This window comes from Lacerta agilis, chromosome 14 (genome assembly GCF_009819535.1).
Source record: "Lacerta agilis isolate rLacAgi1 chromosome 14, rLacAgi1.pri, whole genome shotgun sequence".
NCBI classification, from domain to species: Eukaryota; Metazoa; Chordata; class Lepidosauria; order Squamata; family Lacertidae; genus Lacerta; species Lacerta agilis.
This window is the reverse complement of record NC_046325.1, coordinates 33,861,563-34,005,015: the sequence shown is the minus strand read 5'-3', so window position 1 is coordinate 34,005,015 and position 143,453 is coordinate 33,861,563. Positions and strand designations below refer to the sequence as shown.

At 45.7% G+C, this 143,453-nt stretch overlaps 4 protein-coding genes across 5 annotated transcripts; 3 read left to right on the top strand and 1 right to left on the bottom strand.

Moving 5' to 3' along the window:
• The first annotated feature begins 18,893 nt into the window (after positions 1-18,893).
• Positions 18,894-25,898, top strand: LOC117058508 (goannatyrotoxin-Vere1-like). The gene is made up of 4 exons (XM_033169698.1): positions 18,894-18,921; positions 19,509-19,696; positions 22,913-23,014; positions 25,795-25,898. Exons 2-4 carry the CDS (start codon positions 19,509-19,511, stop codon positions 25,817-25,819), a joined length of 315 nt encoding a protein of 104 aa, XP_033025589.1. The 5' UTR covers positions 18,894-18,921; the 3' UTR covers positions 25,820-25,898.
• A 7,218-nt stretch (positions 25,899-33,116) lies between these two features.
• LOC117057949 (goannatyrotoxin-Vere1-like) lies at positions 33,117-38,663 on the top strand. The gene is made up of 4 exons (XM_033168790.1): positions 33,117-33,144; positions 35,125-35,312; positions 36,741-36,836; positions 38,639-38,663. Exons 2-4 carry the CDS (start codon positions 35,125-35,127, stop codon positions 38,661-38,663), a joined length of 309 nt encoding a protein of 102 aa, XP_033024681.1. The 5' UTR covers positions 33,117-33,144.
• Positions 38,664-74,112: 35,449 nt separating this feature from the next.
• MPP2 (membrane palmitoylated protein 2) lies at positions 74,113-139,008 on the top strand. Of its 2 annotated transcripts, XM_033170549.1 has the most exons (13): positions 74,113-74,173; positions 89,470-89,578; positions 103,307-103,407; positions 111,920-112,072; positions 116,566-116,715; positions 119,562-119,789; positions 133,129-133,260; positions 133,690-133,795; positions 134,880-134,948; positions 135,045-135,206; positions 136,000-136,202; positions 137,024-137,152; positions 138,830-139,008. In XM_033170549.1, the coding sequence occupies exons 2-13, from the start codon at positions 89,548-89,550 to the stop codon at positions 139,004-139,006; spliced, it is 1,641 nt and encodes a 546-aa protein (XP_033026440.1). In that variant the 5' UTR covers positions 74,113-74,173; positions 89,470-89,547; the 3' UTR covers positions 139,007-139,008. The 2 variants fall into 2 exon arrangements, with proteins under 2 accessions (XP_033026440.1, XP_033026439.1); XM_033170548.1 differs by lacking the exons at positions 74,113-74,173; positions 89,470-89,578 and having other exon boundaries at positions 103,307-103,425.
• On the bottom strand, positions 122,133-122,669 carry LOC117059061 (putative peptidyl-tRNA hydrolase PTRHD1). The gene is given in 2 exon segments (XM_033170546.1): positions 122,133-122,519; positions 122,522-122,669. Coding segments are annotated over 2 exon segments (345 nt in total). The 3' UTR covers positions 122,133-122,322.
• Positions 139,009-143,453: the final 4,445 nt, after the last annotated feature.

Below are 143,453 nucleotides of genomic sequence, written 5' to 3'. Positions count from 1 at the left end.
CCCCCCCGAGACCTGCGGGTATAAGGCGGTGTACAAATTTAATAAATGATCATCATCATAATTGTAAAAAAAAATAAATCTGTGAAATCGCTTTGGGACACTTTATGGGAAGCAATTCATAAATGGAATCAAATAAACAGATGAACAGATGAGCAAACAAACTGCTCCTCGGGGTTCAGTCAGAAGTGGGTGAGTAGGCCCTATGTTCTGCAAACATTTCTGCACCCCCGCTGCACATTTTTGGGTCAAGAGGATCAATCTGATAAACACCTGGGAGCAAACCCTATTGAATTTAATGGGGATTACTTCTGAATAGATATAGAAACACAGAGCAGGGACTTCTCCGCTGTGGCACCCTGCATGTGGTACTTCCTCCCCGTGGAGTTACGGTTGCCTCTGACACTAGTTGTGTTTAGGTTTCAGATCAAGACACATTTGTTTGTTCAGGTCTGTTGAACTGGCTGGTGTATGACCTAAGTTGTAGCTGGATTTCCCTTTGCTTTTGTTGTTAATAATATTATTATTGATCTTTGCTTTATTTATATTGTTGGTTTTATGATCATTATGATGTCCTGAAGTGTGTCTTTGTTGTGTACTGCCCTCTGTACCTTTGGGGTTAAGGTTTAGATATAAGATAAACCAACAAATAATAGAATCACAGAGTTGGAAGTTGCCCGAAAGGTTGTCTAGTCTACTCCAACCCCCTGCTGGTGATATAGGAGATCCAGTAACTTTAGCATCCCTGGTAGGCATCCGATCTGTCATGGATGCTTTAGCTGAGGTTCCTGCATTGCAGAGGGTTGGACTAGATGACCCTTGGTGTCCCTTCCAACTGTACGATTCTTTTTTTTAAGATAATTTTTTAAATTCAGTTTTACATTTGAAACATCCAAATAACATATCAAATAACACAAAAAACGAAAAAACACCATTCCCGAATTCCCCCTCGCTCCCGTAACTTCCTCTTCTGGATTTTTTTTTAACATATTAACTTCTCCTGCCTACTTTAATATATCTTTAATATATCTATAATAATCTTTAACATTAATTATTATTGTACTCTTCTCATATCACATCATCCTTATGATTCCTGTATTTATTTTGTTGGTTGTAAGTGTTTAGTCAAAACCTGCTGGTGAGTCCGCAATTTTGCATTGTTTCTGTAGATATAACATAAATGGTTCCCAATCTTTCTTAAAATCTCTATTGTCCTTATCTCAATGTCTTTCAGTTAACTTTGCCATTTCAGCATATTCCATCAGTTTTTCTGGCCATTCTTCTTTGATTGGTATATCATCACTTTTCCATCTTTGGACTAGTAATATCCTAGCTGTCGCTGTAGCATAGATAAAGAGGTTTTTTTTTCCTTTTCTTTTGGCAAATCTTGACCTGAAATGCATAATAAAAATGCTTCTGGTCTTTTCACAAAAGTTATCTTCCAACTCTATGATTCTAAATGACTATCAAGTTTTAAAACCTCTACTGAAAGCGAGTGTTTAGGATCCCACAATAGTTTTTAAAGTGAAGCATTTATGTGGCACGGGAGAAAGGTTGTGCCACGAAACATGCTCAAATGTACATTAGCAGGCTTGTCATCTCACAGCAACAAGTTTAGGAGCAGGGGAAAGAGTACAATGTCCTTTTGAGCATAAAAAAAACATCCACCAGGCTGAGGCAGCAGCAGGTTGAGGAAATGGTGGCTACTAAAAGGTGTAAAGGGACGCGGGTGGCGCTGTGGTCTAAACCACAGAGCCTAGGGCTTGCCGGTCAGAAGGTCGGCGGTTCGAATCCCCGCAATGGGGTGAGCTCCCGTTGCTCGGTCCCAGCTCCTGCCAACCTAGCAGTTCGAAAGCATGTCAAAGTGCAAGTAGATAAATAGGTACTGCTCCAGCGGGAAGGTAAACAGCGTTTCCGTGCGCTGCTCTGGTTCACCAGAAGCGGCTTAGTCATGCTGGCCACATGACCCGGAAGCTGTACGCCGGCTCCCTCGGCCAGTAAAGCGAGATGAGTGCCGCAACCCCAGAGTCGTCCGCAACTGGACCTAATGGTCAGGGGTCCCTTTACCTTTACCTTTAAAAGGTGTAAAACAAATTGTGGAACGGTGGAAGGAAGGTTGTTTTTGGTTGTGTACACACTGCTGTTTACTCTGCATTCAGTGCGCTCCCACTGCTGGTTTGGAAAGTAGTGTACATGCAACATAACCCACAATCCATAACTATCCTATTTCTTTTTCTTTTTCTAAATTTTATTTATACTTTTCAGATATATACATTTCACCGATTTTACAGTCATTTCTACATTTTAAAGTACTTGACTTCCTTCTCCCTCTTTCTGCGGTTCCTTAAATTTATTTTTAATACCTTCTGCATATCCAAATGAACTTAACCTGCTCATTTATTTATCTTCTTTAAATATATACTCTTATGTAGCTGCAGGTTGTTACAATAATCCTGCCAGTGTTTTTATCTGTTTACAATTTGTGTGTAAATTTTCAACAAACCACTTCCATTCTTTTATAAAAAGTTTGTCATCTTGATTTCTTATTCTTCTGGTAAGTTTCGCCATTTCTGCAAATTTCATAAGTTTTTGGATCCATTCTTCATTTGCTGGGACTTCTTATTCTTTCCATTTTGGGGCAAGTAACAGTCTTGTCACTGTATGAATAAATTTCTAAACAATTTTGGTAGTTCTATCCCTATAATTCCAAAAAGAAAGGCTTAAGGTTTTTTTTTTGTTTTTTTTTTAAAAACAAACGTTATTTTAAACATCCTTTTCATTTCATTGTATATCATTTTCCAGTAAGCCTTAACCTCCCTACAAGACCATCATAGCTATCCTGTTTCTATCCTGCTCCCCCGCCAATGTACATATTTACACCCCCACCACATGTGAACATGATTCCCTGTTTCCTGGCACCCCCTCCAACATAACACCAAATATTCCTTGTTTATTTGATTTCATCCGACTGATGTTAAATACCACCTCCAAATTAATTTATAATAATTTTCTTTTATTCTTATAGACAACATTTTCTACATACACTGAACATGCTTCTGAACACAAATTGCTGGAAACCACAGATCCTGCTTTGCAGGAATCGTGGAAACCTAGCCAGATGAGCGGGGTATAAATATTATTATTATTATTATTATTAGCCACTGTGAGAACAAGATGCTGGACTAGATGGGCCATTGGCCTGATCCAGCAACGTTCTTCTTATGTTTTTAATATCCTCACATTTTTTTCCTTCTTCAATGATTTTTATTGATTTTCAAATATCTTAAACACAATACAGCTTAACAATATTATTCTCCTTAAAATCTATATCTTATCCAAATTAACTTCCCTCCACCCCTCTTCTGGCTTCTCTATATTGCTCTTACTGAAGCATGTTTACTATATATACATTCTATAAATGTCTATAATTCTTTAATAAGTTTTTGTTTTATACTTTAAACGTACAATCCTTATTATATTACCGCACGCATTGCATCTTATGGTCTAACCAAATGTTTACAATAAACGCAATGAGTTTTATTTCAGTCCTGTGAGTGTCTTTATTTATGTACAGTTTTCTCTAAGTATACCATAAATTTGGACCATTCTTTCTCATCGCCCTGCTGTCGGATTCTTCCAGTTAGCCTTGCTATTTCCGCATACTCCAATACTTTCTGTTGCCATTCTTCAGTTGTCGGAATATCCTTACGTTGTTAGCTGTGTTTCACGCTGGCATTGTGTGCACAGCCTTGGTTTTTGGCAGACCTCTTTGCACCCTCTGAAACGGCAGCTTCCCTATTAAGACGGAACGTCACCAAAACGCTGCTCATAGGAGAGCTCTGTTCTTCCAAGAGAACCAGCCAGTTGGCTGGAGAGAAACTGGGGTCAAATTCCACTGAGAGCAAAACATCTCCCAGTGGCAGTAAGGTGATTGTAGACTCTGGACATAATGGCCTTATGCCACCCACTTCCAAATACACTTTAGCAGGTACTGTGTACAGTACTTGAAGATATGGTAAACAAGCCCTGATGGGAGGGGCACCCTCATGCTGCTGAATGGGGGCCCTGGGCTTCTGCCCCACTCCCAAGTCCTGCCCTGATGATGCCACTACTGTACTCAGTAGATGTTGCAAGCTTTCTGCAAGCTTTTATATTTGAAGGCAAGAGGGCCTTCTCGGCAGTGACGCCTTCCCTGCGGAACGCCCTCCCACCTGATGTCAAGGAGATAAAAAACTACACAACTTTTAGAAGACATCTGAAGGCAGCCCTGTATTGGGAAGTTTTTAATGTTCGGCTTTTTTATGCTTTCATATGTGCTGGAAGCTGCCTAGAGTGGCTGGGGTATAAATAATAAAATTATTCCTCCACCTGGGACGCGGGTGGCGCTGTGGTCTAAACCACTGAGCCTCTTGGGCTTGTCGATTGGAAGGTCGGCGGTTCAAATCCTCGCGATGGGGTGAGCTCCCGTTGCTCTGTCCCAGCTCCTGCCAACCTAGCACTTTGAAAGCACACCAGCGCAAGTAAATAAATAGGTACCACTGTGGCGGGAAGATAAACGGTGTTCCATTGCTCCAGAAGCGTTTTTGTGCGCTCTGGTTTCCATCACAGTGTTCCATTGCACCAGAAGCGGTTTAGTCATGCTGACCAAATGACCTGGAAGGCAGTCTGTGGACAAATGCCTGCTCCCTCGGCCTGAAAGCGAGATGAGTGCCACACCCCATAACTACCTTTGACTGGACTTAACCGTCCAGGGGTCCTTTCACCTATAACTCATTTATGCCTCAGAACACGGTAAAGGTGCCCATTGTTCACTCGCTAGCCTAGCTGAGGGTGACCAAATTCCCAGAATTAGGGGGGCAACTTGAATAAAATATTGGGGGGCCCAGGTATACCCCGCCCCACATAATCAATGACATGGTGCACACACACCATTTGAATGACAATGCCCATCAACTTTTTTTTTCCTCGGGGGGGGGGGAGCTGAACGCCTTAAATATTTTATTAGGGGATCCTATGCCCAGAATATGGGACCCAGGTGGCGCTGTGGGTTAAACCACAGAGTCTAGGGCTTGCTGATCAGAAGGTTGGCGGTTCGAATCCCTGCCACGGGGTGAGCTCCCGTTGCTTGGTCCCAGCTCCTGCCCACCTAGCAGTTCGAAAGCACGTCAAAGTGCAAGTAGATAAATAGGGACCGCTCCAGCGGGAAGGTAAACCGCGTTTCCGTGCGCTGCTCTGGTTCGCCAGAAGCGGCTTTGTCATGCTGGCCACATGACCCGGAAGCTGTCTGCGGACAAACGCCGGCTCCCTAGGCCTATAGAGCGAGATGAGCGCCGCAACCCCAGAGTCGGACACGACTGGACCTGATGGTCAGGGGTCCCTTTACCTTTATGCCCAGAATGGTTGCAAACAGGATAGATGGTGTTGTGTGCCTTTAATAATTAGGCAGAAAGGAGAATTCAACAGCAGACAATCTGCATTCCTGCCACTTTACCCTCCTCCTCCTCCACAGCCATTAGAGGCACGAGCCCCCAGCCATTCCCATAACACAATCCTGAGCATCTGGTCACCCTAACCTTCCTGGAATGAACTAAATCCCAACCGTTTGTTGTTGCTCTGTTCCTCTTGGCTGTTCCCCCTGCCACCCGCCGACTGCTTTTGCAAATGTGTTTGGGAAGAAATGCAATACTAGGAAAAACGAGAGCCCCAGCGGGAGCGATGGGGGGAGGTTAGATTGAGAGCCAAGCCATGCTCTAATTGCCTACCTTTATTCCTCAGTACCTGGCCTGCACTCCTGCCATGCCTTGGAGAATAAGCCTGATTGTGTTAGTGGCTTCCATTTAGCCAACTGCCTGCTACCACTGACACACCTGAGCGACTAAATGGGCTCCCTGCTTTCTGTACTTATTACTCAGAATGTTTTGCAACTGAGCCGCCACGCTCGGCTTCGAGAGAGAGAGCTCCAGAGGTGGATGTACCTTGCACACGGATGAACAGACACTGGTCTTGTTTACGCAGCCTGTTCTCCTGGGTACAATACGGGGGTGGCGGAAGGACACAGCAGGAAGTGCAGAGTTCTTGGCTCAGGGCTTATGCGCAGGCCAAGGCGAGTGGGTTAGACTGCACCCATCCTTTGTTATCTTCCTTCCTGGCCTTGGGTTGCAGGCAGCCAGAAAAGAGAAGAGAAGCCTCTCAATTTAAACCTCAGCTGCTGTTCCCTAAGCCACGCCTCTTTCCTCTCTGGGCCTAGCTTCTCTGCGCACCTGCCCTTAGATCACAGAGTCGGAAGAGACCCTAAGAATCATCTAGTCCCTGCAATGCAGGAATCTCAGGTAATGTCTGAGCATCTCACCAGACACAATAGAGCAATTAAAGCAGAGGTCAGCAACCTGTGGCCCATGGGGGGTTGTTTAAATGGCCCACGAGCCGCCCCCGAACCGAGCCGCCCGCTCGGCGAGTCCCTATGCGCTGCGCTAAACCGGTGCAGCGCAGAGCGTGGACTTGCTTCCGCGGCACCAAAAACCACGTCTGCGCATGCACAGATGCCAAAAATCACATCTGTGCAGACGCAGACACCAGAAATCACATCTGCGTAGACGCGATCTGGCCCACAGAGCGATCTCTGTGGGAGTGAACCGTCCCAGGTGAGGTAAACCTTGCTGACCCCTGAATTAAAAACACGAGTAGAGACACCTTCACAGGAAATGCGAACCTCTTTCTTTAACCATGTCAATGACCAGAATCAAGACCTCTTTATACCAACCGCTCAATATTCTCAGTGGAGGGGTTATATTAAGTAATATGTTTGGATGTTGAATGTGTAAGTCTATGTCGAGAGACAACGGATAAAACAAACACCATTCACTATATTGCTGGATAAGTGTTTAATGGTTATTGTATTTGCATTTGTTTAAAAACCAATAACAGATTTGGTGTTTTTTTTTTTTTTTAAAGGAACATGCAGCTGTCCCATGCAGGGATCAATCCTGCAACCTTGATGTTATCAGCACCATGTTCTAACCTGTTTCACTGCAGCCAGGCCATGTGGGGGGGGGAGATCTTCCACCCCCAACAGCTGGCTGAATTTACTCTTCATGCATTGGGGAAAGGGTGATGTCATATACTGGTTGAATGCAGAGGAATAGAAGGAATAACCAGCTGGGGAACCCCCAAGAGAAGAAACCTCAGAGCCCGGGGATTGGTTTTGGGATAATGATGGGTGGACATAGGGAGAAGAGGTAGAAGACTGGGAAGAGGAGTTGTTGGAAGCAGATAGGGTAACAGGGCTTAGTGAGTGGGGGGAGCCTATGGCAGATAGAAGCCCAGAATCAGATGCTGAAGCTGAAACAAGTGAGTGGGATGGGGGAGGAGGCCAAGAGCCAGAGATTTGTCAGGCTGGTGAAGAGTCATGGGTGTCTCTCCCTCCTGCCGTGACAATCCCTCCTCCCCACTGGTCTCCCAGAACCAGAAGAGGCATAAAAAGGGTGGAGGAGAGTTTGACTTCATGCAGGATCACACTTCAGAATGACCTTAACAGATTAGAGAACTGGGCCAAAGCAAACAAGATGAATTTTAACAGGGAGAAATGTAAAGTACTACACTTGGGCAAAAAAAATGAAAGGCACAAATACAGGATGGGTGACACCTAGCTTGAGAGCAGTACATGTGAAAAGGATCTAGGAGTCTTGGTAGACCATAAACTTGACATGAGTCAACAGTGTGATGCAGCAGCTAAAAAAGCCAATGCAATTCTGGGCTGCATCAATAGGAGTATAGCATCTAGATCAAGGGAAGTAATAGTACCACTGTATTCCGCTCTGGTCAGACCTCACCTGGAATACTGTGTCCAGTTGTGGGCACCACAGTTCAAGAAGGATACTGACAAGCTGGAACGTGTCCAGAGGAGGGCAACCAAAATGGTCAAAGGCCTGGAAACGATGCCTTATGAGGAACGGTTTGGGAGCTGGGTATGTTTAGCCTGGAGAAGAGAAGGTTAAGGGTGGATATGATAGTCATGTTCAAATATATCAAAGGATGTCATATAGAGGAGGGAGAAAGGTTGTTTTCTGCTGCTCCAGAGAAGCGGACACAGAGCAATGGATTCAAACTACAAGAAAGAAGATTCCACCTAAACATTAGGAAGAACTTCCTGACAGTGAGAGCTGTTCGGCAGTGGAATTTGCTACCAAGGAGTGTGGTGGAGTCTCCTTCTTTGGAGGTCTTTAAGCAAAGGCTTGACAGCCATCTGTCAGGAATGCTTTGATGGTGTTTCCTGCTTGGCAGGGGGTTGGACAGGATGGCCCTTGTGGTCTCTTCCAACTCTATGATTCTATGATTCTAGGTGCAGTCTCAGATTGCTCAGGGAAAACTCTGAAGAGAATAAGGATTTAGGCAGCTGTGGGGAGGCTGGGACCTTCAGTCTCAGTAAACTGCTGAATTGGGGCAAGACCTGCCAGAGATGCATTGCTGGGCTTATTTGGCCTGACTGCCCTGTGCAGATTGTGTTTCTGTTAATAAAGAGTTCACTCCAGTTTGCACGGTGCAATTTACTGCTAGCTCGCTCCTGGCAGGTGCCTTCCTTGCACACAGAGAGAAAACGAAGGTGTCCTGGGGAGCCAAGAAAGGGGACTATGCGCCCTCATGTGCATATGTGTATCTGTGTGAATGGTAATCTTTGTGTGAGAGAGTGTGGTGTACATTGTGTGGGGTGTGTGTGTGTGTGTGTTTTCGCCCCAATCTTTGTGGGCATCTGGGCCCTGACCGCTTGCTCCAAGGCGATGTGTTTTACTGGAGGGCTGTGCAACGCCTGGTCTTTCAAACGTTCAAAGTTTCAAACTCCACTTTCGATCACGCCCTGTTGGCAGGGCCAATGATCAGAGATGATGGGAGATGCAATGTGACAGCATCTAGAGAGCCACATTTTCCCTAGCTGTGGTAGGGAGAACATAACAACAACAACAACAACAACAACAACAACAACAACAACAGCAACAACATTCTTCCAGTAGCACCTTAGAGACCAACTAAGTTTGTTCTTGGTATGAGTTTTCGTGTGCATGCACACTTCTTCAGATACTCCAGATTCTTCAGGTATCTGAAGAAGTGTGCATGCACACAAAAGCTCATACCAAGAACAAACTTAGCTGGCCTCTAAAGTGCTACTGGAAGGATTTTTTTTAAATTTTATTTTGTTTTGACTATGACAGACCAACACGGCTACCTACCTGTAACTGTGGTAGGGAGAGGTTTTTTTTTGGGGGGGGGAGGGGAAATTTCTGTCTCAGGTGCCAAAATAACTTGACTGGCTTTGGGTATGATGCACTATGACATGGTGTTGGTGGGTGACTCTGTTTACTGCTCTGTTGCACACAACGAAGTGGCTTGGAGTGGCCTTGTGACTGCACCGCACTGATTCTTTGTAGCTGAATGGGAAAATGTTTTCCCCTCCCACTGTTTTAGAGTAAGCCTACCTCTTGCTTTTGCAACTGGGATGTCCCTCCCTGCCACAGCCTTTTAAAAAAATCCTGTACTGCAAAGAAGGACTCCATCATTATCTAGGGAAGTTGGAGGGGGGGCGTGTGGGGCAGGCTGTTGAGGATACTCACAATGTCACACATTGCCTGTAGGGATGGGTGGATATATCAGGTTCAGCTTCTCTCACTGCCTCATTGCCCCCGTTTTAAGTTCAGTTCTCCACATTTCTGCATCCGTTTGTGAATATTTTCATGAACATTCACCAGCCTTTTTGCATGAATTTCTCCTCCAACCAACATTTTTACATGCCCCCGTATACATTTGCAATAATAGAATGCAGTATTACATGTCATTCTCCCTCCCCCACAAAAAATACATGCATTTATAGGCACGCATGACCTTATAACATGCATTTTTATACAAATTTTGTGGCCGGAGATCTGAATTGCAAAATTCAGAGAAGTGTGAACTTTTAAAATGATAAATTAGATTTGTAAGTTGGAAAAGTATTTAGTAAAAGATATAAGGAAAATGTAAGAAGGAGAAAAAGTAACATGGGGATTAATTGGCAATAACTGTGAATCAGGGTTAATTTGGGAATCAATGGGGGAGGGGAATCGGGGAAGTCCGCGAAAGTAAAAATGATCTGTGTAATGTAAGTGGTTAAATTGGGAAAGAATTATTGATTACCCCAGTGAGAGGGGGGTTTGTTTAGTATGCTCCTCTTAGTGAGAGAAAGGGGAGTTAGAAAAATTTAATCATGTATTGTAATTTGGATTTAATTGGAAAACCTTTAATAAATATTATATATTTTTTTAAAAGAACTTTGAAGGATGGAAATTGCAAATTTGGCTGACGTCAAACTGAACTGTTCTTCCATCCCTGCTTCCTCTCACACACCACACGCGAACACTACAGTGAGAAACGATTGTGTGAAAGATATGTGGATGTGTTACAGGGAACCAGGCGGTTACAGGGAACTACAAGTTACAGGAAACCAGGCAGAGGGCCTTCTCGGTAGTGGCACCCGCCCTGTGGAACACCCTCCCATCAGATGTCAAGGAAATAAACAACTACCAGACTTTTAGAAGACATCTGAAAGCAGCGCTGTTTAGGGAAGCTTTTAATGTTTAATAGATTATTGTATTTTAACATTCTGTTGGAAGCCGCCCAGAGTGGCTAGGGAAACCCAGCCAGATGGGTGGGGTATAAATAATAAATTATTATTATTATTATTATTATTATTATTATTATTATGGATTGAACTAGGGAAATACTCGCCTAGGGAGAAATGGCACATTTCGTGCACATGCGAAGGGCTTCTGCTGCTGGGCCGCTTCTAAAGAGCTGCCGAGAATATGTGGTCAGTTACCTACACTGGTGAGAAGGCTAAGACCGTATCAATGCCTGCAATGAAGGGATGTGGAATGACTATACAGTGGTACCTCTAGTTACGAACTTAATTCATTCCGGAGGTCCGTTCTTAACCTGAAACTGTTCTTAACTAGAGGCGCGCTTTCGCTAATGGGGTCGGCACACGATTTCTGTTCTCATCCTGGGGGCAAAGTTCTCAACTCGAGGTAACTCTTCCGGGTTAGCGGAGTTTGTAACCTGAAGCGTTTGTAACCTGAGGTGTTTGTAACTTGAGGTACCACTGTATCTATGTACGACAGGGTGTCATGGAAAGAAGGGCAATATTTCTGGGGAGCATGGTTGTTATCAGCTGGTGTATGCGCATGTGAGCAGGCAGCTGAGTTTGCTTTGCAGCCAGTTCTGTGGTTCCCAATGACCTTGAAGCTCATCCACTGCACACCTCCATTGCCTGGGGATACACTCTCCCCGCTGCGCACATGAGTTTTCTCTCGGGTGAGAGGAGGGTCACTTGGCAATGGTGTGGGTGGCATTGGAGGAAGATGTCTGTAAACTGGGTATTCTTCTGAGGCAAGGAAGGGGCATGGCTGAAGAAGCTTTCGGTATTAGGAGCTTACAGACCTTGCTGTGCCACCAGTATATCTGAAGGAGCATCTCCAACCCCACCATTCAGCCGGGACACTGAGGTCCAGCTCCGAGGGCCTTCTGGCGGTTCCCTCCCTGCGAGAAGCAAGGTCACAGGGAACCAGGCAGAGGGCCTTCTCGGTAGTGGCACCCGCCTGTGGAACGCCCTCCCATCAGATGTCAAGGAAATAAACAACTATCTGACTTTTAGAAGACATCTGAAGGCAGCCCTGCTTAGGGAAGTTTTTAATGTTTGATGTTTTATTGTGTTTTTAACATTCTGTTGGGAGCTGCCCAGAGTGGCTGGGGAAACCCAGCCAGATGGGTGGGGTATAAATAAATAAGTTGTTGTTGTTGTTGTTGTTGTTGTTGTTGTTACCATAATTCCCCCCCCCCAAACAGGCAACTTGGAGCTGCGATCTAAGTCCCCATGAAGTCCTCAGCCCCAGTTCAGCCAAAGATACAAAGGCATTATTTGCTCAGCCCAGCTCAGATGGGGTTCAGTCTGCACAGCCAAAGTTTGCTGACCTGAGGCCTCAGATGCAGTGGGGGGACCCTGTCCCATCACCAGGGTTATCCCGCTTCCAAGCACCATTCAGCTTCTGTGTGTGGAATGGGAAGAAAGCGCCATCTTGTCCTCCCACAAGTTTCCTCCATCCTGATTCACTTGTAGACCCACCTTGTCCAATCCGTCACTTCAGCTTTTGAGGGACTGTTGACGTCTGAGATTAGAGCAGCATCCAATTTTCCTTCTTCAGCTGGAGCCATCAGGCCACACGCTGGCGAGTTCCGCGGTGGTTTATATGACTACGACTAAGCGAGCCTTTTATTTATTTTGGCGCAGGCTTCAGAGAACGGATTTGTCAGGGCTGTTCTGAGCAGTAAGTGATATCCGTGATAGGATTTGTCAGACGGGCCTCGCCATCTCTCCGAACGGCGTGTCTCACCCGCAAGGCTGGGTTTCCATCCATCATGGAGGCTTGGGCTATCTGTGCCTTCTGAAAAGACCCCTGGGGACTTTGTAAGGAGGAGATCAATATTGCATGATGTCCACTTAACAATGACAGCAGGGGAAATGAAAGGAGGACAGGTTGCGCACGATAGATAACCTTCCAGCCGATCATTCCCTCGAGGGAACATTGCGCACATGCGCTACTTTGAATCCTGGTCCAGGAGTAAACTACAAAAGTGAAACCAGGCCTGCTCTTACAAAAAAAAAATAAAAAAATTACCGGTAGGACAGGCTGAAGGAACTGAACAGATGTTGCCTGCAGAAAACAAAACTTTGCACGTGTGTGTCTTAGAAGCATGTGGAGAGGTGTGCCCTATAAGATTTCCAAAGATGTAAGGAAGGAAGTCAAGTTTTGAAATGTTAAAATGACTGTAAAACTATTGAAATGTATATAACTGAAAATCTAATAATAATAATAATAATAATAATAATAATAATAATACCTGGTTTATCCAGGCTCAGACCATGTGCATGGCTTACAAGCCACTTTGCGGTTCTAGACCAATAATCTAGGAACATTTTATCAATTTTGTAACCTACGTTTTTCTGCCTATGTTTTCTTGCTGCTGTGTGGGAAAGCACATGAACCTGACCTTTGAAGAGTTTGTAAGTAACCATTTTTAACTTACCGAACATGTGGTCTCTTTCAGTGCTAAGGGACGAAAGGGAAACTTTGGAAAGAAACTTAAATGGGGTTATTTTAAAGGTCTAACAGCCTATAATTCCACGCTTTACTTTGCTGCATGTTTTGTGATTTTAAATCTCTGCTGGGGGTGCTCTCACCAAGGAGTACTTGCCCCAAACCTGGATCTAGACACCCAATGAATTCTCCTTTTATTCTTTTAAAGTAAAAATACCAAGCAGGCAATAAGTTATTGACTTCTTAGCACTACATCTCTATTCGGGTAAAAATCGCACAGAGCTCCACCATATCGCATAATCCAGGGTGACATGATAATGGCGCTTGGCCCCATGGCCTGCAAGACTGATGCCCTGAAATATTAACCATTAAAGCTGCAATGTTAATGAAACGAAACCACAAAAGGGTAACTAATCAGTCCATAAAGCGAGGATTTGGATGACTATTGATTAGGTGGGGAGAAATTTCTCTGATGCAATCAGAGCTTTAATGGGACATTGGACAGCAAAGCAATGATTAATGAACAAATCATCCGTCCTTCTAATTAAGAGGAATGGGAGGGGGCCAGTTGGCTGCCTGGTGACGTACGGAGTTGTGTGCCTCACCGTGAGAAGGTGCACAAGGGCAAAGTTGTGTATATGTGAAGCTTTTTAGGGATGTCTGAAAACCTGGGGGCCGCAAGCACGTTTATTAATTTTTTTACCAACACATTTTAAATATGCATTTTAATGCAAATTGTTGTGCAACTTGAGGGTGGGGGAAGATTCTTAGATTAGTTTGGAAATGGGCACAGTGGATTTATGTGTGAAAGTAAAAAGAACTGGAAGTCAAAAATGTCCCTGGCAGTAGAAAAACTTGAAACTGCTACTGCGCGCTATATTAATGAATGAAATTTAACTTTCCTTTCGACAACTGTGATGGAGAAAAGCAGATGACATGCTTTTTGGCGCCAGGTTAAACCTCCAAGAAATGAAAGCAGGCCTATGCCCAAAATGTCTGTTCTCAACTGAATCTTTCCAGCCACCCTCCCAATGACAGTTCTAAAACCTCTTCTCTGCTTGCTGTCCCCTGTGTACATTCATTCAGCCATAGCCGGCCCTATCGTTTGATGCAGGCAACTGGTTCATACGTTGACCAAAGCAGCCGCCCTTTCCCTCAGCTTAAAGATGTTCAGCTGAACGAGAGGTGGTCTTGATTCTCTCGTGAACCAAAATCTGCAAGGGAGGCCATCTCTGATTTCATACATGCTTTCCACTTAGATCAGGCTTCCTCAACCTCGGCCCTCTAGATGTATTGAGACTACAATTCCCATCATCCCTGACCACTGGTCCTGCTAACTAGGGATCATGGGAGTTGTAGGCCAGAAACATCTGGAGGGCGAGGTTGAAGAAGCCTGACCTAGAAAGATCAGTCTACTGGTTGACCAGTCAACCAGTCTATCCAACTATTCATTTATCTATCTGTCTATCTGTCTGTCTATCTATCTATCTATCTATCTATCTATCTATCTATCTATCTATCTATCTATCTATCTATCTATCTATCCATCCATCCATCCATCCATCCTCTTTCTAGTTTTCTAGTTTGTGTGTCTATATCTACCATATTTTTCTGTGTATAAAACTAGGTTTTCCCACCTAAAAAATAATGTCAAAAATTAGGGGGGCATCTTATACATGGATATTTCTTCCCCCATATTTTTAAATCTGAGTCTTATAGATGGAAAAATTAGGGGGTGTCTTATAGATGTCTGTCATCTCTTATCTATCTATTGTCTACCTATGTGTATGTATCTATCTTGTCATAGGTGTGTGTGATGCTTATGGAATATAAGGTCTCCGCCCTGGGAATCTTACCATCTAAAAGTCAACACAGGAGTAACAACAGAGGGAGGCGGGGAAGTGGTGGCAGACGTAAACAGGGAAGCTATATGCCATTGTTTCAGTTGCATCTATTGTACGTAGGCTTAGTTACATGCTGAGCTGCAGCAGCGTAAGGTTGCCAGATCCCAAGGGGAACAGGGTGCTCCTGCACCTTTCAGAGTTGCACAGGGAATTTCCGCTTGTTTGGCAATGACGTCTCTTGCCTGGCTAATTCATGAATGGGATCCTCCATTAGATTTTGACCCTTGCTAGATCCAGCAATTGGAAGGGACTCAGGCATCATGCACTGTAACTCCCCCTTGCCCCCCCCCCAAGACTCACAACAATGTTTTGGAAATATGGGGAAGAGATGGATTCTTGACCATCCAGCGGAACTCAAGACAGCGAATGATAGTTCATGAGGTTTAGCTGGGATAGAGAGGACGTGATTGCGGGACTTTTCAGAAGTACAGTGGTACCTTGGTTTTAGAACAGCTTAGTGTATGAAGAGCATGGAAATAGAACGCTGCAAACTGGGAAGTACGTAGGTGTTCCGGTTTGTGATCTTTGCCTTGGAAGCTGAACAATGTTCTGCTTCCCGTCGAGTGTCTTCCATTTGTAAATTGAGTTTTCCGCTGCTAATCAGTGGCTTCCTGTTGAGTCTGTCGGCTGTTGAGTCCTGAGCACCCACGCAACACAGAGGTGATATTTGGAGCTTTAGTTTTTGCTATTTTTTTGCGTTTTTGTTTGTGTGACTTTTTTGTTTTTGTGACTGTGACTTGTGACTTCATTTTTGTGACTGTGTGGAACCCAGTTCAGCTACTGATTGATTGATCGATTGATTGATTGTGTGACTGCAGAAATGGATAACAGTCCCCCATCCAAACAATGACTATCATCAGTGCACATAAGATTTTTTTTTAATCATCTACAATACTGTCTTATTTATTTTATAGTACAGTACGTTGATTACAGTACGAAGAGAAGACTCCCTAGAAAAGACCCTGATGTTGGGAAAGATGGAGGGCACAAGGAGAAGGGGACGACAGAGGATGAGATGGTTGGACAGTGTTCTCGAAGCTACTAACATGAGTTTGGCCAAACTGCGAGAGGCAGTGAAGGATAGGCGTGCCTGGCGTGCTCTGGTCCATGGGGTCACGAAGAGTCAGACACGACTGAACGACTGAACAACAACAACGTTGATTATTGCTTTCATTTTATGGGTCAATGGTCTCGTTATATAGTATAATTCATGTTAAATTGCTGTTTTGGGGTTGTTTTGAAAAGTCTGGAACGGGTTAATCCACTTTGCATCACTTTCTATGGGAAAGCACGGCTTGGTTTTGGAACGCTTTGGTTTTGGAACGGATTAAGTTTGGGAACCAAGGTACCACTGTATTGGAGATTGCATTATTCCTAGGGAATAGGGGTGGAAGGATTTCTCAAATTTGATTCTCTCCATTTCTCATTTTTCCAATGTTAAATTCAGTTGTCCACATTTCTGCAGCAATTTGTGCTCCCACCACCGCTCCCTGGGCTCTGAGCCTTTTCCCTTGGTAGTTCCCCAGCTGGTTCCTTTTGTTTGCATTCCTGTGGTTTTTTACAATTTGTTCCTGCAATTGTCAGAGGCTCTCTGTTGCAAATGATCACAGTCTATTGATACTCAATGAGATCCAGCAGTTACTTGTATTTCCCATTTTTCTCCATGGTACAGATAGGTTGGTCTGACACTAGGTTGTGAAGATTATTTGCAAACGCAGAAATAAGTTTAAAGTGTTACAACTGCAGGCAATACATATAGTGTCCCTAGAAAACCACCACCATAAAACTGCTTATGAGATGTTGTGAAAGATCCTTTGTCAGATAAGCTTTCTGCTAATTAGAAAATGCAAAGGGCGCCGGCCTTTGAAAGCTTTGGTCATGCTTGTTAACCTATAAAGTGCCACAATACACTTTTCTTTTTGCTGCAATGGACTAACACACTGAAACCCCACCTGGGCAATCTTCTAAATGACAAATGCATAGCTGTCAAGTTTAGGATTTGAAAATAAGGGATCAACACCCTCACCTGTCCCGGGGACAGTCTACGGTTCTCAGGGACACCCCACGCCGTGGTAATCACCCCAGGCTACAAATTAATTTACACCAGGCTACACACCATCATGGTGGACAGTGTTCTCGAAGCTACTAACATGAGTTTGGCCAAACTGCGAGAGGCAGTGAAGGATAGGCGTGCCTGGCGTGCTCTGGTCCATGGGGTCACGAAGAGTCGGACACGACTGAACGACTGAACAACAACAACAACAACAACAACACACCATCATCTTTCCCCACATTCATATGTGTGATTTGACTGGAGTAACACATGACTGGAAAGGTTTGCAGTTCCACAAACATAGGTGTGCACTGCCTCGAAATAAAAAGAAGTGAACAAAAGAAGGCTCACTGGGGGGGGGGGCATTGCTAAAAAAATGTCCACTTTGTAACCAGAGGTTCAACTGAATAGAATCTGAATCACATGCACCACAAGGCCTATGCAGCCTCAACTTAAGGTGGCTTTTTACAGGCCTCAGCTGACTGCACAACCTGGCCTTTGGAAAGGCCATATAGACAGATACCTTTAGCTTCTGCACCCCAGGTGGCTTCACGGTCCAGGCGGCTTCACGGGCAACCCACGGAGCCCACCTCTCGGTGTTTTTCTCCTGCGCTGCACGATAGCTCGCTTTCAGATCCAGAACTTTTAAGAGGGCCTTCTCAGTGGTGGCGCCTGCCCTGTGGAACGCCCTCCCATCAGATGTCAAGGAAATAAACAACTGTCTGACATTTAGAAGGCACCTCAAGGCAGCCCTGTTTAGGGAAGTTTTAAATGTTTGATGTTTTATTGTGCTTTTAATATTCTGTTGGGAGCCGCCCAGAGTGACTGGGGAAACCCAGCCAGATGGGTGAGCTACAAACAAACAAACAAATTTGTTGTTGTTGTTGTTTTAAAGAATCAAAAAGTAAACTTGGCAGAATTTCTTAGTCTGAAGTGAGATTTTTCTTGGACACCCGAACATTGAGTGCATATAGAACCTCAGGACATTCACATAGTATCCTACTGAAATTTTTCACCATATTTTGACATGGCCACCCTAGCCAGATAGAAATGTGGCAAGTCTGTGGCTGATGGATTTCAGCACCCTCTCTTCTCCCGGTAGACAGCTAGACACCACGGTGAAGTTTACGAGCGGGGCAACGTCCCTCTCCTCTCATCAGACAGATCACCGGAAGAATCTCGGTCCTGGAAGCTAAACTTTTAAATCTGTTTATCAAGGCAACAGAATACTTGATCCGAACCGATCCTTGCCTCTAAGCAATTTCATATGCTTGTGCGTGTCACAATATTCACCGGCACTGAGACCGACAGGCTGCTTCTTTCACCGTGTGAGTGAAGCTTGTCTCTCTTCTAAAACTTTGCATCTTACCAGTTTCGGGGGATGAGCACAAACCTGAAGAATATATATGACTTCCTCTTTCAGTGTGAGATCTTACGACTGTGTGAACGTCCATTATCATCCTAGTCCCCTCATTAGGAGCTCCAGTTATTTAATTGTATAAAGAGCTTGGCTCAGGTCCACAGTCACTGCCTCTCTAAATTCTGCCCCCCCCGTCAAGGTTCACCCTGTTCCCCATTCAGCTTCCCCCTCCCTTAGCTGTTCGCTCAGCAATCAAGGTGGCTGATTCAGAATCGCATCGATCAACACATGATGGGTGAGTGAGTGAATGACTGAATGAGGAGGGAGGGGAGGAGCCTCCCCCTCCTTAATTTACCCACCTACCAAGGATATAAACCCTTGGCTGAGAGAGAGCCGCTAACAGAGGCATCAGCAAGAAGCAACTTGAAACTTGCAGAAGGGCTGGCTGAGTCCTCCTTGCTTTGCACCTGTTCCTACCTCCTTTTGACAGTGAGTACCTGGGGCAGGCAATTGTTGGTTTGGATGGGGTGGGGAGTCCCTTCGATCTGCTGCTGTACTTCTTTTCAGGGATGGAAATAAAGTTGTGGGAACTAAGGAATATAGTCAGATCGTGACTTATTTTCTAAAACCCGAGGGCTGCTTGGGGCTCCCGAACGCAACAGGGTGGCAGATGTTTTTTGGGGGCACACGCTCCTCTTCTGCTTGCTGTTTCCTGACATTTTAGTAGCAGGTGCTTCGGGAGACCGAGCTGCTATGCTGAGCCTCGGGGTCAGGGGTCAAAAGGGAAAGAGGCTGTTTCAGGGAACCGGACATTCTGCCGGTTGAACATTTGACAGCAGCATGTTTGTACGCGGTTATGTCCACACTGAGCATCTGCCGGTGTTCTGTTTCCCGGGCAGTTTAGGAAAGGCTGATGGCCATGCCGGATCTCAACAAGGTGGCAATGCATTAATGTAAACCTGGGATTTACACAAGGGACTAGAAGCATGGGGTGCTTTTGCAGGGCTCACCAGGTGACAGTAGGTTAGTTCAGGCTGCTTATCGGGCTTTGTGCATTCTTGTCTGCTTCCTTCCAGATGGTGGCCTCTCTGAAGCCATGGCCTCTTGTGATCGCCGTGACCCTGTGCGTCTTGTTCTGCTTGGGGACCTTAGTAGATGCCTACCCTCCCAAGCCAGAGAGCCCCGGAGAAGATGCTTCCCCAGAAGAGATGGCTAAATACTTCTCAGCTCTCCGGCATTACATCAACTTGGTGACACGGCAGAGGTGAGGAGGACCGTGTGGGTTTGGGTTTGGGTGTGCAGTAGTGGCTACTTATGTACCATGGAAATGAACACACATAGTCACACACACACACACACACACACACACCTGCTTGCTGCCTGAATGTTGGTGGGGAATGGGCATTGGGTGTAGAGATCCAAAGGAATGGAGGAAAGGCTGTAGGGGGGGCTAGAGAACACATTCTTAACATTCCCCAGGTGAAGGCAGCAGAGGGAGGGAGTCAGGGCAAGGCTGCTGTCTGAGACTGTATTCAGCTCACTAGCATCCTTGTCTGTCATCAGTTGTGAAGCTGCTAGGAAGCCACGGTCAACCCTTTCAAAAGATCTAGTTACAGGTTAGCTATGTTGCTCTGCCATAGTCGAAACAAAACAAAAAAATCCTTCCAGTAGCACCTTGTTGTTGTTGTTCAGTCGTGTCCGACTCTTTGTGACCCCATGGACCAGAGCACAGCAGGCACTCCTGTCTTCCACTGCCTCCCACAGTTTGGTCAGACTCATGTTGGTAGCCTCAAGAACACCGTCCAACCATCTCGTCTTGTGTCATCCCCTTCTCCTTGTGCCCTCCATCTTTCCCAGCATCAGGGTCTTTTCCAGGGAGTCTTCTCTTCTCATGAGGTGGCCAAAGTACTGGAGCCTCAGCTTCAGGATCTGTCCTTCCAGTGAGCACTCAGGGCTGATTTCCTAGAGAATGGAGAGGTTTGATCTTCTTGCAGTCCATGGGACTCTCAAGAGTCTCCTCCAGCACCATAATTCAAAAGCATCAATTCTTCGGTGATGAGCCTTCTTTATGGTCCAGCTCTCACTTCCATACATCACTACTGGGAAAACCATAGCTTTAACTGGAAGGAATTTTTAAAATTTCCCTTCAAAAGATGACACCTCTCTTCAACCTTAGACCGTTTCTGTGCCAGGTTTCATTTTCTCTCAGTTGTGAAAGCACGCTAACAGCATACCTGCCAACATTCCTCCGATGAAAATAGGCACGTCCTATTTAACAACAACAGCAGCAACAACAACAATAATAATACTCCACCCATCCAACTGGGTTTGCCCCAGTCACTCTGGGTGGTTTCCAGCACATAAAGGTAAAGGTAAAGGTACCCCTGACCATTAGGTCCAGTCGCAGACGACTCTGGGTTTGCAGTGCTCATCTCGTTTTACTGGCCGAGGGAGCTGGCATACAGCTTCCGGGTCATGTGGCCAGCATGACTAAGCCGCTTCTGGCGAACCAGAGAAGCACACGGAAATGTTGTTTACCTTCCCACCGGAGCGGTACCTATTTATCTACTTGCACTTTGACGTGCTTTCTAACTGCTAGGTTGGCAGGAGCTGGGACTGAGCAACGGGAGCTCACCCCATCGCGGGGATTCAAACCTCTGACCTTCCGATCGGCAAGCCCTAGGCTAAGTCGTTTAGACCACAGCGCCACCCGCGTCCCATGCTCCAACACTTATAAAAACATAATAGAACATTAAACATTTTTTTTAAAAAAACCTCCCTGTTCAGGGCTGACTTCAGGTGTCATCTGAAGGTTGTATAGTTAGTTATGTTTCTCCTTGGCTCGAGGGGGTCGCATAACTCCATAGCCTCCAACATTTCTCTGATGAAAATAGGGACATCCTAGGGAAAAGCAGGACATTCTGGGATCAGATCAGAAATCGGGAAGGCTTCTGTAAATCTGGAAAACAGGGACACTTGGAGGGTCTGTAAACAGTTTTTATCTTCTACTGAGTGAGTGTGTAAATTAAGAAGGCCCATGAAGCATGTTCTTAATCCTTATTTGCCTATGGAAATTATCACTACTTCGTCGAGTACGTTAACTATGGTCTGTGCGTCCACAGAGTGTAGCTTTTCATTTGCAGAGATTGCTGAGCCCTGCAGCTTTTAAAGGCAGCCAATCAGCAGCTCAGCTGCTTAAAAAAATAAAAATAAAGCCCATTTCGACACCTCCACCATTAGCACCAACTGCCTGGTACAGCCCATTAACTGTCATCTCCTAGTAACTTAATTGGAAATCCGACCCAGGAGGCGATTAGCAAGCCCTCACCCCTCTGGGTTGATTCACTTTGTCTCCATGTCCTTCTTGAACTCTTGACCCAGTTCTGAACCCAGGGGAGCTGTGGACCTGACTTCTGCAAACCACGGATCGGCAGTGCATATATTCCTGCGAGGGGAAAAGCACGTGCCTTTTGGAATCCACTGATAAATGCCCACCTTTGCAAGGAGAGTCACACCCTAAGGGTCAGCTCATGTAACCAATCTTCTCTGTTGCTCTTCTCTGACCAGCCTTCTTTCTTGGATGTTCAAACACAGGCAAGATTTGCAATGCAGGTTTTGCGTTTGAATTGCATGCCCTAACCATTGCATTGGGAAGTTTTTAATGTATGATGTTTTGCGATGTCTTTATATGTGCTGGAAGCTGCCAAGAGTGGCTGGGGAAACCCAGCCAGATGGGTGGGGTATATTATTATTATTATTATTATTATTATTATTATTATTATTATTAATATTAATATTATTATTATTATTAGTTTAGGGCTACCTGAATTTTCTACCCCCTGCCCTGAAATTCCTTGCAAACAAACAAACAAACAAATATAATAAAAATAAATAATTTCTTATTGCTACCCTGCCCATCTGGCTGGGTTTCCTCAGCCACTCTGGGCGGCTTCCAATAGATTAAAAACAGAATAAAACTTCAAACATTAAAAACTTCCCTAAACAGGGCTGCCTTCAGATGTCTTCTAAAAGTCAGATAGTTGTTTATTTCCTTGACATCTGATGGGAGGGCATTCCACAGGGCGGGCGCCACCACCGAGAAGGCCCTCTGCCTGGTTCCCTGTAACTTGGCTTCTCGCAGGGAGGGAACCACCAGAAGGCCCTCGGAGCTGGACCTCAGTGTCCGGGCTGAACGATGGGGGTGGAGAAACTTCTTCAGGTATACTGGGCCCAAAGTTGTAGACGTGGGTGGTGATGCCCCAGTAGCTCATTCTATACATGCTTAGAGGCGCTCCTTTCTTATCCTTGCTCCACCTGTTGCAGGGCTAAGCCCAAAGGCAAGTTCAGTGTGGGGCTCCTGCCTTGTAGCTGCTGAAATTAGGTGGCGGGGAGGAAGAGTAAAAATCTGGACACCTCTCCAAGGGAACTTCTAAGACAGCACTAACTCAGTTCTTCCTCTCCATCCCTCTCTCTACACAAGGTATGGCAAGAGATCCAGTCCAGAGAGCTTGATGTCTGAACTCATTTTTGGAGATAGCAGCAGCAGCAGCAGCAGCAACAGTGACCACAACATGAGATCACGGTGAGTCCTCCTAGCATTGCAGGGCACAGCCGTTTTTAGAGTACTGGAAGCCACTTGTTCCTGACCTGGATCCTATTCTTTCTAGAGGAGCGGGTGGCGCTGTGGTCTAAACCACTGAGCCTCTGGGGCTTGCCGATCGGAAGGTCGGCGGTTCGAATCCCCGCAACGGGGTGAGCTCCCGTTGCTCTGCCCCAGCTCCTGCCAACCTAGCAGTTCGAAAGCACACCAGTGCAAGTAGATAGGCAGGTACTGCTGCAGCGGGGAGGTAAATGGCATTTCTGTGCGCTCTGGTTTCTGTCACAGTGTACCGTTGTGCCAGAAGCGATTTAGTCCTGCTGGCCGCATGACCCGGAAAGCTGTCTGTGAACAAACACCGGCTCCCTCGGGCTGAAAGTGAGATGAGCGCTGCAACCCCATAGTTGCCTTTGACTGGACTTAACCATCCAGGGGTCCTTTCCCTTTACTTTTTACCTATTCTTTCTAACCACAACAGCCTTTAAGGATTGCTGGATAGGAAGGAAAGAACTTGCTCTAAATGCTCAGATAGTTTTCTGTGTCATTACTGTGATGGGGAAGAACATCTCTAGTATCTAATTGGTAGAAACAAAGGTGATTTTAAGACTCAGACCTGCTTGGAAGTCACTCCATCTTGACCCAGTGCAGTGTTTCCCCCTGCCCTCCTCCTCAACCCCCCCTGCAGGATTACTCATTACTAGGAAAGCAGCATTCTGCACTTATCCAAAGGAACCTCCCTGATACCCCATGCTAAACTATAATTATTTATTATGTTCATATGCCACCTTTTCCTCAAAGCTGGTGTATGTGGTTCAATTTTATCCTCACAACAAACCTGTGAGGTAGGTTAGGTTGAGAGGCAGTGACTGGCCCAAGGTCACCCCAGCGAGCTTTGTGGCTGAGTGGGGATTCGAACCCAGCTCCAGCATTCTGACTGTTACACCATGCTGCCTCTGAAGACAAATGCGGAATAACCCCAAGAATCGTGCGCTGCGGATTCAGAGCTGTGCGTGATCCAGTGCAATTATTCCGTCCTTTTTATCTTTTATGGCCCTTATTCAGATCTAGCACATCCAAGGGCGACACTGAAAGCAGGTTTATATGGAGCATATATTTAACAATGCAATACCATTTAAGCAGGGCTTTCCCAAACTTAGGTCTCCAGCTGTTTGGGGACTGCAGTTCCCATCATCCCTGACTAGCTAGGCATGATGGGAGTTGTAGTTCAGAAACAGCTGGCAACCCAAGTGTTGGGCGGCAGAGGAACCAACCCCCACGGCAGGTTGCCAAGAACGGATAAGACAAGGAACAGACCTTCCCATCTGCTTTTCATTCAATATTCACAGAGAGAGGCTCTTGGAATAATGGCGTTGCCCCGAATAAATCTCCACCTCCCTTATCTTCCACTTCCTCATTCGTCAACAGCACCCCCCCCCCTATGGTTGCTGCTAAGTGCCCTGTGTCTCCAAGCCCTTTGCTCTCCTACTTTTAAGCCTGCTAGGTTCTAGGAGGTGGTGGAGCTGGAATGCTTTTTAGTGATAACCCCACACTTGCCAATTCAGAATCAGAAGTAAGTCATAGTTTAGTGGAGCTTACTCCCTGGAAAAGGGGTATTGTCAGGCAACAGAGGAACCAACCCCTTCGGCAGGTTGCCAGGAACTGAGAAGGCAAGGAAAAGTTCTTAAGGAAAAGTTCTTACCATTTGCTTTTATTCAATAGTCACAGAGAGAGGCTTGGGAATGTGGCCTCTCAGAATCATGGTGTTGCTCCGAGTCAAACCCCGCTCCCTCCGTCCCTCCCACTTCTCATGAGTCATCACTACGCGTGCTGAAAAGTGCCTTTTGTATTTGAGATCTTTGCTCTCCTACTTTCAAGGCCCACCGTGTTCTGGGAGAGGGGTGTGTGTCTTTCTAAAGACACTGTGTCCATCAGCTGTCCCCCCCTTGCTGGTGTTTCCCCCCCTCCTTCTTCTCCTCCTCCTCGTCTCCCATTATTTCCCAGCTTTCCCCCTCACCTTCCTCTGAGCTGTGATCTCCCTCAAACCCCTGTTGCAATTCTGAACTGTCTTCTTCTTCTCTGGAAGGGTCAGGCTGGGGAGGCGGTCTCCACCATTCTTCCTCTGCCCAGTCCCTAACACCAAGTTTGGGAAACCCTGGTTTAAACCACCCACCCTGTGGCGTGCCATTGCTTTGGACGGAGTTGGGAGAGTGGGTAGCCTCGTTTTGGGGACAGGGGCAGAGAACCTAGCTCCTTCCCCCAGGGGCGAATGAAGGCGTTGTGACACCCAGGGTGGCAAACCGCTATGTACACTGCACATGCGCCGTACATAGTGGTTTGCTGGCACCACCACTCCAGCACTGTATGGACGATGCCGGGATCGTCCACTTGCAGCTGCAGCAGCGAATGCAGGGATCCCACCGCCGTCCGTACGGCGCTCGAGTGGCGCCGGCAGCAAACTGCTATGTACAGCGCACGTGCGTCGTCGTTACATACAGCGCATGCGTGCATCGCCACACATGCGCTGTACATAGTGGTTTGCCGCTGGTGCCGGTATCCTCTGCTCGCAGCTGCAGCCGCGAACGGAGGATCCTCCACATGCGGCGCCGGCGCCGCGCTTGTGGCTTGCACTGCCGCAAGCCCCTGCGGGGTGCCTTCTTGTCACCCCTCCAGACATTGCACCCAGGGCGAACTGCCCGCCCCTGCCCCCCATTGCAATGCCACTGCCTTCCCCTGCAATTGTGTGATTCTGTCTTTGCTTTCTGCAGATTTGATGATTCCTACGGGTGGTGACGACCTTCACGCACCTCGGCCGATGGTCCATTGGCTGCCACTTTTTAGACGTTCCAATTCTGTGGTGTCGTTTTGCTGGTTTTATTTTTATTTTTTTGCCTTTTTTTTTTTTTAAAGAAAAACTACCAACCTGTGACGAGAGCTGAAACTTTTCTTTGAAGACACCCTGTCCTCTCTCCCCCCCCCTTGATTTTCTCCATCTCCTACTGGTGAGGCTTGGGGAATGATTTCCCCTCCCCAGACAACAGCACAACGAAGCCATGCCTCCGTCTTTCCATAAGCCAGCAGGGGGCGACACAAGAGATCTTTGTGTTTGGGGACAAGGTGGGGGTTGGGGTTGGTATGTCTTTGGTGGTGACCTAGGTTGTATTCGTAGTGACGTCTGTGTTCACTCACCAGTGCAAGAGCCTACTATGTCTACTCTGGGTTGATCTTTATTTTATACATCGTGTGTGTGTGTGTGTGTGTGTGTGTGTGTGTGTGTGTGTGTGTGTGGTTATGGGTGAATGTATGTAAATGTATGAATTTTCAATGAATTTTCCCTGCATCCACAATAAAAAGCAAGTTTAATGGAGAAGCCTCCTGGAATGTTTCCTTATTTATTCTCTCTCTCTCTCTCTCTCTCTCTCTCTCTCTCTCTCTCTCTCTCCTAAAAATATATTATTTTAATTAAATTTCCCGAATTAACTTCAAATCAATTAATTGCCTAACATCTTTGTTTCACGGATGGGCTTCCACTCACACCTCCACAGTGTTTTTATTCAAACCCTTTTCTTTCTTTCTTTTTTGAAATCTTTTTTATTTGATTTCCCCCCCAATACAGAGTCATTATAAGAATCCAAATATATATCCATATACAGAGATTTCTCTGAATCTCAGGACTCCCCACCCCACCCCCTCCCTGGAGCCCCATTTTAAACATTTAAAACCGTATCTTTTCCCAAACTCCAAGTTTTGTATCAATCCATATTGTCCATGGTAATTGTTACACTACAAGTGAAATCAAAGTCCTGCCAAGGTTTCCATCTGCTTACAGTGGCCTCTTAAATAACTTATAATTTCCCCCCATTATTCTGTAAAAATGTTGTCCTCTTGCTTCCTCAGTTTTCCAGTCAGTTTTGCCATCTCGGCATCAGCTTGGTTTGCCATTTCTCTCTGATAGGGACCTTGTCTTCTTTCCATCTCTGGGCTAGAAACATCCGGGCGGCTGTTGTCCCATACATAAAAAGTCTTTTTCTGATCCTTTGGGATGTCGGTACCTATAATTGCGTGGCCAGGCGGAGTCCCCGAAACCCCGGGCAGCCCCTGAGGGGACCTTGTCTTCTTTCCATCTCTTGCTTCTCCACAGCCACTGAACATGGGTTTAGATTCCATCATGCATACTGCATGTCAATTATGCATGGGCTGTTTTGCATTATGTGAAGTCGCCCATCAAACTGGACAAGGAAAATGACGCTGTCAGAAGGGGTACGCTCTCTGAGACATCCTGCAGGCTGGTGTTGTTGTCCATTTGCCAGGAGATAAATAAAACTTCCCACAATTTCCGGAGTGGACTTGGGCAAATATTGGACTCCTTGTAGAAACTTAAATGTGGACTTACAATACAAGTCTCTAATGAATCTAATGCACTTAGGAACAGGGGGCACTAGGAGCAAATATAATTTGATGGTGAGTGGTGAGAAATAATAATAATAATAATAATAATAATAATAATAATAATAATAATTTATACCCCGCCCATCTGGCTGGGTTTCCCCAGCCACTCTGAGCGGCTCCCAGCAGAAGATTAACAACACAATAAAACATCAAACATTAAGAACTTCCCGAAACAGGACTGTCTTTGGATGTCCTCCAAAAGTCAGATAGTTGTTTATTTCCTTGACATCTGATGGGAGGGTGTTCCACAGGGCGGGCGACACTACTGAAAAGGCCCTCTGCCTGGTTCCCTGTAACCTCACTTCTCACTGGGAGGGAACCACCAAAAGGCCCTCGGCGCTGGACCTCAGTGTCCGGGCTGAACGATGGGGGTGGAGATGCTCCTTCAGGTATACTGGGCAGAGGCTGTTTAGGCAGGGGCATATGAAGTGGGGGGCAGAGGGGTCAGTTCGCCCCGGGTGCCACTCTGGCTGTGTGTGTGACCCTGCCTCCCCCCAGCTGTAAAGAGGCCGAGGGTGCATGCCATCCATCCGAGCATCCATAAGGTCTGCCTCTTGCCCAGTGATTGTATGGGCTGCCGTGCGTGCACACTCCATATGGGATGCCACATATGCGCAGTCTGTATGGGATGCCACACATGCTCTGTACAGGCTGCCCTGCCCCGGGTGCCAGAGAGGGTTCCTCCGCCACTGCGTTTAGGGCTTTAAATGTCAGCACCAACACTTTGAATGTGCTCTGAAATGTACTGGGAGCCAATGTAGGTCTTTCAGGACCAGTGTTATATGGTCTCGGTGGCCACTCCCAGTCACCAGTCTAGCTGCCACATTCTGGATTAATTGTATGTGATCAATTATCTATAGCAGGAATATTGAATGCACCGTGACAAGAATAAGATGTCAAGGGTGCATGTTTATGTATCCTCGCATTTGACCCCCCCTATGAAGCAAATGGCTTTCCCCAAAGAATCCCGAGAATTGCACCATAATCCTCAGGGAGCTACACTTCAGAGCATCCTTAACAAACCACAGTCCCTGGGATTCTCTGGGAAGCTGCAGGTAGACTCAGGGACTGGCTGATGGTTGCTATTTTATCCATGAGCATACTCTAGGGGCCGAGGGATCTTTACCCACCCACCATAAAATATTTGAGGGGGCTGCTCCCCAAAGTTGATGTGCGTTGCCATTCAAATTGTGTGTGTAAAACCACACCATGCACCCAGTTATGCAGGGCAGAGCTGACCTGGGCCCCCCAATATTTTGTTCAAGTTGGCACTCCTGTCCATGAGAAGAAGAAGAAGGAGAAGGAGAAGAGTTTGGATTTGATATTCCGCTTTATCACTACCCGAAGGAGTCTCAAAGCAGCTAACATTCTCCTTTCCCTTCCTCCCCCATGACAAACACTCCGTGAGGCGAGTGAGGCTGAGAGACTTCAGAGAAGTGTGACTAGCTCAAGGTCACCCAGCAGCTGAATGTGGAGGAGGGGAGACACGAACCTGGTTCCCCAGATTACGATTCTACCACTCCTAACCACTACACCACACTGGCTCTCATGAGGGAGAGACAGAGATATGGGGAGGTTTTAATAGGATGCTTCCAGATGAGTGTTTTAATGTGCGGTCAATACTCCTCATGCAGCCTCCCCCTGCTATAAGTAGATTTTATTTTATTTCTTTCAGACACTTATACTCCACTCAAACCCATTCATGACGATAGTTACTAAATAAACACACTGTGTATTTCTATAATGCCCAAAGAACAAGTGTTTACGAGTCGAAACACGCCAGGCATGTTTTCTGAAACAAATCTTTAGCGAACAGCCTTCGTTCTCAGGATAGCAAGGTTTGGGGCAACCATGTATTTGAATTTCATCGCTGTGGTTCAGCCAGCGTTTGAAAGACATATATCCAGTTAGCGCAGCAAGATATTTTGGAATACAGCGATGTCGTATTGTACACATTGTCTGCATTTCAGCGCCGCGAAGACGCACGCGGTGGTTTGTTTATTAACTGTACAGCCTATTGGCCATAGGCCAGGGATCTAATCTTTGTGAGATTTTTACATCGTTTCATATCTATGTTGTAGACATACATGATGTTTATTTAGTACCTTGACTTTATTTGCTCTTTTGCATCTATTGATCGGTCCGGGAAGGTGTGCCTTACAATGACAGAGCACAATGCAACAAGCAAGAATCAAATACACCCAAAAAGTCATAAAACACCATTTGGTGACATAAGAGTACCAGCTGCCGGTAAGGGAAAATGTCATCAGCTGTGACATTTCCCATCACAATCCTGTGATACAGAGTTAAGTCACCTTGGGTAAAATTCACCCTTAAGGCTACAGGATCCTTTTAGGGTACGAACCCAGGCTAACCTATCCACTTTTGGTTCCCTGGCTGACCTCATTATTAAGAAGAATATTTATTAAATTTAGGGGTGCTGGAGAATTCTGGAAGGTTAGCAGGCTATGAAGGACTTGCTCACCAATTTATTGGCAGCTGCGTGAATTACGATAGCTAGAAAGTGGAACGGGGCAAGCAGAATATAAAATGGAAGGGTGGGATAAAGAGGTGTGGGATGCAGCTATTCATGATCAATTAACATGTGCCAGATGGGAAATACGCAGGAGAAATGATTTTGAGTAGATAATGGAGGGTGTCTGGAGAATTTGTACCGTTAGAACTGAAATGGGTCAAACCATCACAAGAGGTGTTGAAATTTTGGGAGGTTGGATAGTTACAATGGAATGGTCTCGGTGGTGGGGTGCACCTTTTTGTTCTTATTTATGTATGCTTATTACCTTGCCGACAAAGATCCATATAGTTAAAGCTATGGTTTTCCCAGTAGTAATGTATGGAAGTGAGAGCTGGACCATAAAGAAGACTGATCGCCGAAGAATTGATGCTTTTGAATTATGGTGCTGGAGGAGACTCTTGAGAGTCCCATGGACTGCAAAAAGATCAAACTTATCCATCCTTAAAGAAATCAGCCCTGAGTGCTCACTGGAAGGGCAGATCCTGAAGTTGAGGCTCCAATACTTTGGCCACCTCATGAGAAGAGAAGACTTCCTAGAAAAGACCCTGATGTTGGGAAAGATGGAGGGCACAAGGAGAAGGGGATGACAGAGGATGAGATGGTTGGACAGTGTTCTTGAAGTGACTGGCATGAGTTTGGCTAAACTGCGGGAGGCAGTGGAGGATAGGGGTGCCTGGCGTGCTCTAGTCCATGGAGTAACGAAGAGTCGGACACGACTGAACGGCTGAACAACAACAACAAATTACCTTGTCAAAATAAAAGAAGAAGAATAATTCAAAAGACAACAGAAACAGGGGCAGGAATGGCTGATGCTTGCTTACTCAACCCTTGTCCAGAATCGAATCCCGCAAACCCAATCGGTATTTGCTGCTGCTGCTGCTGATTTCATCTCACAAATTATTCACGATTGATTATGCCTTCCCCACATTTGGATCATGTTTCCTTGGCATTGAGATGAGCAGGGGAGGAGCAACATAATGATGAAATAATTTACATAATGAAGCTGAGGGGGTTTATAGCAAGACCTGCATTCATGGCCGCATGGAACTGGAAGAAGGTTTGAAGGCTTTGTTTAGAGGTTATGGTATTTCCTCACATAGAAGATGTGGACAGAAGGAGGACAGAAGAAACTATTTTTTAACCGCCGTACCCAGATCATAGGATGATTGATAGGGAACAGACATAGGAGTTATCAGAGACTGAGATGTTCCCTTCAGGCCAAAGTATATTCTAGTGCATGAAGAAGAATTCAAAGACTGATGCTGCAGCAACCAAATACCTTGAAACTTTATTCAGATAGTAGATTGGGAAAGGTTACAGAACCACCATGCAATGTTTTTTCATATGTGGTGGAACTGTAAAATAATCAAGAAGTTTTGGGAAATGATTTATAATGAAATGAAGAAAATGTTTGAAACAACTTTTGTCAAAAACCAGAAGCTTTTCTTTTAGACATTACAGGACAAGAATTACCGAAAGAAATGAAGAACATTTTAATGTACGCCACAACAGCAGCCAGGATTCTATGGGCACAACTTTGGAAAGATGACAAGACACCAACGAAAGAAGACTGGCAAGCCAAAATGATGGACTACGCAGATATGGCAAAATTTACAGGAAGATTAAGAGAAAAAGATAATAGAGAATTTAGAAAAGACTGGGATCCATTTATACAGTACTTGCAGAAACATTGTAAAGGAATAGACTAACTGGCAGGGTTTGAATAAACACTTACAATTAAGGAAAAGTTAACAAAAAGATATTGAAATAAATTAGAAAGATGATTAGAAGAATACCTACCAAAGAGATTACAAAGTTGGGTAGAACAACAATAGCAGAAGGAATAAATGCATCAAAAAAACCAGAAGGGGAAGTCAGGGGAAGTCCCTGGGGTAGTGGGGAGGAGGGATAGGGGGGATGATTTGGGTTTTTTGTGGGTTTTTTCCATTTTGTGATGTCATTATGTTGACTGAATATAAAATTGTAAAATCTCATATATATATATATATATATATATATATATATATATATATATATATAATTTTCAAAAAGGAAAGGTTATGGAAAACATGTTGTATGCTGAAATAAAATGAAATAAAATGATATACTGGTGGTATTTGACTCCTAGTAAGTTAGCAAAAATGTATAGAACAAGTACAAATACCTGCTGGAAATGTAAAGAAAAAGAAGGTACCTTTTATCACATGTGGTGGTCATGTAAGGCAATAAAAGCTTTCTGAGAAATGATATATAATGAACTGAAAAGAATGTTTAAAAGAACTTTAAACTCGGTTTTTATGCATTTACACAGCAATCTGCCAAGAATTTTTTTTTTTAAAAAAAACAACCTTCATGAAAATTCGTCAGCATTTTAGGGCAAATTCCTCCCAATATACACATTTTCCTGTATGTAGCTGTGAATAATATACGCATTTCAGAAGTTATCTTCACGAATATACGCATTTTTGTACATGTTGGAGAGCAGCGTCACAAAATTCGAAGAAGTGCAAATTTCAGTGGATAGTTGTGTTCCAGCTTCAAAAACTAGGTAGTGTCACCGAGCCCCTCACAATGTGCCTGTCACAACAATTGTCAGCTAACAGGTTATTTCTGCCGTAATGTAAGCAAAGCTCCCCCTCTCTTTTAACATTGCAGCTGATCAGCTTATATTTGATGCTTCTCTTAAATTTCGAGAGTATACCCACTAACTCTATAACCAGAATGTCTGTATGAATGTATTCAGCTCTATCATCCTAGCCCCATCAGTGTTCCACAAAAGTTCCAGTTATTCAATCCTACAAAGAGCTTGGCTCAGGAACACAGTCACTGTGTCTATAAATCCCCTCACCCTGCCCGGGTTCAACCGGTTCTCCTTCCTGCTCCCCCCACCTTTACCGGGTGCAGCTTCCTCGCAGAGTAATCAAGGTGCCTGATACAGAATTGCATCGATCAACAAAAGATGGGCGAGGAGGGAGGGGAGGGAGGGAGGAGCCTCCCCCGCCTTAGTTTACCTACCTACCAAGGATATAAACCCTTGGCCGAGAGAGAGAGCTGCTAGCAGAGGCGAGAAGTGACTTGAACTCTGCACCCCTCGGCATTCAGCTTTTGCACCTGTTTCTACCTCCTTTTGACAGTGAGTATCTGGGACAGAGAGGCAGGAAAGCAGTTGTGCTTCAATCTGTTGCACTTCTTTTCAGGAGGAAAAGAAAGTTGTGGGGAGTAGGGAATAAGAGGCCGGCTGAAACACGACTTCATTTCTAAAATCTGGGGGTTGTTTGCGGTTGCCAAACATAGGATACTCTGTGTGTTTTGGGGCAGCTGGTTCCACATTTAGTTGTGAATGGGAGGAGATCTGATTTTAAAAGCAGCTGAGGAGTGTAGACCCTCTCCTCGTCCTTCTTCTCCTTAACTCCCTGAAGCCCCTCTTTCCAGCCATTTTCAACCAGTGGAGAGCCAGTGTGGTGTAGTGGTTAAGAGCGGTAGACTCGTAATCTGGGGAACCGGGTTCGTGTCTCCACTCCTCCACATGCAGCTGCTGGGTGACCTTGGGCTAGTCACACTTCTTTGAAGTCTCTCAGCCCCACTCACCTCACAGAGTGTTTATTGTGGGGGAGGAAGGGAAAGGAGAATGTGAGCCGCTTTGAGACTCCTTCGGGTAGTGAAAAGTGGGATATCAAATCCAAACTCTTCTTCTTCTTGGATATTGGAACTGATCCTGGCTTAGGGGAGAGGGTCTTGGGGAGTGAAACTGCAAGGGGGAGGAGGCCAAAAGAGGGAGGAGGAATATAATTGGAGTACCATTACCATCAGCCTCAACCAGCACGGCTTATTGTCAGGGGTGGTGGGAGATGCAGTCCATCAATATCAGGAGGGTCACAGGTTCCTCATCCTTGTTTTAAGGTTGCTTAAAAGTCCAGTGTGGAGAGGGTTTGCAGTGGGGAAGTATACTTGTCTCCACTACATTGAAGAAGGAGCTATTGCCTGGATAGGTAAATCTCCAATAAGCTTATGGCCATGTGTGATTTGAACTCTCTCCCATGCAGGACGGGGGAGAAGGTCAATTAAGTTTGTACGTCAAGCCGAATTGATCAAATCCACACTTTCCGAAACAATGTGAGACTCAAAACACAGCCACCCTTCCAAATCCACGCTCTTCTGAATTTTGCGATGCAGTTCCAGAACCAAAGAGTGTTTGCAAAAATGGATGCATTAGGTAAAAATGTGCAGGAAAATGAACATATTTGCAGAAATAAAATATGTAAATGCATTACATTAAGAGAAATTACTTGCAAATGTGTACATTTATCAAAACTGCTTACCCAAATATGTTTTTAAGGCGTCATTTGCACTAAAATCTGAAGAATTTTTATGAAGGTTTTTTTTTTTAAAAAAATGCTGCAGAAACATGGGGAACTGTATTTAAGATTAAGATAAACTGAGAAATGAGAAACTCAGGAGAACTGAAATCGACAGACCTTTCATTCGTACTCCCATATTGACCCAACACTTTCTCTTCATTATCCAACTACAGGTAGGTAGCCGTGTTGGTCTGCCATAGTCAAAATAAAAAAAATAATAAAAAAAATCCATTCCAGTAGCACCTTAGAGACCAACTAAGTTTGTTCTTGGTGTGAGCTTTCGTGTGCATGCACACTTCTTCAGATACTTCTTCATTACCCAAGTGAATCCTTCAGATTCTACCGTTCATATCCTCCTGTTCCGCTTGCTTTCTATCTGCTTCCTGAGAATTAGTAGCAGATGCTTCAAGAAACAGAAACCCTAATTGCTATCTATGTTGAGCCTCAGGATTGGGCAAAAGTGTTCTGAATGGAGAGAGAGGGCATATCTGTAAACATGATGTTCTGGGGCATGCCTCTGCAACATGAGGTGCTTATGACCACACAGAACAGCTGCTTTCCAGGCAGTTTAGGTAAGCCTGATGCTTAGTACGCCAGATCTTGACAAGTTGAAGACGTGTAAGACAGCTAATGTAAAACAGGCTCTTCCACGAGGGACTGGAAGCGCCAGGTGCTTTTGTGGTGCAAACCTGGCAACACTCGGTTAGCTTAGGCTGATTTTTGGACTCTGTGCATTCTTGTCTCTTTTCTGCTAGATGGTGGCCTCCCTGAAGTCCTGGCCTCTCACGATCGCTGTGACTCTGTGCATCTTGTTCTGCCTGGGAACCTTGGTAGAGGCCTACCCTCAACAGCCAGAGCACCCTGGAGAAGATGCCTCCGCTGAAGAAATGGCCAGATACTTGTCAGCTCTCCGACACTACCTTAACCTGGTGACAAGGCCAAGGTGTGTGTTGCTTTGAAAGTGGGGCGGTGATGGCCTCTGGAGTGGTGTCTGTGAGCCCTGTCTACACAAAGGCACACTCCTGCCTGCTGAATGTTGGTGGGGAATGAGTGTTATGCGCAGGGCTCCAAAGGAAGGGAGAGAAAGACGCAGCCTTCTTCCAGCCTGAGCACATTTATTTAACACCCCCCAGGCAAAGGCAGCAGTGGAAGCGACTCCCTATGTGGGTGAGTGCCTGAGTCAGAGCAAGGTTAGTGGCCGAGGCAGTACAGGTGTTTAAGGGACATGGTTGGCGCTGTGATCTAAACCACTGAGCCTCTTGGGCTTGCTGATCGGAAGGTCGGCGGTTCGAATCCCCGCGATGGGGTGAGCTCCCGTTGCTCTGTCCCAGCTCATGCCAACCTAGCAGTTTGAAATCACACAAGTAGATAAATAGGCACCGCTGTGGCGGGAAGGTAAGTGGTGTTTCTGTGCATTCTGGTTTCCGTCAAGGCATTCAGTTGTGCCAGAAGCGGTTTAGTCATGCTGGCTGCATGACCCGGAAAGCGGTCTGTTGACAAATGCTGGCTCCCTTGCGAGGCCTGAAGCAAGATGAGCACCACAACCCCAGGGGTCCTTTACCTTTTTTTTTTTTTTTTTACCCTACAGGCGTCCCTTCACTTATGCAGGGGTTATGTTCTGGGCATCAGTGAAATTGCATAAAGTGGGGGACATTCTCTAAACACCTTTTAAACGTTCTCTCGGCCGTTCTCCCTCAAATTGATTCAATAGTTTTTTTTATTGTTTATTGCCAATGGCCACCACAATACAATATAAGAACAAATCACACAACCACAGAATGAAAGACCTTACGTGCACCAGACCAACACAAACCTAAAATGTCCCGATTAAATGCAGACCAAAAAAATACTGCATTCAAAAACATCCACAGCTAGAACCGAAGCTCTGGGGTTGGCAGGAGGCTGGAAGACACAAGGGAAAGCTGTTGTTGCTGCTGCTGCTGCTGCGATACCCCGCACATCAGCTATGGGGCGACGAGGCTGGGCAGCCTAAAAAAAGCCCCACTGGTCTCTTCTCTACCCTCACTGATGTCCTCTTCAGGCTCTGGGGAAAGACTCCTCACCTGCCACAAGGACTCCCCAGCTCTCTCCCACAATTTCTGGGTTTGAACTGAATTTTTAAATTATTTTCCAGCGGCCGTGCGTGAATAAAATGTGCATCAGTGTGTGTGTGTGTGTGTGTGTGTGTGTGCTAGTGTTAAATTCCTTGTCATGCATGTCAGCTGTCATTAAATAACAAGAAGGGGGGGGGGCTGCCTTATGGCTGTGGAAGTCAGAGGTAGGGTGGGGAGGAGAGGAGTAAAAATCCCCCTTTCTGTCTCCAAGGGAACAAATAGGATGGCATTAACTGTTATTCCTCTCCCAACTGAAGGTTTGGCAAGAGGTCCAGCCCAGAGACATTGATGTCAGAGCTTATTTTTGGAGACAGCAGCAGCAACAGTGGAGCTAGCCATGATGACCGGTCAAGGTAAGTCCTAACAGTGCAGGGTGCAATCATTTTTGCAGCAAACCTACCCAGAATCTGCCTGTTTCTGACCTGGAGCCAATTCTTTCTAACCCCCACAACCTTGCTAAAGGGAAGGGCAAGCTCTAGGCTTGGAGACACATTGTGTTTTCTGTGTCGTCTACTGGGATGGGGAAGAGCATCCCAAGCAGGGGTGTAGCAAGGTAAATTGGTACACGGGGGCAAACATTTTTTGTCACCCCCCTGGCATGTGAAGTTCAGGTGGTACACGGTGCGGAAAATTTCTTGTCAACCCCCCATTGATCCCCCACTGCAAAAATGGTTTTACGTTATTTCATATTTTCTTACGAAGGAATAATAACAAGTAATAATAATAATAATAATAAACTTTTATTTATATCCCACCCTCCCCAGCCAAAGTCAGGCTCAGGGTGGCTAACATCAGATACATAACATTGGTATAAAATCAAACAATAATTAAATTACCTCCTAAAAACATCTCAAAATCAAATTAAAGTCTAATTAGATGGCTTTCTACAGGGTTAGGGTTGGGAACAGTAAGTGTTCTCTGAACTGAAATTTCAGCCTTCATGACATAGGAAAACAGCCAAGTGAACAGCTATTTTGGTGGAGGAGGGTCAAGATATTAACCAATATGCATGAAATTTCAAATATAGCTATATAATCCCTAGTATAGTAAGACAAGACCTTTGGAGCAGGCATTAAATTTTTTTTTTTTTAAAAAAATGTTCCTTGATAATTTCTCACCCCTCCATTATGGAACCTGGGGCGGACTGCCCCCCCGCCCCCTTGCTACGCCCCTGATCCCAAGTGCCTCATATATAGAAAGAAAAGTGATTCTCAAGAGATTGGAAACCACCTTGTCTGCTCCAGGAGCAATGCATTCTAGACCTAGAACTCCAAGATTACCCAGCAATGGGGAAGCAGCTTTCTGCACGTATCTAACCCTTTTCCAAGCTAAACGGCAAACACATAGAAGAATCCCAGGAATCATGTAATAAAGATCCAGGGCCTTTCATGATTCACTCTAAGCATGGCATCATGGTATCTAGCATGGCATCATCCCTATTTTATGACATTTGTTGAGATCTAGAGCTTATCCTAGCTTATCCTAGCCCATATGCTCAAGCAAATAATGGAAGCATAGAGTTGGAAGGAACCCTCAGGGTCATCTAGTCCAACCTCCTGCAATGCAGGGATATGCAGATGTACCTTACAGGGATCGAACCTACAACCTTGGCGTTATCAGTACCACACTCTATCCAACAGAGCTATCCAGCTGATAATGCAATGCAATGCAATGCAATGCAATGCAATGCAATGCAATGCAATGCAATAAAATAAAATAAAATAAAATAAAATAAAATAAAAGGTATATGTAAAATATATACATTCTAATAAACCATTTTTTAAAAAAAGTTTGTGCATGCTTGGTACACCAATGCTCTGGGTTCTGCAGGTAGATGGTATTGGCCTTTGGGACAGGGAGCTGCAGCGAATTGTACTTGAGCTTCTTCCTCCAATTCCCTGCATTCACAACCATTTCTTCCTTTAAAAAAAATAAATCATATTTATTGATTTTCCAATACAAATCTCCAATTACCAATCAAATTACAATCCAAATTAATTATACAATTCCCAATTAAAACAATTCCAATTATGCCAAATTTTTACAATTTTTTTGGACTCCCCATGTCTCGGACTCTGGAGCGATCTTCACCTCTCTTTCAGTTGCATTCATAGTCCTAATACTTTCACAGCCACCATTTCTTCCTTTTTTGCAGGTTCGAGGACTCCAACATTTGGTAACGATTTCGATGGCTCCTCGGCCGGCGTTCCATCTGCTGCTTCTTTTTAAACAGGCAAATCGTTGTGTTCATTTTGCATTTCTAAAAACCAATTAAACTGTGATGATTTAAAGAGAGCCCGTCCATTCCCCCACCTCAACTTTCTCCATCCAATACTGAAGAGGCTTGGGAAAGAAACTCTCACTGCACCCCCCCCTCCGCAAGACAACAACATTGCAATGAGCCAGGCCTCTTTCTTCCTACAAGCCAACAGGGGTTGCCAGAAGAATGCTTTGTTGCTGGGGGCACAAAGGTTGCAAGACCCACCCCCCCATTGCAAGCCCTCATTATGTCTACTCTGGGTTGTCCTGTACATCATGTGTGCGGGTGTGAATAGGAGTATGTGTGAGTAAATGTATGAATTTTTAAATTATTTCTGTTTGTCTCAAGAATAAAACGCAAGTTTGATGGAGAAGCTTATTGCATTCCTCCCTTTGTTCCCAACCAACTGAAGCGGGACAGTTTTTTGGGTGCTGGGGTACAGAAACTGCTACAGCAATACTCCAAATGTTCTAGGTTATTCCAACTGGGAAACAGAAACCTGGGAGAGCACCCAATACTGCCCACAGTTCTTGGAGCTGAAAGCCTGGAGTAATCCATGTCAGTGTTGCTCCAAACTTCACTTGGAAACGTAAGTGTAAGGCAAGGCCAACGCTCAACAAATGCAGGAAGTTGAAGTGGTAGAATTTTGAGGTAGAAGTGTGGACCGTACCACCTCCAACTGAAGATGTGGGATACTATTTTTCAAGTCCTTGTCATGCCAAAATGTCCTCCAAGGAGAACCCTTTCTCTGCTGCAGAGAAAGGCTCCGGTTCTACCCTTTGCTTTCTGTGCCCGTTTTCTATGTCCAGAGAAACTTCCGATGGAGGAGAGCATTAAAAAACACCATTCCCCTGCTTACCGTCTGAAGTAGAACGAACCATCTATTCTGACATCTCATTCTGGTGACTGGGTAGGCCGGGTTCTGTCCTTCATGTATGGCCTGAGCAATGGTCCCCTCTATACTTCCCCACACCCCTTTAAATATTAAAATCTGTCACCTTTCCCAGTGGCATAGCGTGGTTTGCCAGCACCCGCAGCTACACGGAGGGGGTGGGTTGGAGGGAAATGGTCCTGATTGGTGTTTGTTCCACTTCAGCACTAAATATCAAGTTTCCTCAGGGGGAAGCAGCCGGGGAAATGGATGTATGCAGAAGCCCTAAGTCAAGATTGGCTCCCAAGGTGGCCTACACAGCTCTACCACAAAAAACAAAAAGAAAACCGCAATCCAATTTATGTCAAATGGTTATAACCAAACCTTTGCCAAAAGGTGGCTTAGAGTATCATGTAAGATATAAAAACACATGCACCAACCAGCAAATCATGGAAAACAGCGACATCATCAAAATCAGGGGTCACCAAGGTTTTTGTGGCTTGGGTCGGTTCATGGTCCCGCAGACGCTGCGGTGGGCCGGAGTGTGCACATGCACATGCATGTGCAAACATTATTTCCGGCGCTCCTTCTGGCACGGAGGAGGCATGCACAGCTTCCCATTGGCTGCAGGAGCTTCTTGCAGCCAATGGGAAGCCGGCTAGTGTCGTGGAAGGCAGTCCCTGTTCTGCTCCGAGCCGGTTTATCGCGGCGCACAGGAGTCGACTGAGTGGGCGGGGGAGGGTCTCTGAACTGGCGGCAGGTGTCCATGGGCCGGGTAAATGACCCCCATGGGTCGCTTGTGGCCCATGGGCCTTATGTTGCCGACCCCTGATCAAAATATAAGAAACTCAGTTAAATATATAGAGTTAGCACTTTATAAAATAGTGATTAAAAGGGAGCACCATTAATGTAATACACAAAAAGGAGAAAATGATATGCTTGAAAAATATGATGGTTTCTCCCCCTCCCCTGAACTCCCCTTATTGAGAGTCGCTGTACCTTTATGGATTTATTAACTTGATTTATCTTTTAAAAGGGCCCGCTGCTATATATTTTTTTAAAAGTTCAAGACGGTTTACAGCAATGAAACAACATACAGTACACAAAACATGTCGATAAGCTCAAAGGCACCATTCTGTGACAGTAGAACATTAGTTCCCAATGAGGAAATATTTCAGCAGCTATGGTGTTTCCTATCAACATGTGATGAGGAGAAAAGCAACACTGGGCAGAATTTCCCTCTCTACTCATCTCTTAGTGATACAGGAACCTTCCAGGGTGCGACCCTGGCTAATGTAGCTCCTCTCAGTTTTTATAAAAAGCACACACACACATCCATATTTGTTAGGGGCAGTAGGTCTCAACCTCCCAGGCGAGCTTCCTTTCTTAAAAGAAAATAAAACCACAAAAAACCATTGTACAATTGCTTGTGTCCTGGAAGCAGAGAAGCAACTGGGAGGCTGCAGAGTGCCCCCAAGGTTTAAATTAAAGTGGAGAAGAACAAGGAAAACCAAAGCCTTGCAGTTTGGTTTTCTGCAGCCTCTCTCTTATAGAAGGAAATGTACAGCTATTTGTAGTACAGTAGATGTTTCAGGACAGATCCTGAAGTTGAGGCTCCAGTACTTTGGCCACCTCATGAGAAGAGAAGACTCCCTAGAAAAGACCCTGATGTTGGGAAAGATGGAGGGCACAAGGAGAAGGGGACGACAGAGGACGAGATGGTTGGACAGTGTTCTCGAAGCTACTAACATGAGTTTGGCCAAACTGCGGGAGGCAGTGGAGGATAGGCGTGCCTGGCATGCTCTGGTCCATGGGGTCACGAAGAGTCGGACACGACTGAACGACTGAACAAACAAAAAACCAGATGTTTATCCTTTGAGGTAATGCAAAGGTTGCCATACGACTGCGATTACCTGTGTTGCAACTCGAACGAGAATAAAAAAAACAGAGCAACACGAGACCCTTGGCATGCTTTCTATGCCACAAAATGGGGTATGTTTTCCTAATTTTCCATTATTTCATTATTTCTAGTTGTATTTGTATTTCTTTATATTCATTGTGTTATTTAGTCCTTTGTTGGCATATATATTGTACTGTTGCGTTTATTGTTTTACAGTCTTAAATTTATCATACATCTGCTGAAGAAGCAACATCGAAACAGCGAACTTTATCCGGAAACGCTGTCCGTTGGAATATCACATTCACTAGTTTCTTCACCACTTCGGCTTTGTTGAAATACTACATTTATCGTGCCATATATAAAGACTATTTACACGCACTATAGTTTGTCATATTATCAGGATGTAATTCCCTTTGAATGCTTGTATTGATCATTGACATTACTAAAGCTCTTTAGAGTTCATATTACATTGTTTGGTCTCGTGTTGCTCTGTTTTTTGATTCTGATACGACTGGGATTAGACTGCCGAAAATAGTGTCTGGGATTTTTTTGAGGCTGATTGCCTAAAAATAGCTCAAGAGTTTCCTAAAAAAGAAATGCTCAACAACTTTTGTGTCCTGGATTTTACTTCTAGAAACATGCTCTGCTCCACCTCACTCTCAGCTTCCATTCTGGAGGATACCATTACTGAACCTGCATTCGTGTGCTAGGCCTCGGGTTTGTTCCTCCTCCACCCATCAATTTTGTATGCCCTATTGCCTCTTGTGACTTTGGCTCACCTGTTTGATTTGGTTCTACAAAGGTGGTCATCCCCCAGTCATCAGATTCTCAGCCACCTTTCCTTTTCTGTTGGGTTGAAGGAGGTGGAAACCTCCTCTTTCCACCCCTATTTCAGCTGCTTTCGAAGAGGGAGCAGGGGTTCCAGGTTTCTCCTCCCCCCCAAACCTTCCTGCAAAGCAGAGATTCGGGAGGAGGCCGTGAGCCTGAACAGGAGGCTGTTGTCTTGTTGCTAGTTCCAGGTGCTGCCTTCAGAGATGGGAGCAGGCCCACCTCCCGCAGTGGATCAGGCACTTGCCATTTTGATATTCCCACAAGGCCAGAGAGACTTGTGAGTGAGTGTGCCACACCTCTTCTTTCAAAGCTTGGCAGGAGGAGTGGAGCAACTTGTTGGGACATCTTCGTTGCTTCTGAACTTCTTGCCCTGCTTCTGAACTGTGGCTCCTGAACTCTCTGCCTGCTGCTGAACCTGACGCATTACTTGCCTTCCCCGAATAAGCATCTATTTCTTACTTCCAAGTAACAGCCCTTCTCTGTGAGTGTTGGGCAAAAATCAGGACACACATAAATGCCTAATTTCCTGCTTCATTCTAGTCCCCTCTGCTGGCTGTTTTTCCAGAAATCTACTCTATTGTCTTAGAAGGAATATGTCATTTCCATGAAGGATTCTCCCACCCACCTTCATTTCTTCCACTGAAATAGATATACTGGCATTTTAGGCAACTTTGCCACTGTTCTGTAAGGCTCCACCATTTCTAAGCATTTGGAAATCCACAGAATGGAGACTAGAGGGAATTTCAGCAGGTGTAGCTTGTATACAAGGACAGGGCTATTGCATCTTGAATAGGCACCTATTATCATATGTGGTGGAAGTGTAAGGTAGTAAAATAATTTTGGGAAATGATATATAATGAATTTATGTATGCGACCACGGCTATGTGGATGTTACTGACCCAGAGATGGAAAGAAGATAAAGTGCCGACCAGAGAAGAATAGCAGATTAAGTTGATGGATTATGCTGAAATGGCTAAAATGACTGGAAGAATCGGAAATCAGGAATAATAATAATAATAATAATAATAATAATAATAATAATAATATATTATTATTATTATTATTATTATTATTATTATTATTATTATTATTAGTACCCCACCCATCTAAATGGGTCTCCCCAGCCACTCTGGGTGGCTTCCACCAAACATTAAAATACATTTAAAATATCACAGTTTAAAAACTTCCCTAAACAGGGCTGCCTTCAGGTATTTTCTGAATGTCAGGTAGTTGTTTATTCCCTTGACTTCTGATGGTAGGGCGTTCCACAGGGCGGGCGCCACTACCGAGACCAAAAGACCAAAATTTTAATAAGGAATGGGGAAAATTTATAATTTGTCTTAAAAACCATTGTAAACAGTTAAAAATTGTTAGCAGGATTGGAATATCACTTGTAGTTTAATGGTGAATTTTGGATATAACGGAGATGCAAAAGATTTGGATTACTAGAAAAGATGCAGGAGAAAATGATTAACAATAGGACTCACAAAGGGAAGGAGGGAAGTCCAGGAGATTCTTTGGAGTATTGTTTTTATGCTGTATGTTGGATACGTGATTGTAAAATTGTAATCTGAAAAACCAGATAGATATGATAGATAGATAGATATAGATAACAAACAGCAAAATTCACAACTATTAATGAAAGGTGCAGGAGCTCTTTTGCATCTGTCCACCCCAGAGGTTTGAAAAGAGATGTCCTTCCCAAGGGTGGAGGGCCAAAAATTCTGAACACTTGACACTTACACTTTTGTAATTTTGGAGTCTAAATTCATACTTGCTAGACAGTTGAAGCAAGGGGAGAAGAAAGAACCAGACAGTTGACACCTGCTGGAAATGGGACAGCTACTGCAAGGACAAAAATAATAAAATCAAATGCCCTTATATTCTGGATGCACTGGTGGGATTCTTTGACTTCATGAATACTGGGGTGCCACCTGCTGGATGCAGGCAGCAGCAAGGAAGTCCAATTCAGCTGCGGCGTAACATCTTATTCTTAGAAGAAACAACTCCGAAAGTCACCAAGAGGGCCAGGTTGCAGCAAACGGAAGCAGATGTTTCTTGGCATGATGTAAGCCCAAATCTGTGGCCTGTTGCAGTCTCAGACTGGAATTAAGGAGGTGCGATGAAGGCATGATTAGTTTTAGATGATGCTCAGATTGCACCCAAAGTCTACTGGGGCAAAGTGGCAGCGGCTGCTCTCCTTCTGAAAACATAGCAGCCAGCCAGCAGTTTTTTAAATCTGCCTCTGGCATTAATCAGCTTTCAGGTCATAGATAGCGACATCTGTTTCTCTCCTTTTCTTTCGTTGAAACCAAAGAAGTTTACCCGCTTGGACCGCTTGGTTGGTCCTGTTAAAGAGCTGTTTTGAAAATGCCTTTCCGAAGACGGAAGGGAAACTTAGATGAAAATTGGGTCAGAGGTCTTTCTCTAAAGAATAAAGGGGTGGAGGGACCGCAAACAGCCGCACCCCCAAGTCCACCTGTTGCTTTTTCTTGGAATCTGCTGCACATGTTGCCAAATTCAACATTGCTTTCTCCAATTTTCACCCAAATGTGTTTGTCTTCAAGGCATTTAATAGACAGACACTTAGCACACCATGACCAGTGAAACTATTGCATGCGTGGAAAGAGGTTTCCATGCAGGGATCCTCTGCGCTTGGTGTGGGAATGGGAGAACTGGTCAGTTTTGGTCTCTCTGTTTCCCATTTTAACAATCTTAAGTTCAGTTCTGTCCATTTCCACATCTGTTAACTTTTTAAAAAAGTTCCTCATGAAAATTCACCTGGATGTTAGTGCTAATTTCTCCTAACGCGGACTGTTTTTTTTTTTTTTTTTTGCAAAGCAGCACCACCTACATCCCACCTGTATTTGCTTATCAGGGGGTAAATCTCACTGGACTCAATGGGAAGAGGTTTTAGATGCCATCCTTGCCATCAGTGTGACCTATGAAGCAGATTTCTTTGGTTTTATTTAATTATTTGCCTTTCGTTAGCTACACCCTTTGTGTGTGGGCAGTTTGGCACTGAGACTATTATCAGTCCTTTTTTTTTTTGGTAATAGATCTAACAGGACCATGAAGACATGGTATGATGAAAGCTTACCTTTCCCTCTTTCAGTCTAAACAGAACGGGATGAAAGTCCAAACCAGAAATTTCCAGGCCCTGCTGTGAAACCAGCTTTTGAGGAATGAAGTTGAGGGAAACCGTAGGCAAGTAGTGGGAACTGAGCATTTCACTTTGCACCAAGAAAGAGAGGTTTGTTGAGGGTGAAGGATCAGGCCCCTGAGACTTAAAAACAGTGGCACTCTCTGAATGATTACCACTCGGCGGATTGCTGCAGGCAACATATATCTCCTACTTGGGGTTGGGGAGGAAATCCAATTCCATTCGCATCCCATCTATCAAATTTGCCATTTCCAAAAATTAATGAGAACTGAAACACAGCCGACGCAAAAATTTGCACTCATCTGAATTTTGCGATGCAGCTCTCCAACCCAACAGCGTTTGCGAAAATGCAAATATCAGGAAGGTGTAAATAAAAATCGGCATATTATTGAAAATAACACACACACCATGAGCTTTAACACTCAGTGCTTTATGCTTCTGGATTTTGTTTGTTGGTTTCTTTTTGTTTCCTTTTAATGGCGATTCTTTCCATTTTATCTTCAGGCGGACCGAAAACAAATAAGTAATTAATCACTCGCATTTAGAGGGGGGGGGAACCCCCCACAATCTAGTTCTTGCCAGCAAAATTTTTTCAGAACTGTCAGGGGAGGGACGGAACCCACTGGTTGCAAAGTGCTATTAAGAGTGTCCCCTTTATGCTGTGTGGAGGTGTGAGGGGGAGGGGGAGGGGGAAAAAGGTATAAAAATCCCCCAGGAGCTGCCACAGATTGAGACCAAGAGGAAATACAGAAGAACCCACCCAGGCCAGCACATTCCTGTTTCCAGCTTCCAAAAGGCTCAGGGTAAAAACTTGGTGTGGTTGTGGTGAAGCGCCTGGGACCAATTTCTCTAGTCAGTTGTCTTGCTTGGAGGAAATTTCCTTTCAAGGCTTTTGAAAGGCATAATAATTTCCTTTCAAGGCATTCTGATACTTTCCTGGCTTGTAGGATGGGAGGGAATGACTATAGGGTTTTCTCTCTCTTTTCTTTGCTAGCTTCTGCTGGGGAAATGGGTCCAAGTAGAAGTGGAGTGTTTGCCACTAGTGCATAGCTGTCAACTTTCCCCCTTTCTTACGAGGAATCCTATTCGGAATGAGGGAATTTCCCTTAAAAAAGGGGAAAAGTTGACAGCTATGCACTAGTGATGTAAAGGTCGTGGGAGGTGATTAAAGTATTTCCTTTTTCCTTTCTGATAATAATTATTTTTTATTACTTTTCAATTACAACAATCCAATAACAGCCTCATTATAATAATGCCAAATTATAACACAGTTAATAGTACCAATCACTGAGATGCCAAATTATACAATTTAGGTGCCCCCACCCCCATGCTAAAAATAATGGTTTGATGTTTTTCTTTGTTTCTGCATTCCAAAATCTTATAAATTTCAATTATGCTCCAGTCCAAATACCAATCCCTTATATCGCAATTGCAGTTTTCACGACCTCCATTCGTATTGACACGTTGAATGATTTCTACACCTACAGATGAAACATTCAAACTCTCTCCTTCCTGTGTGTGTCAATTATTCTGTCCTTGTAATACGGTATATTGTGGCTATCTTTTGCCAGCCGTTGTTGCTCTCCGTCATGCCTTGGGCAGCGTTGTTTCATAAGATCTCCTTTGCTCTGTCCCTGCTTCATTGCTTGCAGTTACAAAAGTCACACTGTCCCAGTAAATTTTCTGTTTCCGCTACCTTTATCTCAGATAAAAGTGTCTTGCTTGGAGGAAATCTCCTTTCTGTCACCTGCTGTGCATTCTGATACTTTCCTGGCTTGTGGGGCAGGAGGGAATGACTATAGGGTTTTCTCTCTCCTTTCTTCGCTAGCTTCTGCTGGGGAAGCAGGGAGGGTTTGGAACTAGCAATGGAAAGGTCTTGGTTGGAGGTGATAAAAGTATTTTCGACCATTGTGAACTATCAAGTGAAGCCTGCTGAGGGTGGAGGAAAGGCTTCACAGAAAAGTGTGTGTGCTTCCATTAAACCTCTGGCTGGCCAGAGACGTGAACAGAAGGATGGGCTTTGATCTGGTCCAAGATGGCTCAGAGCTTATCCTTTTGCGCTGTGCTTTGAGAGCACAGATCCACACTTTAAAGCTCCGTGTCCAGGCGGTTTTACCTCTGGATCCGAGCAAACGCCATTCTGTGGAAAAATCAGTTGCCATTTGCTCTAATCAAACGTGTGTTTTTCTGGAGAGAGAGAGAGAGAGAGAGAGAGAGAGAGAGAGAGAGAGAGAAAGTGTTCAGACACAGAGCTTTAAAGCTTGCATCTGTGCCTAGAAACACAGCACAAAAGTCAGAGTGAGCCCTGGGGTTCACTCTATCAGATGCAAAAGGATACGGTTGCCATAATGTTTCTAAGAACAGGCACCAAGGAGGAGGATCAATGCTGCAGAACATGTCCAGCATTGGGGTCAGCACTCATGTGCATTTGCCTACCTTGCTTCACACAGTTTCCAGACCCTTCAAGTGTCCCTATTTCCCAGGGACAGTCCTGGATATACAGAAGCTGTCCCAGTTTCTGATTTGATCCCGGAATGTCCCGTTTTTCCTTAGGACGTCCCTAAGACTACCTTTAGAAGACTTCTGAAGGCAAATCTGAAGGATTTTTTTAAAAAAAGTTTCATGTTTTATTATGTTTTCATATATGTTGGAAGCTACCCAGAGCGGCTGTGGCATCCCAGTTAGATGGGGAGGGTATTATTATTATTATTATTATTATTATTATTATTATTATTATTATTTAGGATGTTCCTACTTTCATCGGAGAAATGTTGGAGGGTATGAGTTCCCCATGCATATTGAACTTATGCGATTCCATGGACAGAGCAATGTGTGGTTAATAAAACAATCTATGGCCTTTTAAACTGTTTTTGTGGGTGTACTGTTTTTGTTAGTTACTATTTATGTATTTTGTGTTTTTATAATGTAAACTGCCCTGTAATCCTCGGATGAAGAGTGTATATTATTATTATTATTATTATTATTATTATTATTATTATTATTTGTTATGAATAGTAGCACACTAGCTCGTTAGCTACATATACATATACCATAATAAGGCTTAGTGATGCTGACATCCATTGCCTCCCAAGACGCTTTGGTATCATATGGACTTTCCCTTCCCTTTCCCAATGCAGATGATCGCTTCACGGAGATTCCTTCTCTCTTTCTTCACCTTCGCTTGCTGTCTGGCTGTGTTTCTCAGCCACGTGGGGGACACGGCACGCATTGCTCCCGAATTCCCCGGTGAAGATGCTCCACTCGACCAACTGGTTCAATATTACAATGAGTACCAGCAATACCACAACTCAATCAACCGTCCCAGGTTAAGTGAAATGCATTTAATTCTTCATGTAGACCCCCTTTTTACCTTGTAGAGCATTTTGAGAAACCAGGGCCGTCGTAAGGTTATGCAGTGCTGGGGTGGAAAGATGTGCCCAACACACACACACACACACACACACACACCCCTCTGGTTGCCCAGAGTTGTTGACCTTTTTTTTTAGGGAGCTGACACCACACTTATCTCTGCTCTTGAAAAGAAAACAGGAAACATAAGGAGCCCAGCGCAACCAGCCCGAGGCGTCGGAGACTGAGTGAAGCTGAGGGCCTCGTGGTGTAAGCAGCATGTGCTGGGCAGGCCTCTCCATGGCCCTATGCCAATCCCAGGCACGCAGGAGAGTGGAGCCGGCTGGCTGCCTCAGCGCCTCACTAGCTCGCTCATCCCCAAACTCACGGCACAGAAGAGCCCACCGCGGCGCTCCGACTGACAGGCAGGCTCTTCCCTGTACCCCAATTCTCGGGCCCTGGACTCTTGGCCTGGCGCCCCTGATAGCCCAGTGCCCAAGTGCTCCGCACCCCTAGCGCCTATGGTTAAGACGGCCCTGTGAGAAATGCTCCACAGGACTTTCTAGTTCTCATTAAAAGCCAGAATGCAGAGTGTGTGTGTGTGTTTGTGATACTGCATAGGAATGAATTGTTGTTGATGATGGTAAAGACAGTTTGACAAACCAGCTTTTCATCTTTGCCCAGATATGGTAAGCGATCCAGCAGTCAGGCACTCTGTGGAGATCCAAGCACCAGATTGGACTGTTCATACTGACAAGTAAGTTTTATTTTTGTAACCGGTGCGGATTTCTCAGACGCATTTCCCAACGCACTTTCTATCCACACGCACATTTCTGCAAGCAGTTTCCCCCGAATATAATGCATTTTTCTGGGGTATTTTTGCTAACATGTCTGCACATGTGTTGCTAATGCACACATTTTTGCACTCATTGTTTTGGTTGGAGAACTGCATTGCAAAATAAAAAATGAAATGAAATGAAATGAAATAAAATAAAATAAAAACAACCTCCCCAGAGATGTGTGAATGCCAAAGGATAGTTGTGTTTCAGCCTACTTATTGGTATGAGAACTGCGAATTAGGTGGTTTCTCATTAGAATGCAAACAAAGTTGAATTTATGTGAAGGAATATGGCACGCTGGAAGATAGAGTCCTTGGTTTTTGCATTCAGTGTGTTTGCGGATATCCTTTTGCTGGAGTACTTTTGTCCCCAGTGTAGGGTTGCCACATTTCAAGAGGTAAGAATCCAGACAGAAAAAGTTGTTGAGCCATCAGCCGCTGCCCACGCTGGAGCCAGAGCCCTGGCCAATTGCGCCAGAGCCCAAGCCTGAACCCGAACCGCAGGTGCACAAAATAATATTAAACAAAAAACAAACAAACCCCAAATCCAGACAATAGCTATAAATTGTAAACCCCCCCCCAAGATGGACATGTATCCCCCCCTCAAGGGGATAAGTCCGGGATTTCCTGAATGTATGACAGCCCTACCCAAATGTCTGTCAGCACTAGGCCCTGACTGTTGGGACAAGCATTGTGGTTTGCAACACAGGGGGTTGAGCAGGTTTATATTATGGTTTGCATCGAGTTGACTGGGCCTGTGACAGATGAAGGCCCAGATGACCTTTCTGGGTGGGCAGGGGCTATAACACGATAGGATTCACAGGTGTAGCCTTAAGGTGCCAGGATGCTGTTGGCTGCTCTTGTCTGGTTGCCCAGGAAAGTATAAAGACAAGGAAAAGTTTCTTGCTGTCCTTTTTTTATTTCAAACTTTACAGAGAGAGGCTATAGAACCCAGCCTCTTGGATAACGGCGTGGTCCCGAGTGAATTCTCCACACCCGGTCTCTCCTACTTCCTCATTCATCATTTTCATCATCTCCTCTACTGTCAGGGACCATGCTAAGGAGGGCTGCACTGAGGATGAATGGTGGGAGCTTCCCCCTCCCCCTGCTCCTGCTCCAGATCCTGAAACTTCCCAGGAGCGGGAGGGCAGTATAGATTTGGAATGGTGGTTTGCAGAGGGGCATAGTTCAGAAGGCAGAAGCTGGGAAATATTGAATGGGGAACAGCTAGGAGAAGAAACATTGGAAAGAGAGAGTTAACAGATTCACACTCTCTAGACAACATTCCTCTGCTCAGCCCAAGGTCAAGAAGAGCTCAGAAAGTGTCAGAACAGAAAGCACAGAGGGTACAAGTTCAGATTATAAAACGTGGGAGTGATGTAGATTAATAGGGACGGAGGGGGTGTAAGCCTTAATTGGGAGCCTTGCAATTCTGGGTAGAGGCATGCTTTTGCCCTGTGCTGTGTTTATTAAAGAAACTAACTGGTAAGAATTCCCTTACATTTGATTTGCTCATTTATGGCAATGGGGAAGGAAGCTGATTTCCTGAAGCCTGACATCTATGGGTGCTGAAATGTGCCCTCTGCCTTTGAGCTCTTTGCTCTCCTACTTTCAAGGTTCGCCGGGTTCTGGGAGATGTAGGGTCTGGGATGCTTTCTAAGGACAATGTGTAAGCTGGGTGTTGTTGTGGCTCTCCCATGATTTCCCAGCTTTTCCCCTCATCTGCCTCTGAGCTGCAACCTCCCTCAAACCCCTGTTGTAAATCTACACTGTCTTCCTCTTCCACCTCCCTGGAAGGGGTGCGATCTCCACCATTTCTTCTCCTCTCCCCAGTCCCAGAGATAAGGAGAGATGAGGAATCTCCCACTCACAGCTTCTATTGGATTCTTCCATTGCATCTTTCAGGGACATGTCCACAAGGAGGTCGTCTGCAAGCCTTCCAGACTGAACCCTGATTGCTCCATGATCCTCTTCACCTGACTTTTTCTTCATATGATGGCTGCCTGTTTCCAAGCACGACATTCCCTACTGGGCATTCTCCTTCCTCTCCTCTTCAACTAACTGTTGAATTTAATCATTATAATAAAGCAAGATTCTTGTTGCAATCTGGTAGCCTTTCAATGTAAAACAACTGAAATCAAGTGCGGACACATCTCACAGTATCTGCTGTTGAATTGCTTTGGTGGTATTTTAAACCCTGCTTTGCAGGGGGTATCAATGGTCACGGGACCAATTCACATCCATGCCATACATTTACAGCACAATGAATGCACATTCAGTGGCTGGTGGTGGTTGGAGGATGGATGGCGGCTAACAGATTGAGGCTGAATCCAGACAAGACAGAAGTACTGTTTTAGAGAGACGGGAGGGGGTAGGCATGGAGGACTCCCTGGTCCTGAATGGGGTAACTGTGCCCCTGAAAGACCAGGTGCGCAGCCTGGGAGTCATTTTGTACTCACAGCTGTCCATGGAGATGCAGGTCAATTCTGTGTCCATGGCAGCTGTGTACCAGCTCCATCTGGGACGCAGGCTGAGAACCTACCTGCCCGCAGACTGTCTTGCCAGAGTGGTACATGCTCTGGTTATCTCCCGCTTGGACTACTGCAATGCGCTCTACGTGGGGCTGCCTTTGAAGGTGACATGGAAACTACAACTAATCCACAACGCAGCAGCTGGACTGGTGAGTGGGGGTGGCCAGCGAGACAATATAACATCGCTCCTGAAAGACCTACATTGGGTCCCAGTACATTTCAGAGCACAATTCAAAGTGTTGGTGCTGACCTTTAAAGCCCTAAACGGCCTCGGCCCGGTATACCTGAAGGAGTGTCTCCACCCCCATCGTTCAGCCTGGACACTGAGGTCCAGCTCTGAGGGCCTTCTGACGGTTCCCTCACTATGAGAAGCCAAGTTACAGGGAACCAGGCAGAGGGCCTTCTTGGTAGTGTCGCCTTCCCTGTGGAATGCCCTCCTATCAGATGTCAAGGAAATAAACAACTATCTGACTTTTAGAAGACATCTGAAGGCAGACCTGTTTAGGGAAGTTTTTTATGTTTGATGTTTTATCATGTTTTTAATATTCTGTTTGGAGCCGCCCAGAGTGGCTGGGGAAACGCAGGCAGATGGGTGGGGTGTAAACAAATCATCATCATCGTCGTCGTCATCAATGAATCATGGGAACTGAAACATATCCATCACAGATCCACAATTCACAGCACCAATTTAAATTTTTTTAGTCCCCCCCCCATTAGATTCACAAAATATTTAGTGGTATGCGTACCCCTGCATCCCCCAGAGAAAAAAGCACTGACCTTAACAAACTACAGTCCACACACTTTGAACCATTCCTGGAGCTTCCTTGAGATCCACCAAATCTCACCCACACCAGTATGAACAGGTAGAGTGTTCACGAGAGCCAGTGTGGTGCAGTGGTGAAGAGCGGTAGACTTGTAATCTGGTGAACCGGGTTCGTGTCCCCGCTCCTCCACATGCAGCTGCTGGGTGACCTTGGGCTAGTCACACTTCTCTGAAGTCTCTCAGCCCCACTCACCTCACAGAGTGTTTGTTGTGGGGGAGGAAGGGAAAGGAGATGGTTAGCTGCTTTGAGACTCCTTCGGGTAGTGATAAAGCGAGATATCAAATCCAAACTCTCCTCTTCTTCTTCTTTGTGTTCAATCTGCAGTCCTTTTCTCCTGAATAACATAGAGGTTCTACTAGCCCGACCAGTACATTCAGAGGACATGCCCCAATAAGAGGTACACATTATGTACCAGTCCCCTCAGCCACAGTCTTCTTGATGGGTGCTGATTGGTTTTTTTTAAAGGCACTTCTCAAAACTTGCATTGGGTTCCCCCTCATAACCACCAATTGCAGCTCTTGTACAATAAAATAAAATAAAATCCAAACAGAGTCCACACTTCCTCTAGGTATATTATATAGCAAACACATTCCATAAAGAATACAGACGACGAGAGTCTGACAAAGTGGCCTCTAGGGTCACTTTGTGGTACAGCAATTAACAAAATCACTATGGGAAGGCAATAATGATCGCTCCCCACATCAAATGGGGGGCGAGGTTTGCGTGGTCGCGCGCAGCCCCTTGAGCTCCTAGGCGACACCTGGTAGTTTGGACTGGCTGCGCCTTCCTCCAGGAGGGATACCTGGGGTCTCCGCCTACCCCAGCTAAGCACCCAATCCCGCTGGGGGGAGGCATTGCCAGGGGATTGGCCAGGTAAGGGGAGGGGCCACCCAGCCCACACAATATAAGGTGTAGCTTACCAGGAAGCAGCAGTCATTCTCCAGAGCTTCTCCCACCCTCCACTCCCTCAATTAACTCTTAATTTTGCAGGTTAACCTCTTCTCCACAGGTACGCAGGCGCTGCTATGTCAAGGCCGCTGTTGAAGGGCCGGAAAGGAATTTCCCTGCATTGGCAGGTTTTGCCTTTCCCGTAGCAATTCGTCACAACTTTGGCGGTTTCAGGCCTTGGGCGGAATCCTTTGGTCATCTTCCTAAATGGGCGTGGGGCATGGGGCAATGACTCCATGCCCTCAGTGCGGCGGAGATACCAGGGTTCCCTGTTAAAGGGGTCTCAGGGGGAGGCATTGACCATACGCTGAGAGGTTGTCATTGCTCTCCCCCACCAGTGGCAGCAAATGGGGGGCAGGCTCTCTGCTTGAACATATGTTCTCCAGAGCTAGCCCAATCCCCGCACATTCTGGATAACCCTGAAGTTTCCCAGATCCCCAGCTGGGGGCTGGGAAGGATAAACGCCCAATGCCTGAGCCAAAGTCTCCCTACATCTGAATCTTAATAAAGTTGTGGCCAATTTTAATCCTATAGCACGTTGTCTGGTGTCATTATTCCACTCGGGGGTCGCCTGGGGGTTGGGGGACTCCGCCTGTCCACACAATGGGGAAATCACTGGGAAAGGAGTCTTCGATTTTCTGCTTGCTTGTTCCTGTAGTTGAATTCATCATCTCTGGTCCTGTCTGTTGATCGCATGGCCTGGACAATTGAGAAAGCGGTTATTGATAGGCCAGGCTGCCCATGAGGTGGGCTGAAGCAGATGCCTCAGGTGGCAGAATCCTGCGGGCCAGTGACCCTGTGCGCGCCCCTGCTACTGCTGGGATTGCATGGCAGCAGCTTCTGGTGAGATCTCATGAGATCTCGCAGAACTCTCATGAGATCTTGCCAGAAGCCAATCCCGCATGACTTGGGTGGACTTGCTACCCAAGATCTGTTGGGTGAATTAGATTGGAAAGATCACTTAAAACATCAGGTTGTGTTGTCGCATCAAAGTAGACTGCGTTGAAGAGAGCAACTCTGCCCTGCATTAGAATTCTGTAGCCTTTGCAGGTTTTGCTGCAACCCGTCAACGAGCATGCCACAAATCTTTCTTTATTTTGAATTCCCACAGCTAAAAAAACCTGCTCCTTCCATTTGGGGATTGCTGTGTTTGCATATATTCCAGCCATTAGAATCATAGAATCGTGGAGTTGGAACCCCCAAAGGTTCTCTATTTTAACCACCTGCAATGCAGGAATCTCAGCTGAAGTATCCATGGCAAAGATGTTCTCTATTTCTCTGCAAGCTGCCGGTCTATGCAATACAAACTGTCTCCTTCTGCTTTTGCAGAGTCCTTGCTTTGTTCTATGTACCTGTCAGGGACCGTGCTGAGGAGGGCTGCACTGAGGAAGAATGGTGGGAGCCTCCCCCTGCTCCTGATCTGGATCCTGAATCTTCCCAGGAGGACAGAATAGATTTGGAACAGTGGTTTGCAGAGGGGTGTAGTTCAGAAGGTGGAAGTTAGGAAATACTGGATGGGGAACAGCTAGGAGAAGAAACACTGGGAGAGAGAGGGTTAACAGATTCACCTCCTCTGGACAGCATTCAGCCCCCTTCTCCAAAGTCACAAAGAGCTCAGAAAGTGGCAGAACAGAAAGCACAGAGGGTACAAGCTCAGATTACAAGAGGTAGGAGTGAGGTAGATTAATAGTGATGGAAGCGGGTGTGATCCTCAATTGGGAGCACTGCCATTTCTAGGAGATGTGTTCTTTGTTCTCTCGCTGTGATTATTAAAGTTTCTAATTGGTAAGATGTGCCTTTCTTTGATCTTTTTATCTACTGCCACGGGGGGAGGAAGCTGATTCCCCGAAGTCTGACAGTACCTTAAGTCAGTGTTCCCCAACCTTGGGCCTCCAGGTCATTTGGCCTTGCTAGCTAGGGATGATGGGAGCTGTAGTCCAAAAACAGCTGGAGGCCCAAGGTTGGGGAACACTGCCTTAAGTGATTACTTCAATCTAATTCACCCAAGCTGCAAGGTCAGCTAAAACATATTTGTGGAGATGGCAGGAACTGAGCCTGGAACTTTTGACTTGTGAAAAGCACATGCTCTTCCAAAGAGCTATACACAGCCAACGTGCTTCCTTGTAATCTTGCCCCTGAGCCAACCCCACTCCCAGCACACTAACACAGAAATTAAGCAAGGGGCATGTAGTGTAAGACCAAAAATCCTTGGTTCTGGAGCAGGGTTTTTTGGGAAAAAATAGAATCATGGGTGTTGTGCAGGCTATGGGAAGTTGACCGATGGATGCCCTAGCTTAGGAATGTAGGGGGTTATCTGTAAGTTTTTACGACTGGCAGATCCGCTGGGGGTGTTAGGATTCACAACTGCAGGGAGTTACTCTGATGTCCGATAAGACCTGAGGAAGCCAGCTGGCAATTGTCAAGCTGGTGAGAAAACTAGGGAGGATCACATCAAAAAGGTTGCAGCTGCCTCTCATCCTTGGCAGGTGAGAGTGATGACCACGGGGCGCTGATTGGCTAATGAGATTAAGAACTTGATTCCCATTTGTGGGCCATCGGAACTCCACGTGGGGGTGAGCCCTTTATCTGCCCAGCCTTTTGTAATGGAGGGAGCTCATTCACACCTGACTTAGACTGCTGTGGCGTCTGGGAACATCCAGAGAGATGGGGACCTAAGAGGAACTTAGGATGGCGGCCTTTTGTCAGCTGGTCGCCTGAAGAATTGCCAGTCTTTCTTATGCAGACGCAGCTAAGTATTAGTCCTTGCCGGTTAATGGAGAGGGAATTAGAGAAAGTCTTTTAGGCTAGCCTAGTAAGAATGTTTTTGTTTTTCTTGTATGTATCTTGTGTTGGGAATTATACTTTATGTACTTTTAGTAACTTTTGAATAAAATGTTTAAAGGAACTTTTGTTCTGGTTTTCTGTTCATTCCTACGTTTGCTTGGCTAAATCCAGGTCTGCTGCTTGTCGCGTTACTTTAAAGGGTTAATCATTTGTGGCTCTGTTTGAGCTTGGGAAGGCTGTGAGCCAGTGCACAGGTGGAACGGCCCTCGCGTTCTACTCTGTGGCTACAGCTGGGTTTCCAAACTTCCAGAGGGTGGTGGCAGCAGAAAAGATCTGTCTTGACTCAGCTGGAGAGCTGGGCCAAGACAAAAGAGAGTAATTCGGGCGCCTGGGTCGCCGGCAGCAGGAAACGCTGAGAGCAAAGGGGTGCTCGAACTCTACAGGGCACAACTTCCCCCAATGTCACATCCCAAACCTGTTCCCCAGGATCGAACTTACGTGGCTAGTTGCGGATCACCTTGTTAAGTTTCTTAATACTCTTTTCAATTCTGGATGGAGATAAAAGGAGAAGGAGAACCAGGTTGCTTGCCATATCGAGGTGCAACCATCGCCATACGATGCCAGAACGGTCATTTGTACCTTTTTATTTGCCTCCTGCCTCTCCCCACGCCCGCCAATTCACCAATTATAAACTGCTGGTTGGGTTACAAGACAAAATGATACCAGAGAAGAATGCCAGGTGAAGTTGATGGACTATGCTGAAATGGCTGAAATGACCGGAAGAGTCGGAAATCAGGAAGACCAAAATCTCAACAAGGAATGGGGGAAACTTATAACTTACCTTAAAGACCAGTGTAAATAGTTAAAATCGTTAGCAGGATTGGAATATCGCTTGCAGTTTAAGGTTGAATTCTGGACTTAATGTGAAGAACTAAAGGGTTTGGATTATCATAAAAGATGCAGGAGGAAAGGATTAGGACACGCAAAAGGGAGGATGGAAGTCCAGGTGATTCCTTGGAATCTTGTTTTTACGATTTATGTTTGACATATCTCTCAAATTTTAATTTGAAAAACCAAATTTTGTGTGTGTGTGTGTGTGTGTGTGTGAGAGAGAGAGAGAGAGAGAGAGAATTCTGGGCACTGTAGTTTACCACCCACAGAATTACGATTCCCAGAAACTCTAACTAACTACGGCGTGCAGAATTCTTTGAGGGAAAGAGGGTGCTTTGAAGGTGCTTTAAAATCAGAGTGTGTAGTGAGAGAGAGAGAGACTTATTTGCTGACAATTTTTTTTCTCTCTCTCTAGGCCACCATAAAATAAAGACTAATGATGCAATGCAAAAAAGAAAAGAAAAACAAAATGACCCCGGCATTGATGTTCCACAATGTGTAGAAAAAGATGGATTGTATAATTAATTTCTGCTGCATTTTGAGGTTTTCTCCTTTGTCAAATGACGTAAACTTTCAAATGAAACGAGCTCACCTGTATTTCCTGCTCTGCAGTGACAACCGTAGTGAATTAATGCCACGATCCTTTGTGGGCTTACATCAGAGTAAGCCCCATTGAGCACAGATAATATGTGGAGAGCGGCTGGGCCAATGCATGCCATTCCCAATCCTACAAACTCCACCCAACAGTGGGAAGGATTCTATAGGTCAGATCCACAGCATACATTGGGTGGCATTCACAATCCAAGAAGCATTTAACATTTCAGTGTAGCGTAGCAAAGTATAGCATACAGTAGTACAGTCATACCTTGGAAGTCAAACAGAATCCATTCCGGAAGTCCATTCGACTTCCAAAATGTTCGAAAACCAAATCGCAGCTTCTGATTGGCTGCAGGAAGTTCATGCAGCCAACCAGAAGCCGCGGAAGCCCCGTCAGACGGTCAGTTCCAAAAGAATGTTCGCAAACAGGAACAATCACTTCCGGATTTGCTAAGTTTGAGAGCCAAAATGTCCGAGTTCCAGGGTGTTTGGGATCCAAGGAACGACTGTATAATATCAAAATACAGTGCTACCTTGGTTTTTGAATGCCTCTGTAGTCAAACATTTTAGAACTCAAACAATGAAAACCTGGAAGTAAATGCCTCAGTTTTCCAACGCGCCTCGGAAATTGAACAGTAAATGCAGCTTTCGTTTTGAGCTTTCCGTATTGAGGCTTCCGTTTTCAGTTTTCGAATGTTTTAGAACTCGAACGGACTTCTGGAATGGATAATATTGGAAAACCAAGGTACCACTGTACTTTTTTTTATTTGCAGAAGATGGAAAGATATCTGTTAAAAATGAGAGCAAGAACATCACGTGATACTGAGGACAATCCTAGGACGATGCTAGTTTCCCCTTTTTGTTTTCCAATGTATTTCTTATACCTGTATATATAAAAAAATTCAGCGTGGAGTGAGCAATTTTCCATTCTGAAAGTGTGGCCCAGAGGAGAAAGGTTTGAGAACCCCTGATCTATATGCTAACTCTAAGCCTCTAAAAGTTCCGTTCGAGATATAACCGCGTAAATGCACACGTTCAGCTGCAAGATGGTGCTACTTACTTGAGAAGTGAATGCATTGTTGTATAGAATCGGAGCTCGTCGAGGAATGTTTGGAGTTTCTCCAAAGATGCATCGTCACCGGGGTATTTTGGAGGCACTGGTTTGATGTCTTTAGCATAGCTGAGGAACACGGCCACACAGCAGGTGAGGGCAAGGAGAGGTAACCAGCTGCTCCGCGGAGAGACAGTCTGTTGCAGGGGGGAGATAGAGAAAATTCAGGGCACTTTTGAGCAGGCGGAAAATTGACAGTGAAATAATAATAATAATAATAATAATAATAATAATAATAATAATAATGCAAAACAATAGCGTCTTGGCTGAAAGGAAAAGACTCCCCGCAGAGTTGAGGAAAAACAAAAGGTTTATTGCTTGGCTAGCCAGCAAGCTGTGACTCAGAGGAATTGATTTCCAAAGTCTGAGCCTACCCCCCAAAATGGAGGGGCTCCTTCATATACAGTCATACCTCGGGTTACAGCCGCTTCAGGTTGTGTGTTTTCAGGCTGCGCACCGCGCTGAACCTGGAAGTACCGGAACGGGTTACTTCCGGGTTTTGGCGCTCGCGCATGCACAGAAGCGCTAAATTGCGCTTTGCGCATGTGCAGAAGCACCGAATCACAACCCACGCGTGCGCAGGCGAGGCGCTGCGGGTTAAGGATGCTGCGGGTTGCGAACGCGCCTCCCGCACGGATCGCGTTCCCAACCCGAGCTTCCACTGTACATTTCTGTTATCTCTTAAGGCATTGCATATGCATTAAACTGCGGCAAAATTCCTCCTATGCTAGGCTACATTGCCCTATTAGCAAACCATTTATGGTCTTTCCTTAATTGCATATACATAAAGCAAGCACACAAAGAACTCTCTCTAAGCAGCTCCCAGGACTCTTTGGGAGATGCCACGAATGTTAAAGTGGTGTCTGGGTGTTTTAAATGTTGGGTGTGGATGTGACCCTTACGTGGCTAAAATGGGACCTTCCACACAAGAGGGAAGTATCAGGAGAAACGCACACAAGCACATGAAGTGTGTGTGGGGGGGACCCTAAGAAGTGAACCTCAGAAATAGCCCAGTGTAGACTGTACCAGTCACTTAAGTCACCACAGAAAGCTGATTGAAGCAGAAAATTGGGCTTGAGCAGAGGAAGGGAATGGAGTATCCTGCGAAAGGGTATGCAAGGCAGAGAAACGGAATGGAGTATCCTGCAGAAGGGTATGCAAGGCGGGAGGAATGGAAAGGAGTATCCTGTGGAAGGGCATGCAAGGTGGGAGGAATGTAACGGAGTATCCTGCGGAAGGGTATGCAAGCTCGCCGGCATCCTAGACAAGATCTCTCAACACTGTCAAATTGTGTTGCGGGTCCCACTGGTAAAAATTCTGTTACCTAATTCCCCATCCTCCCCCCCCCACTTTTTTTCTTACCATGCTCCCAAGGTTGCAATGTAGTGACACAAAGGTTTTGTCTTGGAGAGGTTCCTCTGCAGTCTCTGGCACTGCAGAACGCAGGTGGGGATCTTTATAACCTCTTCCTCCTTCCTCCTTCTCTGAACATCTCCACTCAGCTTAAGGTAGATATTTTCACAATCCCTACCTCTGGCTAATCTCCTGCTGTCATATTTTGACATAATAACCTATGGTGCGGCTTCATAGCCTGCGCAAATGAAAAGGACTGCCAAATCGGGTTCTACCATGAGTAAGAGCACGTGTTGCGATCGGGACCTGGCAAGACACATCCCTTCCTGTGGGGGTGGGGCCGGTAGCCGGCCTTAGCAGCTATACGGCAGAGAGGAGTTACTGGGCAAAAGTAAATGTTGCAACTTGTGATGGACAGCTTAGCGTCCTATATATTCCTCTGCACGCAGGGTGATCCTTCTCTTGGCTTCGGCTTCTGATCACCCATCCCGCCCCCCCTCTTTTTCTTAGGCCTCTGTGCTTGACCTTGCAACTGCCTGTCATGGGGTCGTCTGCTTTTGGGGCAGAGGCCCAGTAGGAATTTGTCCATCTGGCTGATTGGCTGTTGCCATTTGGTTTTGCCTACTGCAATAGCAACTTGTCACAACTTGTAAGGTTGGCGGTTAGGCATTGGTTCCTGTGAGGATTGCTGGTATGGGCGGTACCCATCCAGAATCATGATGATGCTGGGAATTCCGTTAAAGGAATCCGGCGACTCTTATGCTTTGTCCGAAGCCCCCGGTAGGGGTTAGGGCCGTGGCCGAGTCCCCGGGACCATGGGGAGAGGGAAGCGTTGTTGCCCCCCGTTCCTTAACTCTCCTCAGCGGCATTCTCCCAATCGCTGGTTTTAGGCCAGCCTCTGTCCCGGTAGGACAGTAGTCTGAACCAATGCCTACGCAACCACTCACCGAATTTGTATTTAAATAAAGTTGTGGCCTAAATTATTGCCAAAAACCCAAACAAAAATTATGTCCCCTGTGTCAAGTCATTGGGGGGGGGTGGCTTGAGGTCCTCGATACGCAACAGCTTTCTAAACCCTTTCTTTGAGAAAGAAAAACTAAGGACCTTTTCAGACAGAGGTCCCTCCCCCCCAAATTTGGTAGGTATATTCTGCAACATAGAATCATAGAGTTGGAAGCTCCTGCAGCCAATCAGAAGCCGTGGAAGCCCCGTTGGATGTTTGGATTCCAAAAGAATGTTCCCAACCGGAACACTCACTTCCGGGAGCCAAAATGTCCGAGTTCCAGGGCGTTTGGCAACCAAGGTACGACTGTATATAAAAACAGGGCTACATATTATTGAAGCCTGTCAGTAGTAGAATAATTTTTGGGTGGGGTGGGGATTGAGGTGTAGGCAGCAGTCACAGCAAGGAAGAGGGGGTGAACACATTGAGGGAGGAGTACTCCTGCCCATGTTCCCCTATCTGGTATTGATAATAACACTCTCTCCAGTTTGTCCTTAGTAGATATTTAACAGGGCCAGTGTACCTATTTTGTCCAAGTGTGTATCTTTGTCCTAATCTGTATCTTTCGTGTGGAACATATCCTCCCAATGTGCTGATCTGGGTGGCTGAACATCAGCTCTTATGCTTCAGTACCGGAACCAATTGTAAACTGAAACGAGGAAAACGAGAGATATGGATGGAGGCCATTTGAGATTTGAGGAATATGTCATGATGGATCTGACAGCGTTTCACCCAGTGCTTGCCCCCCTCCCCAATAAATGTTTTGGGGTACTCTCATTTTGACTCAAGAAAACCACCATTTTATAGTTCAAATTGGGAAAAATAAATACAGTAAATGGACAAAAGTACAAAGATTCACAAAATGTTTAGGGGTATGCATACCCCTGCGTACACCCCCCCCCCCCCCCCAGAAAAAGCACTGGTCTCAGCAGACACAGGAGGGCTATTTAAGCCATAACAAATAAAGACCCTTTCCAAGAAATGTGGACCTCTTTCTTTAATTATGTTAATGCCCGAAGTCAAGAGCTTTTTATACCAGCTGCACAATATTCTCAGGGGAGAAGTTACATTATTTTATCTAGAGACAATGGATAAAAACAAACACCATTAGCTGTACTGCTGGATAAGTGTTCAATGGTCATTGCATTTGTATTTGTTTAAAAACCAATTTAAAATTGTGTGTGTGTGTTAAAAAAAAATATCACCAAAGGTTACATTCTACCTTACTTTTAGATGCCCCTGCCCCTCACTAACGTGGGATAGATTGAAGTATTATTGATTTTTATTGATTTAGGGGGAGCAGCTGCCCCTCTCTGCCCCCTCTTGACTACACCCATGTGTTCATGTACCCAAACACAGTGGTACCTCGGTTTTCAAACATCTCAAAATTCAAATGTTTCGGTTTTTGAACACTTTTCGCAAGTCAAACATGCTATGCAGCTTCCATGTTGAGTTTTCTGTAAGTAAACGCTTCTGGAAGCAAATGCTTCGGTTTTCAAATGTTTTCAGAACTCGAACGGTCTTCCGGAATGGATTACATTCAAAAACCGAGGTACACTCTGGTAAATGGAATACAGTGGTAACCTTGGGTTACAGACGCTTCAGGTTACAGACTCCGCTAACCCAGAAATAGTACCTCGGGTTAAGAACTTTACCTCAGGATGAGAACAGAAATCATGTGGTGGCAGCGGGTGGCCTCATTAGCTAAAGTGGTACCTCAGGTTAAGAACAGTTTCAGGTTAAGAACGGACCTCCGAAACGAATTAAGTTCTTAACCTGAGGTACCACTGTACTCAATACAGAAGCTGCGTAGCGTGTTCGACTTCCGAAAAGCGTTCGAAAACCGAAACATTCGACTTCCAAGACGTTAAAAAACTGAGGTATCACTGTACAATACATATTTTACCTCAGCTTATGCATATTCTACCTCTGCTGTCATGAGGCAGTATGCTTTGAATAGTGGCTTCTGGGAATCGCAAGTGCAGACATTGACGTTGTACTCAGGCTCTTCTTGTGGGCTTCTCATAGCTATCTGGTTGGCCACTGTGAGATGTAATATAAAAATAAGGGACCCAGGCTGGCACGACATGGTTTCCAGAGCAGATTATCACACTACATCCCAATCTAGAACCTTTCCATAGTGACCAGAGGAGAAACGACTGCTGGAAGGAGTGAAGAAAGAAGAATCGCCTTGCTGCATCACAGCCGGATGCCTTCATCTGCCCCAGCTGCAACAAAACATGTCTCTCCTGCATCAGTCTCTGCAGCCACAGCAGGTGCTGTAACTCTCCAATGGTTTGACTTTATCCCCGAATACGCCCTCTTCCATTGTCTCTCGAGACAGGAGATAATTTATCTGTTTAGGATGAAACCCAAACCGAGAACAGAAGTCAACCTGCTTGGCAGAGATCCGGACTTTTGCCAAATGTGAAGGAGGGTTGCTCCCAAATCCTCAAACTCATTTTGGAGAGTCGGACGGACGCCTCTCCCCACAAAAAATAGGTATACCTCCTGCTGTGGGTCTCCTGAAGCCAGTTTCCGGGAGAAGAAGAAGGGGTTGGACCTCCCTCCTCAAATACAGTTTTAAAGGTGTCTAACACAAATGTGCACCTCTTTGTCTGAAATTCAGCTGGATTTGCATCTGTATGTGTGCAGAAAGAGAAAGACCACACACACACACACACACACACACACACTTTAGGGGCAAACTAGATGTGATATGGAAACCTCAAAACCAGATGCGATTGGCGATCGCATGACCATTAGAAACCAGCAGTGCCAGCAGTGTGGCCCCGTACATTGATAATAAAATGCCCTCCAGTTTTTCCTTAAGAGCTATTAAACAGGGTCGGTGTACCTATTTTGTCCTGCTATTATCTCTCTTTTGAGTGAAACATATCCCGCTCCCCCAATGTCCTGATTTGGATGGCCAAGCACCATATTTTACGCCTGGGTGCCAGCATGTAATCTAACGAAATTTGTGAAACTCTGCTTAGCGCCAGACTAACACAGTGCTTCCAAATAATATTGTTGTGGGCAGAGGAGGATACCGGTAATTTAAATCCATACAAACAAGACCACATTTCTCCATTTATTTCAGAAGACCACCCCCTGATAGATGGATCAGTTCATTTCCATGCCCATTAGTACGTTAATAACGTTAACATCGGATATAAACCTTTGTTTGTAACTGGTTTGTTTCTGCTTGAGAATTTTGGCCATTAATTCGCTTGGCTGATCGTGGGCAAGTTACTGTAGATCCTGTGTTTGAAGGAAGAAGAAGAGTTTTGATTTGATATCCCCGCTTTATCACTACCCTAAGGAGTCTCAAAGCGGCTAACATTCTCCTTTCCCTTCCTCCCCCACAACAAACACTCTGTGAGGTGAGTGGGGCTGAGAGACTTCAGAGAAGTGTGACTAGCCCAAGGTCACCCAGCAGCTGCATGTGGAGGAGCGGGGACGCGAACCCGGTTCCCCAGATTACGAGTCTGCCGCTCTTAACCACTACACCACACTGGCTTGAGATTGGCTTGAGAGGTTGGCTTGTTCCCAGTTAAAGATGGGGTTGCGCTCTCTCTCTCTCTCTCTCTCTCTCTCTCTCTCTCTCTCTCTCTCTAATTTTCTAAATTACTTTTCAAAATATTCATTTAAACAACCTTAAATCCACTGCTTCCCTTCTTCTCCTTCCATGGTTCATTTTGCATACCAAACATCCCTGCATATTTTACATAAACTAAACCATTCAGTATTCCATTATTACACCCAGCAAAACTTGTTTACACTGTTGAATTTATCTTAATGCTACCGGCATTTTTAAACCGACACAATTTTCACCTATATATTCGGCAAACATCTTGAAAGGCGCATTCTTCTTGTTCTCTTATTCTATATGTTAAGCCTGCAAGCTGCGCATATTCCATCAGTTTAAATTGCCATTCTTCTTTGGTTGGGACCTTGCTTGTTTCGCAGTTCAACTACTGATTGATCGATTGTGTGACTGCAGAAATGGATAAAAGCCCCCCATCCAAACAATGATTATCATCAGTGCAGGTAGGGGATGAAAGTAATTTTAATTTTTATCATATACAATTCTGTCTTATTTATTTTATAGTACAGTACATATATTATTGCTTTCATTTTATAGACCAATGGTCTTGTTATATAGTAAAATTCATGTTAAAATGCTGTTTTAGGGGTTGTTTTTATAAGTTTATCAGATTAATCTGTTGTGCATTACTTTCTAAGGGAAAGCGTGCCTTGGTATTGGAACGCTTTGGTTTTGGAGCACATGCAAAATGGAGCACATTCAACTTCTGGAAAAAGTTTGCAAACCGGAACGCTTACTTCTGGGTTTGCAGTGTTTGTGTTCCAAGATGTTTGAGTACCAAGGCGTTTGAGAACCAAGCTTCTGTTTTTTTAAAAAAACAAAAACAAAACAAAGGTTATTTTATTATGTTTTCATATATGTTGGAAGCTGCCCAGAGTGGCTGGAGCAACCCAGTCAGATGGGTGGGGTAATAATAATAATAATAATAATAATAATAATAATAATAGAATAAAGGTAAAGGTAAAGGGGCCCCTGACCGTTAGGTCCAGTTGTGGACGACTCTGGGGTTGCGGCACTCATCTCGCTTTACTGGCCGAGGGAGCCGGCGTACAGCTTCCGGGTCATGTGGCCAGCATGACTCAGCCGCTTCTGGTAAACCAGAGCAGCGCACGGAAACGCCGTTTTCCTTCCCACCGGAGTGGTACCTATTTATCTACTTGCACTTTGACGTGCTTTCGAACTGCTAGGTGGGCAGGAGCTGGGACCGAGCAACGGGAGCTCACCCCGTTGCGGGGATTAGAACCGCCGCCCTTTTGATCGGCAAGCCCTAGGCTCTGCGGTTTAGACCACAGCACCCCCCACGTCCCAATACTGGAATAGGACGTCCCTATTTTTATCGGAGAGATGCTGGGGGACATGTTATTGTTATTTCCTGACTCACGGAGGAATGTTTGTGTGCTCTTAGTTTCATGCTTAAAATCTTTCAAGCTGAGCTGGAACTGGGTGGAGAAAGCACTTGGGTTGGGGGTGGAGGAAACAGGGGGTACAAAATGTTCTCATATGCACATCAGGTGCAGGGAAGGAAGAGAGAGAGAGAGAGAGAGAGAGAGAGAGAGAGAGAGAGAGAGAGGGCAACCTGCTCAGGCCAGCAGTTTCTGCGTCTACACTGCAATCTTGGGCTTCAGGTGAAAAAGTGGGGGGGGGGGGCTTGAAACTCTGTGTTGGTTCTTGGGAAGATCCTGACCATCTTTGGGGGGCTTGGCAGAGATCCCACCTATGCTGGGTCTTTCCCCATTTGAAGGGGGAAATTCCAGAGCGGGGATGGGGAACCTTTAGCCCTCCAGGTGTCGACGGACCCCCAGCTCTCAGCAGCCCCAGTGGCCAGGGATGATGGGAGTTGTAGTCTGGCAGTGTCTGGGGTGCCAGGGGTTCCCTCATCCCTCACCCTTGTTTATAAATTTGTTACATACTGGAAGAAAGTGGCTTTGGGAAGGCTGGAGCACGATTTGCTAATTATAAGAACATACATGTTCTTTGCTCATGCTCAGATTTCATATTGTGTTTCGCGACTGACCTCTACTCCAGACACGGAACGAATAAGCCAACATGGGCAATTTCCTTTTTAATTTTTTTTAAAAATTAATTTTCCATTTTACAATCACATCATTTTTATTCACTTCACGTCTCTGGCTCTTTAGAGCCTGAACTTCCTTCCCTTCAGCCTCATGGCTTTCAAGATTAACCTTTATATCTTTGGATTCAGGTAGGTAGCCGTGTTAGTCTGACGCAGTCGATATATATATATATATATATATATATATATATATATATATATACTTGGTATAAGCTTTCGTGTGCATGCACACTTCATTTTTTATATATATTTCAGATTAATACCTTTGCATTTCACATGTTTTCCAATTCTAATTACACTCCTTCCCAAATACCTCAAAATTTAAATATATATATAAAATGGGAGGAAATTTCTCTGCTGGTGGTGTCAATTGCTTGCAATCACCTTTCAAATATCGTATAAATTATTTATTATTTATTGGAAATTTCCGCTCGCGGTTTTGTTTGTTTGTTTGTTTTGTTTCTGGAACAATTCTCGGACACCCTGACCTGGGTCAGGTGCTCCATTTTGCACATAGAGGATTTTCCTGACCCCTTCTGTAAGAAACCTATGGAATCGCATTGTTGTACACAATTCCCTCTCACTGCTGTTTTCCCCTGCGGCAGATGAAACGAGGAAGCTGGGCCGGCCTCTTGTGCCTCGCCTGCTGCGTGGCTTTGCTCCTGGGCCGCCTCGAGAGCGCCAAACCACCCCCATTCCCCGGCTATGATGTTCCGCTAGATGCCCTAGAAGAATATCAAGAACAACTTGAAGAATTTCTCCAGCAAGAGAAAAGGTAAGACGTGTTATCCCCTTTCCTGTTTAATCCCCACTGCTCTATAACATCTACATGAAACCACTGTTCGTAGGGGTCATCCGTAGTTTTGGAGTATGCAAGGGAATATACTGTCGACACGCACAGAGGCGTAGGAAGGTCAGGTGGTACCCGGTGCGGAAAATTTCTTGTCAACCCCCGCCATTGATTCCCCCCCCCCTGCAAAAATGCTTTTACGTTATTTCATATTTTCTTACAAAGGAATAATAAAAAGTAATAATAAAAAAAAACTTTTATTTATATCCCGCCCTCCCCGGCCGAAGTCGGGCTCAGGGTGGTTAACACCAGATACATAACATTGGTATAAAATCAAACAATAATTAAATTACCTCCTAAAAAAATCTCAAAATTAAAGTCTAATTAGATGGCTTTCCACAGGGTTAGGGTTGGGAACAGTAAGTGCTCCACTAAACTGAAATTTCAGCCTTCACGACATAGGAAAACAGCCAAGTAAACAGCTATTTTGGTGGAGGAGTGTCAAGATATTAAGGGTTAAGATATTAACCGATATGCATGAAATTTCATATATAGTTATATAATCCCTAGTATAGTAAGGTAAGACCTTTGGAGCAGACATTAAAATATTTTTTTTCTTATTATTCCTAATAAGAAAGCTTCTGTATTTATTTATTTTTAACAAAAAATATTTTAAACATTCTTTTCAGTTCATTATATATCATTTCCCAGAAAGCTTTTATTACCTTACACGACCACCACATATGATAAAAGGTACCTTCTTTTTCTTTACATTTCCAGCGGGTATTTGTACTTGTTTTATACATTTTTGCTAGCTTACAAGGAGTCAAACACCACTGGTACACCATTTTCCTATAGTTTTCTTTCAGCGTACAACATGCCGTGAATTTTAAGTCTGTTCTCCACAACCTTTCCCAATCTGAAAACAGCATATTTATGCCCCAAATCTCTTGCCCAGTGTATCAGTACAGATTTAAGCTGTTCCTCTTTTGTATGCCATTCCAAGAGCAATCTATACATTTTTGACAATAATCTAATATTATTTTTTAACAGATCTTTTTTGAAATCTTGATATCTCATAGCTGAAACCTTTCTTTTTGTCTGTCTTAGAGATATCATTTAGTCAATGAAACCGTAACCAATCTGTTAATAAATCCCATATCTCTTAAAAATCTTTCATTTTCACCTGGGAGGTTGCCTGCTCTTGATGGGGTCGGAGTTGAAGTCCAGCAACATCTGGAGAACCACCAGGTCCTCACTCTACAAACACAATTTTCTTTCTCCACACTGGAGCGTCACACACACACAGCTGCTGAGGATGACCAGTAATACAAGACCCAAAGGGCCATTCTATGCACTTGCAACAGCCTAAGAGAGAACTGATTCACTTTACTTCTATCCCCAAGGGCACAGGCAAATGATGAAGGCTAGATGTCGGACCGACCATTGCCTAGATTGACTGATGAACAGCACTGGTAAGTTGGATTCTGGGAGCTGGGCTGGTGTGGGAGTTGCAATTCAGAAACTTCTCTTTCCAGTCTATTTCTGAAATTCCTTTGTATTAAGACAGCTACTTTGAGAAGTACTTTGCTTAAATATGTCTCATTCTTTTCAGTTCCACTTCCCACAAATGCCCACTAGATGGAGCTATATGATTTTTTAAACCTTTGCTGTGCAGTGCAGAATCTTCCTCATCTACAGCTCCCATAATCACTGACTACCAATTTTAAAAAATTAATTGCTTGTCTTTTTAAATCTTTTGATATTGCTTTTGATATTAATTTTTGGAGGTGGTGGTAGAGGGCGGAAGGTTGTCCTGGAAATGTTTTTACATGGAGGGGGGGGGGAGTCAATATATATATTTGTTGGGAAATATTGGATTGTTTTTATGTCAAAATATCTCTGAAAAATAAAATTTACTTTTATTTAAAAAAAGAAAGAAAGAAATGTTTTTACACTGAAGCTGGGAATGAGGTACAAATTCATAAGCTAAATAACTATGTACAGTGGTAGCTTGGTTCTCAAACTTAATCCGTTCCGGAAGTCCGTTCCAAAACCAAAGCGTTCCAAAACCAAGACCCACTTTCCCATAGAAAGTAATGCAGAATGGATTAATCCGTTCCAGACTTTTTAAAAACAACCCCCAAAACAGCAATTTAACACGAATTTTGCTATCTAACGAGACCATTGATCCGTAAAATGAACGCAATAAACAATGTACTGCAGTCACACAATCAATCAATCCGTAGCTGAACTGGGTTCCACACAGTAAGAAAAAAAGAGCCCCAAAAACAAAAAAAGGAAAATAAATAGCAAAAACAGACAAGACCTCAGCGTAACGCTCAAAACGGAAGTGTAACACTCAAAACACAGCGTGTTTGGCTTCTGAAAAAAGTTTGCAAACCAGAACACTTACTGTATTTTTCGCTCCATAAGACACACTTTTTTTCCTCCTAAAAAGTAAGGGGAAATATCTGTGTGTCTTATGGAGCGAATGGTGGTCCCTGGAGCCGAATTGCCCAGGGGCCAAAAGAGGATTGTGCTTTTTATTTTACAAAGAGAAAAGGGGGGTGTTGAAAGGACCCCGCTCAGCAGCTGATCAGCAAGAGATCGGGAGAAAGATAAGAGTCCCTGGCTCCCTTTCAGCCCCGCCCCCTTGCACCGCCCTCCATTGTTGAATGTGCTGCAGAGGGAGGCTGTTTGTTTCCCCAGCGACATGTGACTGGCTGATTAGATCAGTGTTTTTCAACCTTTTTTGGGCAAAGGCACACTTGTTTCATGAAAAAAATCATGAGGCACACCACCATTAGAAAATGTTAAAAAAATTAACTCTGTGCCTATATTGACTATATATAAAGTAATTTTTCAATTTTTCCCACGGCACACCAGGCAACATCTCGCGGCACACTAGTGTGCCGCGGAACAGTGGTTGAAAAACACTGGATTAGATTATCTGTCTGGAAACTGTAGAAACGGCTCCCTTTCCTTAAGAAGCTGTAGAAATGTGAGTTGAACCCCATTAAAACGGGGCTTTTCCTCTTTGCTTTGCAAAAGAAGCTTTGCTTTTCCCCCTTTGCAAAAAAGCTGCACAAATCTGAGCTGATCTAAAAAAACAGGGCTTTTCCCTTTGCAAAAAAGCTGCAAAACTTTGAGCTGATCCTTAAAAAAACAGGGCTTTCCCCTTTGCAAAAAAAGCTGTACAAATTTGAGCTGATCCTCAAAAAAACAGGGCTTTTAGAGGAGGAAAACCAGAAAATATTTTTTTTCTTGTTTCCTCCTCTAAAAACGAGGTGCACCCTATGGTCCAGTGCACCCTATGGAGCAAAAAAATACGGTACTTCCAGCTTTGCAGTGTTTGGGTTCCAAGTTGTTTGAGTACCAAGATACCACTGTATGCGTATGCACTATGTCTTTAAAAAGACATTCAAAGCACATCCTTTCCCTCAAAGAATTCTGGGCCCTGTAGTTCACCCCTCACAGAGTTACAATTCCCCGTTACCCTGAACAAACTACAGGGCCCAGAATTCCTTGGGGAGAGGGAAAGCATGCTTTGAGTGTGCTGTAAAGGTTTACTGTGTACGCAGCCAACATTAATAGTTCACTAGAGTTTTATTTTTATTTTTCAGGTCTTTGCCAAGAAAAGTTGGACTACATTACTGCCACAGTGGACATGTTGGGAAAGTGACCTCTTTTCGATTTTGTCCAGTTTCCTTTTCCACAGACAGATGTGAACCTGCGTTGCCCACAGAAGCCCTTTCTGGAGCCCTTTCTGTCTTCTTCAGTTCAAGCAGATAATTAGAATTTATATGAAGTGAAAACTGCATTTTGTCGCTTGTTTTATCCCCCCCCTTTTCAGGTTATTAGATCTGAAATCATATCCAATGGGGCTTATTTTCCATAACGGGAATAAGAAATCCCTGACCTAACTAGATGATGTCGGCCATGTGTTTGACAGCTGCAAAACAACAACAACACAAATTCCATGCTAGAAATCATTAGGAAAAGTATTTAAAACGCTTATCAGAATAAGGATGAGTCTGCTTTAGACTCTGGATTTGATGGTGGTGGGCTCTTTAGATGCTAACCTGGGTTACTCTGTTTCCTTCAAAATGTGGCAAGATAATAATAATAATAATAATAATAATAATAATAATAATAATAATATATTCATACCCCGCCCATCTGGCCAGGTTTCCCCAGCCACTCTGGGCTGCTCCCAACAGAATATTAAAAATACGATTAAACATCACACATTAAAAACTTCCCTAAAAAGGGCTGCCTGCAGGTGTCTTCTGAAAGTCAGTTTGCACCCTCCTCATCGAGATAAGGGGGTTCCTGGCCTTTTGCCCCACAATTGTGGCTTAGGGTGGCTATTTTACAGCCCTCTCTCACACACACCAGTGTCAAATGAGGATGCAGGTATGGATAGACAATGCCATTGACAATACATACAATGGAACGTTGGTTCTCAAACGGCTTAGTTGATGAACAAATCGGCTCCCGGATGCCGAAAACCTGGGAGCGTCCTGGTTTTCTAGTGTTTTTCGGAAGCCGAATGTCCGATACAGCTTCCACTTGAGTGCAGGAAGCTCCTGCAGCCAATCGGAAGCCGCACCTTGGTTTTCGAAAGGTTTTGGGAGTCGAACAGACTTCCAGAACAGATTAAGTTCGAGAGCCAAGGTTCCACTTTATATGTACGGGTGCAAATCCGGAAATAAATGCTATAATGTACAGTCCTTCTCCCGATCCTGAGAGCAGGAGACCTGCTAACTCTCTGATGGGTCGTTCCTTGGGGTTCTTTATCTCCGAACTGGAGATGGACAGTTCTTATTTTACTGTATTTATTATTTTATAAAAACCTATACACCGCTCGACCGTGAACAAACAAACAAACAAACAAACCCTCAAAGCGGTTTTTCCAAAAGGTAAAACAACAAAAAACGAGAAAACCTTACAACCCTACTTTCAGAGAATCTTAGAATCGTAGCGTTGGAAGGGACCCCTGAGGGTCATCTAGCTCAGCCCCCGCAATGCAGGAATCTCAGCTAAAGAATCCATGACAGATGGCCATCCAACCTCTGAGGAAGGGGCGGGGAGTATCCACTGTTCCACTGTTGAACCCCGTTCCACTGTTGAACAGCTCTTACTTTAAAACATACAAAGTTAAAAAAAAATTTTTTAAGGTTAAAATTAACTAAAGAAGACTGTTTTTAGCAGGCGGCAATTTTTCAATAGGCAGGGAGTTCCAAAGTTCTTCTCAGGACTGTCCCCATGTAAAAGCAGCAGAATCGCCCTATCCGCTCAAGAGCGCCTTAAGCTGCGGTCCAGACGCTTTGTGAATTGTTTTTTTGGGGGGGTACCCAGTGCTTTTTTCCAGGGGTGGGGCAGAGGGGTATGCGTACCCCTAAACAGTGTTTTTTCGGGGGGGGGGTACGCATACCCCTAAACATTTTGTGAATCTAAGTTTGGCCTCATTGAGGGGCAGGATTTCAATATGAGTAGGAAAATGAGAGTACCCCTAAAAAATTTTTTAAAGAAAAAATGCACTGCCCCTAAACATTTTGTGAATCTTTGTCCTTTTGTCCATTGACTGTGTTTATTTCCCCCGATTTGAACTATGAAGTGGTGATTTTCTTGAATCAAAATGAGAGTACCTCTAAACATTTTTTTAAAGGAAAAAAAATTGGGTAGAAACCCCCCTTTTGCACAAATAAAGGCTGGTGGGACCCAGAGAAATCACGTTTGCCGGGAGCGTCGCCCTTTTAAGGAGGCGCTGCCCCCTATCGGCCGCTCCGAGGAGCGACGCGAGCCAGTCCTGAGCCTCGCTTCGCCAGATCCAGAGCAGCGGAAATTCGCAGCGGCTTCGGAGCGCGGCGACTCCATCCATCCATCCCATCTCCCACCCCAGCCTCGCTCGCTCGCTCGCTCGCTCCTCCGGCGTCTCCGTCGCCTGTGCACCGAAGCAGGTGAGCGGCGGCCGCGTTCCTTTCCCTCTTTCCCTCCCCTATTCATTCACGCCGTTCCCCCCTCCTACACGCCACGGAGCGTGTTTAATCAGAGCGCGCCTAACAACGTGGGAGTTTCCGCGGCCGGCTTTGCCCCCCCTGCCGAGGCTTTGATCTTCCTCCCCTCGACGGCGGAGGGGGGCTCTTGTCCATTCTACCCCCGCCCACGCCTCCTCTAAACACACACACACAAACACACACACACACAAAAACACACCGGTCAGTTCCAACGCCATCCTTTTCATGCTTGCATTCCGCGACTCTTCCCCCCCCCCAACCTTCGGATTTGTAACACCCCCAAACCCCGCTCTTGTGTGGCATTCATCTTTGATGGCGAAGACGTGCCTCTTCATCTTAAAGCTCTCGCCGACCACCCCACCCACCCCCTGCTTCTTGCCACTAGGTCGCAGCGCAGGGACGCCTCTCACCCCCTCCAAACCCCTTTATGATCTGAGTATTTGCAATGGGTGCCTTTCCTCTTCATTGCATCCTCCGCCCCGCCCCCGCCCCCCACTCTTGCCTTACTCCCTGCTTTTGATGATGGCTGCTGCTGCACGCGTGGGGATTCGGCGTTGCCGTTCTTTCCCCACCCCGGAACAGGAGTGTGATGCCCTGGATGCTATCGACGGCTTTTAATCCTGTTTCTCTTTAATTATTTTTATTATTATTAATTAAATTTGTATACCGCCCCTATACCCCCCCCCATCCCCCGCAGGACATATTGATTGGTGGATTGCATTTGATCCCGTCCTTTTTCTCTCCATGGAGCTCAAAGGGGTCATATATAGTTCTTCTCTCTCCCCTCATTTAATCCCCACAACAACCCTGTGAGGGAGGCCGCGAGCGAGCGAGCTTCACTGCCGAGTGGGGATTTGAACCCTGGCCTCCTAGGTCCTAGTCCGACACTCTTAACCCCTATGCCATGCTGGCTCCAGTAGACCTGCCCTTACCCCAGAAGTAAGTCCCACATGGTTTATTCCCAAGCAAGCTGGTAGAGCATTGCAGCCGCCGTTTTTTTCGGATTCCTTCCCCTATCCTCCAGTCACGTTTTTTGTTGCGTTTGGGTGAAGCTTGAAAAGTGGGGTCCCTCTTCTCATTCTGTTCTGGCAGCGAGGAAGGGGATAAATTTCACAGGCTTGTAGAGATAAAAAGGGACCATGAGGGTCATCTAGTCCAACCCCTTGCAATGCAGGACTGCTTTTGCCCTAGAGGGACTTGAACCCACGACCCTGAGATTAAACGTCTTATGCTCTACCAGATGAGCTATCCCAGTGTATATACATCACCACAGCCTGTTGGTTTAGAATTGTGAACCCTGGAAAATCAAAGGACCTGAAAATCTGTACATCTCTAAACCAGGCAGAGGCAACAAATTCAGTTTTTTTGTTTTAAAAAAGCCCTAGCTAAGGGAGTAGCACTTGAGAGCCATGATGCCTAAGAGTGCTCCTTTTTTATCCCCCCTCCCTGCCATTTATGTTATTGTTACAATAAAGAAACATGTCATCTGTCATGGATGTGTTAGTTGAGATTCCTGCATTGCAGGGGGTTGGGCTTGATGACCCCTGGGTTCCCTTCCAGCTCCATAATTCTTCGATTCTATGTCCAATGCAACATTCTTGTGAGTCTTTCAGCATAGAAACTGTTCTATAGAATACAGTTCTACTGAGTTCAATTGTGCTCCTTTTAATTTTTAACCCCATCCTTATCCAAGGAAATTTATTATTATTATTATTATTATTATTATTATTCGTTTCATTTCTATACCACCATATATTTTAAAGAAAAAAGGGTGACGTATGCAGTTCTCTCCTCCCTGGTTTATCCTCACAACAACCCTGGGAGGTAGGTTAGGTAGAGAGAGAGGCAGAGACAAGAGGCAGGCAGACAGAGAGGCAGAAAGAGAGATTGGCCCAATCGCCCAATGTCTCCTAGTGAACTTAAATGACTGAGTGAGGATTTGAACCCAGGTCTTTCCAGTTCTGGGGCGGATTCACACCATGCATCTAAAGCACATGAACAACCCTCCACCCCCCAAAAAATCCTAGGAACGGGGTGGGGGGGATGGAATTTTGGTAATACAGCACACTCCCCTCTCTCACCTTCCATTCTGCGCATGATCTCAGTGCCCTGTGCGGGGGAACTGAACCTGGCGCTGCTGGGAACTACAGTTCCCTGAATTCTTGTGGGGTAGCCATCTGCGTTAAATGTGTGTTGGATGTGCTTTAAATGTACAGCAAGGTGTAAATAGGCCTCTAGTCTGTCACACAAACCACTCTGCTGCCCTGGTTCTTGCTGGTGAGGGTGCCATCATGCCAGTATCATACTTACTACTGTATCTGGGTCTGGACAGGAACCTGTTGTCCACTAGATGCCCTTACTGCATTCTCCAACTCCAGGCGTCAGCAAACTTTTTCAGCAGGGGGCCGGCCCACTGTCCCTTGTGGGGGGCCGGACTATATTTTGGGGAAAAATAATGAATGAATTCCTGTGCCCCACAAATAACCCAGAGATGCATTTTAAATAAAAGCACACATTCCACTCATGTAAAATCACGCTGATTCCTGGACCGTCTGTGGGCCGGATTTAGAAGGTGATTGGGCCGGATCCGCCCCCTGGATTTGCCTACCCATGGGTTTGCCTACCCATGTCCAACTCCCATGTGCCCCAGTGAGCATGGCCATTGGTAAGGAATGATGGGAAACAATAGTCTGCGGACATATGTGTGAGATTAGCACACCTTCGCCAGGTAGATGCAGGAGAGGCAAAGAGGAAAGAACTGGGTTGGTGCAACTCTAAAGCAGGAGAGGGGAACCTGTGGCCCACCAGCGCTCTCTAGGTGGCCCTCAGATCTCCCCCCCCTCAGGTTACACCCCTCACTGGTCCTGATTTGCACCCCCAAATATTTTTCCCTAGTTAGAATGAAAGAGGCGCATGCGACTGTGTGTAGAAAGGAGCCTACTTACATGGGTAAAAATTGCAATTATTACTCCACCCACTTTTGGTCCTGGCCCCACCCACCACTGATAATGTGGCCCCCAAACGGTTGCCCAGAAGGGGCACGTGGCCCTTCAGCTGAAATCGGTTCCCCACCTCTGGTCTTGACACGACAAACTTCACCTGCCAAAATTCCCTCTTCTGCACAATTTTTAAAGTTACAGATGCCCTAGCCCCCTGTTGTGGTCCAGGCACAGACATTGCATACTTTTAGAAAGTTAATTAGCGAAACACAGCATTACTAGGAACCACCCCTAGGATTTTGTGTTTATTTTTGATTTGTCAGGGTTCTAACACAGTAGAAAATAAAGCGCGTCTTGCCTTGTGGGCAGAAAGTCTTTAGTTTTTAATAAAAGAAAGGTAAAGGACCACTGACAGTTACCGTATTTTTCGCTCCATAGGACGCACTGGACCATAGGGCGCACCTCATTTTTAGAGGAGGAAACCCAGGAAAAAAACATTTTTCTGGTTTTCCTCCTCTAAAAGCCCTGTTTGTTTGTTTTTTTGAGGATCAGCTAAAAGTTTTGCAGCTATTTTGCAAAGGGAAAAGCCCTGGCTTTTTTGAGGATCAGCTGAAAGTTTTGCAGCTGTTTTTGCAAAGGCAAAAGGCCTTTTTTTAGGATCAGCTAAAGGCTTTGCAGCTTTTTTGCAAAGGGAAAAGCCCTGTTTTGTTTTTTGGTTTTTTTTTTTGAGGATCAGCTAAAGGTTTTGCAGCTTTTTTTGCAAAGGGGGAAAAGCAAAGCTCCTTTTGCAAAGGGGGAAAAGCAAAGAGGAAAAGCCCCATTTTTATGGGGTTTAACTCACATTTCTGAAAAATCTTTAGGAAAAGGAGCCATTTCTACTGTTTCCAGACAGATAATCTAATCAGCCAGTCACATGTCCTGGGGAAACAAACAACCTCCCTCTGCAGCACATTCAACAAAGGAGGGCGTGGCAAGAGGGTGTGGCTGAAAGGGAGCCTGGACTCTTATCTCTCTCCCGATCTCTTTCTGATCAGCTGCTGAGCGGGGTCCTTTCAACACTCCCTTTTCTCTTTGTAAAATAAAAAGCACAATCTGCTTTTGGCTCCTGGGCAATTTAGCTCCAGGGACCACCATTCGCTCCATAAGACGCACAGGTATTTCCCCTTACTTTTTAGGAGGGAAAAAGTGCGTCTTATGGAGCAAAAAATACGGTAAGTCCAGTCATGGACGACTCTGGGGTTGCAGCGCTCATCTCGCTTTACAGGCTGAGGAAGCCGGCGTTTGTCCGCAGACAGTTTTTCTGGGTCATGTGGCCAGCATGACTAAGCCGCTTCTGGCGAACCAGAGCAGTGCATGGAAACGCCGTTTACCTTCCCACCAGAGCGGTACCTATTTATCTACTTGCACTTCGTGCTTTCGAACTGCTATGTTGGTAGGAGCTGGGACCGAGCAATGGGAGCTCACCCCGTCGCGGGGATTCAAACCGCCAACCTTCTGATCGGCAAGCCCAAGAAGCTCAGTGGTTTAGACCACAGCGCCGCCCGCGCCCCATGTTTTTAAATAAATAGTTTTTACGAACTATTATTTAATTCAGAATAGCTTATATAGCTTAGTGTATAACTCAGCTGGTAAAACATGGGGCTCTTAATCTCAGGGTTGTGGGTTCGAGCACCGTGTTGGGCAAAAGATTGCAGGGGCTGGACTAGATGACCCCTGGGGTCCCTTCCAACTTCTATGCTTCTATAATACACAAAAGTGATTTACCTCAATTTCTGCATTCTAGAGGTGAAAAGGGTTGGAGCGGGGCAGGGGCAACTCCCTTAGAGTTTGATGGAAATCAAAGCTAATATTCTCATTGCAGTTTCAAGATTTATAGCTATAGGAATGGTTGGACTGGGTGGGGGCTGTGGCGGGAGAGAGATGAGTTGCCCGTTGACACATAAAACGATTACTTAAGAATTCCCATGGATAAGAGGACTTTAAAAGGGGGGGGGAAGCAACCATTTAAGTGTGGTGTTAACAAAAGTGGGAAAATAATGGAAACTCAAGCTCAGTGGTTCTTTCTTTTAAGGTTTCAGTTTATCCTTTTTATTAAAAACATTAAATAATCATTAATAAAATAAGAATTTCAAGTAGACCTTATTTGCAGTTACAAAGAACTACATTGCACTAACTCAGGCGGTTTATATTTAAGCCTCAAAACATTTTTGCATATTTATTATTATTATTAGTGAAAGGAAAAACATGATGTATCCTTGGGGTATAAACACCAGGGATCATTTCATTCTAGGTTACAGGTTCTTTTTTTTAAAAAAAATGCGTACGAAATTTTATTTCAGCTGTGCTCTGCTCATCCTCAAAATGGCTCTCTCCGTGGTACCGCTTCCTCCCGTTTCGAAAACCGCTGACAATAAAGAGGGCATTTGTGTGTTTTCTTTGAAAACAAAGAGCAGCAAACATTGAGCTTTCCAGCAGGCTGACTGGAGCGGGGTCTTACATAAGGGGAAATGTGGTGATAGGCTGGCGGCACAGAGCAGCTCACCAGCCTGCGATTTCCCCATTCCCCCTCCCCTCCCTCAACCCCATGGCAGGTCCTAGCTTGTCACGTGAAATCGGGCTCCTATAATCCAGAACGCTTTTGCTTTTGAATGGAGGATGTTGGAACCCTTTTCAGCTGCTGGGGAGGAAAAAAAACAAAAACGGAGCAGGCTGCTGAGTGAGTAGGTAGGATATGTGTCTGTGTGTGTATGAGAGAGAGAGAGAGGGGGGAGGAAGAGAGCTGTTTTACGATGAGATTGATGCTCCCCAAAGACCATGGCTGCGTAGGCACTAACCTGCTCTTGCAGCACAAAAATGTCCTTTCCCCCTCAATCCGGAATCGTGCACGCTCATCCTCGGCGCGCTGCTTCCAGCCTAGACTGAGTCTGGATCCTGCCATCGCCAAGGTTTGGGGTGGATTCAAGTTGCAAGAAAGGAGATTCCGACCAACTCCCAGGGAGAACTTTCTGGTGGTGGAAGCTGTTGGACAGTGGAACGGACTCCCTCCAAAACTGGTGACTTCACTGGTTTGTTTGTTTTTTTTATAGCAGAGGTTGGAAGACCATCTGTCACGGATGCTTAAGTTTGAAATTCCTGCATTGCCAGGGGTTGGACTTGATGACTTAGAGGGTCCCTTGCAACTCAATAGTTCTATGATTCCTTGATTTAGAAGGTGATTGGGCCCCCAGGCCTTAGTTTGCCTGAGGAGTCATTTGGCACCTTATATATCTGAGTTTCAACAACAACAACAACAACAACAACAACAACAACAACAATAATTTATTGATACCCTCCCCCATCTGGCATGGGTTTCCCTAGCCACTCTGGGCGGCTCCAAACAGAATATTAAAAACACGATAAAACATCAAACATTAAAAACTTCCCTAAACAGGGCTGCCTTCAGATGTCTTCTAAAAGTCAGATAGCTGTCCATTTCCTTTTTTTAAAAAAAATATAAATCTTTATTATGATTTTTAAAATAGAAATATATACAAATATTGAACATAAATAAAGAAATAATAACAACACCAGATCGAAAGAGAAGAAAGAAAGGAAAAGGAAAAGAAAAAAGAAAAAAGAAGAAAGTGGAAGAAAGGAAAAAGAAGGAATGAATAAGGAAAAATAAAACAGATTTATACATTCAAAATTACTTCTACTGCTTATACAACGATTCATTTTCTAATTTCCACATCATTCCATCTGTCATTTTTAAACAATCAACATACTTATATATACAAAAATTTCCAAATCTCTTCCAAACCTTTCGATATTTACTTATGCTTACTCTAAACATAACCAAATTCTCTCATTCATTTCCTTGACATCTGATAGGAGGGCGTTCCACAGGGCGGGCACCACCACCGAGAAGGCCCTCTGCCTTGTTCCCTGCAACCTCACTTCTCACAGTGATGGAACTGCCAGAAAGCCATCGAAGCTGGACCTCAGTGTCTGGGCTGAACGATGGGGGGTGGAGACGCTTCTTCAGGTATACATGTGCTGAGGTCCCTGTCTTTCACACTGTCTTTCGCTGCCCTGATTTCCAGCTAGCCTCCTTGCCAGCTCAGCAACCCGCAGGCTCTCTCTCCATGCTCTCATCTCAACAATAAATTCCATCTCTTGTTAGATCAGAGATGGGCAATCTTTGGTCCTGGAAGCTGAATGTGGCCCCCGGGTCTCTCTGTCTGGCCCTTGGGAAATACCCCAGGCTATATTTTCCCTAGCATTACTCCATACCCTCTTTGAGTGCTTTTGCCTAGCTAGCAGAATGCACCTTTGACCTGCCATAAAAAATGTTTCTTGTTCGGCTGGCTAGAAGATGGAAAGATGATGTGAGCTGATGTGTACTGGATGTAGAAACCTTTCGATTCTGTGTGTGCCTGTCACATAGCCTGCTTGACAAAGGTACTTCCTGCAGCCAACCTGTTTCTTTCTATCCCTTCCTCCAGGGATGCCTTTGCCACTGATCGTGAATAGCCAACTGATTTTATTTACAGGTGAAACTCGAAAAATTAGAATATCGTGGAAATTCCATTTATGTAAGCAATTGTTTTCATTACCTACTGGAGTTTAATATATGAGATAGACTCATGACATGCAAAGCGAGGTATGTCAAGCCTTTGCTTGTTGTAATTGTGGTGATTATGGCGTGCAGCTGATGAAAACCCCAAAGTTGAAATTGTTAATTTGGGGTTCTCATCAGCTGTACGCCATAATCATCACAATTATAACAAATAAAGGCTTGACATATCTCGCTTTGCACGCCATGAGTCTATCTCATATATTAGTTTCACCTTTTAAGCTGAATTACTGAAAGAAATGAACCTTTCTACAATATTCTAATTTTTCGAGTTTCAGCTGTATGCACTTGCAAGAATTTTAGAAGAAAGTAGACCTTCACTTCCAGCTCCAGACTGATTAAAACGTTCTATTGCAGTCAACTTCCATGATCGGACTACAGTCATACCTTGGTTCTCAAACGCCTTGGTACTCGGATGTTTTGGCTCCCGAACGCCGCAAACCTGGAAGTGAGTGTTCCGGTTTGCTAACATTTTTCAGAAGCCAAACATTCAACATGGTTTCTGCCGCTTCCAATTGAGTGCAGGAAATTCCTGCAGCCAATCAGAAGCCGTGCCTTGGGTTTTTGAGTGTTTTTGGAAGTCGAACGGACTTCCGGAACGGATTACGTTCGAGGACCAAGGTACGGCTGTATTTATGTGTAGCCCAGATCATCAAATCAGTGCAGAAAAAGTGTTCTAGAAGTTTCCTGGCTGCCTCTGTTGCCAGAAAAAAACATTTTTGTGCTTTGCTTTACAGTTTTTCCCATTGAGATTTTAAGATTTTATAAAACTGGCATCTTTAAAATGCTTACAAAACATTTGTGAAATGTTTGTAACCTTTTTAGCTACTTAGTTCAGGCATCAAGGATGGAAAAATTCCTGCTCAAGTTATTCATGCAGTCTTTAGACTACAGATCCATGATGCAGTGTAACTGGAAACAGAATATGCATGTGTGATTATATCTGAGGCCTGGCTGTAAAGGAAGCAATCCTCTGATAGCTCAAGGCCAAAGATCAAACAGGGTTTCCAAAAGTAATCCATTGTGCTTCCCACCCCCACTAGATCAAAAGACAAAATTCCTCCTTGCGGGTTTCAATATCCCTAATTTAAGTGGCTGAGGGTAGCATTCAGGAAATGTTCATCAGGGTCCTGCCTTGGAATCTGCTAACCTAGGAAGCTGTGAGTAAGGAGGTGATATAAGTGCCTCTGGTCATGTGCAGAGAGCTACCAAGTAACTACAGATCACATTGCAGACACCTGGGAATAGTGGACAGATTACTTGATCCCCCGAACCTCTTTATTTTTAGGAGATAGGCATTGAAATGGAATGTGTTCTTTGCTTTCTTGAGCTTGGGAGTCGTCGACATAGAATTACGGACTTGAAGAGTTGGAAGGGACCACAAGGATCATCCAGTCCACCCCCTGCAATGCAGGAATGCTTTTGCCCAATGTGGGACTCGAACCCATGACCCTGAGATTAAGAGTCTCATGTTCTTCCGACTGAGCTGTGCCCCCATTTTCCTTTCTGCCCTGACAGTTTATTTTCATTGCTGGGGCTCTCTCACTCCGTGACAGACCCCGCAGTAGGCTGCCCTGAAGTCCCCTTGTGTCAGGCTTCAGGTAATCGGCTTCCTCCCCCCCCCCCCCCCGTGGCAGTAGATAAGCAGAAAAAAGCAAAAGGAGTCTTCTTACCAGTTAGAAACTTTAATAACCACAGTGAGAGAACAAAGAACATGTATCCTAGAAATGGCGGTGCTCCCAATTAAGATTCTCACCCTCTTCCGTCCCTATTAATCCACGTCACTTGTACGTTTTGTAATCTGAGTTTGTACCCTCTGTGCTTTCTGTTCTGCCACTTTCTGAGCTCTCCAAGACTTTGGAGAACTAGGGTGGATGCTGTCCAGAGACAGTGAATCTGTTAACCCTCTCTCTCCCAGTGTTTCTTCTCCTAGCTGTTCCCAATCCAGTATTTCCCAGCTTCTGCCTTCTGAACTATGCCCCTCTGCAAACCACTGTTCCAAATCTATTCTGTCCTCCTGGGAAGATTCAGGATCCGGATCAGGAGCAGGGGGAGGCTCCCACCATTCTTCCTCAGTTTAGCCCTCCTCAGCACGGTCCCTGACACCTTGCCTCTCTGGAACGGGATGCAAGCCGATATGGCAAGAGGGAAGCTGGGAATTCTGAAAACCTTATTCTCTTCCTTCAACAGCCACATTCTGCTCTCTCTTGAAGTCAGGGCCAGCTCTGGAGGGGGGCATTTGCCAGAGCTCAGTTGGTAGAGCATGACTCTCAAGGTTGTGGGTTCGAGCTCCATGTTGGGCAAAAGCTTCCCGCATGGCAGGGGGTTGGACTAGATGACTCTTGTGGTCCCTTCCAACTCTACAATATGGAGAAGCTCCAAAACGAGTGGGGCTCCTGAAAGCAGCTCACCATTTCAGCTTTGCACAGAGTATCCCAATCAGATGAGACGCAGCCCGAGAGAATTCTCATTTTGCACATCCAACTTCTTCCAGTTTAGCTGGGTCCTGTTGAAAAGACGTATGCTTGACTCCCTCCCTCCCAGATTCTGGATCCGGGTCTGCCTTCGGGCCCCACCAAACATCTATGAGTCCATTAGCAAAAGGGATGTGACTCCTCCGTCCCCAGTGTTGTATTGATCCCTCGGTTATTGATGGAGCCACAGCTCGTGGGCATGTTGGCTGTGTGATGGATTATTTCCCCCTGCTGCCAGAAGACCAGGTTGAGATTTCTCTTGCGAGCTGTCAGAGATGGCTGCATTAATAATGGAATGTCTTAGGGGTGACCGGCCAGGGCAATTTCCTTGGCTTGCGTTTTTATTTATTTTTTAAGTGGCTTGCTTGGACAGAGAAGCCTGCAAATTGTGTGGCTTCTGTTTGCTGAAACCCCGCAAGGTGTAGAAGTAAAACCTGAAGCTCAGGAGAAGCTCATCATTGCAGCCCCCATAGCCCCCAAATGCCAGCAACTATGTTGATCATATGTAATACAAATTGGGATTTTCAAATGTTAGAATCATAGAATCATAGAGTTGGAAGAGACCACAAGGGCCATCCAGTCCAACCCCCTGCCAAGCAGGAAACACCAACAAAGCATTCCTGACAGATGGCTGTCAAGCCTCCGCTTAAAGACCTCCAAAGAAGGAGACTCCACCACACTCCTTGGTAGCAAATTCCACTGCCGAACAGCTCTCACTGTCAGGAAGTTCTTCCTAATGTTTAGGTGGAATCTTCTTTCTTGTAGTTTGAATCCATTGCCCCATGTCCGCTTCTCTGGAGCAGCAGAAAACAACCTTTCACCCTCCTCTATATGACATCCTTTTATATATTTGAACATGGCTATCATATCACCCCTTAACCTTCTCTTCTCCAGGCTAAACATACCCAAGCTCCCTAAGCCATTCCTCATAAGGCATTGTTTCCAGGCCTTTGACCATTTTGGTTGCCCTCTTCTGGACACGTTCCAGCTTGTCAGTATCCTTCTTGAACTGTGGTGTCCAGAACTGGACACAGTATTCCAGGTGAGGTCTGACCAGAGCAGAATATGGTGGTACTATTACCTCTCTTGATCTAGACGCTTGATCTGTACTACATCCTTCATCATCCCCGACCATTGGTTGTGCTGACTGGGGCTGATGGGAGTTGGAGTGCAGTGACAGCAGGAGGGCCACAGGTTCCCCTTTCCAGATATAAATCTGAAAGAGTAGTACCTGCTCCCCAGTTTATTATGTTCCGCTAACAGTTACAGGATGGCGAGTTGGCAAAGGGCGATGCAGTGTTTAACATGTGTCACTTTGGGGGAAGCTGGGCTCATGTGCCTTGATCAGCCCTAGTTGTGGAATATTATCCTGACAGTGAAGGGGTTGGGAATCTTTTTAGGTTCCCTCATGGTCCTCCCGGGACCACAGTACCTCAAGGACTAGCCTCTCCCCATGTGAACTGACCTGGACTCTGCAATCATCCTCTGAGACCCTTCTTCATGTGCCTCCTCCATGAGAGGTTCAGAGGGTGGCAACACAAGAGCAGGGCCTTTTCTGCAGTGGCCCCCCATTTGTGGTGTGCTCTCCACAGGGAGTCCTCCTTACTGTTGGGAGGGGGGGCGAGATTCAATTCAGTTTGCATTCAACTGCAAACAATTCAGATAATTTGCAAACGGATGCAGAAATGTGGAGAACTGAACTTGAGATTGGAAAAAAGAGAAACCAAGTCGGCAGAATAAATAATAATAATAATAATAATAATAATAATAATAATAATAATAATAATTTATTATTTATACCCCACCCATCTGGCTGGGTTTCCCAAGCCACTCTGGGCGGCTTCCAACAAAATATTAAAATAAAATATTCTATTGAACATTAAAAGCTTCCCTAAACAGGGTTGCCTTCAGATATCTTCTAAAAGTCTGGTAGTTGTTTTTCTCTTTGACATCTGGCGGGAGGGTGTTCCACAGGGCGGGTGCCACTACTGAGAAGGCCCTCTGCCTGGTTCCCTGTAACTTGGCTTCTTCCAACGAGGGAACCACCAGAAGGCCCTCAGAGCTGGACCTCAGTGTCCGGGCAGAGCGATGGGGTGGAGACGCTCCTTCAGGTATATTGGGCTGAGGCCGTTTAGGGCTTTAAAGGTCAGCACCAACCCTTTGAATTGTGCTCGGAAACATACTGGGAGCCAATGTAGGTCTTTCAAGACCAGTGTTATGTGGTCTCGGCGGCCACTCCCAATCACCAGTCTAGCTGCTGCATTCTGGATTAGTTGTAGTTTCTGGGTCACCTTCAAAGGTAGCCCCACATAGAGCACATTGCAGTAGTCCAAGCGAGAGATAACTAGAGCATGCACCACTCTGGCGAGACAGTCCACGGGCAGGTGGGGTCTCAGCCTGCGTACCAAATGGAGCTGATAAACAGCTGCCCTGGACTGGACACAGAATTGACCTGTGCCTCCACGGACAGCTGTGAGTCCAAAATGACTCCCAGGCTGCACCCCTGGTCCTTCAGGGGCACAGTTACACCATTCAGGACCAGGGAGTCCTCCACACCTGCCCAACTCCTGCCCCCCCAAAACAGTACTTCTGTCTTGTCAGGATTCAACCTCAATCTGTTAGCCGCCATCCATCCTCCAACTGCCTCCAGACTACCCCTTGCCTAGAGATGGCGTGTGGTCTCCTCTGGGGGGTGGGCCCCCACAGAGGCAGTGTCCCCAGTGTTATACTTCAAAGGATGTGTAAGTCTGGAAATGGATTTTTGCTGTTCATATTTTAATCCAAATGGGAAGACTATCTTGGAGGGCATCTAATGCTCACCTCTTCTAGGAGGCAAGCACTGCCAAGCCCACAAAAACTCATTTCTGGACCTGATCCTAGAGAACAATTAGGCAATTCATTTGAACCATGGGCCTCCCGGATCCAAATCCAGCACCGTTATTGTACCCCAGCCTCCCCACTCTGGTGCCTTCCGTTTGCCGTCAGACTACAACTCCCATCATCCCTGACCATTGGCCAGCTGGGAGCTGGAATCCAAGAATATCTCGAGGGCAGCATGTTGGTGCAGGCTGCTCAACCCCTTGTAGCAACCTGGTTTTCTTCTGTTTGTAAATAGGTAAAGCTGCACAATGTTTGAAAAGCCGCTTCGCCTGCTTATGGTTAGTAGCCAGCTTAGGACTATTTTTATGCTTTGAGTGTGAGCATCTGTTGAGCTGTTCAGCTCCAGTTTCGAGAAGGGAGAGGATGCAACAGATAAAGCCCATCCTGTACAGGGAAAGCACAGGGAGCAGTCCAAGAACTGCCAAGAGATGCAAAAAAGAAAACAATCCAAAAATGATAATAATACACTGGTACCTCGGGTTAAGAACTTAATTCGTTCTGGAGGTCCGTTCTTAACCTGAAACTGTTCTTAACCTGAGGTACCACTTTAGCTAATGGGGCCCCCCGCTGCCGCCGCGTGATTTTTGTTCTCATCCTGAAGCAAAGTTCTTAACCCGAGGTACTATTTCTGGGTTAGCGGAGTCTGTAACCTGAAGCGTCTGTAACCCGAGGTACCACTGTACAGTGAGAAGCGCAGCTGCAGGCAAATCCCCCTCAATGGAGTCGAATGCCTTAACCCGAACATCCTGAGTCTACTGCTTCCGTCAGAAGCGTCTCCATAGCCTGGCAAGCAGCAGTCACAACTCCACAAATGGAATATACCCAAAAGGACAGCATCCCAAATCAGAATCAAATGGGTGGGGGAGATGCAGGAGGCAGACTTATGAACTTATGTCATATAACCCCCACCTGTGTTTTGAACAATTAGGTCTCCGTTAGATGATTGTCTTTGTTGAGATTTCTTAGCTGACTAGTTTCTAAGGAGCTACAGATTCCTATGGTTGTAGAACTTAGAAAGGTTAAGGGAAGAAAGTGTTCACTCCCTTTCCTGGAGTGCTGATCTTCAAAACATAGGTAGGGGGTCCACTGGGAGGGGTATTTTGCCAAGAGCCCCCTGAAACCTAGGCCTGGTCCTGTTAGCAAGTGTGGGTAGACCAGCTGTTTCAGAACAATCCCATCCTGCTTTTTAAGAGGAGCTTTTCAACACCAAAGCTTAAGCAGGAGCACAGAGAGACCCACCTGCCTTTAGTTCTGGCTCCGCCCACCACTGACATTGGCTCCGCCCATTATGGACATTAGGTCCTCGACCAATTACCAGTAAGGGGAAGTGGTCCTCAACAATGAAAGCTCAGAGACCAGGGCATGGTCTGGGAGTCAACCAGTAATAAATCACACAGAGGAAGTGAACGAGGAACAAGGCCTGTTCAGGGGTGCGAGGCCTAATGAGCACAGCAGCTCTTCTCAAGGTAGGGCTTGCCCCTGTGAGGCAGTTGTGGGAGCAGAAGGTCCCCAGCTGCCTAAATCTCCTCCCCCCATGGGTCCTTCCCAAGCAATCTGAGACTACGACAACACGCCTGTCTCTGCTCCTCTCTCTTCAGACTGCTTCTGGTTCTGGGAAACTTGGTGGGAGGGGAGCTTCTTCACCAGTCTGACTCATCTCTGCCTCTTGCCTCCCTCCTCTTCTTCTTCCGCTGCTGATTCTGGACTTCTCTCTGCCACAGACTCTCCCTGCTCACTAAGCCCTGTCAAGTCTTCATCTTCTGACACTTCTTCCTCCCAATCTCCTCCCTCTGACCACTCATCGTCATCCCACTAACACCCTACAGTCTCTGAGCCTTCTTCCCTTGGGGGTTCCCCAGCTGGTGCCTCCCACCATTCCTCTGTGTCCAGCCAGCCCATGACAAGTGTTTGCTGCCTCTGGGTTCACTACAGTAGACCCTCTGAATGCGCCTCTTGGTGGCCATGACTGGCTCCTCTCCAGCTCTCTGGAAATGAGAGAAGGTTTTGTAAGCTCAGCTCTGTTCTGGCCCTAGATTCAAAACATCTTCAGAGTTCTCTGTTGTTTAATTCTAGGTGCATTTCTGCAGTTGGCAGATCTTGTGGTTGTAGGCATAGACAAGACAAGCTGGAAGCTGCCCTCCTCGTGCCCTAGACCAGGCATGTCCAACTGGCTCAACAACTCTGGCTTCCTAAAAAAAAAGCTCAAGAACTAAAAGGGTAGATCACTGCCAGTTTTTTTTTTTATACTGTGAGTAGATCACAGTCTCTTGGGAGTTGGACACACCTGCCCCAGACCATCTTTCAGTTGTTCCATTTCTCTTCTCTTCACAGCACCGCCAAGAAGACTCATCAGAAGGAACGCCAGCCACTTGAACTTCCGACACTGCGCAAACATCCCCAGCTGCTGAGATGCCTGTTGCTTCCACCGACTCCGAGACAGGTAAAGACTTGCTCCTATCTCAGCATCCCCAAACCTGCTCCACTCCGAGTACAGTCATATCTTGGTTTTCGAACAGCTTAGTTCTCGAACGTTTTGGCTCCCGAAGGCCGCAAACCCGGAAGCAAGCGACTGTTCCGGTTTGCAAACTGTTTTTGGAAGCTGAACGTCCGACGGGGCTTCCTGCAGCCAATCAGAAGCCGCGCTTTGTTTTCCGAACGTTTTGGAAGTCGAACGGACTTCCAGAACGGATTCCGTTCGACTTCCAAGGTACGACTGTACCACGGGTTATTCCCCAAATACCTGCTTTTTTACGACTGTGCCTGCAAGTATCCAGGGCTACAGCTGGGACCAGACGCTTGTGAGGACACATTGGAAGACAAATCCAGGTGGGAAAAGTTTCGTTGATGATGGGGGGGGGGGGAGCTCGCAAAAGCAGCTATAGAAAGCAAAAAAAAAAAAAAAAACCGAACGTGCATATATGTAAAGGTATATGTAAAGGTATATAATTTTAAAATCCACGGTAGGGTGGTACCTTCAATTAGGCCAACCAAAATAATCACAAAAACAGTGGGGAAGCTGTTGAGTTCTCCAGAGCTCTTCATCAGATCAGGTGTGGGGAAGCCCTGGAGATGTTGCTGGATCTCAGCTCCCATCAGCCCCAGAAAGCATGATCAGTGACCAGGGATGATGGGAGTTGTAGTTCAGCCACATCTGGAGGGCCACAGGCTCCCTGCACCCGGGCTAGACGGAGCAATGTGAGGCGGAAGACTTCACTGTTTTTTTTTGGGGGGGGGCTGATGTTGAAGCCAAGGAACCTCCATCTAGGCACTAGGGCTGGGCAATGTATTGTCCAAAACTTTTTAAAAGTCCATATCAAGGTATTGGTTTCATAATTTTTGACCTGGTGATATATATCGCCAATCGTGATGTGTGTTTGCTATGCAAAAATCGCCATGTGGGAGAAACCGTGACAACTCTATCCTTATTCCAGACATTGTGATATACCAGTATATTGCCGTATTTGGTTGGTGATACATTGTGATGTTGAAAACTATATACCACCCAGCCCTGGTGATGCAGTGGGTTTGGGGGTGGGGGAGAAGGTAGCAGACATCAAAATGAGGTCCCTTGCAGGTATTTGGTTTCCTTTGCCCTCTCTTTTGTTGCTGCGGAGCCAAGTGTACTTTCCCAAGGCGTAACATGATCCTGACTCATTCTTTTTGTATCAGGGTTTGCTTGGCCTTCCTTTTCCGCTTTGTTTCGCATCAAAAGTTCTCATTGTTGCTGGGAAATATAAGCAGGAGCTGAGTGAACAGTGCTGGGTGTCTTAATTTCCCTCCAGCTTCTTTGAGGTGTTTAGTCTAAGTGGGGTTCTCAGAGTCTATTGTCATTCCTGCGAGTTTCTCATAAACTGTATTTTGTGCTTTTGTTTTATTGGTGCCGAGGAAAAAGATGATAAGATCGTTTTGGAAGTGCTTGATAGCCAGGGCTCTGTGTACAGGTGAAACTCGAAAAATTAGAATATCGTGGAAAGGTTCATTTCTTTCAGTAATTCAACTTAAAAGGTGAAACTAATATATGAGACAGACTCATGACATGCAAAGTGAGATATGTCAAGCCTTTATTTGTTAAAATTGTGATGATTATGGCGTACAGCTGATGAGAACCCCAGATTAGCAATTTCAACTTTGGGTTTTTCATCAGTTGTACGCCATAATCATCACAATTAAAACAAATAAAGGCTTGACATATCTCGCTTTGCATGTCATGAGTTGATTTTTATATCAAACTCCAGTAGCTAATGAAAACAATTGCTTACATAAATGGACTTTTCCACAATATTCTAATTTTTCGAGTTTCACCTGTATATGGCACAGAGTTCTTGTCAATAACTTTTGGGGTTTTCACCATTCCAAATATTCCAACTCTCATCTTGACTCAAAAAGGTGGACATTTTGAGAGAAACTGAAGCTGCATTCACACAGCAGTTTGTTCCATGCGGTCTTTGTTTCAGAAATGCTGTTGGGCTACTTCAGTTGCTTTTGTCTGATTTGGATACAGCGTGGCAGGGCGAGCCACCCACGGTGTGCCTTTTTGTCACCCCCCTCAGGGATGGCACACGGGGCACACGCCCCCCCCGCCCTCCTTCGTATGCCCCTGCTCCCAGGGTGCACATCTCATGGACCGCAGGAGCCATTTGGTTTCAACTCTCTGCACTCATCCTCAGCACCTACCTGCTAGCTCTTGTCTCGATTTCTAAGCTCTTGCCTGTCCAATTATAGCTCCTCTCTGAATCTTCCGATTACACAGGGAGCGCAGTTTGTAATCCTTGCAGCTCTGCATAAGCCGGTTAACCACACATGGTAGTGAAAGTGTCAGGTCTTGCCCTGAGCTGAGAGCTACCACAACTGTGGATGAAGTTTGCAGGCTAGACTTCCAAACAGCCTTCATAAATACCCACAGCCCCTATTAGTCTGGATATTGGGCAAACTTTCCTTTTCTCTAGCCAAAGTACAAAAACCCATCTGCTAGCGTAAAGCGGGGCTCTGTGTGCATATAATAGGGGTACAATAACGTTTTCTATTGGGGAAAGTGGGTGGCGCTGTGTTCTAAACTCCTGAGGCTCTTGGGCTTGCCGATCAGAAGGTCGGCGGTTTGAATCCCTGCGACAGGGCGAGCTCCTGTTGCTCTGTCCCAGCTCCTGCCAACCTAGCAGTTTGAAAGCACACCGGTGCCAGTAGATAAATAGGTACTGCTGTGATGGGGAGGTAAACTGCATTTCTGTGCGCTTTGGTTTCCGTCACGGTGTTCCGCTGTGCCAGAAGTGGTTCATTCATGCTGGCCACATGACCTGGAAAGCTGTCTGTGGACAAATCCAGACTCAGTCTGAAAGCGAGATGAGCGCCACAACCCCATAGTCGCCTTTGACTGGACTTAACCGTCCAGGGGTCCTTTACCTTTTGCCTTACCTTATATTAGGGGAAATTGCTTTGCAAAAAATGTGTGCATCAAGCAAAATTGCATATTAAAAAAATGTATATTTGGAGAACTTTGCACCAAAATGCTGATGAATTGTCTTGAGGGTGCTTTTATTTTTAAGTAACACATTGCAAAACTGACATGGACATGTGGAGAACTGAACTCAGTATTGGACAAATGAGAAATTGGGTTTATTTGCCCATTCCTGTTTGTGACCTCTTCCATTCTGAGAGACTTGGGATTTGGGTTCAGGGCTGCAGCCAGAGTTGTGCTCCCTCTGTCTCTCTCTCTCTGTCTCTGTTTCTCTCTTTAAATCTTTATTTCATCCATCCCTAGTTTTAGCGTAACCTTGGATGCAAATCTCTTTCCCCCCCGTTGCCACAGAAACGAGGATGTAATAGAGCAGGGAAGGGGAGGAGCAGGGGAAAATCAGGGAGCATCTTAAAGAGATTAGAAAACGGATGGCTTCCTGCGCAAAAAAAAACAAAAAACCCTGCATCAGGTGGAGCTCATGAGGGAGGCAAGGGGGGGAATGAACAAACATGCCCCGCCCCCCCAGCATCTTAGCCTCTTTCCAAATCCCCAACAAGTACAGTGATGCAAATGATTGTCATGCTTCAGTGAAAATGATTGAATATATATAAGAATGCTCCAACTACCGCACAATTGCGCTCATTTCACACGCTAGCAAAGTTTTGCTTAAAATTCTACAAGGCAGGCTTAAGCAGTATGTGGGCCGAGAACTCCCAGAAGTGCAAGCTGGATTTCGAAGGGGCAGAGGAACCAGAGACCAAATTGCAAACATGCGCTGGATTATGGAGAAAGCTAGAGAGTTCCAGAAAAACATCTACTTCTGCTTCATTGACTACGCAAAAGCATTGACTGTGTCGACCACAGCAAACTATGGCAAGTTCTTAAAGAAATGGGAGTGCCGGATCACCTCATTTGTCTCCTGAGAAATCTTTATGTGGGACAAGAAGCTACAGTTAGAACTGGATATGGAACAACTGATAGGTTCAAAATTGGGAAAGGAGTACGATAAGGCTGTATATTGTCTCCCTGCTTATTTAACTTATATGCAGAATTCATCATGTGAAAGGCTGAACTGGATTAATCCCAAACCAGAATTAAGATTGCCGGAAGAAATATCAACAACCTCAGATATGCTGATGACACAACCTTGATGGCAGAAAGTGAGGAGGAATTTAAGAAACTTTTAATGAGGGTGAAAGAGGAGAGCGCAAAATATGGTCTAAAGCTCAACATAAAAAAACTAAGATCATGGCCACTGGTCCCATCACCTCCTGGCAAATAGAATGGGAAGAAATGGAGGCAGTGAGAGATTTTACTTTCTTGGGCTCCATGGTCACTGCAGATGGTGACAGCAGTCACGAAATTAGAAGACGCCTGCTTCTTGGGAGGAAAGCAATGACAAACCTAGACAGCATCTTAAAAAGCAGAGACATCACCTTGCCGACAAAGGTCTGTATAGTTAAAGCTATGGTTTTCCCAGTAGTGATGTATGGAAGTGAGAGCTGGAAGTAAAGAAGGCTGATAGCCAAAGAATTGATGCTTTTGAATTATGGTGCTGGAGGAGACTCTTGAGAGTCCCATGAACTGCAAAAAGATCAAACCTATCCATCCTTAAAGAAATCAGCCCTGAGTGCTCACTGGAAGGGCAGATCCTGAAGTTGAGGCTCCAATACTTTGGCCACCTCATGAGAAGAGAAGACTCCCTGGAAAAGACCCTGATGTTGGGAAAGATGGAGGGCACAAGGAGAAGGGGACGACAGAGGATGAGATGGTTGTACAGTGTTCTCGAAGTGACTGGCATGAGTTTGGCCAAACTGCGGGAGGCAGTGGAGGATAGGGGTGCCTGGCGTGCTCTGGTCCATGGGGTCATGAAGAGTCGGACACGACTGAACGACTGAACAACAACAACCTTGGTTCTTGAACGGAATCCATTCTGGAAGTCCATTCGACTTCCAAAACGTTCAGAAACCAAAGCATCGGACGTTCGGTTTCCAAAAATTGTTCAAAAACCGGAACAGTCACTTCCGGGTTTCGATTGTTCAGGAGCCTATTTTTTCGGGAATCAAGTTGTTCAAGATCCAAGGTACCATTCTGGCTGTGTGTGTGTGTGTGTGTATCCTATTCTTCCTCCCAAAGGAGCTCAAGGCGGAAGACAACAGAACAGCAAAACAATAGAATTCAACACAAACACACCATGTTTTAAACCATTTAAGAATATTGGAAAACACTTCAAAATAGCCACCTACCGTATTTTCACAGCTAACAATTTCAGGCTTGCCAGAAATGGAATATTTTAGCCATTTGAAGACGAAGAAGAAGAAGAAGAAGAAGAAGAAGAAGAAGAGTTTGGATTTGATATCCTGCTTTATCACTACCTGAAGGAGTCTCAAAGCGGCTAACATTCTCCTTTCCCTTCCTCCCCCACAACAAACACTCTGTGAGGTGAGTGGGGCCGAGAGACTTCAAAGAAGTGTGACTAGCTCAAGGTCACCCAGCAGCTGCATGTGGAGGAGTGGAGACGCGAACCCTGTTCCCCAGATTACGAGTCTACTGCTCTTAACCACTACACCACACTGGCTCCTTTGATGCCTGGATGAGGAGCAATGCTAATAATAATAATAATAATATCCTAATATCTTCTAGTTGGTTAATATGAGGCAGACACTGTGGATGATGCTGAACTTGGCAGGGTGGTTTTGAGGTTCTCAAGTTTTGGTTGTCTTCTAAGCACCTGCAGGTGAAAGAAGTATGTCTTGGGGTGATTGGCGGGGAAGCTGTTATCTGATTGGCTTCAGCCCTTTTGTCCATGCCGATCAAGCCTTGCCTCTGAGCCTTCGGGCTCTAATCCCCCCCCCTCCAAACCCTGACAGTGCTCTGCCCACCAGCTATGGAGGGACCATAACTCAGGGGGAGTGTGCATAAAGTCCCCCCTTCATTCCCCGGCACTTCCAGCTGAAAGAATTACATAACAGGTGATGGGGAAAGATGCTATGCCGGAGTGGAGACCTTTCTAGAGTAGATGGTCAAAACAGCTTTGCAAGACAGCTGCTTCCTATGCCCTGCTCCCTATTTGAATGCTAACCAGGCTTTGCCCCAACCTTACCAGGCCCCACCCCTTAAATTTCAAAATCCGAGCCTCTAGAGTCCTAGCAAACCGGCTTAGGAGGTGGCAGGAACCAGACCACTGCTTTCTTCAACAGTCAAGATAAATTTGTGTTGCATCCATAAGTTGGCACCTAGAATTCTCCATCCTATCCAGCAACTGTTAAAAATATAAGCCTGGCTAGCTTTCTGGTGAGGCGATAGCCTGGGAGATGGGCCATTAAAGGAACAAAGGAAGTGGGTCTGTGCAGGATGATCAAATGGGTGGGGTTCCTCCCTCAACTCTCGAATAGTGAGAAAGACAAAGGGCAGAGTGGAGAGAGTTGGGTGGTGTGAACTAAAAGTTAGAAGGAAAGTGGTAAACTGGGAAGTCAGAGGGATGTTTGATTTATGTTTGAATTCAAGGCTGTGACTATGACAGAAGCAAGGCACTGTTGGGGTGTTAATGCTGTGACACCCCCCCCCCCCGGTTGTAGGCTCAGGTTGTGTGTGTGTGTGTACAGGCTGGGGGAGGCATTTTGCCAAATTTTCTCCTGGGTCCCCTGATATTTTCCAACAGTTTGAGGGGAGACTGAAAGTTCTTGGGTAACTTTTGCCGATAAAGTTTGGCTCAACTCCAGCCTGAACAGGCTTGATAGATTTAACTACGCTTTATAACCTGTAGCTGGAAATGGCACCGAGTTCCTAAAATCATCGGCAGCAATCTTTTTAAAGAGACAACATTATAGTTTTGAGAACCAAGCTGAATAGATAATTTTCAGTTTCTGGCCACTTTGGGAGGGTTTGTAGCCTAAAAGTGGGATAAACAGTATGTACACAAAAATAGATTTCTAGGTGTCTGGGCTGCAAATGTTTAGGAAGGTTCCATATTTGGTTTAAAATCTGAGCGATCTTTTTAGCTACACATTCAGGGTGGCGAAAGCCCATTTTTAATGCATAGTAGTAGTGAGGGTTCATGGCACATTTATATCACATTTAAAGGGCAGTAGCTGCTGGTCCAAATCAATTAATCTGCCAGTTTCACTTGTTGCCCCATCAGAGTTCAGTCCAAATTTGCTGGCAGTATAAGAGAGAACACAATTCACAAAAGCCAATGCAATTCTGGGCTGCATCAATAGGAGTATAGCATCTAGATCAAGGGAAGTAATAGTACCACTGTATTCCGCTCTGGTCAGACCTCACCTGGAATACTGTGTCCAGTTCTGGGCACCACAGTTCAAGAAGGATACTGACAAGCTGGAACGTGTCCAGAGGAGGGCAACCAAAATGGTCAAAGGCCTGGAAACGATGCCTTATGAGGAACGGCTTAGGGAGTTGGGTATGTTTAGTCTGGAGAAGAGAAGGTTAAGGGGTGATATGATAGCCATGTTCAAATATATAAAAGGATGTCATATAGAGGAGGGTGAAAGGTTGTTTTCTGCTGCTCCAGAGAAGCGGACACGGGGCAATGGATTCAAACTACAAGAAAGAAGATTCCACCTAAACATTAGGAAGAACTTCCTGACAGTGAGAGCTGTTCGGCAGTGGAATTTGCTACCAAGGAGTGTGGCGGAGTCTCCTTCTTTGGAGGTCTTTAAGCAGAGGCTTGACAGCCACCTGTCAGGAATGCTTTGATGGTGTTTCCTGCTTGGCAGGGGGTTGGACTGGATGGCCCTTGTGGTCTCTTCCAACTCTATGATTCTATGATTCTAAGCCAACCTCCTTGACAAGTGTTACTCGCTCTCGTAAGCAGGCACAAATGCACGTGCGCACACAGAGTTTATATATTTTGCATCTCATTGTCTGGCTATTTAAATTATTTAAATTAATTAATTATTATTATTATTGCCTCATTTGAGACTGTTAGAAAAGAGATGGGGAAGAACTGCCTCTCCTGGCCTTTGGTTCGGCTGCAAAACTGAACTGAGAGCAATCTTAACAGCGCTGTGGTACCCTGAGACGGTTGCCACAGCAGCAGGATGAAGTGCCCTCAGCATCTTTCCAGAAGTCAGCTGTGAATGGCAGCCCAGTGAGTGACCTCTTTTCAGAAGAGAGGTTCTTCGTTTCCTCTCTGAAACCGGAGCTTCATAGAGGAGGTAGGAGATAGCTGTCCCCGAGGCAAGGGACTGTGGGGATGATAATGGTGCCAGCTTCCCCAGTGTCCCAGATTAAGGCTCCGTCCTAGATGTGTGTGAAATATTTAATAGGGTTAATTCTGTGGAAGCTGCTTTCTGTCTACCCAGGGGTGGAAGCAACAGCAGCCAGTTGAGAGACAGAAAGAGAGAGGTGTAAAGCCATGCCACACATTCTGCTATAGCATAGATGACCCGGATAGCTCAGTTGGTTAGAGCGTGGTGCTGATAGCGCCAAGGTTGCAGGTTCGATCCTTGTATGGGACAAAATGCATATTCCTTTCAGTTAGCATTTCTTAGTACAGAAAGTGTTGATCTGATGTGTACATATCTTTCCTATTCTACTTAATTCAGCAAGGTTCTGGAAGCTTCTCTGCGTGAAAGATGCAAACAGAAGGTTTGTGAAGTTTGGGTTATTCCTTCAGAGAAGCTGAGTAGGGCTGGTTAAAACTGGTTCTGTTATCTCTTTCTGTTCAGATCATGCTGACTATAAAAGTAGGGCCAGAAGGAGCCTGGGTTTCTCTTTCTCTTTCCATCTCTCTTCCTACTGGTGTGGTGTTCTGTACATAGTATGCTTAGTGTTAAGGCTTAGACTTCTTATAAGTTATTGGAAGTTTGAGATAAGCCTGCTGCAACTGGATTTCTTATGGACTGTGCCAATCCTGAATGTATTGGATTTGGGACCATTATGCTCATATGCCTTCAGTAGCAGAAAAGCTCTGCTGGGTGAAATACAATTGCCTCTGGTCTATTTTTTGGGAATCCTGCAACGTGTTTATGTTTTTGTTGTAAGAATTTTAAGGTATTTTATTTATATATAATAATTGTTATTAATGTACCAAAACAAATAAGGCCACATGTCTGAAAAACAGCACAGGAAGACAGGCCTCACTCCATTTTGACTCCCAACTGACCAAGTATTTCTTTGTCTCAGGAATAAAGGAGGGGGGGGGTTGCCCCTCCAGCTACTCAGCAGCCCTCTGCCTGAGTGATAATCTCTGGCATCCTGATACCTGAGTGCCAGACAAAAGGGTGTGATTAACTTGGCTGGGATATAGGGAAATGTAAATATCTTTTTGTTTCACTTGATGGGTTTTTGGTGGAGGGCAAGAGGAGGCAGGGGGCAGGATCCAGGATGCTCAGATCACTGCTAACAGACCCTCCCAATTTGTGATGTATGGAGGGGTGGTTTTGAGCTGGAGGGGGGCAATTTCAAAAGTCTATATAGGAACTTGCACGCCTTTGTTCGAGGTCTTTTGCTTGCAAAACACCCTGCTGCAGCAGTAACAAATAAAGGGCTATCGTCTTGCTTTGGGAGATTCTGTATCGTCTCTATTTATTCATAAGTGCTCCTGAGAGGAGGGGAGCCCTACTAAGGCTCTCCCCCGGGTTCGTGGACTCCCTTCTGGGGTCGAACCTAATTTTTATAACATTTTGACTATGGCAGACCAACACGGCTACCCACCTGTAACGTGTTTAAGTTGTTACTCTGCTAACTATGCATTGGAATCTACTCTGGATCAAAGGGTCCCTTCCAACTCTACAATTCTTTGGTTCTATGTCAGCTTTCAGATGGGCGGCCATAAATGCTGGGGGTTGAACCACTGAGCTATGCTTCTTCATCCAGGCTTTGTGCAAGGAAAGAGTTCTGCATAACCTGGAAGCTTCGTGGTTGCTCGGAGTGGCGTTCGCGTAGTGGAAGATGCCATCATGCCTGTTTTGGTTAAACTGAAATAAAAGTCCGCTTCCCTCTCCTTTCTTTGCATTCATAGAGCTGGAAATGATCCTGAGGATCATCTAGTCCCGTGGTTCCCAATGTGGGGCACATGCCCCACAAGGGGGGGGATTGATTATTAAGAGGGGGAATTTGGAAGCTTGTTCAGACCAAGCCAATGGCCTTTTAGGCTACCTCCATGTGAATAGGAGTTCACTTTTTGAATGCAGTCATACCTCGAGTTGTGTATGCTCCATGTTGTGTACGTTTGACTTACGGACCTCCGCAACCTGGAAATCCTCCCTGGAGCGCGCGCGATGCGTGGGTGCGCACAGGTGCGCACAAGCATTCTGCGCACTTCGCACATGTGCAGAAGTGCAAAAACGCCCGAATTTCTGGTTTTTTTTGGGGGGGGTGTTCGTGTTAAGCACGCCCATGTTACGTAGCGTGATCTGGAACAGATCGCGTGTGTAACACGGGGTACCACTGTAATAAGAATTATATGTCACTGGCGGGTGGGGAGATGCATCAGGAATTTAGGGATGCTTAGGTGGGGCATGGCCAAGAAAAGGTTGGGAACCACTGATCTGGTCCAATATGCAGCTGTCCCTTACGGGGACCAAACCTGCAACCTTGGAGTCATCAGCACCATGCTCTAAGCAACTGAGCTATCCTAATACTTTTTCTGACTCTTTGGCTGAACAACTTCTAATCTCAGAGCTAACATGGACAAAAGGGGTTCAACCCCCTGGTTAGGGTGTGCTCATGCATGCCTATCTACACTTCCCGTTTGAAACTGGGTTGACCCCAACTCCTTATCCCCGGCATCTCCCCACACATCCATGATTGAGCATGGTTAATATGTACCTATGGCACTTCTTTGTCACTAACTGCTGCTTACTGGTGGCTGCTAAATTTCTTCACAAATGCTGCTACTCACCAGCTGCCCGTAGAGTTATTGCAGGTGGCACATTTCTATCTTGGTAATGGACTCTGACAGCTCAGCCTTCTTTAGGTTATCAGGAGTGTGTGTTGACAACGACAAAGAAGTGGTAATTCATAGCTTCTGGTTGTGGGAAAAGGGGTGGGGGAGGCTTTCTGCGCTTTAGGGAAATGTACAATTTTGGGTTGATCTTTCCAAATGTGCCCCTGGACATTTTGGAAATGGCATTTGGCTTCTTCAGAACCATGCTTTGAATCCTCTTGTTCACTTAACGCACAACGAAGAGTGCCCATTTCCCTCCGTTGGATGGGGGAAGGAGTAGATTCAAAAGCACTCGAAAGCATTGGTGGCGGGTGGCGCTGTGGTCTAAACCACTGAGCCTCTTGGGCTTGCCAATCAGAATTTCGGCGGTTCGAATCCCTGCGATGAAGAGAGCTCCTGTTGCTCTGTCCCAGCTCCTGCCAGCCTAACAGTTCAAAAGCACGCCAGTTCAAGTAGATAAATAGGTACCGCTGTGGCAGGAAGGTAAACGGCATTTCTGTGCGCTCTGGTTTCCATCACTGTGCTCTGTTGCATCAGAAGCGGTGTAGTCATGCTGGCCACACAACCCAGAAAGCTGTCTGTGGACAAACGCCAGCTCCCTTGGCCTGAAAGCGAGATGAGCGCCGCAACCCCATAGTCGCCTTTGACTGGACGTAACTGCCCAGGAGTCCTTTACCTTTTACCTTTACTTTATATTGCTGACAATGTACTCCAATGCAGGAATCTTTTGTCCAATGTGGGGCTCAAACTCACGACCCTCGGCTTAAGAGTCTCATGCTCTATCGGCTGAGCTATACCTTGAATATTGGGCAAGCTAGCCGATGGTTTTTGTTTCATTTACCCTTGGGGAAAGCCCCCCCACCACCACCACTGGTCATTGCTGGCAAGACTCTCCACCACAGCTTTCCAGGTTCCTCGTCCTTTCCAAGTTCCTCTTCTCTGAAATGCTTCCGTTTTTGAACATTTTTTGGAACCCGTACTTGCGATGCAGCTTCTGCTGAGTGCAAGAAGCTCTTGCAACTGGTGGGAAGCCGCACCTTGGTTTCCCAACGTTTCGGAGGCCGAATGGGTTTCCAGAACGGATTTTGCTTGAGAACCGAGGTTACCACTGTTCGAATGATCTAAGCTGCCCCCCCAGGGTTGAGAAACCTGAAACTCCCGTCAACGGCTGGCAGAGAAACCCGCAGCGGAAAAACCATGGGGAGAGGGAAGTGCTGGCTTGCGTCCCCCTCTCCATCTGCTGTCTCTGCCCTGTCCCCTCATAACTCACAGGGACAATTAGCCACTATGGCCGGGGGGGGGGGGATACACGAGAAAAAACGGCCATCCGTCTCTGGGAAAGGCTCACAATTCTCAGCAGTTAATGCCTGGCACAATGTTTTCAACAGCCTCTCAAACGTTCGCCCCGGAGCGGTCAGTCAACCTGCAGCATCTTCAGAGGCCCCTCTGCCTGCTCTGTTGACTGAAAGGCAAGAGAGGAACCCCAGTTATATCCTGTATTAACGAATTTATCATCTGGGGATGAAGCAGATGTTTGTGGCTGTCTGCCAAGATCCACAAATGCTACTTGTTTGTTTGTGCTCTGTGTGCGCATGTGGACTAAGGCACAGAGGCTGCAGTCTGGTTTTTCCTTCCCTCTCAGGGAATGCAGATATGAGGGGGAACCGTCCCCCCCAAAACACAGCAAATGAAGTAGGATTGGCGATCCAGTCAGTAAATTGATCAACAAAAGCATCGGTCAATAACGAAACGTTCTCCTCAATTAGCTAGTGGGCCTGGAAATGTAGGGCACACTACTGACTAGGCTGTGCCAAACACCTCCCCCTTTGGTTAAATTTTGTGAAGGGAAATGGCTCACCCCCCCTTCCCATTTGTATTCCGAAGAAGCAAGATTCTTTATTTATTTAGGGCATTTGTCTAAGATTAAAAAAGCCCCCAGAGCAGCTTAAAACAGACCCTATTTTCCAGGGAGAGTCCCAGATTTACAAAAGTTTCCCTGGTTTCTGATATGATCCCGGAATGTCCCGCTTTTCCTTAGGACATTCCTATTTTCTTCAGAGAAATGTTGGAAGGTATGGAGTTATTCGACCACGGAGCCAAGGAGATAAGTAACTGTACAACCATTAGAAGAAATTTGAAGGCAGCTCTGTATGGGGAAGATTTTTTTTAAAAAAAATATTTAATGTTTTATTATGTTTGTATATATGCCAGAAGTGGCCCAGAGTGGCTGGGGTAACTAAGTCAGATGGGCGGTTAGTAAAGTTATTATTATGGGATAAGGCAAAGGTACCCCTGACCGTTAGGTCCAGTCACCAACGACTGGGGTTGTGTGCTCATCTCGCTCTGCAGACAGCTTCCGGGTCATGTGGCCAGCATGACTAAGCCGCTTCTGGCCAACCAGAGCAGCGCACGGAAATGCCGTTTACCTTCCCGCCGGAGTGGTACCTATTTATCTACTTGCACTTTGACGTGCTTTCTAACTGCTAGGTTGGCAGAAGCAGGGACCAAGCTACGGGAGCTCATCCCGTTGTGGGGATTCGAACCGCCGACCTTCCGATCCATCGGCAAGCCCTAGGCTCTGTGGTTTAACCCACAGCGCCACCCGCGTCCCTATTATGGGATAGGACGTCCCTATTTTCATCGGAGAAATGTTGGAGGCTATGGTGGGGAGGTAGGTTATATTTTGTGGCTGGCCTCAGGTGCCAGAATGTCTTGGCCTGGCCCTGATCGCACCTGTTTTGTTATGATTTCTGTCCCCACCCCAATAGAAAATTAAATAACACCCCTGTTGTTTCTCTACACAGCAATGCAGCAGGTCTTGGACAACCTCAGTGACCTCCCCAACTCTATGGGAGCCGGAGACCTGGATCTCATCTTTCTCCGTGGCCTCATGGAGAGTCCAATAGTAAGATCATTGGCTAAGGTACAGTTACATGGGGTAGTTTGGGAGAGGGGCAGTTTGCTGCAACAGTTCCTGCACCTCCAGTTCCACCCACTTCCGCTGCATCGCTTACTCCTCCTTAATCCTGCCCTTAACGCATTTGCCAAATAGATTAGCTGACAACCTAGTCTCTGCTCGCTTTATTTCCCCTTTACCTGGAAGGTATTGTTGTACACGATCCGGCCTTCACACTGCACACACATAACACAAATGCACACACAAACATGCACACACATACATGACTTCTTCCGTGTTTTTTAGCTGAATGGGTCCCCTGTGGTGTGACAGAATGGATGATGGTGTCTTGCCAAGCGCAAGGTGGTTCTCTTAAAATGAGATTCAGAAGTAATACGAAACAGAAGTGGGGTGAGAAGATTGAAGGTTCTATTCTCAACTGGTTGCGACACGTCCAGATAAATGAATGATTTTAAAATGATAAGAAAAAAAAAGGATTTGCTCACAAAATCTCAAAATTCCAAAGAGAAATAGTAGAATGTGTTATCAAAGTACTACCGGGAATGTACAACTTGTACATTGTAAATTGTGGTTAAACAATTAAAAAAAATAAATCAAAACTTAGACTGAATTTTAGCAACAGGTGGGTAGCCGTGTTGGTCTGCCATAGTCAAAACAAAATCGAAAATTCTTTCTAGTAGCACCTTAGAGACCAACTGAAGAAGCATCTGAAGAAGTGTGCATGCACACGAAAGCTCATACCAGGAACAAACTCAGTTGGTCTCTAAGGTGCTACTAGAAAGAATTTTCGATTTTGTTTTGAATTTTAGCACACATGGAAAACTTAAAACAAATCCTTATTTCCTGGTGAATAGCCTTTGGGCAAAAATGTAACTTAAATAGAAAACCGTCTTTAGAAAGATTTTTCCTCCAAAAGCGTTTTATTTAAAAATCCAATTTAAATCAAAAAAACCAGATTTAATTTTTTAAAATCTGATTTTTTATTTTTTTTTTAAAAAAAATCATTGATATTTATCCACCCTGTTAGTGACCATCCACTCCCCCTCCCCAGCCTATTGCTGCTATTACATACAACTTCATTTCAGCCATGGTTCATCATAGCACTGCTGCAGCTTTTGATTATACAGAACACGTGAATTCCCTGTATGCAGGCTCAAGATTTCTTTCTTTCTTTCTTTTTTCGTGCTCCGTAGAGAGCCGGTGGTCAAAATCTGCAGAAATGTAAAACTCTGGCAATTTTGGGACAAGACGTTTTAAGTTTAAAAGTGCCATTTTAAGCAGGAAAAAACTTCCCCCTCAAAATTCAACCGCTTTAGGCCGCAAGTGTCTCTCTGGGTAGTTTATCCAATAACAGATCTCTTAAATTGTCCAGCTGTCTAACCCCTGTCAAGTACTAACTACCATTGCATGTTCTCCATCATGTGCGCCGATATTTTTGTTTGTTTTAAAAGCCATTGCACATCAACGGGGGACTTTGGCCTGATTCCCCCGCTGCTAAGTAGTTTTGTGTATTATTTACTCTCCTCTGCTTGTTCATATTCTTTGTTTTTGTTGTTGTTTATTGATCAGACTTATTGATTTTGCTGCAAGCTGCCTCAAGCTGAGGCAGAAAGGCCCGGTTATAAATGGGTTTTTCATTTAGTGTTTTTATAAGAAAAAAATGTTACAAACAAGGTGTAACACAGATAGGATAAACCGGGGGGGGGGGGAGCCAATGCTAGTCTTGCTCAAGAGTAGACCCATTATAGCTAAAGGGCATGACTAACAAAATTCATATTATAATTTGTCTACTCTGTTTAGGACTTACTGTATTTTTCTGTGTATAAGATTCCCCCAGGTATAAGACAACCTCTCCTATTTGAGCCTAATTAATTAAGAAATAATTAATTGCAACATTCCGTGTATAAGACGACCCCCAATTTTAACCTTAAAAAATTTGGGGGGAAATATAGTCTTATACACGGAAATATACAGTAATTGAATAGAGCCCAAACATGCTTACCCCCCAGTTTTAGAATGAGCTTTCAACTCTTGTTTAGCATAGGGTGGGATAAAGAGTAAAGGTAAAGGGACCCCTTACCATTAGGTCCAGTCGTGTCCGACTCTGGGGTTGTGGGGCTCATCTCGCGTTAATGGCCGAGGGAGCCGGCGTACAGCTTCCGAGGCATGTGGCCAGTGTGACTAAGCCGCTTCTGGTGAACCAGAGCAGTGCATGGAAACACCGTTTACCTTCCCGCCGGAGTGGTACCTATTTATCTACTTGCACTTTGACGTGCTTTCGAACTGCTAGGTGGGCAGGAGCTGGGACCGAGCAACGGGAGCTCACCCCATCGCGGGGATTCGAACTGCTGACCTTCTGATCAGCAAGCCCTGGGCTCTGTGGTTTAACCCACAGCGCCAATTCTATCCCCCAATTCTGTTATTCCAAAAATGTATAAATAAAGCCCACATTTCAAGAAATTTGCTTTCTTGAATATTTATTCCAGCTGTTTGCTTGATGTGCCAGTTTAAATACCAATGCTGATTCCCACTTTTTTTTCTTAACTACTCTGCTACTTTTTCTTATTTAAAATATTTATGGATCGCCCTTCAGTGGGGCTTCTCCAAAAGAAGATAATAACCATCTTATTAGTAGATATAATTAGCCATAATCTGAGTGTGGTTTTTGGTTTGAAGCTCAATAATACGATTTGTGTATTTGCTATCTGTCCTGCCTGCACTATCAAACACAATTGCTAGTATCAACCAATAAATTATTGTCAAAACCTGTCAGGCATCAAACAACAAAATTCAGTGTAGCTGGATGTCAAAAGCAGCCATCAAATATTCAACCACTTAGAGAATAGCGGGAGAGTATTTGACAAAAGCATTCACTAGTTTGAATTTGGAGGGGATGGTTTTTGTCTCAGCACACATTGCGGGGTAGAGCAAACCTGTTCAGGCTTCCAGCGAGCAATGTGCTTTTCCAGAATAATTCCCTGTTCATGGTTTTCCATTTTCTTCCCCGAACAGGCAGGCAGTATTCTGCACCTACTGAGCACGCTTATTCCTCCTCATTGGGCTATTTTGGGTACTTTCGCAAATATTGGAGTCTCCACACACCCATTGATCCATCCCTCTTGTGCTTGGATGGCATTGTTTTGGCTGCACAAGAATGCACACTTGAAGAATGAGTTCCCTGTTAGAATCTGGGATACCATGGAAATAGCTTGATGAACCGGCAAGGGCTTATATATCCATAATGGGAACGGGTGGCGCTGTGGTCTAAACCACTGAGCCTCTTGGGCTTGCCAATCGGAAGGTCGGCGGTTCGAATCCGCACGACAGGGTGAGCTCCCATTGCTCGGTCCCAGCTCCTGCCAACCTAGCAGTTCGAAAGCACACCAGTGCAAGTAGATAAATAGGTAGCGCTGCGGCGGGAAGGTAAACTGCGTTTCTGTGCGCTCTGGTCTCCGTCACAGTGTTCTGTTGTGCCGGAAGCAGTTTAGCCATGCTGGCCTCATGACCTGGAAAGTTGTCTGTGGACAAACGCCGGCTCCCTCGGCCTGAAAGCGAGATGAGTGCCACAACCCCTTAGTTGCCTTTGACTGGACTTAACCGTCCAGGGGTCACCTTTTTACCTTCATATAGAATCATAGAATTGTAGGGTTGGAAGGGACCACAACGGTCCTCTATGCAGGAATCTTTTGCCCAACGTGGGGCTCGAACCTACAGCCCTGAGATTAATGCCATGCCTGAATTAGCCATGCATAAGCCGGACTCTGTTGAGGATTCTAAAAGTTCCCACAGTGACAGGTAGAGAAAGATGGGTGTGTGGGAAGTGCTCAGAGTTGGGGTGGACATGCAGTCTCAGAGACAGGAATCCCTGGCCACCTTTCCGTTGTTTACCTCTGCTTATCTTTCTTCTGGCAGCTAATTGCTCCTCGTTCTCTCCACTGCAGCCACTAGGGAAAATTAGCCATTAAAATGAAAGATAATATACGCAAACAACCCAGAAAGAGTAGACAGCCAGCCAACAGCGCCTGCTCTCAAGTGTGTGCAGTGGTTATTGTCATGGAATTCTATTCATTTTTTTTAAACTTTATTAAATAAATACAGAAAAGCAATCCATAAAATATATATATCCACTCAACCAAAAATCCGATACAAGGTAAAATTTAACAAAACCAAATTAATTGTAACTAAAGTATAAGACCTTAACGATACCCTTATTGTGATAAATCATAAGATACAACATTAAGTTCAGTATCGCGAAGCATCCAAAAATATACATCACCTTTATAACCTCTTGCAAGTTCATATAATTCTTTTTTCTTCTTTTCCTACAACCTCCTCCCTCAAGGCTTCCACTTGTCTTCATCCTAGGAATCAATCTAGCATTTATAATACTACTCTGATACATCTTTATTCCTTCTAGTCTATTTTGTGCAATTTTCCTTTCTCTATATACCTCTACTTAATTAAGATACAGATTGTCTAGAAATGGAGCCAGCATTTCACTGTGGGGCATTGCTTTTTTAAATAATCTCCAAACTTCCCCCAGTCTTGTTGAAATTTTTGATCAGCCCTTCCTCTAATTTTATCCGTTAGCTTTGCCAGGTCAATATAGTTTATTAATTTTTCTTGCCATTCTTTAATATCCGGCCCTTCTTCCTTTTTCCAATATTGTGCTATTAAGGTTCTGGCCGCAGCAGTGGCATAGTGAAATAATTTTTCATCTTGTTTACTTATTTCTCCATCTACGATTCCCAGCAAAAATAATTCTGGCTTTTTCTTTACATTGTATTTCATCATTTTTTTATTTCTTCTAATACCTGGGTCCAAAATTTTTGAATCCTCTCGCAATGCCACCACATATGTGAAAAGGTCCCCTCTTCCTTATGACACCTCCAACAAGAATTCTATTCAATATTGATCCAGAGCAGAACTCCAACGTATAGTTAGCAGAGTAGAAACTTAAACGTGTTGCAGGATTGCCCAAAAAATGACCAGAGGCAATTAATATTTCATCCAGCAGAGCTTTACTGCAACTGAAGGCAAATGAACACAATGGTCACAAATCCAATACATTCAGGATAAGAAATCCAGTTGCAGCAGATTTACCTTAAACTTACAATAACTTATAGTAAGTCTAAACCTTAACACTAAGCATACTATGTACAGAAACACCACACCAGAAGGAAGAGAGACAGAAAGAAAGAGAAGTGAAACCCAGGCTCCTTCTAGCCTATAATTATATTCAGCAAGGACTTGGCAGAAAGAGATAACAGAATCGGTTAAAGCCAGCTGTACAGTACTCAGCTTTTCTGAAGGAATAACCCAAATTCCATGAATCTTCTGCTTGTTTCTTTCACACAGAGAAGCTTCCAGAACCCTCTTGAATGAATTACAGAGTGAGTCTTTTAAAAGAGGCTCCGTGGAACATGTATCCACGGGGCCTCTTTTAAAGGACTCACCCTGTAGAATAGGAAATATCTCTACACATCAGATCAATGCTTTCTGCACTTAGAAATGCAAACTGATCTCTGTTATTGTTACTAGCGATGACCATTTTAGGTGCGTCCAAATGACATGTGATCATCAACGTGTGGGTCCTTTTGGACCCGGAAGAGGAAAGAATGGAGGCAGAATTATGCACGCTTTGCCGACAGGTGTGGGGGCCGGGAAAAGACCCCCGTGCGAAACAGTTGCCGCCTAGATCATTAATATACCACCCTCCATCCGAAGATCGCAGGGCGGTTCACAGCAAACCTGTTTCTGGCTTTGGGATTTTTAGTCATTTGGAGCCAGGTTGCTTTTGAAATGGGGAATGCGTAAGCAGGATCTGAAACAGATATATTTTATTTCAACCAAGTTCAGATAATAATGAAATTTAATTGTATTTATAATCAAGTAACAATAATTGAAATAGTAATTGAAAATGAAATGGCCATCATCTCTCGGTCTGAAATGCTGAATTCATTTCTAACCAAGCCAGCTGGAGGCTTTTGATTGAAGGGAATCAGGCATCTCATGAGGTAGCTACTTAACCCCTTACCTTCCTGCCATTTCCCCCCCCATGCCCCGTTCAAATATCATCCTTCCTCAGCTAGGGATGAACAAATCTTTCAATTCTCTTGCTTTCTCGTTTTTCAAATCTTAATTTCAGCCCTTTGCATTTCCGCTTCAGTTTGATATTTTTAAAAATGTCCTCATTAAAATCCACCAGCATTTAAGATAACACATTCTTTTAACGTAATACACCCATTTCTGTAAAAAACACATTTGTCTTTGTTTGTATGCTTTCACAGTTAATATGCATTTTTACGCACACTTTACCTCAGTTATATGCATTTTTGTACACATTACTCGGCCGGAGAACGGCAAAATTCAGAGAAGTGCAAATCTTGAAGGATTGCCGCGTTTCAGTTTGCATACAGTTTCAGGAAACTGCACGTTAGGTCGATCTGCCTTTTGACGTGAACTGAATCTAATTTCTCTGTCTCCTCTCTTGCCACATCCCTACCCCAAACCGCTTTTCTCCTTGAGGGGGGAAAAAGATACAGGGACCACATATCTTCCAGCCGCAGAGTGAAAAAAGAGCTTGGGGAGTGATTTTGAGCAGGGAAATGGCATGAAGGGTAAGGGTTAAACAGACCCTCCCTCATGCTGTACCTCTGATCCCAATCACTGTATCCGGCAGCTTCCCTGCCTTCCATACCCACTTTCCCCCTAATAATAATAATAATAATAATAATAAGTGGAAAAAAATCAAACATTAAAAACTTCCCTAAATAGGGCTGCCTTCAGATACTGTAAGAAAACAGGACATCTCCTGTGTCTCCTTTAGTTTGGCTCTGTGCTGGCCGCAGAAACCTAGCAAAACTTGTATGTGAATGTTTCCAGGATTGAGAGCCCAAATACATTCTCCCTTCTTGCCTAGGCCCTGTCAAATAGTGGAGTCTGGGAAAGTTGCTCTCGAGAGAGCTAGTGTGGGAATGTTTAGGAATGTGGATGAGTATATATTATTTATATATCTCAATCCCAGCTTGTGTGAGCAAGCTCCAAACTAAGCAGTTTACATTCCCTTTTAAAACACAGCAGAAAACGTTTGCATAGGCTTGCTTAAGCCAGCTATATTCCTGGTATATTCCCCTTGTTCCCTCTTAAAAGTAAGGATACAAAACAGCACTGATTTTTAGATATAAAAGTGTTTACTCACGTACATCCAAGAGTCACAGTACAGGCTACAAGGAGGCAGACAAACTTAGATAAATGTATTTACATGTGGTGAAGCTGCTTCCATAAGGGAACAGCCTTCACCCCTGCTTCTCTCAGCTGCAGGCTGAGAGAGCATCCTGCTTCTTCAAAAGATGAGGCAAAATGGAGAGTGATCTTTGGGATGTGGTTCCCAGGTAAGACCACACCTACTTCTGGTTCCTGTAACTCAGTCCAGGTAAACAGGAAGTTAAGCCTGGAGGACTGAGTTACCTTCATGTCCTCTCTAGGAGTGTTGTGTTTGGCTGCTCTGTGTTTACATCCCACAGCTAGAACCAGGATGTTGTATCCCGTTTTTCAGCCAAAGCTGTCCACAGACACCCCACCTCGCTATTTTCCGGTGCTTGCCCTGGATTCCAGAACTGGCTTATATTAAACTCTCCTTTCCCCCCCCTCCTGCTGACTCCAGGCAGGCAACGCTAAGCTTCGGCTTGAGAGCCTTATTATTTTTTAGTTCCTTCTCTTTTGTGTCTGCCTCCCTTTGGACAGCCTTTCTCGAGGGCTCCTCCACAGCCAGCAATCCATCCCTTTTGTAGCAAAGTTACAGGTGGGTAGCCGTGTTGGTCTGCCATAGTCGAAACAAAATAGGAAATTCTTTCCAGTAGCACAGAGACCAACTCAGTTTGTTCTTGGTATGAGCTTTCGTGTGCATGCACACTTCTTCAGTATCACTTCTTCATGCACACGAAAGCTCATACCAAGAACAAACTCAGTTGGTCACTAAGGTGCTACTGGAAAGAATTTCCTATTTTGTAGCAAAGACCTGCTTGGTTTCTGGCTGCACTCCCCATCAAAGGCTGGGAGAGGCTCTGATCTTTCTGAGGATGCTACTCTGAGCAAGTGGGTTGTGTGTTTGTGTGAGAGCGGCATGTGTGAGTCATTCTTCCAATCTCCTTTCCTTTACACAGTTCACAACACGCCCCCCTCCCCAACCTTACCCCTTTGGCTCTGGAAAGTGCTGGCGAGTTTTCCCAAGCTCTGCAGGCACCCATGGGGTGAGGCTACATATTTAAATTTTGGAGAGCTCTATCAACCACACGCAAATGCTTTTGCTTTAACATAGGGGACAGGGCCATGGGTTTTCAGGCATCTACAGAAACATACCCTGTAGGTCTGTAGCATCCACACTTACCAGTATGGAAGGACAAAGGGTTAGCGGGACTTCGTTGGTTTGTTTGTTTACATGTGCCTCTCTAATCCCCCCCTCCCTCGTTCACCCTTTTGCCACCCGCCCACCGTGCAGGCTCACGAGCGACTGGAGGAGACGAAGCTGGAAGCCGTGAGAGACAACAATCTGGAGCTGGTCCAGGAGATACTCAAAGACATCACTCGCATCGCTCAGCAAGACAGCACGGCCGCCGAGCTGGCTCGCATCCTCCAGGAGCCTCACTTCCAGGTAGGAGGCAGCTGTCTCTCCAGATCTGGGGGTGGGGGGAGAGAAGAAGGTGTCACTTCCAGACCTGAACTGGGATCATTGATGCCACATGGACCGTGGAGCCCTGAAAGAAGAAGGACAGACAATTCACCAAGGGCTCGCTTCTCACAAGGAGGTGTTAGCGGGAATCCCAGCGCATATCAGCTTTGTCTGTGTGTGACACACACACAGAGAGGAAATGTGTCAGGAGAAGTGCCCTTTCGCACAAAGACCCACAGGGCCAGTATATTAATAAGGGACATCTGTGGATTTGCCCTATTTGGCAGCGGGAGTTGGGGGAGGGTTATGACTTGGCGATGGATAAAGCTTTCTGCTTCATGCCAGGCTGAGGGCTTTGGTCAACAACAGTGAGATGTAGTTTATTTCTTCCCGTGTGTATAGGAAAGACATGATTCAAGTCCCTTTTCTTTTGCAGACACCTGAGGCATCTGGCTTAATGCTGTTGGTTTATTAGCTTCCTTCCTTATTGCACTTGCATGTGGTCTTTCTTCTGTATGAGTTGCGTGGTGACACACCGGGAGTTCCCAGGTGTTTTCCCTCTTAGGAACTGACCAGATGAATACCTGCTTAGCTTCAGCAAATTTGCTGGATCATGTAACTACAGACTGTTGATGCATATACGCGAAGTATAGATTCTCTGTGCTAGTGTTGCCTTTCTGTCTCTATGTCTAAGGTGGCATGAGGGAGGGTTTTAAATGCCTGTATTTTTTTTAACTGGTAGGTTTATGCATCATCATCATCATAATTATAATTTATTTATACCTGTCCATCTGGCTGGGTTTCCTCAGCCACTCTGGGCGGCTCCCAACAGAATATTAAAAACTCAACAAAACATCAGACATTAAGAACTTCCCTAAACAAGGCCACCTTCAGTTGTCACAGGAAGCTGAAGCTTATTAACAGTGAAAGCTTGATTTATTGCCCACCCAAGTTGAAAGCCTAAGTCAGGTTGCCAGGTGTCCACTATTTGAGTGGACAGTCCACTTTTTTCACATTATGTTCACTATTTCTCCCCCACAAAATAGTGGACATTTTTTTATTCAAAAGCTTTATGATGAAATGGTATTTTAATACGTGTTAAAATGTTTGTAAGAAAATATAGAATTTAATTTAATTTTAACCCCCTCCCTCGCTTGTCCACTATTTTTTGGAAGCAGACCTGGCAACCCTAAGTCTAAGACAATATTTAAACAATATTTAACCAGCCTTAGCCCGGTATACCTGAAGGAGCATCTCAACCCCCCATCATTCAGCCCGGACACTGAAGTCCAGCTCTGAGGGCCTTCTGGCAGTTCCCTCCCTGCAAGAAGTGAAGTTACAGGGCACCACGCCGAGGGCCTTCTTGGTGGTGGCTCCCGCCCTGTGGAACACCCTCCCATCAGATGTCGGGGAAATAAACAACTACCTGACTTTTAGAAGACACCTGAAGGCAGCCCTGTTTAGAAGTTTTTAATGTTTGATGTTTGATCGTGTTTTTAATATTCTGTTGGGAGCCGTCCAGAGTGGCTGGGGAAACCCAGCCAGATGTGCGGGGTATTAATAATAATAATAATAATAATAATAATAATAATAATAATTTAATAGCTAGGTATCAGAAGCCAAGTTGTAATACACTTGGAATGCTGCTCTTTAGATTCCGCCCCCGTCACAATGTCATTCAGATGTTGTGATCCCACCTCCCTCTAAAGAGTTCAAGGTGACACACAGGGTATTATCTCTGCAATAATCCTGTGGGCTCAGAGAGAATGAATGACCCACGGTTACCCAGTGACCTTCATGGCTAAGTGGGCATTTGAAGCCTGGTCCACTCCTTAGTCCACTCCTTGATAGGCACCTCTACACCTGTTGCACTATATATCTCACCATTGATATATGGCCCAATAGTTCCCCAGGGCGCTGTGCGTTTGTGTATGTTCTTGCTGGGCTGAATCTAGCGATTTCGGAAATCACCGTGGAAGAGATCCCATTCTGATCAAGAACATACCGTATTTTTCCTTCTATAAGACGCCCCCATGTATAAGACTCAGATTTAAGAAAATGGGGGAGATCTGTATTCCTGTATAAGAGGCCCCTTAATTTTTGACATTATTTTTAAGGGGGGGGGACCTAGTCTTATACACGGGAAAATACGGTATTTATTTTATTTTTAATTGCATCGTTTTGCTCCTGTTGTTTGCCACCCTGGGCTCGTTTGGGAGGAGTGGTGGGATAGAAATAAGACCTACAGCAGCAGTTGGTGCCTGTGTGGTGTAGTGGTTAAGAATGGTATACTCGTAATCTGGGGAACCGGGTTCGCGTCTCCGCTCCTCCACATGCAGCTGCTGGGTGACCTTGGGCTAGTCACACTTCTCTGGAGTCTCTCAGCCCCACTCACCTCACAGAGTATTTGTTGTGGGGGAGGAAGGGAAAGGAGAATGTTAGCCGTTTTGAGACTCCTTTGGGTAGTGATAAAGCGGGATATCAAATCCAAACTCTTCTTCTTCTTCTTGGTCCTTCCAGGAGGCTGGGGAAGGGAATGAACACCATTGCCCTCCCCAACATTTGCCATTTGCTGCTATCAGCCTCCTCTGGGAGCCAGGTGTTTGTTGTCCAGCTTGGTGAGAGTCCCCCACCCCCTCTGAACTGTATTTAAGCCAGCCTCCTTGGAGTCCAGGAATACCAGTGCCAGGAACTGCATTGTTAGTTAACTCTTGTTTTGCTTTGTATTTATGTATTTATAAACCTTAATCAATTAATTAATTAATTAATATTGAATTTATTGTGCTTGTTAAATGGTTGCTTGTTGCCATTATGTGCTCTGCATTCTCTATATATTTGTATTTTGATGTTTTGAACGTTTGCTGTAAGCCACTTTGGGCACAGCTCATTGTGAAAAAGTGGCATATAAGTACAGTGGTACCTTGGTTCTCAAACTTAGTCCGTTCCGGAAGTCCGTTCCAAAACCAAAGCATTCCCCAAACCAAAGCATGCTTTCCCATAGAAAGTAATGCAAAACGGATTAATCCGTTCCAGACTTCTAAAAACAACCCCAAAAACATCGATTTGACGTGAACTTTACTATCTAACGAGACCGTTGATCCATAAAATGAAAGCAATAAACAATGTGCTGCAGTCACACAATCGATCAATCAGTAGCTGAACTGGGTTCCACACAGTCAGGGGGGAAAAGAGCCGCAAAAACGAAAACGCAAAATAAATAGGAAAAACAGACAGACCTCAGTGTAGCACTCAAAACGGAAGTGTGGCACTCACTCAAATAGGAAGCGCAACACTCAAAACGGAGCACGTTCGGCTTCTGATAAAAGTTTGCAAACGGGAACACTTACTTCCGGGTTTGCACTGTTTGGGTTCCAAGTTGTTTGAGTACCAAGGCGTTTGAGAACCACTGTACACTCAACCAATCAAATTTTATTGTTGTTAGTACTGTATTATTATTGTTACTATTACTAGTAATAATCTCCAGGGGGTCCCATTCTGGGTACGGCTTGGAAGGCTTGCCCCTGCTTCCAGGGTTGTGACTAGGGACTTTAAGGTCTCTGGACACAGGCCCATGGCACAAATTTGCACAAATACGCATATGCTAATACATATTAGCTGCAGAAGGGTTGTAGCTCAGTGGTACAGCACCTGTTTATGTGCACGCAGAAGCTGGAACGTGTCCAGAGGAGGGCAACCAAAATGGTCAAAGGCCTGGAAACGATGCCTTATGAGGAACGGCTTAGGGAGCTGGGTATGTTTAGCCTGGAGAAGAGAAGGTTAAGGGGTGATATGATAGCCATGTTCAAATATATAAAAGGATGGCATAAAGAGGAGGGTGAAAGGTTGTTTCTGCTGCTCCAGAGAAGCAGACACGGGGCAATGGATTCAAACTACAAGAAAGAAGATTCCACCTAAACATTAGGAAGAACTTCCTGACAGTGAGAGCTGTTCGGCAGTGGAATTTGCTGCCAAGGAGTGTGGTGGAGTCTCCTTCTTTGGAGGTCTTTAAGCAGAGGCTTGACAGCCATCTGTCAGGCATGCTTTGATGGTGTTTCCTGCTTGGCAGGGGGTTGGACTGGATGGCCCTTGTGGTCTCTTCCAACTCTATGATTCTATGATTCTATGATTCTATGATTCTATGTATGAATCCTTGGAGAGCTGCTGCCAGTCATTGTAGCCAGTGCTTAGCTAAATGGACCAAGGCATTGACTCAGCATAGGGCAGTTTCTTAGTCTTCCTGTATGAATGGATGCCTCTAGGCAAGCCATCACTGTGCTTTCTGGGGTATCTGGGTGTGCTATTTGGAGAGAAAGGCCTGGAGATCCAGGACCTAGTGCTAAAGACTTGATCCTCATCATCCCCCGTAACGAGGCCCGTTCCCCTCCTTTACGTTTTACTTAATCTATCTCTGGTCTCAGCTGAGCGAGTCTTTCTGTTGTTTCCTCTTCCCCACCCCTGCCGCGCCCCTTTCTCAGTCCCTCTTGGAAACCCACGATTCCGTTGCCTCCAAGAGCTACGAGACTCCACCACCCAGTCCAGTCCTGGACCCCATGTTCAACAACCAGCCGGTGCCACCAGATGCCGTGCGCATGGTGGGGATTCGTAAGACTGCTGGGGAGCACTTGGTGAGTAAAGTCTTTTTCCACTGTCATTGGCCTCGCCATATTTTAGTTTAAAGGCCAGTGTGCTGAGCAGAACTGTAACAAACTAACTAACTAGCCAACCAGACAACCAACCTGTCACTTACATAGCAACAATTAACATGCTATGCACTATGGCGAAGTCTAGTGTGGCCCAGGTTTCTCTTTGTGGCAAATCCAATCTAACCTACTTCAGAAAACATGATAGTATCTTAGGGTGAAGGGCAGATGATGATGATGATGATGATGATGATGATGGTTGTTTTCAGACAAATTTAAACCTACATTAACACCTGTCAACCTCTCTCAAGCTGCCCCCCCCCCCGAAAAAACCCTTGGGACTGTTTCACACCTCATTGCATGAAGCACATATCAGAGAGATACATGTATGAGGGGTGCTTCTGATAGGTTGGGAGGGTTTTTTTTTAAAATCTATACACAAATACTAGTTAACCCCCCCCATCCAGGGATGGCACATCCCATTTCCCCTCTGCTGCTGCCAGCGCATCCCTTTCCCAGGTTCCATGGCAGCAGCACAAAGCGTCGGTGGCAGGTGTTGGGGACCGGCTGGATGAAGAGGAGTGGTGGGAGGTACCAGCTGGGGAACCCCCCCCCCAGGGAAACCCCAGAGGAGGAAGGCTCAGAACCAGAGGATTGGTGGTGGGACACAGAGGAGAAGTCAGAGAGAGAAGATTGGTGGGAGGAGGGGTTGGAAACTGAAGGGGCAACAGGGTTCAGTGAGCAGGAAGAGCTTGTGACTGAGAACAGTTCAGACTCTGAGGCTGAAGCACAGGAGGGGAGGGTGTCAAGAGGCTGCTGAAGAATCCAGGGAGTCTCCCTCTCCTGCTGCGACAAGTGCTCCCCCCCCTCCGGTCTTCAAGAATGTGCAGAATAATGAGGAGGGCAGAACAGAGACCAGAGACGCACAGATGCAGTTTGAGACTGCTTGGGGAACATAAGGGAGAGGAGGAGTCTTAGAAAGGGTGGAAGGCAGTACACCTGAAGGAGTGTCTCCACCCCCATTGTTCTGCCTGGACACTGAGGTCCAGCTCCGAGGGACTTCTGGCGGTCCCCTCCCTGCGAGAAGTGAAGTTGCAGGGAACCAGGCAGAGGGCCTTCTCGGTAGTGGCGCCCGCCCTGTGGAATGCTCTCCCAACAGATGTCAAGGAAATAAACAACTATCTGACTTTTAGAAGACATCTGAAGGCAGCCCTGTTTAGGGAAGTTTTTAATTTTTGATGTTTGATCGTCGTGTTTTTAATATTTTGTTGGGAGCTGCCCAGAGTGGCTGGGGAAACCCAGCCAGATGGGCGGGGTATAAACAAAGTTGTTGTTGTTGTTGTTGTTGTTGTGCTTTTAAGAAGTGCTTTTAAGAACTTTGCTGAGGAACTTAAAGAATCAACTAGAGGGATTGAAGATGCATTTAGAGACACAGCTAGAGAGGATTATTTTCCAGAGATTATATCTGAAGTAGAGAAGACACAAGTTCAACAAGAAGAAGGGTCTCATGAATGTGAGAGGTCTGAGACTGGTTACAATGACTTTATAATGGCTTTCTGGGGTGGGAGCCCAGAAATGCAGGACTATCAACTCTGGGATTTAAAATTCGATCTGAAGAATGGAGCAGAGACTTTTGGGGACAATGTACAAGTTGTTTGGGAGAGTTCAGCAAAGATACTTGCTAATAATGTTTTGGTCTTTAGGTATCAAGGAAGAAGTGACATTCTGGAACAAGGGAAATGTGACATTTTGAAAGAAGAAATTGGTGTGGGGACAGGAAGATTTGGACTGGGAAAATGTTGGGGGGAAGACTGGTGGGAGATTGAAAGGGGAAGAGGGAAGGCGGTGAGGAGGGGGGTGGGGTAAAAGAATTTATGAGATATATTAGGAAGGCTAACCATGGTACTCCGGCGTCAGAGGGTGATAAGTGATTTGGAGAATGGAAGAAATATTTAGGTTTTTTTCTTTATGATAATGTGTTGATTTTTTTATTTTTAAGGTAGGAATTAGAAGTAATAACAGCAATGGCTTTGCTAAGTTAAAGGGGGGAAAGGATGCAAGAAGTTAAGATTTGGAATATGATTTTATGTGATAGTATTAAGTTGAATGATGTAAGATGTATAAGATGTTTATTTGAAGCTTAAGAATAATGGTGAATGATTGTTAAATTAGTTACAAAGTTACTAAAGTAAATTAGAAATTGAACGCAGAAGAGAGAACGGGGGAAGTCCCCCCTAATAAGATTCTACATAAGATTATGGTTAATAGAATGGTGTGTTCTTGTGTTTTGGTGTAAGGTATGTATTAGTTTTTTTCTTATTTTATTGTTATTTGTAGGGTTTCTTGTGCTTGTTTTTATATGTTGAATGTAATGTTTTATCTGTTGTTTTTTCGATTATGGAAATACCAATAAATTCTTATTAAAAAAAAGAAAAGGGGGGAGAGTCCTCAGCCGTGGGCAGTTTATATAGCCCGCCCCACACTCCCAGACCATCCGGATTGGATGGCCTAGGGATGACATGGCCGATGACCCTTCAATGGCGCATGGAGTGGGCTTGCTCCCAGCCCATGATGTCATTTCCCCAGGAACGGGAAATGGCTATGTGTGCTGTTTCCTTGAATAAAGGGCTGACAACGGAGCCCTGCATCTGACTCCAGCCCTGATACCAGGTTCCGGCGAGATCTCGCAAGATCTCACTGGAAATTGGCCCCAGCGACAGACAGGTGGAACAGCTGCTTCAGCCTGACCTCACGGTTGGGCTGGCCCTTTCCCCATCACCCATAACTGCTTTGCATTGACCCTGCTCTCTTGTTGGTTTCTCTTCCCTCAGGGTGTGACGTTCCGGGTGGAGCGCGGCGAGCTTGTCATTGCCCGCATCCTGCATGGCGGCATGATTGACCAGCAGGGGCTCCTGCATGTGGGTGACATCATCAAGGAGGTGAACGGGCAGGAGGTGGGCAGTGACCCACGGGGATTGCAAGAGGTGCTGAAAAACGCCAGCGGAAGCGTCGTGCTCAAGATCCTCCCCAGTTACCAGGAGCCACATCCACCTCGCCAGGTAGGAGGCGCCATCGTTTAGTTACTGTCTCCCCTGTGCTAAATAAGGTCTTGCTAATTGCCGCCCCCCCCCCAAACCTCTGCCAGGAACAAAGATAAAATGTGATCGCCATCTCTGACTGAAACAGGCAGACTTTCCACTTCATTCTCTGCATTTCTTTCTGCACTCTCTTCCTTTCAGAAAGATTCCCGCCATAAAATCATAATGATTATGCCCTCGGCTGATTAAATAATTCATCAATTATTTATTTCTTTTCTTCTTCTTTTTTTGCATAATATCAGAACATCCATATTGGTGCCTTTCTGAGCTGCTGGGAGGAAGTGTATGATAACGTCCCATGGAATTATCAAAGCTCTTTTTCAAAAAAGGAGACCGTCAGTAATATTTTCTTCTGCATTCCCCGTGGCAGGAGGAACACACCGAGAATTAAAATACCTGCTGAAAACAAACAAGTGTGCTCTTAACTTGCAGGGCCACCAGTTTAAATTTGGCCACCACCACTAGTGAATCAACAAAACGTTGAGTCAGTACCGATTAAACCTTTGAAAGCTCAGAGTGCTTTTAAAAGCCCCCTGATTTCGGTAGCTGCATGTTTGGCCATACGCTGATAATTATTTAGGCCATTGGAAATTGCCGGGTAAGAAGACTCTCTAAGTGCTGAGCATCGAGACTTACTTGGCATTTGCAAATGTCGCTCAGATGCTCTCATGTTCATAGCTGGCACCTACAAGAGAGCCACGAAGGACCCTTTATGGTCCTCCAGCAATATTTGCAGCCCTATAGAGTGGATATTACCCACCCACCCCGGTGACTGTTTTGAACGCTGTGCTGCTGTTAACTACTGGGATATTTTTTTTGCCGAAAGATTCAGAACAGATAAAAGAAAGCACTTCTTCATGCAGCACATAGGAAGCAGTGATGGCCACCAACTTGGATGGGTGGCTTTGATGGAGCAGATGGCTATCAATGGCTACTAGCGGGTGGTGCTGTGGTCTAAAGCACTGATCCTCTTGGGCTTGCCGATCAGAAGGTTGGCGGTTTGAATCCCAGTGATGGGGTGAGTTCCTGTTTCTCTGTCCCAGCTCCTGCCAAGCTAGCAGTTCGAAAGCACGTCAAAGTGCAAGTAGATAAATAGGTACAGCTGCGGCAGGAAGGTAAATGGCGTTTCCGTGCCCTCTGGTTTCCGTCATGGTGTCCTGTTGTGCCAGAAGCGGTTTAGTCATGCTAGCCACATGATCCAGAAAGCTGTCTGTGGACAAACGCCAGCTCCCTCGGCCTGAAAAGTGAAATGAGTGCCACAACCCCATAGTCACCTTTGACTGGACTTAACCATCCAGGGGTCTTTTTCCTTCTACCTTTTTCTAGCCACAGTGGCTATGCTCTGCTGCCACAGTTGGAGGCAACCATGATTTCCCACAAGCATCTGGTTGGCCATGGTGAGACCAGATGGGCCTGATCCTGCAGGCTCTCCTTAATGTTCTTATGCTAACCTCCGCAAGCTGCCCAGCTTTCTGTTTGCAGCTGTTGCCAGTGATTTCTTCATTTTGTTTTTAATGCAATATTGGGAAAGTTGGCCAAACTTTCTATATGCTGTATCTAAAACGAGCCGCCGCGAGGGGGGTCATGTGGGGAACAACCATCAATCTCAACCGAGGATGGGTAATAGGTTCTGACAGGCAGGCAACAGAGTGGAATGAAATTCAGCACCTTGGTCAGCTCACTTTGGAGTCACAGACAAGATTTTGCATTTGCAAGCAGTGCTAGCTCAGCAAGCTGAACTGTTGCCCCAGCACCAGTCCGAAGCCTAGTGACAAGTGATATAGTCTTGTTATTTAGCCAGGGGTGCAAAAATCCTAGGTTTCACCTCACCGGAGGAACTATTTCTTCAACCAAAGGGGCCACATCATGGACCCGAGGCAGACTGCAGTGTCTCTTGTCTCCCTGGGACTTGCATGCTTTGTGGAAGGCAGAATGTCCAGACAGAGAGAGGGGTTGTTGTTGTTGTTGTTTTGGAGAAGTGCTGTTAGTGTCACAGGATGTAGGCAAGGAAACCTCCAGAGCAGGGGGTGGACTCATCGCAGATCCTTTGGATTTTTCCTTCCAGAAGTACATGCCAAAGTATTTGACACTCTGGCTGCTTCCTGAGATTGTCAAAGGAGAGGACCGCTCCATCTTCCATATCTCTTGGTGCATAAAGCATTTCTTGTGTGTCCTGAGTTATGACAGATGGCCTTGCTCAGAGGCTCCTGCTGTCAATCTCACAATGGGCACAGGGGAAGATTTCCTCATAACCAATGCATTGGTCCGGTCCCCCCCCCCCCCCGGTCTGAATAAACCCTTTAATCATCTGCAGAGAAGCACATCAGTTGAAATAGCACAATTACCAGCAACATGCAATGAAAAGTTGGTTCCTGATTCAGTTATTGCACTTCACTATGGTACTGCAAATTGTCCACAAACTCTTGGCCACAAGCGCCTACCTGAGAACTGGATTTTCTTGGCCAGTCCTGAATAGGGCCAGAAATATATAAGATCATTTCTGCAGTTTGAATTTCTTCAGGTACTGGTGTACGTGCTCCTTAGGGTATGGGCGAAGGGCAATGCAAGTGGCAATGTTCTCTGGCTGTTCAGTCCACACTTTGTGACCGATGTTGTTTTGCTGCAGTGCCTCTGCTGATGCAGTCAATGCACACTCATCCGGGGCCTCGAGCATGATGGTCCTCATGCTGAGGCCTGGGCCAGGTAGGCCGCCATGTCCGGGTGCTCGTGCGCGTGCACCACGGCCAGGGCCGCGTGGCAGGCCTGTGCCACCGAGGCACCCAAAGGCCACGAGGGGTCCCCCCTGAGCACCACGTACTGAACCAGCACTCGAACCGCCATCTTGCCCCCATAACCAATGCATTGTTGTGTTTGCATCTCAGATTTTCAGCTCGCCTGAGATGGTGCGCAGATTCCAACTTTAAAATAAAAACGTGAATCTAAGGAGCCCTGTAGAAACCATCCCCATTCCAGCCATAGCTGAGCACATGACCCTTCCCTGTATGCTTTCTCCCTGTTTCCTCACGTTTCTTTGAATTATGATCTGGCAACCATTACTTCAGGCAGCATTTGTACCCAGTTGGATATACCACCTCCTGGTATGTCTTCTAAGATGTTCCTAATCCATATCTGTATTTATTTATTTATTTATTTGATGGCCACAGGGGTCGCCAGCCTTTTCGGATTTTGAATGTTGAGAGTTCTGAGGGAACGAGTCACAAAATGGCTGCTGCGGGGGCACAAAATTAGAAAGTGCGCAGCCAGGGCGATGCTTTCCTCATAACTGTATTTCCATATGAGAGGAAGCATAAACTGTTGAATTTCTGCCTGGAAAATAAGACAGAAGCAGGGGGGGATGCATAAAAAGGAAGGAGAAAACAGCAGGCCTTTAGGACCCTAGGAATTCCTCTTTTTCCTGTTGGCTCGACAATTCACTTATCAATCACAGCTCCGACTTCACTCATTGGTTAAAAACACCAGCAAGCTAGATCAGCCAGGCTTGCTCATTTCACAGAAAATGCTTGAAAGGGTACCTGCATATTTTTGTTTCAGAACTTTCTTTCTAGGAGAAAGCTGAAAAGACAGGGGCCGCTGTGCAGCGGTGCAAATGAAGACCCTCATGGGCGCAATGGCTCCTACAGGCATGAGGTTGGCAGCCCTTGCCTTGAATTGCTGCATCGAATAGAACCCTAAATCTTTGCAGATTCCTGTGCAAAATTAACACCTCTTGGTTTGATTTATATCTCTTGGACAAGTGTGCAGATTGCATCTACCCAACAGATTTCATACTTCTCATAATGTCCGTGCATTTATTAAAATAACTCATTCGCTACCTTTAAACCAGAAGTTACAATGTTGCGACATAAACATATTAAAATGCAATCGTCCCTTGGTTTTCGAACAGCTTAGTTGTCGAACGTTTTGGTTCCCGAACGATCGAAACCCAGAAGTGACTGTTCTGCTTTGTGAACTATTTTCGGAAGCTGAAGGTCCAATGGGGCTTCCGCGGCTTCCAGTTGGCTGCAGGAGCTTCCTGCAGCCAATCAGAAGCCGTGCTTTGGATTTCAAAATGTTTTGGAAGTCGAACGGACTTCCGGAACGGATTCCGTTCGACTGCCAGGGTACGACTGTACGTATTTAAATGCTTTATTGGAGTTTTAAAAAATATGCATTTTTGAATATGAAGGGAAGTAGAAATTTAAATGAATACAGTGGTACCTCGCAAGACGAATGCCTCGCTAGACGAAAAACTTGCTAGACGAAAGGCATTTGCTAACGAAAGGGTGACTCGCAAGACGAATTTCCCTATGGGCGCGACTCGCAAGACGAATTTTTTTCTTCTTCTTCGTCAAACCGCTTTTCTTCTTCTTCGTCAAACCGCGCTTCCCCCATCCGTGCTTCGCAAGACGAAATTTTCACTAGACGGCAGCACTCGCAGAACGAATTAATTTCGTCTTGCGAGGCACCACTGTACTTACATGGAGAGTTTTTTGGTTTTTCTAAATCACAGATTGATTCAGAAATGGCACAAACAAACTTAATGGGTAAAAACAGAAATACAGATTTGTCCCTCCCAGGCTGAGGGCTGTAACTCCTCATCTCTCGCAACCCTTTGGGAAGGAGAGAGAGAGAAATCTTCTGCCTCAGCCAATGCCCATGTCCCTCTCTACTCCATTCCTCCTTTGCCAAGTGACTTTTCCATTCTGCTCTGTCACGCGCCCCCTCTCTTTGTCTCATACGGCGGAGTTCAGAAGTGACTTAATGCTTGGGTGCTTTGGGTATAGTGGCGTAAGAATTTAATGAGCAGGTGTCAAATCAATTACGCATAGCCGTCTCACGCGCTGTGCATGGGAAGCTGTGTAGGTGTGTCACACAGCCTTTTTTTTTTTTGGCAACCTGGTTCTGGGTGAGGCCTAAGTCGACGCGAGCAAATTTCTGCTCAGGAGGTAGCACCTTTCTACCTGAGGCATTCACCTCTGGTTCCCTGTTACCTTACTTCTCGCAGGGAGGGAACTGCCAGAAGGCCCTCGGAGCTGGACCTCAGTGTGGAGGTGGAGACGCTCCTCCAGGTATATTGGGCCGAGGCCGGTTAGGGCTGTAAAGGTCATCACCGACACTTTGAATCATTCATATACTGTATACAGACACTGCTGATAAGTAAGGTCCATTGCGCTGAACATTGCGCTGAAAAATGTATCCTGCAAGGGGAAAGATGCTTAGTATTGCGTATTTAAATGCAGGATTTTGTGCAGATTTTTTAAAATGCAGTTTAATGCAGGAATGGGGTAGAGTGGAACTATGGGTTGGGATAAGTGAAAGTGACATGGACCAGAAGTAAACTGATTCTCTTATCCTTATCTCCAACATCCTTATTCTCATTCCCGCCTGTGGAACACCCTCCCTTCAGATGTCAAGGAAATAAACAACTCTCTGTGACTTTTAGAAGACGTCTGAAGGCAGCCCTGTTTAGGGAAGTTTTTAATGTTTGATGTTTTATTGTGCTTTTAATATTCTGTTGGGAGCTGCTCAGATGGGCAAGGTATAATAATAATAATAATAATAATAATAATAATAATAATAATAATTCCCACTTTGCAGCACTTCGCACCACCAACCATTTCACTTGGATCGGGAGCCTCCAACCCACAGGAATTTTAGGGAAGTTTTTAATATTTGATGTTTTCTCGTGTTTTTAATTTTCTGTTGGGAGCTGCCCAGAGTGGCTGGGGAAACCCAGCCAGATGGGCAGCGTATAATTAATTAATTATTATTAATAATAATATTTATTATTTGTACCCCGCCCATCTGGCTGGATTTCCCCAGCAATTCTGGGCGGCTTCCAACAAAAATCAAATACAAAAATATCACACATTAAAAACTTCCCTAAAAAGGGCTGCCTTCAGGTATTTTCTGAATGTCAGGTAGTTGTTTATCTCCTTGACCTGTGATGGGAGGGCGTTCCACAGGGCGGGCGCCACTACCGAGAAGGCCCTCTGGCTGGTTCCCTGTAGCTTTGCTTCTCGCAGTGAGGGAACCGACAGAAGGCCCTCGGCACTGGACCTCAGTGTCTGGGCTGAACGATGGGGGTGGAGACGCTCCTTCAGGTATACAGGACCGAGGTCGTTTAGGGCTTTAAAGGTCAGCACCAACACTTTGAATTGTGCTCGGAAACATACTGGGAGCCAATGTAGATCTCTCAGGACTGGTGTTATGTGTTCCCGGCAGCCACTCCCAGTCACCAGTGTAGCTGCCGCATTCTGGATTAATTGCAGTTTCCGGGTCACCTTTTATTTTATTTTATTTTATTTTATTTTATTTTATTTTTTATTACAAGACCAGTTAGGCCTGGCATGCACCCCCGTTTGGCCCATGAGGTCATTTTCCCCAAACCAGACCCATCTGCCCCTCACCTGATATCATGAGGTGGGGAGACATATAAGAATGCAGCTGCAACTGGGAGCTTGCAACGAGCTCCCAATTATTTCCAATAGGAACTCCCCAGAGCAACTGAGCGAGGCACAGCCCTTTGCAAGTCCCAACAATCTGCTGGTCCTCAGTGCCTGCAGGGCCCTGCGCTGTACAAAGGGGGGGGGGCTTGCAAAGTCTTTGCCTGCAGCTGTTTTGATTTCAGACTGCGCAGCCAAAGGAAAATGGGTCACCCAGTGTCATGGTGACATCAAGTGATTGACAGGTGGCTGGCCCTGCAAGGGGAGAGGGGGTGGTGGAGATAAGGATCCACCACCCCCACCAGCTGCATCCAGTTCCCCACCCCTTCTTTATTCCATAGAATCTATGCTGTATTTTGCAGCCTTTTAAAGCTGATGGTTGTTATTTTGGCTAAACTAAAGCTGTACAAGGAAACATCATTTTCCTACAGTGAAGCAGTTCTTCTTTAATACCTATAACAATATTGTATTCTTTTTCCATACAGAAAGTTACATTTGCTACTCTGTATTAAAAAGAGAGAGATTTTACTTTCTTGGGCTCCATGATCACTGCAGATGGTGACAGCAGTCACGAAATTAAAAGACGCCTGCTTCTTGGGAGGAAAGCAATGACAAACCTAGACAGCATCTTAAAAAGCAGAGGCATCACTTTGCCGACAAAGGTCCGTATAGTTAAAGCTATGGTTTTCCCAGTAGTAATGTATGGAAGTGAGAGCTGGACCATAAAGAAGACTAAACAAAATCGAAAATTCTTTCTAGTAGCACCTTAGAGACCAACTGAGTTTGTTCCTGGTATGAGCTTTCGTGTGCATGCACACTTCTTCAGATACACTGAAACAGAAGACTGTTAAAGAAGACTGATCGCCAAAGAATTGATGCTTTTGAATTATGGTGCTGGAGGAGACTCTTGAGAGTCCCATGGACTGCAAGAAGATCAAACTTATCCATCCTTAAAGAAATCAGCACTGAGTGCTCACTGGAAGGGCAGATCCTGAAGTTGAGGCTCCAGTACTTTGGCTACCTCATGAGAAGAGAAGACTCCCTGGGAAAGACCCTGATGTTGGGAAAGATGGAGGGCACAAGGAGAAGGGGACGACAGAGGATGAGATGGTTGGACAGTGTCTTTGAAGCGACTGGCATGAGTTTGGCCAAACTGCGGGAGGCAGTGGAGGATAGGGGTGCCTGGCGTGCTCTGGTCCATGGGGTCACGAAGAGTCGGACACGACTGAATGACTAAACAACATTGATTTCCCACTCGGCCAGCATCAGTGCTTATAACCCAGATCACATACAATTGCATTTTAGGTTTCCCCTTTATCTGATTCCATCCTCTGTGACACGTTTCTCAATACGTTCTGCTGTTTTCCTACACTTCAGACACCGCTGTGGTCCTCATGTATGGAAAATAACTTTTTATATAGACTAGGAAAGGTTTCCAGTCTTTTTTAAAAGATTCTAAATTTGTATCTTTCATCAGTGCCGTCAGTTTTGCCGTCTCGGCCTGTTCCGAGATTTTCATCTACACGTTCTTCCTAGGAGTGTGTTCTCTCTTCCTTCCATTTATGTGCTTGTAGAATCCTTGCTGCTGTGGCCACATGTGCACATAAATACTGCTGAGGCTTCCTTTGGGATTTCATCGTCTACTCTCCAGGTGATGCAGTATTAACGCAATGCTAAGCCAAACCGTAGCTTAGCATGAACAAGCAAATGTGCAGTTTCTCAAATCAAAAATTGTGGCCGTCCTCAGCCCTGCTGTGCCAACTAAGCCATGGTTTGGCTTAGCATGTCATCCAGGCCCAGTCTCACAGTTCTGCTCACTGCAGACAAGAAGAAGAAGAGTAGAAGAGTTTGGATTTGATATCCCACTTTATCACTTCCCGAAGAAGTCTCAAAGCGACTAACATTCTCCTTTCCCTTCCTCCCCCACAACAAACACTCTGTGAGGTGAGTGGGCTGAGAGACTTCAAAGAAGTGTGACTAGCCCAAGGTCACCCAGCAGCTGCATGTGGAGGAGCAGGGAAGTGAACCTGGTTCACCAGATTACGAGTCCTCTGCTCTTAACCACTACAACACACTGGCTCTCAAAGATTTCTTCTTGGTGTCCTGCCTATGGGTTTGTCTTGCGGATGCAAGCCTAGGTTTAGATGTAGTGCTCAGTGGCGGACTTGTAACAGGGTAAAATGCTTCTTAGGCATTCAAGCAAGCAAAAGAAACAACATTTCCCCACTCCTAGCAGACTTGTTACAATATGTAAGTCTGAATCGGATAAGTGCTGGAGATGTAACGAGGTTGAGGGTACATTTTATCATATGTGGTGGATTTGTAAAAATATAAAATCAAAAAATCTTTCCAGTGGCACCTTAGAGGATTTTTTATATATTTTTTATTTTATATTTTGTTCTGACTATGCAGACCAACACGGCTACCTACCTGTAATTGTAAAAGGGGGAAAGAGTTTTGGTAAATAATATATAATGAATTAAAAAAAAGATGTTTAAACGTACCTTTCAAAAAAACAAACAAAAAAAACCCAGAGTCCTTTTTGTTGGGGATAATTCAGAGGGAAATTCACAGGTTTCAAAAAAGACTACAGTGGTGCCCTGCTAGACGAAAATAATTTGTTCTGCGAATATTTTCGTCTAGCGGTTTTTTCGTCTAGCGAAGCGGCAATGCAAACCGCGGTTTTCGCTAGACGAAAAAATATTTTTTTTTTTTGTATTGCGAGGCAGCCCCATAGACAAATTCGTCTTGCAGGGCAGCCTTCTGCTAGACGAATACCTTCGTCTAGCGAGTTTTTCATCTAGCGAGGCATTCGTCTAGCGGGGCACCACTGTATTTATGTATGCTACAACCGCAGTCCGTGTTTTGTTAGCCCCAAAATGGAAAATGAGCGAGGTTCCAACCAAAAAAAGATTGGCATCTTAAAAACTGATGGAATATGTGCAACTTGCAGATTTAACATATAGAATAAGAGATCAAGAAGAATATACGTTTAAAGAAAACTGGATTTTTTTTTGAATATATGAGTGAAAATTGTGTTCATTTAAAAATGCTGGTAGCAGTAAGATAAATTCAACAGTGAAAGCAAGTTTTGATAGACGTAACAATGGATTACTGAATGGTTTAGTTCGTGTAAAATATGTATGGTATGCAAAATGAACCACGGAAAGAGAAGAAGGGAAGTCATGGGTTTAAGGTTGTTTAAATGAATGTTTTGAAATGTAAATCAGAAATGTAATTGTGTGTGTGTTTGTGTGTGTGTAGTGCTCAACCTGGGTAGCACAGGTCATGCTAAGCCATGTTTTGGCATGGTATATCACGTCCAAACATATGTAAAAACCAGTGGCATGGCACCTTGCTGTCCCAGCACAGTAGGGATGATACGTATTGACTCATCTGCTAGGAGATTTAATTTCTAGATGCCACTGGAGAGGAACTAAACTCTGAATGGCGATGCCAACGCCTCACTCTCACCAAGTGTAATGAACAGAGATCTGTTTACAGGGGAACTGTTCCTGGTAAACGTGGAGGCTTGATTCTTCCTTAAAGTCTGGAGCAAATTTCAAGTCCTGCTTGCAGGCCGTCTTGCCAGAGGTGTTATCTTCCGAATATGGGTAGCAGAATGCTTGCAGCTTCCCTCTGCTATCCACCAGTCTTCGGAGTACACCTTGGATCGCTCAGTGGGGTCGCTTCAGCATGAAACGTGGGGGGGGGGGGGAGAGAAACGATTTGAGGGCATACGTGCATTCTGTACGAAATACTCGAGTGTTCTCCCTGTTGCGATGGTGCAGGTGGGGATTGAGAGTCACGTCTGGCGATGCTAGAAGCATTCCAGAGGGAGGGATTGTGTAATGAGTTAGCGACGGCTCCTTGTCACAAAGCCCATGCTGATTCCAAAGCGGGCAGCGGGGTGGGGGTGGGGGAAGGATGAGGCGAGTGGTGGTGATGGAGACGAGCGCGGCTTGTTTTCATGTGAATATAATCCTGCTGCTTTGTGGAAGCAAAGAGGATTATTTCACACCAACAAGCCCAAATAGCGGCCTTTGAAAAGACAGCAGGGGCGTGTGTGTGTGTGTGTGTGTGTGTGTGTGTGCTTGGGAAGGAACGTTCACTTATTACACAATCCTCCTCTGACTCCCCACCTCAATCTTTCCCTTTGTCTGGAGAGATAATATATAACTTGCTCAAGGGCTTTGGGAGGGAACAACTTAGAGCGGAGGAGCAACAGGGGAGAGATATATTCAGGGCCAGCCTTGCTGTAAGATAGAATGAAGAAGGCTGCCTCAGAAGGCAAATGGTGTGAGGGAGGGAGGGAGAGCAGAATCCTGCCCTCAGGTGCCAGTGGAAGACACAGTCCACCATCACCTGTCAGGTTTCCTTGTGGTCCCTTCCAACTCTATGATCCTAGATTGCATTTACGCACATTTGCGGGCCTGTACTGCAACATTCAGGGACGCGGGTGGCGCTGTGGTCTAAACCCCCGAGCCTCTTGGGTTTGCTGATCAGGAGGTCATCGGTTCGAATCCGCTTGATGGTGGTGAGCTCCCGTTGCTCTGTCCCAGCTCCTGCCAACCTAGCAGTTCGAAAGCACGCCAGTGCAAGTAGATAAATAGGTAGCGCTGCGGCAGGAAGGTAAACAGCATTTCCGTGCACTCTGGTTTTCATCACGGTGTCCCATTGGGCCAGAAGTGGTTTAGTCATGCTGGCCACATGGCCCGGAAAGCTGTCTGTGGACAAATGCCGGCTCCCTCGGCCTGAAAGCGAGATGAGCACCACAACCCCATAGTCGCCTTTGACTGGACTTAACCGTCCAGGGGTATTTTACTGCAACATTCAGAGCAGTGCACATTTTAAAGGACAGCTGGGTTTCGCTTTGCGTATTGTTTCCTGAAAGTGCAAGTGATTTAAGTTCTCCAGGTTCACAATGTCTACGATAGCCATGTCTCGCTCCAAATGTAACTGAGCTGTAGAAAAAGTCTCTACGAACTGAAAGCAGAGACGCTCTGTGTGGCTATTATTATCCATGAAAAAGTTTCAAGAAAAACGTTTTTTAAAGGAAACGGAATCCCATTTCTCCCACATCCCTGACCAGCCATTGCCTTAGCCCATTTCCCCTGATCTGTGAGAAGTAGAGCCGAGTTTGATCTTCAACATTTCATTCTTGAGATTCAGTGGGGGGCTGCAAGGGTGGGGATCGAGAGAGCCTGAACTGGGGTTCTCTTCTCCCTTTGCTACTGCTCAGGCCCTGAGCCCCTGAGTTTCTTTGCAAACATCCTTCTGTGTTTTCGTCCCCGCAAGCGTTCGGATTGGACAGGGAGGGGGACGAGTGAGAGGTCTCGACAGACAGGCTCAGATATGATCCGTTTCCCAGGAGACGTCAGCAGTGAATGCAAATAAAAGGAGTCTATAATGAAGAGAGAGAGAGAGAGGTTTGTGTTTTTTCCTCGCTGCCTTCCACCACCAGCATTTATTGTTCGAAGATAACAGGGCAAAATGAGTACTGTACCGGCCATGCCCTTGCTCTGCAGTCTCTCTGACAACTTGCTGGGTTCTTCCCCTGACTGCCGGATTGTCCTTTTCAGTCCACAAGGAGGGAGGAGGTGTTTGTAGTCATAACGTTACAACAAACACCAGCAATTTATTGCTAACTAGCTGGACCCGGCCACGCGTTGCTGCGGCTCAGAGTGGTTAGGTGGCTCATTTGGTTCAATGGAAAAGGAAGATAGAAAAGAGAAAGCGCACGTTTGTAATTCTGTGGAGATATCGCCTCCCTCCCCACAGCTTTTCCTGTTGAACTTCCGCCTGCCTCCTCTCCGTCTTTCCCCCCGTTTTTGTCTGCCTCCCCACAGCTTCTCCCGTTGAACTCCCACCTGCCTCCTCTCCTTTCCTCCCCCATAGTGTAAGTAGACCCCGTTTTTGCCTGCCTCTGCACAGCTTCTCCTGTTGAACTCCCGCCTGCCTCTGGGAAGAATGCTGGCTCTGCCCCCCGCTCACATGACCCTGCTGTAGGTTTAGGGGTTGGTGGTATGGGGCTACCTTTGAAGGTGACCCAGAAACTACACTTAATCCAGAATGCAGCAGCTAGACTGGTGACTGGGAGCGGCCACCAAGACCATATAACACTGGTCCTAAAAGACCTACGTTGGCTCCCAGTACGTTTCTGAGCACAATTCAAAGTGTTGGTGCTGACCTTTAAAGCCCTAAACAGCCTCGGTCCTGTATACCTGAAGGAGCGTCTCCACCCCCATTGTTCGGCCCGGACACTGAGGTCCAGTTCTGAGGGCCTTCTGGCAGTTCCTTCACTGTGAGAAATGACGTTACAGGGAACCAGGCAGAGGGCCTTCTCGGTAGTGGCGCCCGCCCTGTGGAACGCCCTCCCATCATATGTCAAGGAAATAATCAACTATCTGACTTTTAGAAGGCATCTGAAGGCAGCCCTGATTAGGGAAGTTTTTAATGTTTGATGTTTTATTGTGTTTTTAGTATTCTGCTGGGAGCCGCCCACAGTGGCTGGGGAAACCCAGCCAGATGGGCGGGGTATAAATAATAAATAATAACAAATTATAATTATAATTATAATTTTATTATTGCAGGATTGGGACAGGCATAGCTGTCTCCCACAGAATTGGAGACTTGAGATGGGTAGAACTGTCCTGTTTGCATTTCCCTGTAATATGTATCTTTCATCCCTTCCTGTTTTCAATTCCATGGTTTCTGGTGTCAATGCCACAGTCTACTGTGACCTGCAAGCCCACTTTGTTTCGATCTTAGCTGACTCATGATGTCCACCCCTCTCGGATCCTCCCTCACTCCAGAGCCTCCCGGCTCATCTCACCATGCTTCCCATTCCATAGGTATTTGTGAAGGCCCACTTCGACTATGACCCAGCCTCTGACAACCTCATTCCATGTAAGGAAGCCGGGCTGAAGTTCATTGCCGGAGACCTCCTGCAGATCGTCAACCAGGACGACCCCAACTGGTGGCAGGTATGGACCTTGTGTCAAATAAATGAGCCATGGGCAGGATTAGGCCCAGGGTGCATGCTCATGGGATTAGGCATGGGTGGCGTTCAGGGAGAGCTGTTTGCTGCCAAGAAATCAGTTTGTAGGGAGCTAGGCCAGAACTAGCCAGGGAAATCAGAGTGGCTATATGCAAGACAGGGTAGGACCCACCTCCATGTTTATGTGCCCTAGAAAAGAATGCAATTCTTAGGCAAAAAAAACAAGTCTGTATGATGGGGTCTCCCCCTCTACTTTACTGCAACTCTTTCATTAAATACTGCGACTTCTGAAAATGTCAGAATGAAGAAAACGGGTTGTGTGTCTTTGTGGGGGGAAAATGCTTTTCCCATGAACTTGGGTCCTGCAATTTTCCTTCCCGCCCGGGTGCTCAGAACTAACCTTTGGTTGTTTCAGGCTTGCCACGTGGAAGGCGGCAGTGCCGGTTTGATCCCGAGCCAGCTGCTGGAGGAGAAACGCAAGGCCTTTGTGAAGCGAGACCTCGAAGTCACCCCCTCATCAGGTAAAAGGCACGGCCCCCTCCCAGAGCCTCAATTCTCAGAGTTCCCTGGGAAGAGAGACCTAGATTGTAAAACGGTTTGAGGGAGGAAATCGGACTCTCCTAACAACTCTCAGCACTTTAGACAGTCGTGGCTTCTTCCCCCAAGGAATTCTGGGAGCTGCCATTGGTCAAGGAAGCTGAGAATTCTTAGGAGACCCTCTGTTCCCCTCCCAGAGCTACAATTCTCAGAGTGGTTTAACAGTCAATCTGTCTTCCTGGGGAACTCTGGGAAAAAGAAGAAGAAGAAGAGTTTGGATTTGATATCCTGCTTTTCACTACCTGAAGGAGTCTCAAAGCGGCTAACATTCTCCTTTCCCTTCCTCCTCCTCCTCCACAACAAACACTCTGTGAGGTGAGTGGGGCTGAGAGACTTCAGAGAAGTGTGACTAGCCCAAGGTCACCCAGCAGCTGCATGGGGAGGAGCGGAGACACGAACCCAGTTCCCCAGATTACGAGTCTACCGCTCTTAACCACTATACCACACTGGCTACTAGCTCTGAGAGGGGAATACAGTGGTACCTTGGTTCTCGAACAGCTTAGTTGTCAAACAGCTTGGAACCCAAAACGCTGCAAACCCGGAAGAAAGTGTTCCGGTTTGCGAACTGTTTTCGGAAGCCGAACATGCTCCGATTCGAGTGCCATGCTTCGGATTCGAGCGCCACACTTCCTTTCTGAGTGCCGCATTGAGGTCTCTCTGTTTTTGCTATTTATTTTAGGGGTTGTTTTTAAAAGTGCGGGACGGATTAATCCATTTTGCATTAATTTCCATGGGAAAGCGCGGCTTGGTTTTGGAGCGCTTTGGTTTTGGAATGGACTTCCGGAATGGATTAAGTTTGAGAACCAAGGTACCACTGTAAAGGGTCTTCTAAGAGCTGTTGACAAACTACAGCCCCCAGAATTCCCTGGGGGAAGCGATGGCTGTTTATAGTGGTATTGTGGTGCTTTAAAGGTGCGCCATGCGAATGTGCCCCAGCTTCTTCCACATGCGCGATAGTTTTCTCTCTCCGCAGCTTTGCTTAGTGCCTCTTCCCCCCCCCCCTGGCAGGTGCCTTGTGCGGAAGCCTCAGCAGCAAGAAGAAGAAGAGGATGATGTATCTGACCACCAAAAACGCAGGCAAGGGATCTCGGCGTGTCTTCACATTTCTCCGCCGCCTGACCGTGCTTTGTCTTCATTAACGGCTGACGGCGATTTCTTTCCCTCCCACTTCAGAGTTCGACCGGCACGAGCTGCTGATCTATGAGGAAGTGGCTCGCATGCCCCCATTCCGCAGAAAAACCTTGGTGCTGATCGGGGCTCAGGGGGTCGGCCGGCGCAGTCTTAAGAACAAGCTCATCATGTCTGACCAGTCGCAGTATGGAACCACCATCCCGTGTGAGTCTTGCTGACTGCAGACAGGGTGTCAGGAATGAGCCAGCTCCAAGCGAAGGTTTGCAGCCAACTGCAGAAAGCAGCCAGGAACAGAGAGGCTTAGATGTTAGTTAGGCAGGGGAAAGCCGACAGCTGCAGACTTCGGCTCTTCCTGATCTTGACAGGCCGGCTGATAAGGCAGTAGCTGAGAGCAGGCTAAGCCAAAGCTCGCAGGAAGCACAAATAGGCATGAATAGACTCAGCCTTTCAGACCAGGAAGAGGTTGGAGCTGACCCACTAAGTCCAAGGAGTCGGCGAATGGGAGGGTTGCTAGACAGGAAGCAAAACATGAGGCGTAAGAGCCGTAAGTTCAATACCTTCTCTCGTGGCCGGAAGCAGTCTTCAGAAGGGTCATATTGAGTAATGATGCCAGAGCCTATCTGTTTGTTTATGCAATAAATCCTCCTTTTTCATTACCTACGCTTACTGTGTTATCAAGCTGGGAACCTGGACTCCTGACACAGGGGCACCGAGGGGATCTTAACATCCTGGCAGATCCTAGTTCTGTTGTTGCACTCTGCCCTGGGTCTCTGTGTGTATGTGTGTGTATGCGAAAGAGAGTCCTGCACCTTGTGTTAGGAATGGATGAATCGGTCTACTTCCGATTCAGCTTCATTTATTTGGAAAACAATATTTGTGGTTATATGTATGTATGTATACACACACACACACACTCCTCTCACTAGAGGGGGAGACAGATCCCATCTCCAGTTTCAGTTTCTGGGTAATCTTTCTTTGTTCATCTGTGCTTCTGCAGATACTTCACGGAGACCCAAGGATCACGAAAAGACCGGGCAGGTGTATTGCTTTGTGACCAGGAGTGAGATGGAGGGAGACATCAAAGCAGGCCGCTACCTGGAACACGGCGAGTATGAAGGAAACCTCTATGGGACCAAGATTGACTCCATCCATGAAGTCGTAGAGTCAGGCAAGATGTGCATTCTGGATGTGAACCCCCAGGTACTGCTTCTTTTCTCGCTCCAAGGGTTGGGACCGAGGGAGGACCGGGGAGAGAGTCTTCCCTTGGTCGGCTATGCCAGGAACCTTTCCTGGTTGCAATGCTAGGTCTTGGATTGCGTAATTTATTTAGGTCACATCATTTGTAAGTGCAGAATTGCAACTCTACTCTCATCAGTGTTGCAGTACTGGAAGTCAGTCTCTCTCTCTCTCTCTCTTTCTTTCTTTCATTTGTTTCTATCTTTCTTTTCTCCTTTCTCTCTTTCTCTCTTTCTTTCCTCCTTCCTTCCTTCCTTCCTTTCTCTCTCTCTTCTCTCTCTCTCTCCTCTCACTCTTCCTCTCACTTTCTTTCTTCTCTCTCCCCCCCTCTCTTTCTTGCCCCTTTCTCTTCTCTCTTCTCTCTCTCTCTTTCTTTCCTCTCTCTCTCTCCCCCTCTCACTTTCTCACTTTCTTTCCTCTCTCTCTCTCCCCCTCTCTCTTTCTTGCCCCCTCTCTTCTCTCTTCTTTCTCTCTCCTCTCCTCTCTCTTTCTTCCCCCTCTCTCTTCTCTCTCTCTCTCTTCTCTTCTCTCTCTTTCTTCCCCCTCTCTCTTCTCTCTTCTTTCTCTCTCTTTCTTTCCTCTCTCTCTCCTCTCTCTCTCTTTCTTCCCCCTTCCCCCTTCTCTCTCTCTCTCTCTCTCTCCTCTCACTCTTCCTCTCTCTTTCTTCCCCCTTTCTCTTCTCTCTCTCTCTCTTCTCTCCTCTCTCTTTCTTCCCCCTCTCTCTTCTCTCTTCTTTCTCTCTCTTTCTCCCCCCCCCTCTCGCTCTCTCTCTGATGCGTCAAAAGGCTGTGAAAGTTTTGAGAACAGCGGAGTTCGTCCCTTACGTGGTGTTCATTGAGGCACCAGATTTTGAAACCCTTCGAGCCATGAACAAGGCAGCGCTGGAGAACGGTGTGGCAACCAAGCAGCTTGCGGTGAGTCCGCTCAACTCCCTCATGGCAAGCAAGCAGGCGGAAGCAGCAGTGGCGAGGAAGAGGGGCGGCAGGAGCTGGGGCTAGTGGCAGCAAGGAAGGAGGGCTCTGGAGGGGGCCTTGCCAAGCACACCTCCTGCACAGAACTTGGCCTGGGGGCGGGGGGAGAGACAGTCCCTCCACAATAACCCCTAGCGTAACACAGAAGGGTTGTTAGAATCCAAGCTAAATGCCGTCATTTTGATATAAGGTGTGGTCCTCATAAATACACCAGCTATGTTAATGGAAGTGCTGTTAATGAGAGGCTATGGCATGGAAATCTTGCTGATGTATTCAATGATCCAGTTATGTGACAGTGTGCCTGCTCAATTTCCCTCTCTTCTTCTTTTTTGTCTTTAATAATAATAGTAATAATAATAATTCAATTTATATACCACCCTTTATCAAAAGATCCCAGGGTGGTGTGGCATATTGTTGTTGTTGTTGTTGTTGTTGTTGTTGTTGTTGTTGTTATTTTACAATAACCTCTCTATTCTTGTTACAGGTAGGTAGCCGTGTTGGTCTGCCATAGTCAAAACAAAATAAAAAATAAAAAAATCCTTCCAGTAGCACCTTAGAGACCAACTAAGTTTGTTCTTGGTACGAAAGCTCATACCAAGAACAAACCTAGTTGGTCTCTAAGGTGCTACTGGAAGGATTTTTTATTTTTTTATTTTTTTCCTCTCTCTCTCTTCTTTATATTCTAATGAAATTTATTCCAAAAAACCCACATGGAGCATAAAAAACCACAATAATAGACAGCATAATAATAAAATAATCACAATAACAGCCCCCCGCTACACAGCTTTTAACAGGCCATAGATTATGTAATGGCCAAAGGGCAGGGTTAAGAGGAATGTTTTCCCCCTGGCTCCTAAAGAAATGTAATGATGGTGCCAGGAGAGCCTCTCTGGGGAGAGCCTTCCACAGATGGGGAGTGGCCACAGAGAAGGCCCGTTCTCTTGTTGCCACCCTCCGGACCTCTCTGGGATGGGGGTCATAGAGAAGGGCCTCAGGTGACAAGCGCAGGGTCCAGGTCAGTTTGAATGAGGAGGGGCAGTCCCTAAGGTATCGAGGTCCTGAGCCGTTGTAGGTTTGTTGGTTGGCTTCATTACAAAATGATAACAAATTCTGCAGAGTAAGAGAAGAAACATAGCAGCTTGCCCTTTTGCTATTGACAAGCTGGAACATGTGCAAAAGGGTGGCGCTGTGGTCTAAAGCACTGAGCCTCTTGGGCTTGCCGATCACAAGGTCGGCAGTTTGAATCCCCGCAACGGGGTGAGCTCCCGTTGACCGGTCCCTGCTCCTGCCAACCTAGCAGTCCGAAAGCACGCCAAAAATGCAAGTAGATAAATAGGTACCACTCCGGCGGGAAGGTAAACGCCGTTTCCGTGCGCTGCTCCGTTTTTCGCCAAAAGCGGGCAGGACCTGAACCAATGGCTTCAAGTTAGAAGAAAGGAGACTGTTGGGGTTGTTGGGCTGTTGTTTTTATTTTGACGATATATTTTGTGGTTTTATATTTTGATTTTGTTCTGTGAAGCGCCCTGAGACCTCCGGGTATAGGGCGGTATATAACTAATAATAATAATAATAATAATAATAATAATAATAATAATAATAATACTTTGCGTGTCGTACCAGGATGCCGACCTGAAGCGGACGGTTGACGAGAGCTGCCGGATCCAGCGGGGTTATGGTCACTACTTTGACCTCTGCTTGGTCAACGACAACATGGAGCAGACATTCCAGCAGCTGCAGGAGGCCTTGGAGAAGCTGCACAACGAACCACAGTGGGTCCCTGTCAGCTGGGTTTACTAGAGGGACGCCCGGCCTCTCCTCCTCCTCCTCCTCCTCCTCGTCCTCTTCCTCCTCCTCCTCTTCCCCACAGCCTCAAGAGCATCAGCTTTCTCCTCCTCACTTGGCCAAGAAACCTAGATCTCCTAACTTGCAGCACCCAGCACGTGCCCTTGCCGTCTTTCTCCTTTTTCCAACCACTGGGCGCCACCTGAATACCCCAGGCAAATCAGGTGCAACAAAAAAGTTGGCTTTATCAGATTCGGAAAGCAAAGGTGCTTCCTTGACGGTCCGCCCCAGAACACCTCCAACCAGCCAAGGACATTGCCACAGGTGTGTGGGGGCCCCGCTCTCCCCCACCACCTCCCCATTGCTGGCAACGAAGGAAGAATTCATCTCATAGCGAACGTGGGGGGTTGGTCAGAGGGGTCGAGCCAGGCTACCAGTTACCCACAATGCCTTGCCCTGTCGGCTCCACCTAATTGTGGCCGGCTCCTCTGATTGGGTCAGGCGGAAGAGGGGAGGGTGGGAACACAGCGCCTCTCCGGCCACAGCTAACTCACTGCCAAAATCACAGCTTTGCCGATGGACCACAATCTCAATATTGCCAAAAGAACCGGTAGCCTGGGGGTGTTGCCCCCTCCCGCCCCCCCTTGCCCCCACTGAACATACCACGCTGAGTAGATTCTGCGGGGTATTGAGAAACCGCAGAGGAACGCCTGAAAGGTTTGTAAGCGAGACAAGGAAGAAAGTGATGCAAGATGGCTTCATGGTGGGGACTTTGCACTTGGACTTGTTCCCCTGGGCCGTGGGGCTGAACGAGATCCTTCGGCCTCAGTTGAGCTGTCTGTAAAATGGGGCTATTTAATATGGTTCGTTTTTGTTCTGCGCTGTTTGCAGAGGCGGGCTCCCTCGCCGCAAATATCCCGGAAGAGCTGTTGGGCGCGTTGTGTCTCTGGTACAACCTGGGTCTCCCTCAGCCTCCCCAAAGACCCCTCTCCCTGCCCCCAAAGCTCTTAGAAAAGCTTCTTTCAACTCTCCTAGGCGACACTGGGCAAGGTGGGCTTATGGTTCGACTCTGCAAAAGGCAGCGTCGTATCAGCTAGGAAGTCGTTCTTCTCCAGCCTCCAGGAAGCTGACCCGGTACTAGTAGGAAAGCAGCGTAGGGGGGCTGCGAGGGAAACCCCGGGCTGGCATCAGGGGTCAGCGTTGGTGGGCACCTGCCAAGGCCCACAACTTTGCAAGGGGGGCACCATTTCCTCCCTGCTCCTCAGCTGACTTCTTGCCTCCAAGAAGAGAGCCAGTGTGGTGTAGTGGTTAAGAGCAGTAGACTCGTAATCTGGTGAACCGGGTTCGTGTCTCCGCTCCTCCACATGCAGCTGCTGGGTGACCTTGGGCTAGTCACACTTCTCTGAAGTCTCTCAGCCCCACTCACCTCACAGAGTGTTTGATGTGGGGGAGGAAGGGAAAGGAGAATGTTAGCCGCTTTGAGACTCCTCCGGGTAGTGATAAAGCGGGATATCAAATCCAAACTCTTCTCTTCTTCTTCCAAGCATGTAAACATTAAGAACATAGAGCTATAGCATGCTCCTTCACCTGCCTTATGTTCTCCCTGTAGGTGGATGCATGGATCTGGCCCAGAGGGAGAGGGCAAGAGAGTGGGCACCTTAGAGGAGAAGTGTGAGGGGGGGAGGCACCATGAGCACACCTTGTCCAACATGCCCCACCCCTTGCAAACAAACCTCTAAAATCCCCAGAGAAAGCAATAGCAATTACCGTCATCTCTGATCCTAATCCTTGCTGTTCCTGCTGCTGCAGCCCACAGCCCTCTCTGCCCCTTTTTGCAACATCAAAATGCAAAACAGATTATCGGGCATTTAAAATCCGCAGCGCAGAAATGCAGGCTGCTTCTTCTCGTCTGCGCCTACGTGAAACCCACTCCCCTCGCGGATTCCGCTTCCCGGATTTTCCCCGTTGCCCCCCACCATTTTGGCTCTTCCCCACCAGGCTTACCTGCAGTTGCTTCCCTCGAGTTCCAGGGTTCTCCTTTTCTCCTGCCAAGGACCAACAATCACTACCTCACAACTCTACGGCAGCTGTTAACTGGCGGGACTACCCGCTGCAGGGCAAGGGCAGAACCTTGGACTTGGGGAGTTTTTTTAATTGCCAGATAAAGAAAATAAGCTTCTCTGCAGTGCTTCTCCCACATGCCAATTTCTTTCTCCCCCCACCCTTAAAAAAATGAAACCCGATTCCCTCCCACCCATCGCCCACCTCTGAGATGATTCTGAGTCTGTGGGGAGCTGGTCACCAGGGCAATGTGGGGCAGAGCCCAACCAGTATATTTACCACTGTATCTTTGCGAGGGAGGATGATGATGGAGAGAAACCCAGAACAAAACGGCCCCATCTCAGGCAGACCCACACTTATGCATCGGGTCCAGCGGTTATCGGGCTACTTTCATGGGGTCAGGTAAGGGAGGAGGGGATATTTCCCTTTATAAGTCAGGAGAGAGGATAGCCCCAGCTCTCTCCCCCCACTGTATTATGTGCATTCCTCCTACTTTGTTCACAGAAAGTTTGTGGTGGGGGAAAGGTCGACACTGTTGGTTATTTATGGAGCATTTTTTTTTGTTTGCGGAGAGGTTAGGCCATGTTGCATCAAGCAGTTGTGTCGCCTCACTTTCCCCTGCATTTCCCCATCCTTGTTGCAAGAAGTCCAGTTTTGGGGAGAGGGAGGGGGGCAGAGGGTTCGTTGCGCAAGAGCATGAATCGACTGTAAGAGTGTGCTACCTGAATTTGCCAGGGGGCAATCTGGTAGCACCTGAAGTCCCTGGCCAGGTTTCTTGTTTCTTGCAACACCCAGCGTTAATTCGAAAAGGAAAAAAAATAGCAATAACTCCACCTGCTGGTAATCAAGTTTGTGCTTTCCCAGTAACTTGCTCATGTACAGAACTGCAAGGGGAGGACAGTGCATTGATACTGTTGGGGTTCAGTACCCAAGACCTTGGACAGCCAATAAGACGCAGAATCCAATTGTCCGTCAAACAGAACATTTATTTATTTATTAACAGGTAGGTAGCCATGTTGGTCTGCCATAGTCAATAATAATAATATTTTTTTTTTAAAAAAAAGAAAATCCTTCCAGTAGCACCTTAAAGACCAACTAAGTTTGTTATTGGTATGAGCTTTTGTGTGCATGCAGGTATCTGAAGAAGTGTGCATGCACACGAAAGCTCATACCAATAACAAACTTAGTTGGTCTCTAAGGTGCTACTGGAAGGATTTTATTTTTTTATTTTGTTTCATTTATTTATTAAATCACTGCGATGCGTTCTGGCTTACTCTCACCGTGCTGATGGGGCAAGCGGGACCCCGAGAGCTGAAACACACTGCTATTTCTACCAAACATACAGGTGAAACTCGAAAAATTAGAATATTGTGGGAAAGTTCATTTATGTAAGCAATTGTTTTAATTAGCTACTGGAGTTTAATATATAAGATAGACTCATGACACGCAAAGCGAGATTATGTCAAGCCTTTGTTTGTTATAATTGTGATGATTATGGCGTACAGCTGATGAAAACCCCAAAGTTGAAATTGTTAATTTGGGGTTCTCATCAGCTGTACGCCATAATCATCACAATTTTAACAAATAAAGGCTTGACATATCTCACTTTGCATGTCATGAGTCTATCTCATATATTAGTTTCACCTTTTCAGTTGAATTACTGAAAGAAATGAACCTTTCCACGATATTCTAATTTTTTGAGTTTCACCTGTATATCAAGATGTATTTCAGACATGGAGAGAGTCAGGATTTTCCACTCCACAATAGCAAGGCTGCGAAACAGGATCTTCTGATCTTCCTTGTCCCCTCATTGTTCGCTCAACAACCTTCCTTGGGAGATAAGCAGGTCTGGAGATAAGGGCTACGTGATCTTGTCCAGGACGTATGCAGACCTGACATTTCCACCCAGCCCAGAGCTTCAGGCACCCCCTCGCTCACAAACACATTTCCGATTTCAATGCCCTAGAGGTCTCCACAGGGTTTAATCCAGCACGGGCTAAAACCCTCATTTGAATTTGCCTTATGGCAATGCCTTCTCTCCAAACACAGTGGGAACGGTTTGATTTGCGACCCGTACCCTTTTTGCCACCCGCCCAAGAACCACGCCTTATTTATTAGCTTCTCAAATAACCACTCTGACCCTCTTTGGGATCTTAATTCTCTTGTGATCAGTGGCTTCCAAATCTTTCTCATGTGCTTTTTATATCCCACAAATGTAGGCGCGCATGAATTTTTAATTTTGTACAGATAGCTAAAATGGAGGAGAGATTTATGTACCTTTATTTGGGGCGGGGAAAAACATGTATATTTAAAGAGAGAGAAATCTATATAAATTGGTAGCCGTTACGGGTGCGCAAAGAGGAAACGAGTATTATTGACTGTAGCACCCTGGCTAGAAATG

Coding starts and splice junctions, on each gene's coding strand:
- LOC117058508 (XM_033169698.1), top strand. CDS start 19,509: ATGGTGGCCTCTCTGAAGCCATGGCCTCTTGTGATCGCCGTGACCCTG. Junction 19,697..22,912: donor AACTTGGTGACACGGCAGAG/GTGAGGAGGACC, acceptor TCTCTACACAAG/GTATGGCAAGAGATCCAGTC. Junction 23,015..25,794: donor GACCACAACATGAGATCACG/GTGAGTCCTCCT, acceptor TGCTTTCTGCAG/ATTTGATGATTCCTACGGGT.
- LOC117057949 (XM_033168790.1), top strand. CDS start 35,125: ATGGTGGCCTCCCTGAAGTCCTGGCCTCTCACGATCGCTGTGACTCTG. Junction 35,313..36,740: donor AACCTGGTGACAAGGCCAAG/GTGTGTGTTGCT, acceptor TCCCAACTGAAG/GTTTGGCAAGAGGTCCAGCC. Junction 36,837..38,638: donor AGCCATGATGACCGGTCAAG/GTAAGTCCTAAC, acceptor CCTTTTTTGCAG/GTTCGAGGACTCCAACATTT.
- MPP2 (XM_033170549.1), top strand. CDS start 89,548: ATGCCTGTTGCTTCCACCGACTCCGAGACAG. Junction 119,790..133,128: donor AGCCACATCCACCTCGCCAG/GTAGGAGGCGCC, acceptor CCCATTCCATAG/GTATTTGTGAAGGCCCACTT. Junction 133,261..133,689: donor ACGACCCCAACTGGTGGCAG/GTATGGACCTTG, acceptor TGGTTGTTTCAG/GCTTGCCACGTGGAAGGCGG.